The sequence below is a fragment of the Cornus florida genome, unplaced genomic scaffold, assembly GCF_030987335.1.
Source record: "Cornus florida cultivar Cherokee Brave unplaced genomic scaffold, ASM3098733v1 CherokeeBrave_3.0.0_Hap2_Chr05, whole genome shotgun sequence".
In the NCBI taxonomy this organism is placed as follows: Eukaryota; Viridiplantae; Streptophyta; class Magnoliopsida; order Cornales; family Cornaceae; genus Cornus; species Cornus florida.
Genome location: NW_026775575.1, coordinates 82,127,757 through 82,243,584, shown reverse-complemented (window position 1 = coordinate 82,243,584; position 115,828 = coordinate 82,127,757). Strand labels below are relative to the sequence as shown.

The following is a 115,828-nucleotide window of genomic DNA, read 5'->3' as shown; positions in this document are numbered from 1 at the left end:
CATTTGAATTGTAAAAGAATCAGGAAACTCCCAAGTGCCATTAAGAAGAATCTAATCCAATCCAACCTGTATGTCCTAATTTCTGAAACTAACAGCTCCAAACAAGTGTAATAAGCTTTGTTCATTGCACAAAGGGTCTGTTAACAATTTAAATTTTTTGCCATCTCCAATCTGGAACCCAACATTCTCCAATATCAGGTCACGAACCCCCAAAATATGTTTCCAAACAACTGAATCACATGATTTTTGAACTACTAACCAGAAGTCAGTTCTATTTAATGTACTGCATTTAACCATTTGATCCACAACTCGTCTTTTTTCTGTACAATATCCCAACACATGGTCATCTTAGCTGCACTGTCAATGTCCTTAATCCTTCTGATATTGAACCCACCTTCAGCTGCAGACAATGTAACTTGACTCCACTACTGGCCTAATCAAGAGTATAAGGCTGATAAAAATCGCATTGCTGATAAAGGCTTCGATTATTGTCGAGATTTCGTGAAGAAGAAATGAGTGAATGTTAAGATTGAAGCTCACCGAACTGATTGTCACCAGATTGAAGCTTTTGGGTCACTACAATTCACGACTGAAGTTCGCCCAATTGTTGAACGAAGCTCGCCGGAGCTAATGGTGTTGAAGCAGCTTTTGGGTCTAACTGAAGATCATCGAAATTGTTGAGTCTTTGAGTGCAGCTCGCTGATCTGAAGTGGAGTACGTCAGAAATGGGTCTCATATGTAACTCCGGCCAGAATGATTCTTTAATGAAGAACACTGTTGGTTCATCTTTGAGGCTCACTAGTTTGGTCACCAGTGGTAGTGCATGTAGATGGTGGAGCTTGCGTGGACGTTATCGATTTCATTCTCTCTGTTGTTAATGTACATGAAGCTAAGTTGGAGCACGCTAAACTGAATGAATGTGAAGCTTGCCGGACTGAACTGAGGTGGGTGCGAGTCGTCCGGCATCATATATATATATATATATAAATGACAAATTTATTTATATTTTAAAATATGAAAAGGCATGTTTGGTTTTAGATTTAGTTATATTCAGGTTTAGGTTATCCCTATTTTATACAATTTGAGGTTTATTTTATCCTTCTATCAAACAAACCTCATTTTATACAAATTTGGACAAAAGGGTCAATTTACATGGCCAGTATTATAATCATTAATTTATTCAACAGAAGTGGGGGGTTTTTTTACCACACAGGGACTGATATGCACTATATCGATAGTAGAGGGGGGTTTTTTGCACTTAACCCTTTTTATTAAAATAGGTGGGGATTGTTGGGAATATTTTAATAAAAATATAATTATATTATATTATGGTTTAATGGGATTTTATTCCACTAATTAAATTATACTTATGGTGTATATTATTTCTATCATTATTATACCTTAGCAATTACATATTTTACTCCCTGTATATACTCTATGTATAAAACATCTGTAGAAGGACTTTTGAGTATATGGCAAGATCATAGAGTGACACTTTTGTAAGGGTTGTGAGCCTATTTTATTTTTTTTCCTTTGAGAGTTATTTGAATATTGAATATTGAATTTATGAACAACTAAACTTATATAGAGTTGGACCTAGTCTTCCTATGGTCGTGCACATGGAGGAGACGCCGATGCGAGCTGATTGGATTGTATCTTGGAGCTGACTAGTTTCACCAATACCCGCACGAAAGGGAGGACTATCAACTTTAGGTCAATGTATTTACACATACCTCAACAATCAAGTTAGTACTTTCTTACCTATTTTATTATTATCGTTTTACTTCTTAATTTATATTTTTAAGCTAATATTAATATTATATTGCTAAATTATTTATTTTGTTAATTTCATGTGCAATGTTATATCTATATTGTTCAAATGATGTATTATTCAATTTAATGAAAAAATCATTCTTAATTATTCTGATTGGTGGTGGTGTTCATTATCTTGAATCATTGTTGTATGTATATTTTATCTATAAATATGTGAAATTTCCACAACAAATCCTACTCTTGCAAATATTATATTTTGGATTTGTTCCCTCCTGGGGGAGGGAGAGAATCAGAAAAAGGATGTTCCAACAAACGATTGTGACACACACACACACACACACACACATATATATATATAGCATTTGTCATTTTACAGGTTAATTGCACAGTGGTCGGCCAAAATTAATAAATTGTTTGAAGCTGTACCTGAGAAAAAGCCAATGATGCATAGTCAAAATCCATAATATCCAAACATACTAAAAAATTGTTATAGAATATATTCTAACAAGACCTACCACTCCTCCCACATAAATTGAATTCCGAAATTCGGTCCCTAAATAATTCGGCACCTAAATTCAGAGTCAATATTCCTTCATCTCCCTGTCCCATTCAGTCATCCACACAATTGAGTAGCTGAGTACAGGAAAGTGTCTTCCTTCTACCTGTGTAGTTTTACATCATTCTACTCATCTTTGCATCAATTGTCTTGTTAATTTTCTTCATAGTTCTATATATATATATATATATACACACACACACACACACGCACATGTATGTATATATCATGAAATATTCTTATAAATAGCCATAATGAACTGAGAATGTTTCCATTCTTTAAAAAAGTACAGTTCAGTTACCAATAAAACAAATATCCTTGGTTTATGATTTCTTAGATCAAGGCTTTCTTCAAGAAAGCTGGGAAATCTACATTCAACTACGAATTAAGAGACTAAGAGTTAAGATGACGCATTCAATAGGCTAGGTTTGGGTTCCAAATGCTGTGTGACAAACAGTCCTCTCAGAGAAAAAAAAAACAACAGATTATCCCTGGCAACGAAATAATTCATTAGATACATTTTCACCTGGCTTCTAGAAAAGATGAAGAGACATCTTCATTTTGTTCCGTCTCCATTTGGGAAGCTCGTAGAAGTCTCTTTTTGGCATTCCAAATTTCTCTTGAAACTCTTCATCGGATAAATACGCCTACAAATAACCACCAGAAAGTGCAGACATTTAACTGATTGAACTAATGATCAATACCAAAGAAGCAATATGAAAAGTATAATTTACCGGGACAAATTTCAAAAGGTTAACGTGGAAAATTCATGGAATAAATGAACTTATCATTATAAGAGGAATAAGTGCCCCAAAGGTTTTAACTTTTGTTTTCATTAATGTCCATCTCGGGACATGGTAAAAATGTATAAATTTTGTCACTGACAAAAAAGATGAAGTCAACTGTGACAAAAATGTACTACGGTAAATAGAAACATGATGTCAATGTCAAATTTTACAACTTCAGTACGTGTGCATTAATAAAATTTGTCTAAAACAGTGAATTAAACAAGTTTCTTTAGATGAATACCTCTCTTTTGGTTACATCTATGCCTGTTACAGGGTCATTTGAAATCACTTTTAGTCGCTCATATGGGTAGATTAACAAGTTTACACCATTTTCAGTTTGTTTATCCAGCAGGATACCCGCCTTCTCTGAATTGCGCATTGGCACTTTTTCTACAGAACCTGTAGATACCAACAATCCATCTGCAAAGAACAAATTTACAGACAGTTTAGTCGAGTCAAAACAACCAGCACTACTTATACAAGTAGAAGAAATAGAGAGAAAGAACTAGAGAAGAAAAAAAAAAAGGGGAAAGAGGAAACAGAATAACCAATGAGAAAAGCTTGGTCTCCTTGTAAAGATAGTAAAGGTTTATTAAATTCACCTTCGAGGTTGTTGCATTGCTTAGGACTCTCTATATGAAAATTCCCAACGGAATGATACGGCCATTCAGGGTCATAATCAGTGTCATTCAATTAAATGCAATTTATCAGATGATTTTAACAATCCAACTCGTTCAAATGTCGGGCCAGCAGGTCCCATTAGATCAACCCCCATGCATGAGATTCAAACCCTTCCTATGAATGGATGCCTTTTTCTTTTCCTGATATACATATAATTTTTTTTTATGCATCTGTGATATCGATTACTACTGATCCCATAATCATGGGACATATACATGCACACACAGGAAGTGCACAAACTTGATTCACTGCAAAGTACAACCAAATGCCATGCCAAGTGATAATTAAAGTTTCTTCATTGGCATATGGATGGATGCAGCATTACCAGCATTATCAAGATCTGGAGAATATCCTGAGAATAGTGTTCTGGTAGTTGGAGTTGGGCTGGAAAAGCGGCGTGTATCTGAAGATCTAAAACTTGCACCAGAAACACCAGATGCAGGAGATAAGCTTCTCCCTATTCCATTGGGAGTAACAGACCGGCTTCTCAAACTTTCTGGCGTAGTCTCCAAAGAGTATGCTCTCCGTGAACTTCTTAAAGGTGCCTGAATATAAAGAATGTTTGGATGAAGCATAGTAAGTAGAATAGCATTCTAAGAAGGGGAAGAAACAACCTAAAAATAAGACAAATGTCCTACATTCTTTCATTAGAATTGACACTGTGAAGTGAAAAAATACTTCATTACTTCATTAAAAGAAAAAAAAAAATTTGAAGATCAATGTCATAAAAGTATAACTTAAGGTATAAAAAATGTTGTGAGAATCACTTACTTCCATTTTTTGTGCTTTTCCCTTCAAAATAGCAAGCTTCCGCTCAAATGAGTTACCAAGCATCTGCAGGGGAAGAAATTGAGTTACACAGTTTAATTACATCTGGTAGACTCAAATTGTGTCTCAAGAAGACAAATGAGTGGTTGCTTAGTGCAATGGCAAAAGCATTTTCTTAGAAATGCTTTGCATGCATGCTGAGCCTTTACTGTGCCCAGATATCAGATCAGAGTAATACAAACTCTAGAACACAGACACAGTAATTATTAAGTTCAAATTTAGTCTTTTATACACTTTAGGAAGGTGTTGGATGGAGTCATTTCTGACTCTCAGAAAGCCTTTGTGGGAGGTCGTCAGATTCTGGATTCAGTTCTTATTGCTAGTGAGTGCGTTGATTCCAGATTGCACAGTGGGGTTCCAGGCGTTCTGTGTAAGTTGGACATCGAGAAGGCATACGACCATGTAAGTTGGAGCTTCCTTCTTTATCTGATGGAGAGGATGGGGTTTGGAGTGAGATGGAGGAAATGGATTCATTTTTGTATTTCCAGTGCTCGTTTCTCTGTGCTTGTGAATGGAGCTCTGTCGGTTTCTTCTCTAGCTCGAAGGGGTTGAGGTAAGGAGATCCGTTTTCCCTTTTTTTGTTCCACTTCGTGATGGAAGCCCTCGGCAGGTTGATGAGGAGGGCTGTGGAGCTGGGTTTTCTGAGGGGTTTCCGAGTGGGCAGGGATGTTGCTAGTCAGTTGGAGATTTCGCACTTGATGTTTGCAAATGATACTTCGGTTCTGTGTGATGCAGAGCTCAGATATCTGAAATGTGTTTTGATCTGGTTCCAAGTTGTGTCTGGCCTTAAGGTGAATGTTGGAAAGAGTGTTTTAGTTCCAGTTGTTGAGGTCCCTGACATCGGGATGCTTGCGAGCATTTTTGGATGTCGTACAGGCTCCTTTCCCATTTCTTATTTAGGGTTGCCCCTGGGTGCTCCTTCGAGGTGTGTGGGGGTTTGGGATCTAGTCGTGGATAGATTTGAGAGGCGGTTGGCGGGGTGGAAGAAGCAGTATCTTTCCAAAGGGGGGCGGGTGACTCTGATCAAGAGTACCCTTTCTTGTCTTCCCACCTATTTTATCTCTCTATTCCAGATTCCCTCCTTGGTGGCGGAGAGGATTAAGCGTTTGCAGCGCATTTTTTTGTGTGTGTGCGTGGGGGAGGGGGGGGAGGAGAGGAATTCAAGTTTCACCTGATTCGTTGGGAGCAAGTTTGTAGGCCGATTCGGAATGGAGGATTGGGGCTTAGAAGATTGGTGCCTTTCAATAAAGCTCTACTTGGGAAATGGTTATGGAGGTTTGGGGTGGAGAGGCATTAGCTTTGGAGGAGGGTCGTGGTGAGCAGATTTGGGGAGAGTAGAGGAGGGTGGTGCTCTCTTGAGGTGCGTGGTCCTAGGGGTGTGGGGGTTTGGAAGTTTATTCGACAGGGCTGGGTTGATTTTTCCAATCATGTTTGGTTTCGTCTCAGGGATGGTAGGCGGATTAGTTTTTGGGAGGGTGTCTGGTGTGAGGACATCCCTCTTGCTCGTTTTCCCTCGAATGTTCAGGATTGCTTCGGATAGGCAGGCCAGGGTGATCAACTGTTATCATCTTGATAATGGGAGATTGGTTTGGGATGTTCGATTCAGGCGCCTGTTTCAAGATTGGGAAGTTGACGATGCCATTCGTCTTCTAGAGGCGTTGTATCGGCAGGGTGTTATGGTCGGAGATTCTGATGTTTGGATTTGGATTTGGGCTCCCAATGCTTAGGGTCGCTTTGAAGTGCAGTCTTTCTTTAGGTGTCTCACTCAAGAGCCTGAAGGTCCTTCCCCGTGGAAGGCAGTTTGGCGTTCTAAGGCTCCTCTTAAGGTGGCCTTTTTTGCTTGGAACTCTGTCTTGGGAAAGATTTTGACTCAGGATAATTTGAGAAGAAGGAATCAGGTGGTGGTTAATCGGTGTTATATGTGCCGTCGGGATGAAAAGTCAGTGGACCATCTTCTTTTGCATTGTCCTTTGGCCAAGGAATGTTGGGATTTGATGCTTGGCCAGTTTGGTTTTCTGTGGGTCATGCCTAGCTCTTCTAGAGGTTTGATTGAGGCTTGGAAAGGCTGTTCTGTGGGGGCTCACATTAGAGAGGCATGGAGGGCTGCGCCTCTTTGTATTTGGTGGTGCATTTGGCTTGTGAGAAACAAGAGATACTTTAAGGGAAAAGAGTCACCTATTTCTGTTTTGAAATTCTCCATCGTTTCCACTGTTTTTTGTTGGGTTTCGGGGTAGAGATTATAGATCTATTGAGGACATTGTAGATTTTTTAGCCTTTGAAGGCTTAGTGGTTTTTGCTTTTTGTTGTTCCTTTGGGATGCGCTCCCCTTTTGAGGATTTTTTTATACAATTCTTACTTATCCAAAAAAAAAAAAAAAATACACTTGGGTACACCAAAAATTTCAATACAGTTAAACAAGTTCCACATTGGCATTAAGGTCATTTGAAATAACCATCTGATCTGGTGACAGATTAAGATACTATCCTTGCAAAGATGTGTTTCCCTCCCTCTGCACTCACATTGAGTGGATCAGGCATCTCAAACACACCTCATTTGGATGCCCATTTTGAATTGTGTCCAAAAGGAGTACTTGTTACATTTTTGAAGGGTCACCTAACAAAATCAACTTATGGGGGAAACACAAACAACAGGTAACCACAGCTTAAATTAAGAGCTCAACAAATTTCATTTTGGGATGGGACATTATTCACTTACATTTGCCTTTGAGAAATCCCATTCAAAGAAACGAGTGAAGAATGGTGGCTCATAACCTTCTGTAACAACATAAACCGGAGTCTCCAAAGAAAGGCCTTCAACAAGAATGTCCTTCTCAAGAAATTTCTGTTACTTCAAAGGCAAAACTCTAAATAAATGATATCATCAACATAAACAAAAATCATCTATCATAAAAGATTCAGCTAATCCTAGATCTTGCATCACATTATATATATATATATATATATATATATATATATATATAAATGTTGGTGCCTGCGCATCATTTTATATGTGTCCACGTACAATATTTGTGGAGGTAGAATTGTATAAATCATACAAGTAAGAAATATCATGCTAACAATCAACTTATTGATGCCTTGAGGGCCTTCAAAATTCCTTGAGATCGAGAACTTGAAGCAACTGAGGTACAAATTAGGAACCATGAAATGATTTGTTTAAAATTAACTGGATCAATGCATGGGAGGATATTGCAAATGCATCATTGGACCTCATCTAGCATGCATATGGGCATTGGCACAAATCAATAGATACAAGCAGTCACCCCAAGCAAAATAAATTTAAGAGGGTTGAAGAACACTCGAGATCACTTTGCAGTTGTTACCAGGCCAATAGTAAGGGCTTGTTGCTTTGATTTAATATGTGAATGGCGTCCTATCCAAACATAAATGTCACAGTGGCAGTCCAGAACTAGAACATCTTCAGTAGTTAAATCATCCTGGGAGAAGTTGAATATCTCTTTCACCTGCAATGTAAACGCCCTTTGAGTCTCTATTTTACTGCAGTAATTGCTATAATGCTATTGGAGCCAATCATTAACAAAGTGTTGTTCTTGTTTTTCTCTCGACTCCTTTGCAACTTTGTCAATTTTTCAAATATGCTGTAAGAATTAATCACTGAATCTGATTTTTATTTGGCTTTCTGTATTGTGAAAATTATATGCCTTGGAAGTGCAGCAAATATCAAAACCCATCAATGCCTATAGAAACGTACCTTGAAATCGCCTGAAAGAAAGTTTCATCCGGCAGCAAAAAGATCCAGAACCCACCATTAGACATGATTTTACAGTTTTATAATTGGGGCAACTCTGAATAAAGGCAGAACCACATTATCCTTTGAGAGAAGAAAAATTTAAGAGCATGGATATTTTGCTTACCTTCAGTAAAGGTACAGGAAAACAAATGTGGATCTTCTCTGTATCCTTTAATCTCCTTTTCCCTTGGATATTCTGCCTTTCCACTCAGTGCATTCCAGAAAACATCAGGTTCACTACCTTCCCTCACTAATACAGGTTGCAATCTTGGCTGCAAATGGCATCAAGAAAAGTGATGCTTGATTTAAGTGGCCAAATAAAGAACAATGAGCATGAAAATGTTATATGCTCAAAGTAGACGCATACATCTATCAGATCCAGCATTCTGTCGAGAAGATCATGGTCTCTGGTTGAGGAGAGATTCCCGATCCAAGAGAAGATAGATGTCTCAGTCTTCAGGATGTAACAATGGGATGCATTAAGAGAACTTGAAACCTGCAACAGGATTACATATAATCATCATGACTACAGTAGCACTATTTTTGGCATGTAAGCACCAGAGATAAAGAGGCAGCCCATTCTTGTAAGCACCAGAGATTGAAGAGGCAGACCATTCTTATGGATACTAACATCCAGCACAGTCTACAGAATTGATCAGGTTCTGTACATTGAATAATAAAGAGCACAATTGAAGGATCTTATCATTGAGCTTGATGCTCAATAATCAAGGCAAATGGTTGCAAGAATGCTTAAATCCCTTTAAAAATGAAAATTAGAAAAACCCTCAAATGCCTGAGTAGAAATCCTTAAAACTTCATTCAAGTGCTTAGGCTGTAACCCCTCTAATAGCAGTACAATAACCATCATAAGTACTTACCAGAACCTTCCATTTCCAAGGAAAACCAACACAAACAGAAATTATTCTTAGATGAAAAAATAAATTTATTGACAACAAAGGATAGTAGGATCACTAATTAATGTGAAGTTTGGCATAACATAATTTCCGAAGCTTCCATCCAATAGGCAGCTCATTTAATGAATAACTAGGGTAATCCAAAGGTTGATTTTGAAGGCAAAACTTCATGGAACATACTTTACATCATTTTTATGTTAACGTATGGAGGATAGGCTAACTGTCAAACTTTCAGCACTATATGTTTGTCTCTGCAGATAAAAAATCTCAAGCTACATGTCAAAGGACGGTGCCAAGTCAGTGTTAGGGAAATGGAGATTTTCAAAAATCTAAAAGAGGACTTTTCATTCCATGATCTTGATTCAAGTGTAGAGGCCATTTTCACACAAGACGAAGGTGATGATTCACATATAAGAGTTAGAATACTCACATCAAGACTTAGAAAGTCTTTAGATCTATCCACAAAGAGAATGTTCTCCCTTATGAAGACCACTTTAGCTCCTTCTTCTTCATTGGAGCACCACCATTGCATTGGTAGTCTTGCCTTTAGGAATCCCCCATATGACCTCTATTGATGAACTTGGAGGCTCTAAGCTTGTGGGAGCTTCTTCGAGATGAGAACACAAAACCTTAATGTAGAGAGAGAGTGTATATCTATATATCACACTAATAGTGCACAAAGGTTGTTCGCATTACATGGCCACATGGTTTATATAAGCACGTGTAGTATTTCTCAATCTTTACAAGAAAAGTGCTATCTCCAATCTCATGGGCCTCCACATCAATTATGGGCTATGGGAGAGAATCCCTAGGCTCACTAACCTTTTGGCTCTAATGAATTACTAATTGACCCGGTCCAACAACTATGGACCCAATTCAATTAATTTATAAATTAATTTCTACTCTACTAAGAGAAAAGAATTGTAATCCAATCTGATAATAAATAACCACTAAGTCAATATTGCAATTTGACCCCTCTATGCATAATTAGCTATCAGATAATTAAAGTCATCAATCCGACCACTTAATTAATATATTTATTTTGGTTCCTTAATTTCCGGTTTGATCACAATAAACATTTGTTTGACAAAAAAAATAATTTAGTAAATAAATACATATAGAAACTATTTTGTCCAAAATACACAAAGGCCTCCGAATTTACTTTGTGATCAACCGTAATCAATACAAAATAAATATAAGTAGCACCGATGCAAATATTGAGAATATAACTCTCTAATTATCAATTAACTAATTACCCAAAGAGCCGGTCATAGGTTCCTGAAGACTCCGCCGAACAAATCAAAGCAATTATTAATTAATAAAAGAGTCTATACTTCTCTCATGCTTAAGAGTAAAATGCCATAACAGTGATACGGAGCAATTGTATATGACGGTTGTCACAATATATATCAACCTATCGCGGATCCGGTTCATATCTTAATTAATATAAGAGTTCATCCTTAATTATCGATTATGAACTATTTATGATTGCGATTTATATACTTGTATTGAACGTTATTACATACATATAACTTTCACGTGCAATCAAGTGGACAACATCAATTCCATAATGAATTGAACCATAATACATTGCATTCACCAATTATATAAAGCATAAATATAATTTCAAATAACGCAAGGAACACGTCTCTTCTATCCAAATAGAATTCGTTATGTCAAGGCATACAAATACCATCAGTCAGAACCTGCTGGGATACACACATCAACATGGTAACAACATAAGATAAACGGTAACATGGGTGTAAGTGCATAAGAGACCACCCAAAGGAGGAGACAAAAGAGAGGCTTTTTCATGTGTTGGTTTTTGGGGGACAAGGGGATACCAGAGGAGGCTTTCTGAGTCCAAAGAAGGTGGAATACACACTTGAACTTACCAGATCAACTTGGATGGCTTGCATGTTAAGTGAACTTGTCCCTTGAACTCGAAAAAGAGCTGTCTTTGTGTCATCATAAGTTTCATCTGAAATACTTTTTTCTGCCATAGACCTCTTGTACCTTTTACTCATTCCCCCCTATATGAAATGGAGAACAAAACAATCAGAACCGCGATCAAAGTTCAATAGTAGATTAACTCAAAAGACAACATATTTGACTGGAAAAAGAAACAAATCTGTGAGGTACAGACCTTGTAAATAATCAATGTCTGGAAAATCGAGAAAAATTGAATTGGTTCCCTCCCCTCAACAATTTGAGCCTGAAATCAAAACATGTAAGTTGAAGCCGTAGAAGACATCTGTTAGGGTCAAGCAGGAAGCGCACATCAACAGTTTGTGTGTATATGATGGGACAACAACATTTCAACTAATTTACACCATTATGTCACGTGCTACCTCTAGATTACCAAACATTCTTGGGCAGGTTTCAGAATGGAAGAGAAGTCGTGGAAGGAACTCAATTGACTTGATTTGAAGTGTAGTCGTCATACACAAACTGAGAGAAATTTATTCACAGGAAAATATTATTTTTTTTCCCACTTGAAATTTAATGCAACATTTTTTTTATTTTTTATTATTAAACATAGGTAAGGCAAGGTCAGAAAATTAATTGGAAAGTGAATGAAGTACACAATGGGCATCCCTCCAATTACTTTCTCTGATTATACTTTGAGGCAACATTCAGAGAGACGAGTTTGGGTATAAAGTTTACTTTACAGTTCTAAGGACATAATGTATCATTCTGAAGACAGTAAGAATCCGATTCTTAAGCAACAAGGGTAGTGTTGCCTGGCTTTTACACTGCCCTCAACCCTACTATGACATCAGTGTATCTTGCACTCCTGATAAATCAAGTCTGCCTACAGGTTGTGCTGCAGACATGGTGCTAAAAATAGTTTTCTAGAGGACTAAAATACCCTAAGAAACATCCTTAATTTTATCTCTTTTTCATATCCAATGAATGTTCCTATATTAAATAACAACTCATTGCTCTGATTAGGTCCAGCACAAAGAAGCAAAACTATATAACAGATCTTGCTTCAAATATATTCCATTTTTCTTATTCAAACAACAAAATAAAATTAAAAAAATAAATAATAAAGGAACAGAAACTAACCCATTGCACAGACAATAAATATATAGAGGCTAGAAAAAGAGGAGATCCGATTTCTCCTTTGTTGGTAGCTTGTGATATGATAAATGAAGCTCGCAAAGAGAGTTGTTCAATGCATGATACATCTTTGGGGTTTGTCATGTCGTTTTCAGTAATTCTTTTTCTTCATTATGTTAGGATGAAGCCATTTAGTTTCTAATAAAAAAGACAATTTGTTTGATTATGCACTGAGCACTAGCTATTATAATATATAAATAGAGAAGGATGTATGAGTAACATTTGAACATCTGCTTGGCTCATATTCACATCAGTTAAGTCAAACTGAAGTAACTAAAGATCAAAGTAGAAATGAATCTCAATAAATTGCACATATGAGAAATGCAAAGAGAAAACTAACCAAAACTGGATCTCCCTTGGTTGAATTAGCAATAGTGTTCATGTTGGAGATAGCATCAGCCCTGTCTTCCTACAATGGGAGAAAACAATGAAAAACGGGAGGGAAGTTTATGAATTAAAAACTCAGTAAAGACTATTGAAGGTACCTTAGTTACACTATATTAGTACCTAGAAAGAGATCAGAAGCACGAAAATACAACATAGATGGATTCAAGTGCCAGATCCTAAATATTGCTAACAAAGAAATATAGTTCACAACATAAGTTTTGCAGTTTTTGCAGTATATTGACATAAAAGCTTTTAAAATATTTTGTTCTGTTGCTTATTATTTCATTTCAGTAAATAAAAAAGAACATAAAAGTACAAAGAAATAAAAAAATGTGTATATATATATTTCTGATAGATTAAGTTTTTTTGGTAAGTAATGATAGATTAAGTTACAAACCACTGGCACAACTTATATTAGCCAAAATTTTCAGGTCAGGCAGATGCTTGGTTATGCATGAATGAACTTTCTCTTCTAGTCTATCACTACGGATTTCACTTTCTCAAAGTCCATCTTGAACATCTTATCAGGTGAAAGTGCACGGATTATATGAAACATTACTTCTAAATTAGTCAACAACACTTTTGAATTTTGATGGGTTTGAGACTGATATCTGTGACAATATAGAATTGTTTCACGAAAACATGACAAACATGAGATTTTTGTGATGAAATCATGCAAGTCTAACTTTTAAGGCCTGTGTTTGATAGAAACTCTTAATTCATCATAAGCATCTAAAAGTATATATGTAACAGAATTAGATATTGGAATAATACACAAGTTATTCAAATCAGACTAAAAAATAGCGATAAGCATATTTAAACAAATAAATCAATTTTAGAGAGACCTGTGATACATGCACCACTCTTACCATTACACTCCTGCGGCCAAGCCATGCATAGAATAGATTCTCCTCCATTCCATTTCTGCCATATCCGGGATATGTATATTGCACAACATAACAGTCCCCACTGAAAAGCTTTTTCTGTTCTACAACCGGAACTAGGGACACTTCATCACCATTCACCAGCCAAACCTAAAATATTAAGATACCATCAATACAAAATGCTAGATAAAACAAGCTTAAAGTCATGATTATATGAAACTGGTAAGTTTTGCAAAAAGAAGTTACCTTTAGTGTGCCACTGCAATCAATAAATGGCCGGCAGTCCTCTTCAGGAAGCTCCCTCACATCATAACCTTGTTGTTTGAATATTGCTGAAATTAAAAGGAAGGTGAAAATAAGGCAATAACTACTATTACCTCAAATACTGATAGGGTTCTATTTTTTCATTCTTCCTTCCTCGTTATTTTTTTTATTTATTTTTTCTTTCTTTTTTTCTCATTTCCTTTCTAAGAAACTGTTGCAAGAGGTACAAAACCTGCTACTTTCTCTCGACCTTCTTCATACAGCTTCACCTCTGCTGTTTGAGGCCAACCACCAAAGTATGACTTAAATGAGGCGGTTTCTGATCCTTCTGTTACGAAAGTTAAATGGGTACCCACTGATCTGCCCTGAGATCTGAGGAAATCCTGTAAAAGAAAAACCAGTAATCAGGGAAGTAAAGTGGTTTCGGTTTAGTAAGAAACAATCTTTAAGCTATTGATAGAAAAGCTTGGGATGTAAAAGCATTTGAGGGCTTATTCTAGTATATTCAATTTACAAACTCGACCAAATTCATATATTGGGAAGTTGAATATATTAAAGGTAAGCATAGACCTGCCTTTCTACTTCATGCTTATTGAAGGACTAATGACTTAAGCTTTTATAATAATTTGTTGTTGACATGGAAGCAGAATGAGAGGGTCGAACCCTCAAATCTCAACGCATCCCTCATGAATCATGACTATTATACATTCAGGTGCTCAAGTGCTCAAACCACTCATAAGAGAATAGCCACGGATGAGGGGCATATGTTGATGAAATAAGTTATGATGTTCTCTTGAACATTTAGAGTAAACAATTGTTAGTGATGATGATAGCATTGAGAAATATGGTGTACAATTTGAATATCTGAGAGCCGCCAGCAAAAGCCACATTTTAATCAGACCTAGATTTCAGTCATTTCTTACTAACTGTGTCACATGACTCACATCCTTTCAAGCTCATATTCCCCCAGTCATTCTCACAGTCTTTGAACCAATTCCATTTCCACCATCAAAATTCTAATCATGTGCTTGAACCAAAGTATCTCAATCCTATTTATCACAACTGGACTTCCAATAGTTTTATGTAGAATGGATTTCAAATTGCTTGCACTGTAAATCCTACTAGCAACTAAGACACAGTATGAGTGTCCCACGATATACATATGCACAAAACAGCATATACATACAAAGAGTGTGCTTTTGGTGAGTTCTTGTGTACTACAGGTATGTGCAAGTGTGAATTATAATGAGATAAGGGAGGGAATCCAATTCTTACTTCTACAGCTGAGATCGATGTCTTCCGTTCCATAATTGATGTATTTCTTCCCATCCAAACAACAAGCTCGGTATCACAATCCAACAAATAGCACTTGTTTGTGTCAAGCATTTCCTTGTTCAAAGTATTAGTCCCACATTGACATAGTTGTCCCTGAGTAGTTATCCTGTTGATCAGAGAACCTTAAAGCAATCCGAAAGATAAAGGCATTCTGACAATCAAAAGCGAAAATAATACTGGAAGGATCATGTCAGACAAACCAAGTTGCACAGCCCTTTTGCACATTGGGATATAAGAATAAGTAATAGAAGCATTTTTCGGTTTACTGATGTACAACTACTTATTAAAATGGAAAAATATTTGATCCCTGTGAATCTGGTTAGGATGATTTAATCATTTAAATACTATTCATCAGCCTTTGGGAAAGCAAAACTTTTTGGATGCGCTGATATACAGGATTGACAACATTTAGGAAGAAAAAAATTGCAATAGCACAGATGTATTTCTAAAATTCAGCCAAAACTCACCAGAATAGTTTGGCCGTTGGAAATTCAGGCTGTTCCTGAACAGCTGAGGGTGAATCCCGAGGAATGGGAGCATAACCACCAAATAAGCTCCAGAATTCCCCAACATCAGAATCACCCACAAATTTTCCATCATCTGAAGCAAATGAACAGTTAACCTTTGAAATTTATATCCCTTACATAAAGAAAAGAAAATAATCAAATTCCAACCTATAGTTGCAATCTCACAATCCCCTTTGTGTTTATTCTCTTTGATATACTGAACAACTTCCAAAGCTTTAGCTCTTTCTTGTATGAGGGAGTTGCACCCACTGAAGAGGAAAATTTTTGACGCCGTGTCAAGTATGAAAACGTCATTGTGGTTCAAGGACGATCGAGTAAAAGGCACCTGGCGCAGGCACACCATAATGATCATACCAGATTAGTTTAGGATCAGACATATAATTAGAGCTTTTGTGAGCATTTGGAAAGATAGTTTGTAAACTTACAAGTGCAGTGGTTAATCATTAAGCAAGAAAACTTACTTCTTTAACATGAACAACACGGTCTCCCTTGCATTTTAACAAGCTGACTTGGTATGTTTCACCGTTTGCATCCCCTGGTCCTACAGAAAACACTCCTTCAACTGGGATGATACAAGGTTTGAAGTATGACAAGAACTTTTCACTTTCTTGACCTTGAACTTCCCTATACTGCACAATATGGGACCCCAAAGCTGCATCCAATTCAAGTGCTTTGTCAGATGCCATCGCTGAGTCCACCTGCCAATTCATTAGTAGACAACCTTGAAACATCCTTTAATAATTCAGTTATTGACATCATTTTTGTAGTTCAAATTTATAGACAACAACTTTGCTTTTTTATAAAGTTCCAAACAAATGTTGTACAAGAAGATGATAGTGACACCCTCTTGATTCCTATATCAACATCTCATCAAGTTACTGGGACAATAAATTTTAGGTTGCTTCCACCAGTTGCCTTTTCTCTCAAAACCAAAAAAAAAAAAAAAAAGGTTGATGAATCAAATCACACAAATGTTGATTTTCAATTTAAGAGATGGTTTGGCAGGAACTTTTGGTATTAATTGATCAGCGGGTCTTATGTATTCCCTTGCATGAGCATCAATAGTGTCATAAGGCTACCTCCGCAGCTTTCATTACCAATTTAATGTTATCGACGTAATAAAAATAACAAGGAGAGAAGGTTAAAACCTCTTTCGCATCCCTTCCGATCCAATAATGTATATCATGTTGAGGAGTCCCACTTTTAAGCAAAACCGTCTGTATCAATTGAAAGGTACAAGAGAGTCAAGTTCATTGCCAAGAAAGAGAAAAATTACACACACCCTCAAGTGAAGTCGCAACATTCGCAAAGCAGATCAGATCAGCAGCAAAAGTAACTTCAATTGTATAAGTTGTAACTGAAAGTCTGAAATTACTTCAGACAATCAACTCATCCATTTAAACTAGAAGTTGGGTTTCCGAATTTGCTAAAATCTTCAAACCAAAGTTGCCAAATTACAAAAAACTTACATTCAAAACTACATATGCACTTCCAGAAAAGAATTTCCCATGCAAAGACTTTGGAACTGGAACTAGCCAGAGGTTCTCTATGCACCAGATTTCTAAACCACTGAACATAATACAGGTTAAGGAATGGATAAAGTAAAGTACTTAAATGCATAATAATGATGTATTCATAATTTAATCAGCCAGTAAAATGCATCCTTGGGTAATATGGTACTTGTTTGTATTCAACTTACTAAAATCAAAATAAGTTAACACTGGCCAGCTTACAAAGATACAGTGTAACTTTTGGCAACTAGAAAAGATCTGCAACAATAAACAATTGCAAGTCTTATTGATTACTTCAGTAAATTGTTTTTTACATATTCAGACTTTTATAAAAAATAAAAAATAAAACAACAGCAACCACCTTTTTCCTGCAGCAGTGTTTCTTGCTTCTAACAAGCAGTTGTATCCATGTCTGGCAGGTGTTGGACACGTACATTTCTCGGACACTCCTGGACATGTATCCAACACATCCAGGGCGTGTCCATGATTTAAAACTAAATTTCTTAATTAGGAAAACATGATCAACGCTTGCTGAATATATTCTTACATGTGATCAACGAACATCAATAATTGTATTAGACTTCCTTTTTGGCATGGAAACAAAGTATAATTGAAAGAAAAGTCAAAGTGAAGGTTTATATAAAATTGGGCCATATATTAAAATTAAAATAAATAATTTTTCATTGAAGGAGTGAGCATGGGAGTAGGAAAAGAGACGTCAAATTATATGTATATACTATATATATACACAAACACACACACGCACATTAAAATTTATACATGCATAAACAAACAAACATGTGCATACAAATGTCATATCCTGTAATGCATTTCTCCATGCAACATATGTAAATTTAATTATATTATTAACAAGTTACAAATTTCTTGTTATAGTCATATATGTTAGTGTAACTCTTGCATTGTTGGCAGATTTCTGGTTATAATGCTTTTGTTATATATACAAAAATGTTGTGTACAAAAACAACAGCTTCATAGCAACTCAAAATACAATTATGGCTAAAAGAAATTCATAACTTACAACTATATAATAATAATCACCGTTGTCATGTAGAGGAAGTTCTGACAAGGACACGCAATAAATGCGTGCACCTTTTTGTTTATGTACTACAAGAATTGTAACCTCTGTCTTCTACTACTCTGGCTATTCCTTTAATATACTACTTTTTTAATGTTACTTTTTTTTTTTTTTTGATAGGTACAGACATCTACTATCATCCCAATGGGTACTAAGACCCTCAATCTCCCATGTGGGAGGAGGAGATACCACTTGGACTAGGTCATTGGTGGTAACTTTAACACAATTTATATATAGCCTTTAATTTAATTTTTTCTCAAGATTAAGATTATTGTTCTCTTTATCATGCTAAACAAATTGTATCCAATGCAGAATGATAACAGCGAGTATTCAAGAAATGTCGGCTATGTGTTCAAAATTAAGAATTTAATTAATATACTTCTATAAAATGTGTCGTAGGTGTATCCAGAGTTTCCCAGGAAGTGTCCACTTGTGTCACATATCCGACAGAGACATGGGTCCTCCCTGGAAGTGTAACTGCCTGTGCTTCTTCTGACTTTTCAAGATGTTTCAGTGTTTGGTTATCTAGTATACGTCAAAATCGAAAATCTTGGTAAGATGCACAAGATAAAGCATGACTCAATATAGAAGTGTTATCAAAGACTGTAATAAAATGTATAATAATGCAAAATGAAACTCTTAATGAGGATACGCCTTTGCTCCTGCACCATGGAATGCTGAATCAATATTTTTATCATAGAGAGACATCTTCTCCTATATATTCACCCCTTCACAAGACATTCCACAGTTCATGCATATACCCTGCAGTAGAGGCATTAAAATTTATTGTTTACGGACTAAATAGGAGGTCAAATATTGTACTGAAAAAAGAAATTGATACGTCCACATCCATACAAAAATGACCATTATGTCAGGGGAAAATGCCACATCTGAAGCTGCTGATGTTTGCCAAATTTTACCCCAATTGTGAATCTAAATCATGTATGAATGAACATCATGACATTCTAAATAAACTAAATTATTACAAAAAATTCGTTTTACTCATTTTACATCGTTTTACTCATTTTACATAAGTCCAACTTATTTCTGCGTCCATTTGAAATCACTCTATTTTATGCCACACTGGTGACATTGCACAAGCACTCCAACAAACATACATAATCAATTTCAAGGGAAAAAGAAGAAAAAGAAAAAAAAAAACATTATCCAATTCTGGTCCTACCGCAACAGGGGTCTAAGGAGGGAAGACTCAAGAATCAAGACAGACCTAACCTTTCGAAGATTGAATCAAAATAAATTATTTTATGATGTAGGTTAATAATGCCAATTATTTACTTGACTGCATTCTTCTTTGGTAGCAACTTTGGACCTTCAGAATCCAAGGAAAAACAGAAATGGATGGTTTTGTTTCTGTAGGATGTCCAATTGATCTAGTTATTGCCCATTGGATGAGAAAAGTTAAAGCTATAAGCCCGAACATATGAGTCGCAACAAAAACAAACCGGCGTGTCCGCAAATTCGCAACCACCAATTAGTGATAAAATGTGAGGAGATAAGCAAAGATAGCACTGTCATGTGCAAGAAAGACCCACTACACAGACTTTACTAATAAGAAGAAGCCATATGATTCATAGTGAAGAAGCTCTAAGAAGAACACAAAGACTAAGAAACAATGCAAGGAATAAAGGATAAACATAGTCTGAGTTGAAAATGTATACTACTATCATTTATCTATATCTTGTGCTCGAAGCCCATCTCCACAATACAAATACATTTTTGCAAAGCACACAAGTCTGTAATTTACTTCTACGCATAGTAGTGTGTGTGTATTGCCAAAACCACATCTAACTAAGAAAAAATAGTTTAATTATGAAATGTTTGATTTACAAATAAGCAACAAAACACAACCAAATTTAAAAGAACAACACAATACAGTAAGCAAATCTGTACCAAACCTCTCTGTATAAAATTTTGATGACCCAATAGCTAAAAGGGCGAAATTGAAGCTTTGAAAATAGTATGAATCTTTGGAAGATCCAAAACTTGAGTGTGAGAGGGAACAAAACTTACCATATTCTCAACCCTTTTGACCAGTGAATAATACAAACTATTAAAAGTCCATTAAAGAATAAGTAAATGGGTAACGGAGAAGTAAAGAAAGGTAGATATTGAAACAGACAATGTGGGTACCGATAGATTTGAAAGAAAAAGAGAGGACTGTTACTGAAACTACACCTACATGGTATAATGGTCGCCTTTATCTTCCAGCTAACTATGGGCCCACAAAAAGTGAAGCTTTTTGAATTTGGTGGGGAGAGAAAAAAAAAGCATGGTGGGGTCGTGTTTCTCTGCAAGTCGAGCATGCGAAGCGCCATGTGAGATTGTTTGGCACCATCTTTCAATATTTTCAGAGGATTTGGAAGAACTTGAATGATGGACGGGAGGATGAGTCCACTCGGTTCGCTGCTCATATCATATGATCATAATATCCTTCCTACAATAATTTGACTTATTTTTAGGCCCAGTTTGGCCTGTAAAGGAAGGAAATATTTTTTAATTTTTTATTTTTAACAATAGGAATTTGTAGTACATATATGTTTTGTATATAAAATGACATGGTGTGAGGAAATAAAGAATTGTTTGATGTGACTGGTGGTCTTGTCGCGGAACATTATTGTTGGGACTCCACACCCCCTTGTGAAAGAGTAAGAGGTGGTATTTGATCACTTAATTCAATATTTAATTTTGAATGGGTTATATATTTATTTAATTAAGTTAGTTTAATAACATAATTTGAATATAATTGAAAACATAAGTATGTCTTAAAATGAGATAAAATTTGAATGATATAATAGTAAGAGGTGTGAAAAAAAATTAAGAAGGAAGAAACAGCATTTGGTAAAGATGATATAAGAAAAGAAATAATAATATGAATGATGGGTCATTCTTTCACTTATATGTTAAAACACTCTTTTGTATGAAATATTGTCACGTATGATGTGTAATTTTTCTTTATCTCCAACAGTATGTTAAGATATACTGCCACGTCACTGATATGTAAAATTATTATATATTTTACACAACTTTTTTACACAATGACATAACATATTTCCTTTATCTTCCCTCTTTCTTATTTCATTAACGAATTAAGTTTGTAAATATTATGTGGTTTCAGACATAACACTCGTTAGTTGTTATCAGGACATATATTTTTACATAAAATGTATAAAATAACGGCTAGACCTAAAAACAAATAATCCAAAATTTGTGTGTAAATCTAATATGACCCATCCAATTTACAAATATATATATATATATATACAAAACAGTGGAAGATGCTCTAAAAGAAGAAAAACAAGTAGACTATTAAATGAAATATTATCCTAAATTATAATAAGTTTTAAATTATAGTATTATCCTCTATTAAAAATATTAAAAACAATAAATTACAATATTAAAAATATTATTGAATATAATAGTAAAAACAATTTAAAAATTTTATTTAATTCTCTTCTAACAAACATATGAAATAATAAGCTTGTTCTTTTCTCTTTTATCCTACCAAACAAAAATAAGGAAATAGACAATTTCTTCCCTAGGATGTCTCTTCCATTCATTTTTTTCTCTCTTCCATCCAAATTTTTCATTTCTAACCAAACATAGCATAATTAAGTAATAGGGGCATCACTAAATGAATGTTGAATACTAAAAATTTAAAAATTTATTTATTTATTTTTTATTTACCAATTAAACTCTTAGGGCCCGTTTGGTATACGTTGTGTTCCCGAGCGTTTTGTTTTAGCCTAGAACAGAACAAGTGTTTTGAGAACAAAATATGTTTGGTGATGAAAATTTGCAATGAGAATTTTGGAACAGAAACATGATAGAACATGTTTGGCAAGGTATTTCGTTTCTCTTTAACCAAAAAAAAAAAAAAAAGTATTTCGTTTCAAGAAATATGAGAACAAAACATGTTTGGCAGAGTAAAAGTGTATCCAAAATTACTGAAACAAAAACATGAAATATATTTGGTAAGGAGTGTTTTCAATTTGTTTTCATCAATACATTATTTATAACATTGTTAAATATAAAGTAAAATTTTATTATTGTATAATTTTATTATACAATTGATATATCTTTTAATATTTTTATTTTTATAGTTTATTTTAGTTTATTAAGTTTTAGTTTACAATATTTTTTTTAACTAATCTATAAAAACCAATAAAATATATTATAAATTGTAAAACCTATGAATGATGTATATTGTTTTGACAATTCTAGAAGACATTGTTTCAATATCGAACTGAAATATACTTTCAACATATTACTCATTGCATGAGTTTTAAAATATTGCAGACATGAGTTTCATAAATATTACACCACTTGTCAACAAGCACAATAAAAGTATCTAAGTAAAATTGAACTAATATATTATATCATTTGTCAATAGCCATAATAACCAACAACAACAACATGAGTAATAACACAAATAATACAGTAATAGTAAGACAACAACAACCGCCAATGATAATGTAGTTTAATTTGCTTATTTTGTTGAGCTTGCATGACAGTAACTACAACCTCCAACTCTTGATCCACATGACCATCCACTTGCAAACGTTGGTACATGTCATCCAACCATGTAAATGAACAAGCATGTGACTAAAACATCAAACACTTGTATATTATTATAATGCTCCTGTGACAATAACATGTACGTATAAAAAATTATTAATGCAAATAATTGTATACCCCTAAAGCTAGACATCTATAGAATGAACGTTCATAATTCTTTGAAGTTCCAGTCGTATAAAGATTCATTCGACTCCTTCCGCATGCATAAAGTGTCATGTTACCCTGTATCTTATACATGACTGCATGTACAAGTGGTAAAATGCGTAATGTAAAATTGGCACAAGTTATTACATTTATTCAAATCATAAAAGAGAGTTAAAATAAAGTAGTTATTACAGTTATCCAAATCCTAAAAAAGAGTTAAAATGAAGTAATTATTACAGTTATCCAAACATGATAAGAAAAATTAAAGAAAAATTTAGGGTTTTAAAAGAAAATAGGCAAACCTGGTTTTCTCAAAGATGAACCACTGTGTATGAGAGATTCAAATCTCAAGAGAACGTTGTCGAGCTTCAGATCTGTGGGTTGGGTGTCATCGAGCTTCAGTCTTCAGAAAAGCTGGAATCGCCAGACGAGAGCGAACAGTTGGAATTGCCTTCGAAATCGCCAGATAAGAGCGTACAACATAACCTTAGAATTTGTTGCAAGTTTGTTATATACATGTAGTGGGTTAGGCCAAGTTGTTCTTTTCGCTGCAGTACCTGTGCAGCCCAAAAATTAATCGGAATAACCTCAAACACCTAAATGGTGTTTCAACTTTGGGCCCGAATTCTGGACATGTCGTGGAATTGTTGAAAACAAAACAAGGCGGGCCAGGAACAAAACAACCCAAGACAAAACATATACCAAACAGGCCTTAACATTTTCAGTAATAAAAGATTTTGACACAACAGCCAATAAAATAAAGAAAAATTTAGGTGCCATTTATTTATTGTATTTTCATGATAAAAAAAAAAAAAAAATCCTAATTTTAATCCAAATGACACGTTTTTAAGTGTTTAATTTTAGGCCATGTTTAGGAAGTGTTCCAAGTGTTCTGTAATGCTCTTGTGCCGCTACAGTTTCCCATTTTAAGACCACAACGTGTTTGGCCCGCCTTGTTTTGTTCTAAACAGTAGCAGAACAACCCAACATTTGGGCCCAATGTTGAAACAACATTTTTGTGTTCCAGTTTGTTCCAAGTTTTTTTAGGCTACAAAAATCACTGTAGCGGAAGGAACAAAATGGCCCAACACAGAACGGGTATAAAACAAAGTTGCAACACAAAAGTAGGGTTTGTTTTGCGCTCTTGTGGGCGATTCCAGAGGCGATATTGTGCTTCAAATCGACGACACTTTCTTACACACCGTCGGGCTTCAAATCGGCGTTTTAGAAAGTCCGATGAGCTATCTCTTCATCGTCTCTCTCTCCATTCTCGTATTCTGTTCTCTTTATCCATATTCTCCCCAAGCTCTGTCTAAATTTTGTATGGTCTTTTTGCAAAAGGCTGTGATGAAAAATATCTGAGCAAATCAGTCATCGAGAAGATGACTCGTTTCATGGCAGGGCGACTCGGATGGTCTGTGAGATGCTTTTTTTATTCTCAAGGGCAACTGTTGTTGCAGTCATAGTTGTGTCACATTCTCATATGATCTGACCTAAAGCATATCTGAGCCTCGTTTTATTCCCCTTGCATATATTATATGTAATTATATATGTTTGCGTTTCATGTTTGTCTAAGAATGTGATCTACAATTTTCAGATTTGAAGATGGAAAAGAAAGATCCATTTTAGAGACTATCGTTTTCTGGAAATTATTCAGATTTTGTTTGTGTTAATAGTTGAATACAGATAAACTGATTCTCGTGTGATAAGGTAGTGCCCTGCTGTAATACCCTTAATTTTAAAAGGACAGTCCTGGAATTTAATTTAATTATTTATTGTATTTTTATTAAATTAATTGATTGTTTGCTTGTTCTAATTAATTAATTATTTGCTTCTAATTTTAAAAGGACAGTCCTGGAATTTAATTTAATTTAATTATTTATTGTGTTTTTATTAAATTAATTGATTGTTTGCTTGTTTTAATTAATTAATTATTTGCTTATTTGATTGATTTTATTTTTAATTCAATTAATTGTGTTTTTCATTCATTAATCATTTTAAATTGTGTTTTCTTTAATTAATTGCTTAAATTATATTTTGGTTTGTTTCTTTAATTTAAATGTATTTTCTCAAGTTTAATTAATTACGTGCTTATGTGAATTCACTGTTTTGGTATTAGGGTTTCATGTTTTACATCGTGTCTAGGATTGGAGCCGACATATAATTGGTTTAGGATTTACTTCAGGGTTTGGTTTAGGGTTTCAAATAAACCTTATAAATATATAAGTATACGTCTGCCAAGGGTTTTGTAAACCCCATTCACCATATTCACGTACCGTGAAACAGAGAGAGATTACAGGGAGTTACAAAGATAGCTAAAGAGAGGAAGGCTAGGGTTTTGGTCTTGAGCTAAGACTGAATCAAGGAGGGGAGTTTGGTGTATGATACTGGACTGAACTAGGAACAACAGAGGTCGTTTAACACAACCGACGTTGCCAGAGTTGATAAAGACAACAGTTAGAGATTTTAAATCAAAGTCTCAAAGGTAAGTCTCCGTTATATTATTTCCCTTTAATTTGTGTTCTATGCATGCCTAGTTAGACTCCAGGGATTAATTAAAGGCTAAAACGGATTAGACAAACATTAAATCAAGTCTTGTATGCATGTATGAATTATATTAATCTCGTTGACATAGGTGATTTGCAAAGTCCTTGATATTTCTGTTATTTGACTCTTCTCGGTGTTTATGTTTAAGCTTTGATTAATTTGAGATCATGAATGTGTATTGATAACTAATAATTAAGTTGGGACTAGGGTTAAACCTTAAATCAAGTTTCAAAAATAGTATTCGATTTTTACTAAATAAATCTGTTTTGAATCGCTTAAGTTTTTAACTGAGATTTCTGTAGTTGTGCCTCCAATGGTTGTGTTCCATACATGTTATGGTCAGATATCAGTGAGTTAGGATTACCCTTGAACTAAAATTGAACCCTAGAACAACTATTAAGAACATTACAGAGGCCGGGGAAAACACCAAAGTTGAGGAAGATGAAGCAGAACTGGACAATAGCAACTAAGGGGAGAAGATCAGGCTCTTCCTACTCTTAGAGCCAGCTCCCAAGGAGGTGGAGCCGGCTCTACCTTGCTAGGAGCCAGTTCCTAAGGGGTTGGAGCCGGCTCTTGTTGAACAAGTGCAGGCAGCAGGCTCTGCATTTTTCAAGAGCCTGCTCTCACCTACAGTCTTCCAGTTTTGTTTTTGGGCACTGTTTGACTGCGTGGGGTGTTTTGATCAGTTTAAATTGGTTTAAAGGATATGGATGACTACTGTAGACCTGTAAAAATAATGGTGAAACATTAGGTTGTAGTTGGATTAAGGGATGAAGCAATACAAAGTTAAAGAAAAACTAGGGTGTTGCTCACTGTTTTGTAAATTTTGTGCACTGGAACTTAGTAAGATTTTGTGACATGATTTAATTATATATATAAATCATATTTCTATAATATTACAAGCATAGGGAATTAACTAAACTTACCTATGCTTAGTTTGAGTTAAATTGATACTTAAATTTCCATTAACTGTATTAATTCGTAGACTATATTGGATGATTTGCTAGGGTTATATACTGGAGCTTGGCAAGGTTGTTGTGCATGATTTAAATATATATATAAATCATAATTTTGTAGTATTTGAAGTATAGTGAATTAACTGAATTTTCCTTATGCTTAACTTGGGTTTATTTGATACTTAAGTTGTACTAAATTGTATCAATTCGTGGATTATGTTGGAAAATGTAAATGTGTGCAAATTGTGTAGCAATTTACATTATTGAAGTTGGATTTTAGGCTCGGTATTGAATGCCTAATATTTATGTATATAGATTAACTTATCTTGTGCATACTGTGGAATTTGGTTGATGACTATTTAATATTGTTTTGTCAACTATGTTAATTGGAGGATTGTATGTACCGGTATGGAGCGGTGACATACTAGGTATGGATTAGTTCAAACACTAAATCCTACCTAATTTGGAATGAGTTGGATTAACCATAAAAATGTTAAGTCCTACTTATATGGATATATATGAACCAGTATGGGACGGTGTCATATTAGGGATGGCTTAATTCAAAACACTGAGACCTACCTGTATTGGTAATGGATTAGTTCAAAACACTAAGTCCTACCTAATTTGGATTAAGATATGAATTAACCATAAAGGTTAAGTCTATCATCTACTTGTGTCATGTCAATCAAATAAATTGAATGACCTATTATGGTTTCAGGATAGATTTGTTATACATATATCAGACCACTACACAATTGGATGGTATTTTGTATTAGGAGGAGTACGGACTTTATAAATATATTATATGGTGCCGTGGTATGAGCTTGAGTCTTATGACCATGGTTAGGGCGCGTATATCGCCTAGGATGGATAACTGGACATAGGTGTTGTTCCCTGGTAAGGCTAGGTACTCATACCCACCTTAGGGTGCGTATTTGCATATTGCCTTCTATTCAGGCTGAGATAGATCTATTGGACTAACGAGCGTCCTATAGTGTGTACTATATACATATATGGATTACTTTAGATATTGTTGAGTCTTCCTAGGATGTATCTGCGTATCGGATTACTGTTGGATTGTAGTAGATCAGGACTTGCATATGGGCCTGACACACTCTTTTATTTTTCAGGTGTTCGTCAGTTCCAGGGTTAGAGCTTGGACGTGCTGAGCAGATACAGATATTCATTCCTCCGATTATGTAGGAATCTTCTCTATGTTAGCTTTAGATTTTATTTCTATTAATTCAGTTTTGGTTTGAGAATTTTAATAAGGGGTCCAATAGATGGATTCCCGAGTTGTAAACTTATGGAGTTTTGGATTATCGGATTTGATTAATTATGATACAAGGATTTTCTTTTAGTTTCTTTCAGCTTAATATATTATTTCGTATTTCACTTTGTATTCCGTGTTCATTATAAAATATTAATTGTTTGATATTCCCTCGAGTTTAGGCTTGGGCCTGATCAACCCGTATCTCGGATCTGAGGGGTATCACACCTGCAAAATACCGAATTACTCTTTCTTCAATTGAATCAAAATATGAATTTTTAAGAATGTAAGTTCAAAATAAAAATTTAGCATAAAAAATAAAAATATGCATATACTGTATATATTTTTTTATGATACATTATCTTTCAAATTTTATAAATGTAGTAGTAATTTTAAATTTGTTTGGTAACAATTAATATGTTTAAAGCATTACACAATTGTATACTAAAATTATACAATAATTAGTTTTTAATTTATATTTAATAAAGTTATAAATAAAACACTACAAAACACAAATACTTTGCCAAACATGGTTTGTTCTCATATTTCTTGAAATGAAATACCTTGCCAAACATGTTCTATCATGTTTCTGTTTCAAAATTCTCACCGTAAATTTTCGTTGCCAAACATGTTTTGTTCTCATTTCAAAACACTATATTATAAAACACTTGTTCAGTTCTAGGTTAAAACAACACACTATAAAACACAAACGGGCCTTAAAATTGACACATGACTTTTATTAATTTCAATAAAGGAAATAGAAGAGTTTGAAGTGTTACATAATGAGAGTACATTTGCTATCTTAACGAAAAAAAAAAAATGGTAGAAAATAAAAAGAATGAATTCTGAGTAGTATGGTCCAGGTTCGATTCACCTTGCCAAATAATAATAATAATAAAAAATAGAATATGTGTTTTTATTCTGTTGCATAATCATTGCTTTGCTTTAAATGATATTTAACATAATTTTTATATTTAAATTTAGATTTGAAAGGTTATGTTGGTAAAGTTGGAAGGGAAGGAAAATTGAAGTGATGTGAGTCTTGTGACACCAAGATGACAAGAATGCGAACACCAGTAATTATATTATATAGCTAAAATTTAAATTTGTCATTTAACAGAAAATATAAATACTTTTGGTATAAACTACTAAAATATTATTAGGTTGTTTTGTTATAGATAAATATGTTTTTGTAAAAATTTGTGCGTTTTTGTTTAGTTAAAATTGTTTTTAATTTTATTTATCAAAGCATCCAAATCTTTTTTAAAAAATAAAATAAAATTGACACAATCGTTAAAGGAAATCTGGTTATTCAATCATATAAGTTTCCATCTATTTATTTAGGTTGCATTTTTCTATTTTTCGATTATTTTTTTTAAAAGATTCACAATATATTATTTCCTAAATACGTTTACAATAAAGTCAAAGACTAATATTTATTTATTTGCACTTATACCCCACCAATATTTATTTATTTGCACTTATATCCCACCAATATTTATTTATTTGCACTTATCCCACCAACAAAATTAAGTGCATCGTTTGGGCTACTACATTTCATCCAGTAAAGCCATCTCGAGCCCACTTGTTCCTGCAGAGGCCCAAATCAAACTTATAACTTTAGTCTGTTTAGATGGTCGTGAGTCTCGTGACTAACGACGCGGTGGTTAATATTTTCAGATTTTTTTTTTTTTTTTTTATATTTTTAAAAAAGAAACTGAAAATGGAAAAAACTGCCATTGTTTCATAGAAACTGCAGAAAATCTAGGGTTTCGGTCGTTCAGCTCCACCAAGAACAGTCACTACTCCACTCCTTCAAACTCGAGTCTTCGAATACGTCTTTGGTATTATGAATCGCTTTCGTTTCTTTTTTATCTAGGGTTTCTTTCTGCTACTAGGTAGTCGAACACTCCTCTCTCTGCGTTCCCTTGTCATTCATTAATTTCCTAGGGTTTTGAATTTGAAACTTTCATCGAGTCCAGGGCCGGCCCTGGCCCAAGGCGACCAAGGCGGTGGCCTTGGGCCTCAGATTTTAGAGGGCCTCAAATTTATGGCCCATAGGGGATGGAAAAAAACTAAAAATAAAAAATAAGTTAGGGCAAGTTTCAGACGACACAATCTGCTTCGACACTGCGCAGGGCGCAGCCTCCGCTATCGCCTCAGGTGACAAGGTATGTTCATCCTCTCTCTCTCTCTTCTCTCTTCTCTCTTCTCTCTTCTCTCTCCTTTTGCATGAATCGATCTTTTATATATGTTTCTTTCTTTCGTTCATCTCATCATTTGATTTGTTCTAACTCTGGTTCGTTTGATTCGGGCCTTCCAATAGTGAAAAGTAGCTAGGGTTTTGTGTGTGTCACTGTGTGTGTGATGGCTATCAAAAGCTGAATGAATATATTATGGTTCTCTTAGTATTTTAATAAATGTGTGCCTTTCTACATGTGTCTTTCATGGCGATCGTGTCCATAATCTATGGCAGGTACTTTTTTTTTCCCTCTCCCTAAGTCCACTCCAATCTCACAACAGCAGCAGCCATACCCCTTTTCCTCATAATTTTTTGCATTTTCACATTCAATCCCATGAAAATTAAGGATCCCTTCTAGTGGGTTGAGGTAATTATTAACTTTTTCGATCTCTAAATTATGCTCATAATTAAAAGTGCCAAATTAAGGGTATTTTTATTTTTATTTTTATTTTATTTTTATATGAAGATACATACCACCATTATTGATGTTATTTGAAGTTGGCTCAGCTAGAATTTCAGTTAATAATACTGTCAAAGCACTTGCCATCAGAATGTACAAACACATGGAAATCAAGAGCAGGCTTTAACAAAACAAAAGTTAATGGTTTTTTCTATTAATTTGCGCAGGTCTTATGTAGCAATGATCAATCAATCACTGCGGATTATTGGCTCCCAAAAAAACACACAACAAAGTGTAGTGTAGTTAATATATGTGGCCTCCACTATATATGATAGTGGAGGCCACATATAACCTAAAAGTCCCACTAGTTCTTCAGTACTACAAGTTCAGCCTCCTATATATATATAGTCACCTCATCTCCACATATTTTTGTCATCTGTAATCATCAAATTTTAGTAGCTATATAAACAATGAATGTAAAAGAAGCTGCAGTTTTCTGTTCTCTAGTAAACTGTTCTCTTCATTTTTTTATTTTGTGCTTGTGAAAATTTCGCACTCTTTAATTGATAAATTTATTGTTATTAGTTAGCTGTCTTATGCACATTGCACACACGCACAATTATTTTATTGGTGGTGATAAAAATTTATAGTTATTAGTTAGTTGTCTTAAACACACAACACATGCGCACAATTATTTATTGGTAGTGATTGATTAATACTTATTAGTTAGTTGTCTTATGCACACTGTACAGGCGCACAATTATTTGTTGGTGATGATAAATTTATAGTTATTAGTTAGTTGTCTTTAGAACAATGCACAAGGGCACAATTGTATTAGCTATAGAATTTGAAAACATCGTGTAAAATTCGCACTCTTATAATTCTTTTTTGCGCATGTGAAACTCAAGGCCTCATATTTGAAAGTTCGCCTAGGGCCTTTCAAAATATTTGGAATCTCAGGGCCGGCCCTGATCGAGTCTCCAAATTCTGACTCCTGGTTTGAGAAATTCGAATCTTAGCTCCAAGCAATGAATCCGTTGACACTTGTGAAACGAATTCAGCAGATCAATTCAAAAGAAGCAGCGTTAGGTATATCAGATGATGCTTCATGGCATGCCAAGTACAAAGACTCCGCTTACGTATTCGTTGGCGGCATTCCGTTTGATCTCACCGAAGGTGATCTTCTAGCAATTTTTTCTCAGTAAGTACCATCCAATTCAAATCTACATGCACACATTGATTTTAGATTCTTGCAAGGAATTTGTTTGAGGACTTGATTCAGATAATATATGAAGAATTATAGTATCATTGTTCGTCATTTTTTATCGCAATTGAATATTTGTTTGAGAGCTTGATTGAGACAGTATTTTAAAGAACCATAATGGCCTTTTTATTCGCAATTGCTTATTTTGTAGAATTGTTCCGCTTGGAATTGTAATTTCTTTAAAGAGTCACAACATTTGCATGTGAGATTGAATATCTACTTCAAGAGAAGGAAAGAAAGGTTTTTGTTTGCGCATTCCCATGCGGCAACAAATGTGGTACACTTTTAGACACGACATCCATGTCAACTGGTGTGCAAGACTTGTCGCTGGAATTTAGAGTAGAGTTTATTTACCATTTAATTGTTTGGCAGAAGAGAGCTTATAGACACCTTCTTGTTATGTATCTTATTTATTCAGTTTTCCCCTTGCTGTTTATTGTCGAAGATTGTACTGCTTACAAACACAAGCATGAGCAATGGTAAATGCCAATTTTCAGTGTAGTTGTCTTATTATAAAAAATGACACAAATATAGCTGTTTGCCATGTCTGGCTGTAGAGTGTCATGGTCCCTTATCCCTTTTGGCAGTGCAAAATGCGATACTTGTGTTTGTTTGCATAAACTATAGGTTAAATCATTGTCTGGGCACTAATCTATTTAGAGACATAATCTGCTCGATGATTACTATTTATGGACTACAATTTGTTGCAGAAGAGTTTGTGTGAGTAGGTACTGGTAATGCAGGATAGAGTTGAGGGACTCGGTTTGACTAATGCGGAAGAAGATTTGAAAGGTAAAAAATAATATATTAATGTGTGGTACTTAGTTATTCATTGTTCAGTGTGTATTAAGGTTTTTGAGAAGCTATAAACAAAGGTAAAACCTTTATTGAAGGGAATGAGCAGAAATTTGAGAGGTGGTGGCAATCTGGCACCTTTTTCCAGAAACTATGCGATGATCAGTGGTAGAATATTTTGTGTTTACGAACCAAAAGCTTGAATAACAGGATTGTCATTACTACTACTTCCAGAACCTGATTTAGTTAGTGTTTGGGGGAGCTTCATAGCATAAAAAGTCCTTTGTTCAAAAGGTTGTTTAAGAAGGAATTTTGCCAAAAATAATTCAATGGAGAAAAGATGGTTGGTGAATATATTTGTAAAAATAGTTAAGAATTTTAGAATAATTTCATTTGGCAATTCTACCCTTGAACTTTTTATGGCACACAAGAGAAGAAACCCAGTTTCAATGGAAAAGTATAAACCCTCAACTTCTTTATTTGCATATGCAGACACATTAGTGTTGGCACCACGATGGGTTTTATATGATGTCACCCCTAAAACATAACCAACACCCAAACGTATATATATATATATATATATATATCAATATATGTGTATGTATCTAGGAAGCACGGACACTCTAAAATGGGCGAAGAATCGGTGTCCGACACGTGTCGGACACGGACACGCGTCGGACACGCCCCGACACATGTCGGACACGCCAAAAAATGTGTCTGTAATTTTTTTATTTTTTTTAATTTTCGGACACGGCTCGAACACGGCACGGACACGGCTCGGACACGGCACGGACAGCTCGGACACGGCTCGGACACGGCTCGGACACGGCTCGGACACACTTTTCTGGAATTTTTTTTTTTTTTTTTTTTAAATTTTTAATGCTGATATGTTAATTTTTTTTTTTTTTTAAATTTTTTTTAATGCTGATATGTTCTATTTTTTGTTTTGTACTACCCTAAAGATGCTGATATATATATATACTAACCTAAAGATGCCACAATTCGCCGTGTCCTAAAGATGCTGATATATATATATACTAACATATTAGTGATATATATATATATATATTCCAACCTAAACATATCAGTGTTTTTTTTTTAAAATTATTAATGCTGATATATATATATATATATACACACACACACACACACACACACTATTCGCCGTATCCATGTCCTAATTTTTTTGGATTTGCCGTGTCGCCATGTCCGTGTCGTGTCGTATCCGTGTCCCGTATCCGTGTCCGTGCTTCTTAGGTATGTATGTATCCAAAAATAATAATTGAAAAAAGTAAATTGCAACTCTGTCCTCACCGGCGATGAGGCCCATGGTGTTGGAAGGGTCATGAAGGAGGAATCTGCTACCATAGGTAAGATCTGATTCGTTGGATTTGGTGTTTTGAGTGCTGAGGAGACGAGGAAGGTGAGCGGCGGCGTTAGGGTTGTCTGGGCAGGGGTGAGGTACCACCACCGATTATAGAGAGAACATCAGAGAGGGTGGAGAAATTAGATAAATAAGATTAATACGGTAAATGAAAAAAAAAAAATAGGGACAATATTATAACTTTGGTATTCATTACTTAAATGAGTCTTGCCTTGCGTGAAGTCGATCAAGAAGCAAGTTTATCAAGCTTCTATTGAATGGGCTTTTGATCAGTTGGTTTCTCCTGTACGTTTCAAGAGTTTCACAAAACACAGATTATTATTGGGGATGGACTTGTTGGGCTTAGAAGCCCGTTTGAGCTCAGGAAGCTCCCCCAAACAGGCACTTAGTCTTTTCAAAACTATTTAAAACTTCATGACTGTTAACATAGGATATTCTTGAAAAAAATTTACAGTAGACTTGCAGGAACTTCTCCATTTTTACAACTTGGAGGCAGAATTCTTGTTGAGAGGGTCATGAAGGGTAATTAATATCCAATGCGGTTGCCAATAATCGAGGGTGCTGGGAGAGGTGGACTGGATACAGGCCTAAGCTTTGATATGATTTGCACAAAGTAGCTGCTTCTCAGAATTCTTGGTGAGAATGAAGATGAATTAAAAAACTATAATTTCACTCGACTATGAAAAAGTTAAAAATCAGGGAAGTTCTTCAATACTACTATATAAAAAATCACTTGCAGATTTACATATAAATAGTTGCTAGCATTTGCCACATTGATGTGCAAAGCGTTCTTCTTTATACCAGTTGTATTCAAGTTTGAATGAATCAGGATTTCAATCATAATTTTGATACTATAATCAAGATATTTGGACTTTTTGGACAAAAAATACCATTAGTTGCCAATTGGGTTCAACAATAGTCATCATTGTGTCATAATTCCACATTCTTTAATTTTAAATCTCATTGAGCCCCAGCACTTCATGTGTTTAAACTTTAAAGGTGTTCTTAAATTCAGATTCGGACCTTTTCTATGGCTCAGCAATTGTCCTATTACTTCATAGTTTCTTAGAGTGTCATTCTTTTTAAGTTGGTTCCCTTCAATGTGGGGATTACAGGAATTCAAGTGGATTTGGATGTTGATCACTTCAATTTGCAGCTGCGTAATGTGGCAGCAAATATGTGAGAATTGAGATTATTGTAAAAAATTAGGTATTGTTAATTTCAAATGTCTGCATATTTCAGCGACTAATTTGTTGGCCTTAAGTTTCCTTGTCTTAATGTTTCAGCGACTAATTTATTGGCTGTAAGTTTCCTTATAATAGTGTTAAACAGAACCTCGCAGTGAAAGAGATGACCATGATCACACGTTCTTGTTTTCTTGAATAATGTAGGTTTCTGAATATACACATTATATGTAGAGCTGGTGCTCAGAGAGAAATGTTTGAATAAATAGATAGGGAAATTTATCAGTGAAAGAAGTGTCCATGATCATATTTCGTTAGTGGTTTTGAAAGCTTCCATTACAGAGAATACTACATTACTAATTTTATAAATAACCTAAGTTGGAATCTTTAGAAAAATATCTTGCTTGTCTATTAGAAAGAAGTTAAGCTTTTATAATAAAGATTCGGTTGCATGAACTATTAGTTTGTTTTTTATGGTGTCATCTTTTTCATATATTCTCTTTCTGCAACTGTCGTGTTATTGCTCATCATTTATCATTAATGAGAATAGGTTATTTTGTTTTACTTTTCTGATATTTGTCCCTGCTTATGATTGAATATATCCAGATATGGGGAGATTGTTGATGTTAATCTTGTGAGAGATAAAGGCACTGGTAAATCAAAAGGTTTTGCCTTTGTTGCATATGAGGATCAAAGAAGTACAAATCTTGCTGTTGGTTGGTTCTCTCTCTCTCTCTAGATGTGCCATTTTAACAATAACAAAGAATTGTTTAGATAACCTTTCTTTGAATACCGCAACTGTAGATTTAACTGTTTCGATTTACCTCACAGATAATCTGAATGGAGCTCAAGTTGTTGGTCGAACCATAAGGGTTGATCATGTTAATAAATACAAGAAGAAAGAAGAAGAAGATGAAGAGGCGGAGCGGCAGAAGAGGGAGGCACGAGGTGTATGCCGTGCTTTCCAAAGAGGTGACTGTAACCGTGGAGCAGGATGCAAGTTTTCCCATGATGAACAGGTGCAATCAATAATCCCCATAGTCATTATTATTGTGCCAATTCACCCTTCTGGAACTATATGGCACTAACATCAAATTAATTACCTCCAAAGGCATGCTAGGTTCAGGACTAGAGTTTAATTTTGACTTTAGCCTTTCTTGAATAATATGTGGAGCATTTTGCGATGCTTTCAACTTGTCAAATAATTTTGCTTCAGTTTTAGTATCCTGGTTTTCCCTAAATATAGATTTATTTTGATCGTCTTGCTTCAGTTTTCCCTTGAACAGCTGAAAGTGTGATTTTGAACTGTATTCTTTGCTCCAATTTTGCATAATTTTCCGTCAGTTATACTTGTAGGCTTCCAAACAATCTCTCTCACTAAGCTATGGTGAATATATATTTTTTCCCCTATTGTGATTGGGGCCATTGTCTGGTCCACTGTTGGGACTGACAAATTTGAGGAAGTGAGTACGAATTTGAGAACAACTACTTAGTGTAAAAAAATATCAAATTAGACATATATCTAGTCTTCCCCTCTCAGCATGCTCCCCTTTGAAATGGTCTACTTTTTTTTTTCATTGGCTGGTCTACTTATATCGATCTACATCAAGATCATATTATCAAACTATCAAAGACTACCGAGTAGGATCTGTAAGTAAGCAATAAGCCATAGGAACAATATTACAGTGTATAGAATCATTGTAATGGCCACAGAAAAAAGAAATTGGGCATGGTGTTTGTTGCCGCTATTAATCAATTCTACCTTATATGGTCAAGGATGTGATTCTGTAAGCAATTTTAGCCTCTCAACTTAGATTAAGATACAATATTCATGTTGCTGCCACTATCAATCATAAGCTTGATAGCCTCATTCCTCAATGAATGAGGTTTGAAGAATTGACTAACATCTTCAATCTACTAGCAATTAGGTGCAACCAGGCCTACAAGTATATGCCTCACAGCAAAAAGGAATAATTGTCATCCTCTCCTTCTTCTAATCTTCAGCATCGTAAATTACTAAATTCCATTGTTAGACAAATCCTCCTTTTCTTCATCATCAAGTTGATTTAGCTCTTCTTTATACTCTTTGTCCATGTAATTGAACATATCCTTAGCGGGTAGTGCTAAAACTATATCTATTAAGTTTTTGGTTTGATCTTGAAAGATTGAGGGTTGGTTAAGAATTGTTGGATGGAGTTTATTTTTTATTTTGGTAAATGGTTGGATGGAGTTTACTAAAAGAAAAAGAAGGTTTTGAGTGTTTTTCCTAAGTTATGAACATTAACCCATGAATAGTAGTTCTGATCTACGTGGCTTTGAACAGTAACTTTGATCTTCATGGCTTTTTTGGTTGTTAGGATTAATTCGATTGAATACTTGATGGATAGAATCCATGGGCGTATGTTTTTTTAGAAATGAGAAGAGTGGTTAAATAAGATATGGATACAACTATAAAACTATAGAAGTGTAGAAAATAAGGGGAAAAAAATAAATGGTTAATTGCAAAAAACTCCCATGAACTATTATCTTTTGTAAACTACCTCCCTGTGCTTAAATTTGCCCCCTTGAACTATTAAAACCTCACAACTCACCACCTTCCGTCTAGTTGCTATTAAGGAGATGATGGCCAAAGCATCACGTGACACTCAACTAGACTTTCAAATTTTCTGGAAACCCTATTTTACCCCTTTTAAGGTCAACTGACAGTGAATCAACCTGTGTTTGACCCGAAAGGTAAACCTATTTAGCATTTGGACAAAATCCTCTCTCTCTCTCTCTCTCTCGATCTCAATCTTATATACGCTCTCTGTCACAGTTGATTAAGCATTATATAGTACACGGTTCTCTAACTTCCAGTCTCACTCTCAATTGAACACGGATGGAAAGACTATCGCCCCCTTTGGAATTGTGTAAGATTCCGTCAATCAGAGGTCCACCTCGCAATGTGTGGCCCCAGCATGACCGGCGCTTGAAATCTGATGACCTCCCTTGCCGCCACCTGTGTGTACTTCATCTTTGGCAGTTGCTCTACCATAGTTGTTAAAGGCTCAAGGCGCACAAAAGCGCAAATGCCTCCTGGAGCCTGAGGCGCAAGGCGAGGCGCGTGCCCGACTGAAGCAAGGCGCACGTTGAAAAAAAAAAAAAAACAAAACCCACTCAATAAAGTATTATAGATGCAATAGTATATATAAAGATGCAAAAGTCAACTAAATAAATTACTTAAGTTAAATATTCAACATAAAGATGTCAAAACCTTGATATCCATGTTTGCTAGATGTAAGTCTACGAACCAATATTAAAATAATATGTATATATATTAGTTAATTTCATTACCCCTGTCCATATATAGTCTTGTAAGTTTGTACCTCTGCTTTTCCTGTGGTTTTGTATTTGCACAGACCAGAAAAAACCGAATTTGGTAAGTGTAGACTGATGCACCTTCAACCTTGATCTGATATTGGTGACAAGGTTAATTTAATGATGCAATGAAGACCTGCAGTTGTGTGTGTGAGAGACTGTGCAATTGGGATTACAAGGAATGGGTGATGTGATGATCCAAGCGTGTCAGCTAAAGAAATTTCATGCACAAAGCTGAAACGCATTGATTGTTCTATATAAAGTATGAAGTAAAGAGATTCGGATTTTTTTTTTTTTTGACAAATTTAGGTGAGTAAGCCAACTGCCAGCACATCATTATCTCACTAATTATCATTATTCACTAATTATCGGCATATTAGAAAGATGAGGCAAAATAAATTGCGACACAATTAAGTTGAATCAACGAACTAGATTACTAGAATCCATTAAATCAACAAATTAAAAATATCAGTTACACTCATATATCATTGGGAATATATCCTATTAAATCCACAAAATTAGAAATAGGAAAGTTAAATTAGAGAGAGCCGAGAGAAGAAGAATAGAGGAAAAATAAAAAAATAAAAAATAAAAAAACAAAAGAAGAGAAGAGACTAGAGAGAGCCAAGAGAGAAGAATAGAGAAAAATAAATAAATAAATAAATAAAAACGAAGAGCCTAGACTCGGCTCAAAGAAAAAAAAAAAAATAATAAAAAAAAAAATAAAAAATGAGCCTAGACTCGGCTCAAAGAAGAAAAAAATAAAAAAATAAAATAAAAAGAAGAGCCTAGACTCGGCTCAAAGAAGAATAGAGAAAAAAAAAATAAAAAAAGAAGAGCCTAGACTCGGCTCAAAGTAGAATAAAATAAAAAATAAAAAATAAAAGATGAGCAAGAGAGTTACTAGAGTCACTAGAGCCGAGAGAAGAAGAAGAACTGAAGAAAAGAAGAAGAAGAAGAAGAAAAAAAAAAAAAAATACCGAGAACTGAGAAGAGAAGAAGAAGCAAGAAGGAGAGAAGAAGAAGAAGAAGAGAGGGAAGGAGAACTTACCAGGCTTCGGCGCAGATGCAGATCCGGCAGATCTAGTCTTCGGCGTTTCGCAGATCACTCGTACTTCTGTCTCTTCTCTGTCTCTTCAGTCTTGACTCTCTTCTTTCCACTTTCCTTTGCTCTTTTATTCTTTTTTATTTATTTATTTATTTTTATTTATTTTATTTTTTATGCTTTGTAACTTGCAAGTTGTGTAGATTTTGTAATAAACAAATAAAAACTACAAATAAACAAATAATAAACAGATACAAGTAACACAACCAAGATAATTAAAAAAAAAAAAAAACCCATTTTTCACACAGGCGCGCTTGCATCTCGCCTGTAGCCTTGCGCCTTTGTCTAAGAGGCGCGCGCCTATCCCAAACCACTCGCCTTAAGTCAATCAAGGCGCCAAGGTGGCGCCTGGAGGCGCCTTGCGCCTCAGGTGCTCGCCTTCGGCGCCTTTAACAACTATGTGCTCTACACCACGATCATCGTCAGATTCTGTCAACCATATCCCAGCCATCTTCTCCTGTACCTTTGCAGGCACCTCCGGATGCGAGTCCAGCATTGTCACCACCCACAACAGTGACAGGATGGACACATCCTAAGAGATGAAGAGGAAATCGAAAAGGTGGCCGCCAATCTGCGTGCTCGCCGAGTACTGCGGCTCCGGATGCCAGCGGTCACCGCCTCTCTCACCGTCTCCTGCATCCAGAAGTCTCCCACAGATTCTGGCTTGCTGGCAGCCATCACCTCTCTTGCAGTCTCCACAGGGGGTAATTAGCAAGAGAATTGATTCCTGAATTGTGTAGTGGCTTTTTTTTTTTTTGATAACTGAATTGTGTAGTGGCTTTGGAGCCTAGATAGTAAGGTCAGTTTTGTAATTTCACAACCCATTTTATGACAGACTAACAACTGTTTGCTTCTTAGCCTTAGTTGCAAGGCTTTATAGTTGAGGAGGAAAATTTAAGCACAGGGTAGTAGTTTGCAAAAAGATAATAGTTCAGGGGTTCTTTTGTAATTATCCCAAAAAGAAAAAGGAAGAGAAGTGTAAGAAGAAGTTAGGTAACCACACTTTGATTTCTTCAAGTGTCATGCTTAAATTATGCATGACAAGATATTCCCATGTTTCAGAAATTACTTGAAAAAGTACATATGTTTAGGCTGCTGGATTTTTCAACATTTTTTTTTTTTTTTTTGGTCCTTTGTTTTTCCTTTATTCCTACAAGGACCTGGACTTTGAAATAAAAAAATTAGATGTAACTCATTAAACCTATTTAGTTTAATTAAAGCGCAAATTCTAAAATTTTAGAAAATCCCATAGCCTCAAAATATTAGAAGATATATTAAATAAAACTATATTAACAGCATAGCAAGTTAAAGAATCATAAAATAAAACTTGAATCACTAACGGGTCCCAAATGGCTCTTGGCTTGGTATTGAATGTGCTTTTTTACCGCATCAAGAAGTATCCTATACATTATTGGTGTAGTAGTCATTTGATTGTGTTTTCCCAGGTTCTAGCATAGTGTCTTCTAATGTGATTGGGGGAAGTTTAGGAGAGATGGGATACCCACCAGCTGTGCGTCGGGGCAGGGATAAGCTTGTTCTTCCTTCCCCGCTCTGGGCATACCTCTTCCATGCATCTTTCTCGGGGTGGGAATTTCCATTGTTACCCTATTGTGATTGGTAGACAACATTACATGGAATAAGCCTGAAAGGAGATAGATTGTGTCATTTGTCTGTGATGAGACGGGACGTGGATTAAGGTCATTAGTGGTTGCTGGTATCGAAGGGAGCTGTCATCGGCAGATCCCTCAATTCCAAATGGGTAGTAAGTCTCTGTATCTTATTGGTGAACATGAATACTTGAAATTCAACAAAAAGCTTGATGAATGGTTTTTTTTTTTTTTTAAACATAAAAGACCACTTCTTCTCTTCTCTTTCTTGGAAAATAACTGAGATGAATGGGTTTTTACCATAAAAGAACCTGCTCTTTTGCATATCCAAACGGAACGGATTCGAACTTCTCCTAGATGATTGGGTTTTTTTAACCTTAAAAGAACCCTCCTTCCTGCTGCAAAATGAAATTCATAGGATATATATGAGTAATTCAAAAGAAAAATATAGATATTTGATAGAATTCAATTCATTGGCAGCCAGTTCCAGTTGGAGAGGAGCGGCCTGAATGATGTTGACTTGGGCTAAAGCCTCCCTAATCATTCAGGCAGGAAGATATGCTAGGCGGAGTAGTCGCTCTGGAGCAAGACAGTCTGGTCTATTATCAATATCCATATAGCATGACCTTAATTCATTAGTTGCCTTCGCAATTAAATAGGTTATATTTTTTGTTTTGGAATTATTGGAAATCCATTTGTTGGTGGTGTTGTATTTTAAAAATGTTTTTGTCTTGATTGACCATTTAAAATGTTTCTAATACATGAACATGTTTCGTACATGATCTTATGATGGAATATAAATCTAGCTGACACCACTGGATTAATATGTATAAGTACTTCAAATCGTCAGTACATCTAATCTTCAAATACAGCCAGCTCCCTTGTATACATTGTGCTGATAGTACTGTCACCTGTACCAGAGGTATAATTTGTGGTCAGCTGCTTGTTTTGTGGAACCAAAAAGTTCTTTACACAGTTGAATGTCTTGGCCACAATAATGTCAAGTGAACTGTCCGTACTTTGGACATTAAGAATATTGGGTACATAAAATTATGGTGCATGTGCATCCTGATCCAGTTACTAAGTACCAACCTTCTTATTGGGTAATTCAGTTCTGTGATTGGATCTTAGAAGATTAGTTTAGGAGATGAATGCTTTCATACATCTTGAAGCTTCTATCTTTTATTAACTTCTTCTTCATTGCTTGATTCTTCTGCTACCATGTTTTTTCCCTTCTTGAATTATTACCTTTAAATCTTTTGGGGGTTAGGGAATTGGATTTTCCATGCTAAATATGTCATTCCCAGCTTATTTCTTTATATGGTTCAATGAAAGCAGCAGTGCCTTCACTGTGCTGTTATCCTATATAAGCTTACTTGTGCTTTGTAAATTCTAAATACAGAGAGCTGCAAACACCGGGTGGGGTCATGAGGATACTAAAAGTGCAAGATGGGCTAATGACAAGTTCGAGGGTTCAATGAAGAATGAAAAACAATCTGTCCCATTGAATCGTGTCCTAGAGTCTGCTGCTCAAGAAAGACTTGACAAAGGAGCAAGGAATTCCAGGGTAAAGGGCAATGAGGGGCCAATAAAGAGCGACCATAAGCGAAGTGAATTAAATTCACGAAATCAGGACAGAGAACTTGAGAAACCATCTGAGCGGAAGAAGGAAATGATTCACAAGGAAGACTGGGATAAGCAAGCAACTGACAGACGGTCAAGAAAGCATGATTCTGAATCAACTTTAAGAGAAGACGATGACAATAGGGAGGAAAAGAGGTCAAGAAGGCACGAATCAGAATCATATCGCAGAGAAGACCGCGGGAGAGGGGACAAAAGGTCATCTCATGACAGGGATTCTTCTTCCCATCAGTATAAAGGGAGAGACGACGATCACCGGCATAGATCACACAGATAAATAATCTGTTAATTTTGAGGGCAGAAACTTATATTTTGAAAGGCACAGACGTGCAATACGAATGGTGAGTGGTGTCTAGGTTACCTCTCTCCCCTGTAATTTGTCTTATTTTTTTGTTTTTTGGTCGGATGACGCTGAAGAATTTCTTTCTTCGTGATTTAGATGTTTGTCACCGAGTGCTTATGTCCTGTTTACATGGAATGTAACAAGTGTTTGAGGTTGTGAATCTCGTGATTGTTGTCTCAACCAGATAAATTCTAAGAGCACCTGACATTCATTTGGTCGTAAAGCATGAATCATTTATGTGAGGAGCAGTTAATTGGTTGCCTGAATTGTGCTGAGATGTTTTTTTTACCTGAATGTCAACTGTCAAGCAGGTCTGAGCTGTACATGTCTTTGCTCTTCAGTTTCTTCTTTAATTTTTATAAGTGAGCTAGTGTGTATGTATATATATATAAACAAAAGGCAAAATGCTACACACTATACATACACAGGTCTTCGAGTTGCTGAAAAGCGGATTCCAAACATTACTCTTGGAAAAAAAAATGGTCGAGGAAATCGCAAAAGTTAGAAGATATGGTGAGTTTATTTTGAATCGCAAGCCAGAGCACAAAGGCTTATTAATGTTACCTTCATAATTATACTTGGATGCACATACGATGAAGAGTGTGAGCGCTCAAACGATTTCAGCATTTAAATTACCAAGGAAACCACAATTTTATGGAAAATGTGGTGTGATATTTCTTTCTTTGTTTATGTGGCTCCAAGAATGAAGCCAATATTCTTTTCAGTCAAAATCAACGCTTATATGAAAGCCAGTACTCGGTGGGCTAGGAAATGTCTTTGCTAAGCAATTTCAATTAAATAACAAGTTTGAAAATGTGATTAAGCTTGAGTGATCATTAATCATGAGCTCATCCTGTACGAGCCAGTCTCAGTATCTTACGGCCAAAGGAAGAAGCTACTACTTGTTGATTTATATATTTGTTTGGTTCAAAGAAATCTTTTTTTTTTTTTTTTTTTCTCCCATAAGAAGCTCCTACAATACATCCAACTATGTATACACACACACACACACACACACATATATATATATTTGTGTATGTATATATCATTAAAGAAAGGTATGGTATTGTATCATTGACTGACTTTCTTCACATAAAATCCCACATTTTGATAACAAAAAATTGCACAAAATAAGTGTTTTGCCCAAGTCGAAGGTGTATGGAAGCTGGTTCTATCAAATGTCACTCTTTGCGGCGCATTATCGACATCTTGCTTGAACTTTCAGTTGAATTAAAAGGTAGAGAAATTACCCAAATCCTAGATATCATGCGATCCATCTCCCAAGTCAACTACAACATGAGGAGAGAATCAATAATGGGACAGTGTCTAGGCTTCTTTTATCGTCTCTTCTTGCTGTAAACTTCCCTAGTCAACAAGCAACGTACCTTGCAAAAGTGGTCCATTAGAGTCTACGAGTAGTTTAATTTGTCAATGGTTTGACTCACACTCATCACAAGTTGATCCCAACCACCTAACAGTTTCGTCTTACATGGAATGGAAGACAATTCAATCTTACTGGTTCCCATATGATGTGTGTGTGTTTGTGTGTGTGATGGAAGCTTCTTCTTCCATTACTCGAGGCCTAGTATAATAATAACATGCATGGAGATATGTCTCCTAGCTAAAAGTCCACAAGGAGAGAGTAAAAAGTTGGGCCAGTAGTGTCTGCTTTTGTTATTATCTACTACTAGCTTAGCTGACTTTTTTTTTTTGTGGGGCCAATTATTTTGGAATGTAGTCTTAGAGACTCAATATAAAAGGTTGTTAAGTTCATTGTAACCCACTATGTACCAATCTGATCACCATTGCTCAAATCAGGCTATTCTCTCCCTTCCATATGGAGATTTCTGTAATGAGTTTAAGCCTATTCTTCTTAGTAACCTTTCATGCCATCCTTGTCCAAGTGTTCCTCAACTTGTCATTTCCTGAATATGTTTCCGCGGCCATACCTGGCAACGGGACAGATAAACTGGCGTTGCTCGAGTTCAAGTCCCAAATCACTGAAGATCCTCTAGGAGTTTTAGTCTCTTGGAATGATTCTATTCATTTCTGCTGGTGGACTGGAGTCACTTGTGGCTTTAAACACCAGAGGGTCACTAGTTTGGATCTCCAACGGCAAACGTTGGCTGGAACCATATCACCCCACATTGGAAACCTCTCTTTCCTTCAACTCCTCAACCTTGCAGACAATTCCTTCCATGGTGGGATTCCCCCAAAACTTGGTCACTTGTTCAGGCTTCGAAGTTTGAACTTGAGCTATAACTATTTAGATGGTGAAATTCCTGTTAATCTCTCTCGCTGTTCCAACCTCATGAATCTCTTTCTGGACCACAATTATATCAAAGGACACATTCCTCCTGAAGTTGGGTCACTGTCAAAACTTGTGACATTGTACCTCAAGAACAACAATCTTACAGGTAGGTTTCCGGCTTCAATCGGAAATCTTTCCTCTCTCCAAGAGCTTTACTTATCATATAACAATTTGCATGGAGAAGTTCCAGGAACAATGGCCCAACTGAGAAGTTTGAAGCTACTTGGGTTGTCGATGAATAGCCTTTCTGGGGAGTTTCCTCTTTCACTTTACAATCTCTCCTCCCTCAAACTCCTAGCTTTGTCTTTTAACAATTTCACTGGAAATCTCAGAGCCGACATAGGCTTTGCTTTTCCAAATCTCCAGCGACTCTATTTGGCAGACAACTACTTCACTGGTCTAATTCCTGTTTCATTGTCCAATGCTTCAGAGCTTCTACAGCTTGATATCCCGGACAATTATTTCAATGGTAGCATACCAATGGATTTTGGCAAGCTACAGAACATCTTGTGGCTCAATTTTCGTAATAATCATCTTGGAAGTGGCACAATTGATGATTTGAAGTTCATCAATTCTTTGACCGATTGCAGCCAGCTCCAGTTCCTGGATATTTCCGACAACGAGTTTGGAGGTATGTTGCCTCACTCAATAACCAATCTGTCAACCCAATTGACGCGTCTACTTGTTGGAGGAAACAGCATTAGTGGAAGCATACCTAAAGAGATTGAGAACCTCTTCAACTTAAATGTACTGAGCATGGATCATAACTTCCTAACAGGTAACATTCCAGCTTCCGTTGCAAAGCTTTCAAGCCTGAAACGCCTTCATTTGGAGGCAAATCAATTAACTGGGGAAATTCCCTCTTCCATTGGCAACAACACTCAGTTGTTGTATCTTTATTTAGGAAACAACAGCTTGGGTGGAAGCATACCTTCAAGTTTAGGAAACTGTATATACATGCAGTCTTTAGACCTTTCTCGGAATAAGTTCAATGGCACCATCCCAGAACAACTTATAGGTCTCTCATCCCTTTCAGTAGTCCTTGACCTCTCTCACAACTCCTTGACTGGTCCCTTGCCAGAGGCAGTTGGTAATTTGACAAATCTTGCTGCTCTTGATATTTCGGATAACAAATTGTCCGGTGAGATTCCAAGCAAGCTGGGCAATTGTTTGGTTCTGGAACAGCTTTATCTGCAAGGAAATTCCTTCAGAGGAAGCATTCCTGCTTTGAGTCATTTGGAAAATATTGGATATTTAGATCTTTCTAGCAACAACCTGTCAGGCCAAATTCCACAATATATGGTCAATCTTTCCTCTTTAGTATACTTGAATCTATCGTTTAACAATCTCGAGGGTGAGCTACCTGAACAAGGGGTATTCAGAAATGCAAGTGCATTTGAAGTCCTCAGCAACATGAAGCTTTGTGGGGGTGTCCAGGAGTTACATTTGAAACCATGCCCTGTGCAAGCACCTGAGAAGCCTCATAAGCACATTTCTCACATATTAAAATTGGTGCTAATAATTTTTGCCTCTTGCCTAGCATTGATGTTGTTATCTATACTTTCACTTTACCGTGTGAAGAAGCTTAAAACTAGGCCTCATTCTTCATCTCCATTTGGGCACTCTTTCCCGAAGATTTCTTATGAAGAGCTCCTCAATGCGACTGGTAGATTCTCTTCATGCAATTTGATTGGCTCAGGTAGTTTTGGGACTGTGTATAAAGGAATTCTCAGTCCCGAACAAACAATTGTTGCAATAAAGGTACTCAAGCTTCAACAGAGAGGAGCTTCCAAAAGCTTTATGGCTGAATGCCAAGCCTTTAGAAACGTCCGGCACAGGAACCTTGTCAAAATCCTGACAGCTTGCTCAAGTATTGACTTCAACGGCAATGACTTTAAAGCTTTAGTATATCAGTATATGCCAAATGGGAGCTTGGAGAAATGGCTGCATCCAGAAGGAGGACAAATCGAACAGAAAAGTTTAAGCATTCTCCAACGATTAAACATTGCAATAGATGTGGCTTCTGCATTGAATTATCTTCATAACCAATGTCAGACACCAGTGGTTCACTGTGATTTAAAGCCGAGCAATGTTCTCCTTGACAATGATCTGACTGCTCATGTGAGTGATTTTGGCTTGGCAAGACTTCTTTCAGAATCCAGTCAAAATGCTGATTTGCATCACTCCAGCTCACTTGTGATTAAAGGAACCATTGGGTATGCAGCTCCAGGTAACTTCTTTAGGTTACCGTCTTCAGAAGCAGTTTTAAATCTTTACTTGCACCTGTAATGTTCATTTTCTAAATTTACACGAATTTCAACAATAATTCTAGGGCACAAGATCACTATGAAAATGTATAAAAATCATAATATCCCAGTACTTAATACCTTTCTGAGTTCACCAAATCTCCAACTTCATGTTCTGCATAAAAGTTTTGTCCTAGCTTAATGGTATAGTTCTGTGAATTTTGCAGAGTACGGCATGGGTGGTCAGATGTCAATTCTAGGAGATGTCTACAGTTATGGCATTCTCTTGTTAGAGATGTTTACCGGAAAAAGACCCACTGATGAATTATTCAAAGATAATTTAAGCCTTCACAGCTTTGTCAAACTGGCATTGCCAAATCAAATAATGGAGATCATTGACCAATCAGCTCTGTACAAAGAAGTGGCAGGAGAAGCTAATAAGAGAGTTTCAAGCTGGAGTGACTTGAGAAGTGAACAGATTGAGTGCTTGGTTTCTGTTTTCCAAATTGGAGTTGTTTGTTCAGCAGAGTCTCCACGAGACAGATTGAACATGAGACGAGTCGTCTTGGATTTGATGTCGATCAGAGACGCATTTCTTGGAATGGGAATGAATGAGGACTGAGGAGAAAAACCACAGCCTAGATAGGTAATATTTCTGATACACTTTTGACTATTGAATCTCATTAGTTGCAATGAAGTATGGTAAGAATCTGATATCTGTCTTGTTCACAGGACCGTCGAGTTTGTTTGAGCCATACGAAGATGGAAAATACTTGTATAAGCCCATCCTATAAATTTAAGGTTTCAAGGAATGTATGTTGTCTATGCTGCCAAGTTGAATGTAAATCTGTTTCCAATATTTTCTTTTGCTTCCTTTAAAAGCTTAATGTCACACCGGCGAATTTGAAAACTACTTTATGCTGAGAGTTGGGTTTTAAAGTCAGAAAATGATTTTTAAGCCGGTTAGTTAAAGTGATTTGCTTGATGGACAAGTTCTAATTGGTCATGTATGCAAAATATAAAAGAAATGGGACCCTAATTCCTTATATTTGGTAAGAATGGTCGATCAAAAGTTGTAGGTCGAGCAATTCACTTTTACACTTTGGCCATTATCACTACTCTTTAAAGTCTTCTAAATTTGTGTAGATATATGTGAAGTGTATAGAGAGATGGAGGATTTTAGAAGAGTTTATAGAATGTAGAAGTATCTAGTAGAGTTAAATATGTAAGATATTTTAGAAGTGTCTTCCAGATGGTAGATCTTATCCCCTTGATATAATACATTAATTGTCCATTAGGAAGAGGAGATACCTATATAAAGGTAGGAATATCATTTATGGTCATGGAGTCCTACAGTTGAGTGGGTGAAGTGAAGGCAGGATATGAGAAACTATAAAACTAGCTAGTTACACTTTGGCCAGGATCACTACTCTTTAAAGTCTTCTAAATTTGTTTAGATATATCTGAAGTGTATAGAGAGATGGAGGATTTTAGAAGAGTTTGTAGAATGGAGAAGTATCTAGTAGGGTTAGATATGTAAGATATTTCAGAAGAGTCTTCCAGGGTAGATCTTAGCACTTGGATACCTATATAAAGGTAGAAATATCATTTATACTCATCGAGTCCTACTGTTGAGTGGGTGAAGTGAAGCCAGAGTATGAGAGACTACAAAATTAGCTAGTTATTACTTAACCTTAAAATCAAATACAAAAATTTCTTGAATTTTGGGTTAGAAGTTTTATTTTAATGTAATTGTGTGCGAGTAAAATAATATTCAATACATGCTAATACAAAATATTAGTTACGATCATTTGTGTAGGCGTAGGATAACTTCCAAAAATGGGTGTTTTTTCTGTTAGGAGTAAATCGAAAAATTGGTTTTGAAGTTTTTGTATGTCTCTCTTAATATTTTTTAATATTATTGTCTAATGGTTATTTTTTTGCATGTGTTTCTCTTAATATTTTTTAATATTGATTTTTGTCAGAATGTTGATGATGTTATATTCGTTCAGTTTTGTTTTTTTTTGCTTTCCAAGTCTTTGTATATGTCTCTCTTGATATATATATATTTTTACAAGTTTCAAGCGTTGCTGGTAAATAAATATCTTCCTAGAAACTACCGGCTGACATCAAGTACGTGTTTGTTTGGGACACCATCAACTAAAGAACTATAACAATATTGAATTTATTAGTGTATGTGGTGAATGCTTGATAATCAAATATCATATTCACCAATAATCCATACATGAACAATGGCCTCCTTTAAAATGATGGAACCGGTACCTATCTCTCAAGAAGATCTCTGTATCATAAAGCTGAGATATGAGCTTCGCAACTGAGTGACAATCCCCACAAACACGAAGATTCTTCACAATCCGAATTGGTTGAGATGAGCCCAAGCTGAGAAGTCCAAAGGCAATTGCCAACTTTTCACTGTGAAGGTATAGCGCCTGCTCCTTTGCATCTTCTTCTTCAACAAGTTGAAGAAGGTGGGACTTATTTGGCACATAGCCGACTGATTTCAATCTAGCAGCAATCTCGTCCAACTTTGAGTAGATTTTTTTGGATAGAGGGTGAGAATTATCACCCACTAGAAACTCATGAACGACGCCATTGACCTCTATCGAGCTACAACCAGGTTCTTTCTTCAGTCCAGAATCTCTCATAAGCTTCCTCAACCCAGAAACCTTGTCCCATTTCCCTGATTTGGCATATAAATTCGATAAAAGAACATAAGCCCCATGATTCTGAGGCTCCAACTCGAGCAAACATCTGCATGCCTGTTCAGCAAGCTCAACATTTCCATGAAGTCTACAGGCTCCAAGCAAAGCTCCCCACACAGAAGCACTAGGGGCTATAGGCATGTTCTTTATCAACTCCATAGCTTCATCCAATCGACCTTTACGGCCAAGAATGTCAACCATGCAAGCATAGTGCTTGACCCCAGGAACAACACCATAAACCGGCCCCATTTGATTGAAAAGGGCTCTACCCTCGTCCACTAATCCTGCGTGACTACAAGCACATAATACATTGGTGAAAGTAACAGCATTTGGGGTGACCTTATCTTCTTTCATTTTCAAGAACAAATCTATTGCATCACCACCACGCCCGTGCATTGCCAATCCAGCTATCATTGCACTCCATACAAACACATCCCTCGTGTCAACAGAATGGAATACCTCAAGCGCCTTCTCCAAATCCCCACACTTAGAATACATGTCAATTAGCGAGGTTGCAAGATGACGATTTAACTTCATGCCCTGCTTCTTAATGTACACATGGATCCACCCACCTAAGTCTATTGCTCCTAGTTGAGCACATGCTGACAGAGTACTAACAAGGGTTACTTCATCAGGTTCCACATTCTTTCTGAGCTGCAATTCATTAAAAATAGCTAACGCCTCCCTAGGCTTGCCACTCTGCTCATAACTAGAGATGAGAGCATTCCATGCAGCAATATCTTGATTAGGCATTGAATCAAAAACACGTCGAGCTGCATCGTATTCCCCCAATTTAGCATACCCAACAAGCAGAGTTGTCCACGACACAATATCTTTCTCTGGCATCCTATCAAACAATCTCGTTGCATCTGCAACACTCCCACATTTTGTATACATATCAAGCATCGCATTACTCAAAGTCAAGCCCATATTGATCTGATTCCTTTCTATATATGAATGGACCCACCTCCCAAACTCCAAATCCAACTTCTTGGCACAAGCTGATAAAACACCCACCATTGTCACATCATTGGGTATCACATTCTCCGCCTCCATTTGCCGAAACAACTCCAACGCCTCATCAGGACAATCCCCTTGTGCAAAACCAGTAATCATCGAATTCCAAGAAACAACATCCTTCATAGGTATATTAACAAAAACCCGATACGCCAAATCCAAACACCCACATGCAGCATAAAAATGAATTAACGAATTGAGAATGAACACATCAGAAACAAGTGAAGCTTTAAATACCATCCCATGAAGCGCTCTTCCGAACCTCGAAGCTTCAAGTTCAGCCGCAGCTTTAATCACAAAAGGGTAAGTGAATTTGTTGGGTAACTCGGGACACTGATGAAGCATTTGGAGGAAGATTAAGAGGCTTTGGATGGGCTCGGAACTCGAAGCGTATGCGCGAATGAGGGTGTTCCAGGTGTAGAGATTTGGCTGGGGAATTTGATCGAACACTTGTTGGGCATAATCAAGGCTTGGGAATGAAGATAAAGCAAAGGCAGTGAGGAGTTTGCTAGCTGAGTATGGGTCGAAGAAGAGGCCATTGCGAAGCATTTGAGCGTGGATTTGTTTGAGCTGTTTCGTATCGATACATTGATCGATCAGTGAAAGTGTTGGATGGTTTGCGAAGTGTCGACCGTTATTGACCGTTAAGAAACTAGGTTTTGGAGTTGGGGCGTGTGGGTGACGTGGGAGGGTGATGAGATGGTTGTTTAGAGCCGCCATGAGTTCCCGTTGCACTTTACCCCCGCTTTTAGGAGTTGTACACAGTTTACGCACAATATCGAAGTGTGTCTACCTTCCTAAAAAAAAAAAAATGCAAAGTGTGTTTTCAAGTTATTCTAATTGCATATTACCCCTTACATTATTAATTTATTACAATTTTAGGTATTCTTGTATAAGGAATTAAGGATGTCCTGCCTCACCCATTTAAATGGTTTTGTGGGAGGATGGGCTTATAAGAATGTTATATTTATTTGGTTAATTTAGTTCAATGGTGCAAATTTTGGAAGAATGTTTATTTGGTTTGGATTGCTTAAATATGAATTTTAAAAATTTGTTTGGAAAAATTAGGAAAAAGAAAAGAGAGTTGGAATTTAAATGAAACAAAAAGGGGAAAATAAAAAAGGTGCTAGAACTCGGTTGTTGAAATGTTTTGAAATGAGACAAAGCGAAAAAACTTAAACGGAGCGGGAAAGGACTCCAGCTCAAACCTGCCTCGTTGCCTTTAGTTTTGAATTAATTATCCCCAAATAACCACGATAGCACCAAAAAAAAAAAACAAAAAAAAACTACTATCTAGAAATTTCATGCAATGTATTATATTTTTACGCAATGTATTATATGTTACGCAATGTATTCTATTTTTAGGTATTAATTCCATATCCTACTACCTAGAAAGAAAAAAAGAAGAAAAAAATGCTCCGAAAGAATTTGCGCATGGTTAAATTGCCATTGACAAGAAAGTAAAATGATTGTTGTTCTCAAGGACAGAACTAGTGTGCCCCACGGGATACATGCCCCCTGGTCTGGTCCCGCCTAGCGTAAAATATGGTTAATTTTTAATTTATTTTAATATTTATAAGAAAATTTCTGTACAAAGCTCTTCTAAAATTTTTAATTTCTAAAATTGTATCCTAAATTTCCCTTTCTTCTCTCTTATACTCTTAAAATTCCTTTGATTTCCTTGAAAAAAAAAAAAAAAAAAAAAAAAAAAAGAGTAAAATTTTTCTTCTTCAATCAAAGTCTAATTGTTTCCTTCCAAATATTTCCTTTTTCTTCTTCTTTTCCTTCATTTTTTTTTTCCATACTTAAAATAATTCTTTTTGCACTTACGAATGATATGCGTATGCAATTTTTTTTCTTTTCTATTCATTTTAATGTAGTATATTCAAAATAAAAAATCTACAACTATATTCAATAAAAATATTAATGATTAAATAATATTTTAGTTCTTATATTGGTCAAATACTTATATTTCTTACCCTTATATTTCTTATATTTATCATGTTCGTTGAAATATATATATTTTTTAAGACTGAATTGAAATTCTATCTCCGCCCCTAATTATTCTTATGTAAGATAGATATTTTATGTTATATTAAAAAAATAAAAGTACCTAATTGCTCAAAGACATACGCATATGAGTCATTGATACTAGGAATTGAAAAATTAGGACATAATAAAAAAAAAATAAAAAAAGGGTAAATTATACCCCCACCCCTAAGATCAGACCTAATTACACAGGGCAGTCGAAATAGAGCCTAATTTACTTGTGTGTGTGTATATATGGGAGATTTTTGAGTAAGCGATGCCATCAGTTTCCAAACAACCACCATTTCCAATTTTTTTTTTTTTTTTTTGTCTTTTTGAGTAAGTGATGCCACCAGTTTCCAAACAACGACCATTTCCATTATTTTCCTTCCCCAAGGGACGCAAAAACATCCACAAACAAAAGTGCATTTCTACTCCTGAACTACATATGACGAACAACAATCTTTACATGTGGATGAAATCCTTTTCATTTGTTGACAAATGATGACTCTGCAAGATCAATGGCTCGAGCAAGACCCGCAGCTTTGTTCTCACACTCTCTCTGCTCGTCACCAGGATCACTGTCAGCCACAATACCAGCCCCAGCTTGAAGATGCGCAACCCACTCTCTGCGACTATTCACGTCCTTGTATGAGTACATTGCTTTGTAATGCATTTCAGTTGGAAATACAATAGTTCTCAAAGCCAAGGCAATGTCCATATCTCCAGAAAAGGAAATGCCTCCAAATCCACCGCTATATGGCCCACGCCTTGTGACTTCCAGCTGATCGATCAATTCCATGGCTTTCACCTGTAAAGCCGCACAGCCATCAACAAGAAACATGTAAAATGCACCCTCTCACAGGGTAACAAAAACAAGTAGATGACTATTATATGTATATAGGCATTACTTCAACATAGTGTCAAAAGGTTCTAATTGGACCATTTATCTGAATGGATGTCAAAATACTTATCAAAAAAAAAAATCTGAATGGATGTCAAAATCTCAACACGGTCACAGTTGGGAGCAACATCTAGGAAGATTTCTTTCTAATCATCTATTCCAACTATTATTGGAAATTCAAAAATGTCACACATGTAAGAATAGGGATTGCATTGGGGCTATTTCTGGGACGGGGTAGCCTCAATTTAAACCAATTCAAACTAACATTAATTGTGCCTCGAACGCAAACCTACCCATAACCATAGACATGCCCAAAAAACAAGATCGGGAGTGGATACTTGATAGATAACGCAAATCATTCATTATTTTGGTAAATTAAAAAAAACAATAATATATCTTGAACAAAAAAGGCAAGAAAAAATGTGTAAAACCAAACTTCCACCCTTTCATATCCTGAACTGAACTCATCATGTTCAACTCAAAACCATCCTACTAGTATAGACAGGGCAGCTAATCTGATTACCGCACCCTACACCCATCATAATTCAAGGAAGAGAAGAATGCAGAAAACAAAATAGAGCCAGCTGAAAATAATTTTTCTCTCACTTGTACAGAAAACAAAGTAGAGCCAGCAAAAAATAATGTCAATAGTTGGTAAAATTGTTTTTATTTTTATTTTTCTATTTAAACTAGAATATGATTCAGAAACTTGGGAGAACTGTTCTATGGTGAAATTTCATTTAAAATATTTTCCCTCCCAAGTTGGAATAAAAACTTTAAAACTGACCACCACAACTGACAGAAAATGACCCTAAGCACCTCATTCTTCTTCCACATGCTAGGCATCCAACATAATGGATAGATCAGAAGAGAAAGGCTTATCCAACAGGAGTTCTGTTGAGGGTGGGACCGAGGAAATGGTGACAGCACCATTTATGCATTCCAACTGCATTAACCAAAGAACTACTGGATCAGCCCCCCACTTTAAAGAATAAAGACCAAGGGATAATCTACTTCGGCAATTTTCAGTTTTTACTTGCAAGATTAGACAGCTTGAATCATTAAAAATAAATATAGTAAATGGATGCATGCACTGGCACATGAGAAGAGAGCAGGTGATTGAAAACCTTTGGTGCTCCGCTAACTGTTCCAACCGGCAATGCAGCACGGAGAGCATCCCAGCTAGTCAAATGAGCAGATAACTCTCCTGTGACCTGCAAAGGCAGGTGTAAGCTGTTACCATACACATTCGTTTACAAAAAGCAAAACAGACTAATGCATAATCCATCATACATTGCTTTGTATTACAACAAACACAGCGAACCCAAGAAACACGACAGAAAATAAACACTCCACACACAAAGAAACAAAGATTTAGCGTGGTTCTGTAAAACCTACGTCCACGGTGAAGATCCGGCGAAAGAATTCACTATGCAAAAATCTGGAGATTACAAGTTTCAGCCTCCAAACCCTAGCTCTCGCTCTCACTCTCACTCTTTTTTTCTGCTATTTTTAATGTCTCTCAATAATCCCACTCCAAACCCTAAGCGCCCTTATATATCGGGCTACAAGAGAGTACAAAATAGCGTCCACGATCCGCAACACAAAGCTCAATCAACAGGTCGTAAATGGGTTGCAACGTGACTCAGCACCAAATTCAAGCCATAACATCACACTTTGAATGTTTATGAAGCCTATGATAATAAATTAGCTATAACAAAATGGGAGAAGAAAATCACCATATACCAAATATTTTCCATTTTCATAAATTATTTTACATGACTTTAAAGTTTCTTTTTTCCATGAAAAAAAGAACATTATGCTGGGAATGACAACTATCCAAATTTTCATGCAATAAGGGTAAAACGCTAAACATTTTTTTTATTGTCATTTTGGACATTATGAACACAGCCTACATTGTGAACTGCAATGAAGAACCACTTACTGTAGAGCTGATGTGCATGACATGAGAATACCGTTCAATGTTCATGAGCTTTTCAACATTCACAGAACCAGGTTTTGAGACCTGCATGCATGCATTGCCTGTGTTAGTTGCAATATAATGGCAATAAAATATAAGTTCTCTCAGAATATTAATCCATTGTGAGAAATTAAAGACAATGCACGATTACTAAAAAGTATAGATAGATAATCACCATTAACACACCTGGAGAGACTAAATAGTGGGATGTCTTGCCAGGTAATATCATGTTGTCTACCATAATGGAAATTACCAAGATACACAAAAATTAAAGTGCCTTTCTATAATATAAAAGTTTCAGTGATAAATAGTTTTGAAACTTGTACTAATTTTCACGTTGAGTTCCAAGATTTACACCCTTCCGTCATATTTCATGGTGTTTTAGAAACTCACCCTTAAGGAGCTACACAAGCCTTACAAGCTAATGATGCATAATAGCGGACTCTGCCCTCTGGTAATTATGGGAACAATGTATCATCTTCACATTAAATCCTAAAAAATGATGGGAGTATATTTTCAAGCCTTCAGTTATTCAATAACAAATTGAAGAAATTAGCAGCAATTTGCAAGGTTAGTTGGTTCTGCGAGGAAGCAATTGCAATTACTAGTTCAAAGGTTTGGAAGGGTGGCCATTCAAGAACAGAAGTGAGAGAGATCCATGCATGTGTGGACAATTCATTGATCAATAAAATTGTTGAAGAGGATATGCTAGTAAAAGAGAGTGAAACAAAATCTGCACTATCGATGGAGAATATAAAAAAGGCATCTCTCTCTCTCTGTCTCTCTCTCTCTCTCCACCTTTCTCTCCTTCTAAATAACAAACCATCTATCAGATGGAAAACTATTAAATTTCTAAAGAGGTTGGATTTGATTAATTAAACAATGAAGTACCATACCAGCAGTCAATGTATGCATTTATCATCAAAATGAGCATTATCAAATCTAAGACAACAATAGCAAGAAATACATTTCCATAGTGATTGCTTACATTTTCATCCTTGGAAGAAGTTTGCTGGAGGTCTTAAATAATACAAGCAAAGCATGCAAACTTAGAAAACAATTGACATTTACTATATAACATCATATTCAGTTAGTGGGAATTGTGGGATACCTCACTTAATCAAGAATAAGTCTCACAGATATTAATCGTAAACCTAGCAGAATTAATCTACATAATTAATGATATTAATCTAGTTCCTTTTTTCTTTAATTTATTTCTTTTATTTTTAAAGGAGCACAAACCTTTCCAACATCATTCCTTCCCAAGTCAACCAGCATGATGTGCTCTGCACATTGCTTTTCATCATTAAGAAGTTTCTTTTCGTGCATATAATCTTCTTCGGGCGACTTCCCTCTCCTAATTGTTCCAGCAAGGGGTCGGTTAGTGACCTTTCTCTGCCAACAAAAGTACATTAATATGCACATCCATGTTTTAGTGCCAATTAAAATTGAATTGCTGAAAAGGAGAAGTTATGTAAAATTGCAATCATTCTGCAGGAAATACAGTTGGAAATTGGAATTTTGATGTACAACATTACATGTCTTATCAGAACTGGAATGCAAAAAATGGTAAACAAGTAAATCGCTCAATATTTCCTTAGATTCTGGTTTGTTTTATATAGTTCTCAAATCATTGTATAGTTTACCAGTTCTTTTACCTTCTTCACACGAGTAAGAATTTCAGGACTTGAAGCAACCAGAATACACCCTCTAGCCTGACAATGAGAAGTTCAAAGAAAATCAGAATATAAGTTTAAAAATGACCTCCTCAGCAAAAAAGCTCCAGGGGAAAGCAGACACACTTGCAAATAAGCCATGTAGGGACTTGGATTAACAGTTCTTAATGCCCTGTAGACTTCAAAAGGGTCTGCAAAAGTTGTCCGTTCAAAACGTTGACTTAATACAATCTGAAAAATATCCCCAGCCAGGATATGTTCTTTAGCCTGCAGCACTGCATCCTTATATGCTTCACTTGTCATTGTTGACTTCTTCAATGTAGGACCAAAAAGGCTAGTATCTAATTTAATCAAACCTGAAGCCAGCCTTGGGCTGAAATTAACATATTCAAAATAAACGGAAAAAAAAAAATAATAATAACACAAGGAAAGGAGTGTTCATAAGCATGAAATTGATTACTCACGGAGCTATATCGTGCACTCTAGACACTAAAGTTTCTAACTGGCGCATTCCATCATTAAAGGCTTCCTCAGCAGAAGAAAATTGATCTAATTGCACCCAGTGTATCACATATGCCTTCTGAGGTTGACCAAATTATCATGTAAAAAGAAATTCAGTAATACTCAAAGAGACTTTAAATTAACAATCAATGCTACTAGTGGTCAGTTTCTCAAAAATTAAATCCATGAATTGGACAAACACTTGATTCTAAACATGGCTTCTTAATTTTTCCATGAATTGGACAAACACTTGATTCTAAACTCGACATTTTAAAAGTACTTTCAATAATCTAACTCAGGATCTTAAAACAGGTAAATGAAATGCCCTCTATGTAGGAGTGTAAAAGCTTCAGCAAAACAGTTACAATTCATATAAACAGAGTGGGAAACTTCAACTGAAATGAAATAACAAGCAACATACAGCGAAAAAAACTAAGATCTGAATTGCATAATGTTTAAGAACAACTGGATGTTCGAAAGGGAAAGTGAGACAACCTTCTCCACATGATCAAACACAATTACGTCGTCATAAAGGCCTAGATGAACATCAGGAAGGTTTCTGTCATCCTCTGGAGCATATGAGAACGGTAGCTTTTTCTTCTCTACATAGCGCACCGTATCATATGAGAAATAACCAACCCACCCACCTAGTCAAGAAAGAAATACACATGTAAATACAGTCAAGTGATTTTATAATGAGAACCTTCATTTTCGTTAGGGAGTTAAAAAGGAACAGGATATGTTGAAATATTTTATTTTCCATTTTGGTCATGCCCGTGAAGGCCTTAGTGTGGGGAGCCACCCCCACTGAATTTTTTTTTTTTATTTAGAAAATTACCTTTTGAAAATATCCCTACTTTTTTGTGAAAATCTTAAGAATGGCCCCACTCAATTTCTAATGATACCCGACTATATATTGTTGTTGTTCAAAACCCCTCATAAAATATTCTGGGTCCGTCCCTGATTTTGGTGGCATGATTAGTGAAATATTTTCATAAATACGCATAAAATCAATGAAAATCTGAAAAGATAAAAGCAAGCACAATTGAAGAGTGCACATACCCGACAAAAATGGTGACAATGAAGAGCTTGACAAACCAAAAAAATTCTCTTCTTGGTCATGTTTTTAGATTTAGACGTGTGCGCGTGTGAGTGAATCATTGACCAAAGGGAACTTTTCTAACTGTACTCATTCAAAGAAAATGGTTTGTTCAGCATCACATACACAAATATTGGGAAAACAATCAAAATGCCATTTTGAAACATACAATATGTAGATAAAAATATAGTGACGATGAAGTTCATGTTCAACCACTAGGAACAAAAAGTTCATGTCCAACCAAAAATTCTCTTCTTTTTCAGGATATCAAATGAGATCGTCCATGAATGATTGACTAAAATGTACTGCATTCATTCTTCTCAGTCAAAGATGTGGTTAGCTCAGCAACACATCCATGAACTTTTGGGTAACTATCTATCATATAAGTACAACATCACTTAAGAACTTCAGTTAAATCATCAAGCATTAATAAATCCAGAAGTCTTACCACAAAATGCTTCAGGGAGCTCATCTAAGCGTTGGGGTTTCCATTCCTCCATAATCCTCCGAGGAACTGACATTGGATCCTCCACAAGCTCCTCTGTCCGCCTCCCTTTGTCGTGATCCATAATTATCACCCTATTCTCTTTCGCCACTATTTCCATCATTGGCTGAGCCCCAATCACACTATACCGCCCCTAACATAAATAATTCAACAATGTAAAGTACATACCAAAAAAAAATTAATAATAAAAAGAACGCAAACTTCATGAGAGTGAAAAAAAAAAAAAAAAGGCTCTCTTTGTTTATAAATTAATTGAAAGTAGAAACAAAATATATAATTTTGAAATTATTTATTCTAAAAAAATCCAAACATATTTTTTCTAGTCATGGTATTTTGACCTAAGAAAATGAAAACTCCCATTCAACTAAGGCTGATTCATGTGTCAAGTTAGTTCATAAGCTGTTCTTTGATAGTGATACCAAAGCAAATTTAACTTAGCTCTATTTGCGGGATATTCAGAAAATACTTCTCTGCATCGTCACAAACTATGGTGTATTAAAATGGCCCAAATATGGCCACATTATTATTTTCATTTAAAAAAAAAAAAAAAAATTTCAAATGTATGATAATAGAACAAGAATAAACCATAATAAACATAATAAATATATATACAAAAAATGAAACACCATATTTAATGGCGATTTACCTTAATGGTTCTTCAGCAGTTAAAACAAGAAATAAGGATCAAAAGGTCAGAAATTTTCTTCCATTTTCCTGCATTATCTCAACAAGCAAACAAGAGGGGATAAAATTAGAAGTGGCTTACAACACTGGAAACCTTTAAACCATGCTCCACCGACTCGAAGAGAAAGCTGGGGGCATCCCTGTCATCTTCCCTAACCAAACAACGGTAAGCGAGCACCGGAGTCAGGTGATCTGAGAACACGGACCGGAACAGCGGAATCAAGTTCCCGTGCTCCGCAGCTTCCCTGAACTTCACCGAATGGTCGACTGCACAAATCATACACAATCAAATCAAGCATTTCACAAACAACTGATTACATAAAAAAAATTGTCAAGCATGAAATCGCTGCACGAATCGTACCGAATCAAATCGAGCATTGCACAAACAATAGATTACATGAACAATGATTAAGCATGAAATAAAAAAAGATTAGTAATATAATGTGGATTGGGAATGAAATGAGAAGATTGGTACCTGATAATGGAGAGGAGAGAGAGGAGCATTTGAGTGTGAGGAGACGCGAGTTTGAGGTATTGAATGGAGTGAGAGAGAATGAGGTTTGTCGGCGACGGGAAGGGATGGAGAGTCGGTGGTCGGAGGGAACGAGACGGTGAGAGACGGCAAGGGCTTCCATTTGCCGTCAGAGACTCAAAGCAGAGACAGCGAAATTGCAAATGCTTAATGCCACCAGAGTTTAGAAGTGGCGATAGCGATATTTGTGTGTACTGGGTGTACATAAAAGGCAAGAGAGAGAGAGTTACAGAGCAAGTGACATTGACGTCACATTCAGATCACATGATAGTGTCACAAAATGGCTTAATTAAATTATCAAAAATAAATACTCCGTACTAATAAAAAATACTCCCCCTTTTTTTTTTTAATTGTCCACTTTGAAAATTATTACGCACAAAACGTATAATAAAAAAGGAAATAGTATAAACCATATAAAGTACACTTAACTTTTTTAGAAATGATTAATGACAAAAGTTCACTTAAAAAGAAAATGATATAAATGACCATTAATTTTTGTTGACTCTATTTATTGGAATAATAAGTTTTTGTATCATTATTCTTCAGAAAAAGAAAAAAAACAAGTGAGGAATCATGGATCATTAATTCATTTATTTATGAAATTAAAGAGAATAATGTTATTTACTTTTAAAAAATAGGAAAAATTAGATTTAGTGATAAAATGTAAATAAAATTGTTCTAAAATAGTCACAAAATTGAGATAAGATGAATAGTCACAAACTCTATTAAATTTTTTTAGTAATTAAATTTTAATATTGATATTATTTATATATATATTTTTATTTTTCGTAATTAAACTTTAGAATAATTTTATTTGAGTTTTGATCACTAAAATTTAATTTTTTCTAAAAAAATTAGTAAGGTGTGATTCTAAAAAAGTAAATCAGGTACATATACAGTAATTTTTTTTTTCTTGAAATGATATGTACAGAAAGCCTTAGCCCAACAAGCCCAAAAGATAAATGGGCCACACTGTGATCATGCCCAGAACCAAAAGACTAGACAAGCCCAAAGCCAATATCTAACCACGGAAGCAAGCAAATAGAGCCATTGATAAAGGTCAATCTCTACTTGTAAATTCATGATGGTTTTGCTTGTGATAGAGTTGACAATTGGACTGGACAGAGCCCAAAAATAGTCCAAACCCAGTCCAAGCCCATGGACCCGCTTTAAATGTTAGTCTGAAGCCTCTAATCGAGCGTTACTTGGTTTTTATCAGAACAATTTCGAGCTTAATTCCTGGTTTGTTTTTTTTTGTTTTATACTAGTACTTTAAATTCGGCTTTCTCACGAAAGAATAAATATTGAGTGCGCTTAGCATGTCATATCATATCAATATATCATTGGTATATTCATTCAATGTTTCAAAACAAAGTTGGTCCGTTTATTTATAAAATTGTTGGTAAAAAGATAATATATTATATTTGATTGAATAGATATACTAATTACGTGTCACCCAACATCTACTCTTCCTGAAGTATAATTAGAATTGAGACGTATATAAAACATTGATATCATAGATACACACTTGATAAAAATGAGTGTAATACATCACATTGATTATGTATTTAAGCCGGAAAATTACATATTTAGTTTTGATGAAAACTTTTTTTTTTTTTTTTTAATGCCTAAAGAATCTTAAATTTATCCATATATATGTATATATAATCACAAAATTTGCATTTAAAAAGAGGGTTTAAAAAGAACAAAAAAAAAAAAAAAAATAGAGAGAAATTTGTAGTTTTTCTAATTAAGGAAGACCTAATGTTCTAAAGAATGAATTCAGTTCTTATAAGGAAGATAGAGTTCTTAATAATAAATTCAATTTTTAAATTTGCATTTAAAAAGAGGGTTTAATATATTTGACTTTTATTTTTAAAAATAGATAAAAATGAATTACACTTTTAATAGTGATAAATAAATAAATAGAGATATAGATAGATACTTGCCCTGTTCGCTCGGCATTCATCTCGAACACATACGTGCATGCGATCGTTGCACCCGCGCTAGGGTTGATTTTATTTTTTGACAGAGGCCGTAAAGTTCAACAACACAGGACCTAACATATATATATATATATATCCTTGTACACACTCTCACACATTTTCTAGGGTTCACTGAATTCATTTTCTCACAAACCAAACTGTAATCAACAATGGCGGTGAAACCAACAAGAACAGAAAAGAAAGCAATGTACGACCAGAAGCTGTGTAAGCTTATGGACATGTACTCTCAGATCTTGATTGTGGGTGCCGATAACGTGGGATCGAACCAGCTTCAGAACATAAGGCAGGGCTTGCGTGGTGACTCGGTGATCTTGATGGGTAAGAACACCATGATGAAACGTTCTGTCAAAATGCATGCCGAGAGGACCGGTAACACTGCCTACCTCAGTCTCATTCCTCTACTTGTGGTACGTATAACTTTCCCGGTAAATATGGGTTTTGATCTGTTTGGTTGGTGTGAAAGCATGGGAAAATTAAAATATATAAATCTTAGGTATTGGTTCTCTTTTTGTTTCTTTCTGTGCTTTTGATGTTACGGATTAAATATAGTAGGTAAAATAACATGTAATAGAAAAGATGGTAGAAAGAGAATTCATGTAGCTGATCCATATATATGGGATTAAGCTAGGCAAAGTCTTCAAAATGATCAAATCAAATCTCTAAATATTTTTTTTGAATATTCTTTAATGGCTTTTGCTTTTCTCAAATGGAGGAAACTTTATTTAATTTTTTTCCCCAAAAAATAGGAATATGGGGTTTAATTAATACTTTTTCTCGAATATAAAATTTTGGTAGGTTGTTTCATATGCTTGTTTGCTGATGCTTATTAAATAATTTCCCCCTTTTGGGTCAGGGTAATGTGGGATTGATTTTCACAAAGGGTGATTTGAAGGAAGTAAGTGATGAGGTTGCCAAGTATAAGGTACTTCTATCGGTGTTTCTATTTTGGTGACCATTTTTACTATTTTTGGATAAAGTTGCTCTTGTTACACCTCACTTACAACTATAGTTTAACTTGTTTATTCATTTATCATTTTTTTTTTGCCCCATAAAATTTGTTCTTCTACTGAATTTATAGGCATTCCAACAACGTTTGATTCTGTTTTTCTGCCTCGTGTCTGTCTTTCCTTGTTCTTAATCTATAAACGTAACCTATTGCACACCATAATTGATATAATGATATACTGCCCAATTGGTTTTTGTTGCGACTTCAATAAATAGTGTCCAACAAGGGCTTGTAGTCAGTAATGGATAAGATTGAACCTCTCTTCTCTTAAAGTGTTTCTATCAATGATTCACACCTCAGTCGGTTATAAAAATCGATTAACACTTGTGTCATTTCCCTTGCCATATGATCCACACTCAATTCCCATGCATTAGTATATATATGCGAATTCCGAACTCAATTAATTTGTCGAGTACAAGATTATATAAAATCAGAAGATGAAACAGTTTATATGAATGCCTTCTGAGAATGTATTTCAGCCCTTATGATCTGACACAAGCTTGATTCCCATTTTTCCCCAATTAGGGGAAGTCCTTATTTAACTTTCTGATGGTTGGGATTGGAGAAAAGCCCCTATAGTTTCTATGTATGTATTTGGTTTTTAAGTTCAATAATGTTGATTTAATGGCTGCATTATTATGACATTTTCATTTGCATTAGTCACAGGATTATGCAAGAACTTAAAATTTCGAATTATTTACTAGTTTAGAATTACTTTTGCTCGGAAAAGATTCTTCTTTTTGTCGATATTGAACTATTCATTTACATACAAGTTATACAACCTATCATATTGGTTGTTAGTGACTGCATTTTAATTGGATTTTCTGATAGAAAATTTCAGCATGGTTGGTTTATTGTATTTAACTTTGCTGTAATTCTTCCTTGTTCAGCTTATAAATATACAAATTGACACATACCTTTAATGCAGACATCACAAATAACACTCTGATCATATTGATTTGCATTTCTTATGTCAATAATCAATATGATTGTGCTCAATCATTTCATTGATTTTCGATGAGCAATAATTTTCATTAGATCGTATAGTTCTAATATTTTCTCTAACAGGTTGGAGCTCCTGCACGAGTTGGCCTTATTGCTCCGGTTGATGTTATTGTCCCACCTGGAAACACTGGACTTGATCCTTCTCAGACTTCCTTTTTCCAGGTTAAACATTAAGAGTTTGTTTGCTTTGTCACTTAAAAAACACTGATAACTATTAAAAAACAGTTCTTTGAAAGCAAGCCTTTTTAAACGGAGTTTTCATAAAACAATTCTCAGAAACTTTTTGCTTTTATCTAATCCTTCCACTTTCTAGGTTCTGAACATCCCAACCAAGATTAACAAAGGTACAGTGGAAATCATCACTCCAGTGGAGCTTATTAAGAAGGGTGACAAGGTAGGCTCTTCCGAGTCTGCCCTCCTTTCGAAGCTAGGGGTAAGGCCATTCTCCTATGGCCTCGTAGTCCAATCCGTCTACGAGAATGGATCCGTGTTCAGTCCAGACGTGCTTAGCCTAACGGAGGATGACCTTATCGTGAGATTTGCTGCTGGAGTATCTAATGTTAGCTCTCTGTCAATCACTCTCGGATACCCAACCCTTGCTGCTGTGCCTCACATGTTCATCAATGCCTACAAGAATGCTCTGTCCATTGCAGTGGCAACAGAGTATTCCTACAAACAGGCTGAGAAAGTGAAAGAATACATAAAGGTTCGCGCTTGATGTGGCTCCAAAAATTCTACTTGGTTTTCCTTTTCTTGCACAGCATTTTTAACATTTGGTTTATTTCAGGACCCGAGCAGGTTTGCAGTTGCTGCGGCTCCAGTTGCAGCTGCTGCTTCTGCGCCTGCTCTGGCTGCCGCCAAGAAGGAAGAGAAGAAGGAAGAAGAAGACGAGGACGAGGGTGACATGATTATGGGGCTGTTTGATTAGTTGTTTTCAGCTGTAGTCATGAACTTCTAGCACCTAGAAAACTTTTATTTTGGAGTATTATTTAGGACCCTTTTGTTGGATTACAATATGACTTCTGGGAAGCATTTGATTTGTTTGAAATAAGGTCTCCTAGCTACACTCTTCATATTATTCTAATCATATGCTCTCCTTTTCTTTTCATTTTATGTGTGATTGAACCAAAATCTACATATGAATACTTTGGCAGTGTTTGTTATGATGATATCCTGGATTTAATTTATATATGCCAATATCTCAATTAAGAATAGGCCTGTACAACATTTCAAATGCCAATGAGCTTTTTCTGGTTCACCGAGAGAAAAAGAATTCCTTTTAATTTTGATTTGATAGAGGAGGTGCAAAAATTTGCAAATTAAGAATAGTCAACAAAATCTCTGTAATTACTAAACCCAAAATAGTAACGGAGAAAAAACACAGAACTAGAGAAATTGTGTAGAGAGGAGTGGGGTATTTTGATAATATGACCGAACCTAGGATTACTTCGATTGACTACGTATCCCGCCTCATGGAGCGTGTGGGAATCAGGTCGGAACATAGTTCTGACAATGAGAATAGTATCTCTTTTCTTTTGGGGGGTTTTGCCCTTTTTTTTTTTTTTTTTTTTTTTTTTTTTTTTTTCTGTATCTCTTTAATTAAGCCATTTATCTATAGGAAAAACCCTAATTGAGTCTTTCTTGGACTTTTCTTCTTGTTTAGTCTTTTCTTACTTCTCTATCTCTTTCCTTATCTTACTAAATCCTTGGTTTGGTAGGAAAAATTTTCTTATGGGACCCAATGCGTTGTTCTGCTCACCCATTCGGGTTAAACGTACTCACGTTGCGGGGCGAAATGACGCATTCCTTAACACGGTCAAACTTATAATTCATACTTGGACTTTGAACTTAGACAAGTGTTGGTTTATTATTGGGAAAATTTAAAAATACTCTACTTAATTTTGTATAATTTAAAAAGGGGCAAATTTCTCAAAACCCCTAATACTATCAAAAAATGATCATAAAACCCCAACCAGTTTTAAAAACTCCCAACAATATAACAATATTATCATTTTACCCCAACTCTGTCAATTGGGGCCGTTAACTCAACGCGTGGTTAACAATTGCTTTGCCAAAGTGAATTTTATGACCAAAATACCCCTAGAGTAAATGTGCCAAACAAGTGAAATATATTTATACGTGTTATTCCGAAAATATCCCCAAACTTGTTACAGTTAAAACCCATAGTTTAGTCATCGTCTCTCTCTTGCTTTTTATTCTCTCTCTACTCGCGGCTATCTCCGCTCACCCTTCCGGACAAGCTTAACTACATAAACCCACTTTGAACAACAATCATGAAGTTTAGATATACAAACCAATATATAGATATACATATATATAAAGCATAACATACACACACACACATATATATAAAAACCATTGAAAGAGAAGGAAAATCAGGAATTAATTTGTCAACTTGGATCTCTTGCTTTTTAACCTAATTGGGTTGGGTCAGTGGATGGCCTGAATTACCGAGTTGGAAGCGAGTCAACTCACTTGGATTTGAACATTGGCCAAATCTTGAAAACAGAGTCGCCGACGTCAGCTGCTCTGTGTTAACGGCCGATCCCTATCTAACTAACTTACAAGTCCACTAACTAACAGATAACCGACTTGGCTCAAGAAGTAGAGAGAGAAATTAATTATTTATAGAGAGAGATTGAAGTCCGTCCTTTATATATAGTAGACCTAGATCACCATACGCATATACAGTTTTTTATTCAGTTGATCATTTTCTCTGTAACACAAAAAGCTCTGAACGAAGAACAAGAACGAAAAGGAAAGATCGACAATGGTGGATTACGATCCACGTCGTCCATTGCTTCTGCCAAATGAAGTTGCATTATTTAACAGACTCTTCGAAGTCGAATTGGAATTCAAGATCAAGCAAGGTTACTTCGAGACCGAGAAACATTTAACCGCGCGTAAACACACGATTGCTTGCATTCAGAAAGAACGTAAGAGCGCATATGATGATCGGCCATGGCTTCCACAAATGAACATGACAACTAGACCTGTAATTTCTTAGATCGACCATGGCTTCCATAGATGAACATGACAACTTCGTTTTCATGGAACCCTAGCCTCTGCGGGGAGATCATCGACAAAGCATGCGGTTCTAGCACTTCCCCGTTCTTCAACTCATCCTCCGGCGCCGCCACCTCGCAGCCTACGACTCTTCTCTAGAACGCACAGGGAGTGGTTATCTCACCGCCGTCGCCGAAGAAGCACAAGAGAATCGGAGTGATTATACTCTTGGTCATCGCAATTCTAATCCTCATCGCAGCTGTTTTATGTTGCTTCGTGTTGATAAAAAAACGACGACACCAAATGTCATCGTCAAAATCAACAATGTCTAGTCCTGAGAATGCAAATACTGATGCTACAAGCAACAACACATTGATTGTTGTAGAGAATGAATCATAAGTTAAAGAGAAGACAACCCAGATTCAGATTCAGGGTGTTCAACAACACCGTGAAAAGAGTGGATATTTGGGGTTCTGTAGCGGCGAAGTAGAGATGTATACTCTGGAGCAGTTGATGAGGGCTAGCGGAGCTGGTCGGGAGGGGTATGATGGGGGACGACGTACAAGGCAGTGATGGATAGTCGGCTGAACGTATCGGTGAAAAGGGTCCATGCCAGCTAAACTGCGTAATACCGGTGTAACAAAATATATATATATATATACACACACACACTTGTTCAATGAATTAAACGATAGCGTTTTAAGTCTAATACAACTGCTGCCTTGAATGAAACGACGGAGTTTTGATGTCCAACTATGTTGGCACTAAACTCTGTCGTTTTGTGCTAAAGGACAATATTGTAATTTTTAAAATATAATTTTTTGATTTTTTAAATAAAAGGAAATATAATAAGGGTAATTTAGTCATTTTACATACTTTTAACGGCCAATTGCCAGAGTTGGGGTAAAATGATAACGTTGCTATATTGTTGGGGGTTTTTAAAACTGGTTGGGGTTTTATGATAACTTTTTAATAGTTTTAGGGGTTTTGAGAAATTTGCCATTTAAAAAATGCTAACTTTTTCAAAGTAACAAGTTTGACTACTAATTTCTTGAAACTAATTACAAAACTATACTAAAACACTATTTATATTTTTATGGTCCAAAATACCCTTCATTTTGTTTTTCTCACTCTAGCCTTCACACCGATGCTGTTATTTTAGGGCATAATTTTCTCTCTCCTCTCTTGATACTCTCTCTGCCGTTTCAAGGGCGATCAATTTCACCATATCTTTTTTTGTAAGAGCCTTGTACCGTTAGGCCACCATATCTTTTTTGGTGATTTCACCATATCAAAGATCGAATGTGCTATTGATTTCTTGAAATATTGTGCTATTGAGTTTTCTTCTGGCGATTTGGATGCGATTTTAGGGCATACACGACTGATCCAAGGTATTTTCCTCTTATCTTCGGAAAGAGGCCATGTTTGAGCCCTTTGGTTTCAGTTTCTTCGATTAAGTTGAACATTGTGGTTTTTTTGAGTTGTTTGTTTCGATTTTGTGGTTGAATATTATTCGATTTTAGAGTTTTGTGAAACTGAAACGATTTATGTTAAAAACTTCATTTCTTTGTTTTAAAGTGAATCTAGAGAAATAACGTTATTTTGAAAGATTAGTTGAGAAAAAAATAAAGATGCAAGAGAAATAATTCATTAAGTTCCAGTTCAATAGGTGGAAACCTTGTAACTTGATGGTTGCTGGAGCAGGTCACAGATTTGCTCAAAACTTTAAGCTTTATATTACATAACCCATGTTTGTTATCATTATACTTAGAATATTAGGGGAAACTAGCAGTTGATATCGGCTTTAGCTCAACTTATTTGCTTGTTAGTATAAGTTATTTTTTATCCCTTCCAATGGCCATAAGTTCTTTCATGTGATGTCATAACTTGAAATATTCTTCTCCCATTGTAGCGTGGAAAATTTCACTTTTATACTTGCTTTTTTTCTTCATTATCAGCAGTTATGATTTTTATTAACGCTTCGAGATGTCTATTTTGTAAGTCTAGCATTATCATTTTAATTATTTGCACATGCTCATCATAATTATTGCTTTCTCCCCAATACATGATTTAAGGTATCAATTGTGCAACCTGCTTATGAGATAAGGTGGTTTATCCCTAGCATACAAAACAACATTAGAACTTGGCCTGATAACTGGAATGAGATGTTGTGCCATTTAAATTATTTTTTATTTTTATTTTTTTTGTCTTCTTCAGCTTATTTTTCTTTTGAGGGTTTGATTTTTTGTAAATATTGTTAATTTATAGACATCATCTCTCCAGAATCTACACATTGCCAGCCTAGAGACGAAACAATGTTGGATCAACAGATGAAGGAATTAGTTTGCATATGTCACTATGGTGGTGAATTGATAGTAAGTGATAAAAATATTTCCTATCGCGGTGGGATAGCGGCGGCCTTGATAGTGAATGCAAATACTAAATACAATGAATTCTTACAGAATATATCTAGAGAACTTTCAATTGACTTGAATAACAAAGTTATACAATATAAGTATAGGCAAGCTGAACTAATGCAGTTATGCGGGGAAAGTGGTTTAAGGGCAATGTTTAGTCTGAACGACTATACAACCGATCTTTATGTAGTAAATGCATTAATTCGCGACGAGACAGTCTTACCATCTCAGTCATTCAGTTCTAGATACATTAATTGTACATAATTTATATTGTTAATTATGAGAAATCTTATATTTGTGTTGTACGACACTTTTTATAACATGACTATAAAATTGTTTTACAGGGAGTTTATCCATCAAGGTGCGCCTTTGAATAATGAGTCACGCAATAGTGCACAGTCAATTAACCCACCATCATACTTGAATCCTATCTTTAATGGCTTGGTCAAAATACTTCAAGGCCAGGGGCAATTATTTGATAGTATAGATGATTTTAAGCTATCAGTGGTTCATTTTGCTCTGACAAACCACTTTAAAGTAAAGTATCTACAAAGCAGTCGGAGTTACAATAGAATAGTATGTACCATTGAAGGATGTCCTTGGAAATTAACAACTGGGTGTGATGGAAATTGTGATATAGTAAGGGTGAAGCACTTTACGAATGTGCATACACACACTGCACAAGACATATCCAGTATGAGGCCAAACATACGCCCAAAACAGTTGGGTAAATTGATGGCGGGAAAAATTTCAGAATCACCGAATTATACTCCAAGATGCATCGGGAATGATATTAAAAGCATATTCAACACAAAACTAAATCACATGCAAATGTGGCGGACAGAGGAGTGTGCAAAACAGATAATTGATGGGAGGCCTAAGGATGGTTACAAGATGATCTCTTTTTATTGTCAACGCATTAAAGATTCGATGTCGTGATCAGTAGTGGAGTTGATCACGACAGATGACATGAAATTTAAAGCACTATTTATAGCATATGCATGTTCGATACGTGGGTTCCAACATTGTAGGCCATTCCTTTCAATAGATGCTTGTCACCTTAGTGGCAATTTTAAGGGCACCTTGTTGGGTGCCACTAGGTATGATGCGGACGATGGATTATATCCTCTTGCTTATGGGATAGTATCCGGGGAGTACAACGAAGATTGGACGTGGTTCCTTCGAAAAGTGAAGGAAATACTTCAGGAGCGAGTCGTAACAATCATGACCGATAGACACCAAAGTTTAATAAATGGCGTTAAAGAAGTTATTGGATCCCATTGTCATAGCTGGTGTTTGCAACATTTACAAGATAATTTCATGAAATTCATTAATGGAAAGGGCAGTCTCAACATTAGAGGTGGTGTGAAGGATACATCTAAGTTTCTATTAGATAAAATTGCCTATGCAAGGACACAATAGGAGTATAAGAAGGCGTTGGGAAAATTGAATGCATTTCGACCCGAGCTTCATAATTGGGTATTAAATCATTCTCTAGAACATTGGTCTAGTGCACTCTTCCAATTAAAACGTTGGGACAAATATTACTCCAACCAAGCCGAGACATTCAATGCATGGGTGAAGAATGAGAGACCTTTGTCTATTAACAGGTTTGTTGAAGAACACTTTAAACAACTCACTGAATTCTTATATCGAAATAAAATGGAGATTCAGAAGTAGAATGTTTTGGTTGGTCCGAATACAGAGTGTACAATAAAACAGAAGATGGTGAAAGGGATTGGATTTGGTTGTTTAAGATCTAGTTCTACTCGATGCATAATTTATGATGGGAAGAATCGAATGTTCGAGGTTATTCTTGATGAGGGAGGTTATTATTGCAGCTGCAAAGAGTGGTCAATGACGGGGTATTCCATGTGCACATGCATTTGTGCCATACAAGAGTGCTCATTAAATGTGTACGAGTTTGTGGAACCATTCTTCAGGATTGAGACACAACATGTAATAATGGAGAATTTGATGTCTCCAATCGCAACACACGACCTTCCACATCCTTGTGAAATAGGGAAGGATTTGCAAAGTTCAAGTGAAGGTGCTGAAGAACTTTATTCTTTGTCTATTCAACCTCCTCTTCAATGACGTCCTGTTGGAAGGCCGCGCATGAAGCGCATTGAGTCACAATTTCAGAAAAAAAATGTTACTCGTTGTTCACGTTGTATGCAAACCGGACACAATCGTCGAAAGTGTAAAAATCCACTTCCTGGATACTAACTTGGAACTGTCATTTGCTTGATTTTATTCGGACAAGTCTATCTTAAATTTCAGTTTTTATAATGTGATGAATTGGTTTGATTATCAAACCGTTCTTTTGTAAGTCACTTGTTTTTTATATTATGATGAAATTGTTTTTCATATATGTTGCTTTGATTCTCTAAGGAATGTATAAGTGAATGCATGATTTTAAGAAGAAAAAAAAACAACTGTCTTTCTTTCGTGCCCAGTATCCTTGGTAATGACCAGAAATAACTCTGGTGATGATCTAAATGCAAAAACTTTTTCTTTGTATGAGTACTTTCCAGATCCACATATCCAATAGCAAAAATAGTTCAGTTTAATGCTTTCTCCATTAATACATTTTATTCATTCTCAAAACTTATGTAACTGAAATTATGAATTTTTTTTTTTGGTAAATAAAAAAATTGTCGCACCTATTTCGAAATTATGAAATTCTTCACCAAATGAAATCTAACATTGTTATTTCTACATGATGTTGGCTTACCTAGTGCTCTTGTGAATGATTGTGGTTTGGCAAATAATTAACATTTTTACTCTATATGTAAAATTGATGGCGAGCAAGAGATAAATTTGGAATGCTAAAATCCAGAAAAAAAACTCCTTAAAGTGGAGCCACATTGGCATGTATGCTAGGGGGTATTTTGGACTATAAAAAAAAATGTAAATAGTGTTTTAGTATAGTTTTGTAATTAGTTTCAAGAAGTTAGTAGTCAAACCTATTAGTTTGAAAAAGTTAGCATTTTTTAAATTATACAAAATTAAGTAGAGTTTTTTTAAATTTTCCCTTTATTATTGATACCGTATTATACATGTGTCATTTTTTGATTGGTGAGTATTTTTTGCCCTCACAGATAGTGATGATGTTAAAATCTTGCTGTTGCGAATTCTGGTAACTTGTGTGATAAATGTTAATGAAGAGTGAAATGTAAGTTAGTTCCTGAGGTTAGGTCATGATAGGTGTTATGCATAAAATTTCTACTTCCCATTTTCTTCATTAAATTTTGTATGTCTTGAAAATGTCTTTTTGTGTGGAAGTTTTGCCCTGAAAATGTTGAATGTATTTGAATAGGTAAAACAACACTCAACAACATTCAAATATATGAAAATACAATATGGTTGCACATACTTTTCAATTTAATCATTTTTACTCCGTGTCAACTTCGAAATGGATTAAGTTATAAACAAGTTTCATTCATAATATATAACAACATTTAAAAAATAAAAAACAAAAAAAAATACAATGATTGCCGGTTGTTTTAAAATGGTAAGCAAGTGATTTTTTATTGGATTCGAATAATATCAATTTCTAACTATTGATCAAGCTTACTTTGCACTATTCTGTCAACACATTCTGTGACATATATGCTTAGGGCCCGTTTGGTTGCTGTTTTACTTTAGGTCTTTTTGTTGCAGGACTTCATTTCAGGCCCAAAACATGTTTGGTAGCTATTGTTTTGTTTTAAACAGTACTAAAACATTTTTTTAAACAGTACTAAATATGTGCCTAAAAGTGAAACACCAAAATGGTGTTTTTTTGTTGTTTCAATTCTGTAGCCCAATAAAAAACACTGTAGCGAGGAAGTAAGTTGTGTCTAACACTATAGCGGAGGAAGTAACTTTAAAAGGCATTTGCAACATTCGGCCCGATTTTTTCTCTCCCCTCTGAAACCCTAGAGGTCTGGCGATTTGGGCGATTTGGGAGGTGACGAAAAGGTATTGCGATATTGACTGTAAGAGTACTCTCTCTTTTATGACTGAAGATACCCAAGAGGTTCTGGATAAACCCAGATACAGTCTCAGCTTCAGAGATTGGGAAAGTGTGTGGTGGGTTGAAACCTTGGATCTCTGTTGCTCTATTTCTCATCAGAGAGAAGTCGATAAACAACTCGCAGTGACAAAATTACATCGACATTCTTCCAGAGTACACGGATTCAACCATATATTGGTGGGTTTGACTTGATTTGGTTGTTGGGTTCATGTTTTATTCATTCAAATGTTTTTATGAAGTTAATTCTCATATTATGCTATAATTTTTTTTTTTTTTTCTTTTTTCAGAGTTCTTATAGTCTTTAATGGGTTTATCAATCTATTGTTGGCAAATTCTTTTATATATTGGTGGGTATGACTTTATTTTGGGGGGTTTTATGTTATATACTGATGTGCATTGCTTAGTTTGGTTTTTTTCTCTTGTGATTCATTTTTTAATATCTGAATTTATGTTTTCAAATTTGCTTGTTTATTCTTTATTCGTTTGTTGGTATTTTCTGTTTTCTATAGCCATTAAATTTTGGTGTTGATAAGTGTTATTTGATGCTCTTCCAGTGCAGGTCAGAAAAGGAACTTTCCGAGATTCAAGGTTAGAGTTCTTCCTCGCTTAAGCGTTGTCCTTTTGAAAATTGTGTACAATTTTTGTTTCATACCATATATTCTTTTTCATTTGTTGTTGATGTGGCATTATATGAACTTTGGTGTAAAAAAGTTTTGAAATTGAAATTCAATAAATGGAATTAGTCTTGGTCTTTTTCTGTATGAGCTACTTTGATTGGCTCATTGGACGGGCATTGATTTGTATAAATCTGGTGCTAATGTTTAGTGGTGTGATGTAAATGCATTCAATTGTTCATGAAAATTAATTTACATAAGGTCTTTAGCATTACCGTTAGCTATATACTACATTATCTAGTTGGGGTGGAGACTTTTTTGCATTAGGTACTCATATTTTCATAATCTCAAACTTTGTTATTTGAAAAGTGCTCGAGAGAATCATGATTGTTGCTAGAAGCTCTCTTATAATTTATATTAGGGTTAAATTTTTTCATCTTACCAGGTGTTCTTTTAAAAGTGACATTATAACCCGTCAGTGATCCGCAACTTCCAAAGTAAATAAGTTGTGCAATATCAATATAAAGCAAAAGTATTCTACAAGAATATGCTGTAACAAGAAATGCTTTATGTGAACTTTCTTTTGGGTTGATTAGAAAAAAAGGCATCTTGCTGAATTTCTGGTGTACCCTTGGGGAATTCAAAATACAATGAAGAGGCCACAAGAGAAGCATAGTTTTTGGCGGTTTATATACTTAGACTTTTTGTTGCCTATTTTCTCACCGCCCTAGATGAAATTTTCATTGAATTGAGCTTATGCAGGAACCGAACTATTGAGCACAACATTGGGTGTGATAAAATATATACTGAGTGAATTTCAGAAAGTGAAAAAGGAAGTCATACTCCCAAAATAAACAGCTTTTCCTTTTTCCTATAACATTGGAGGACTTCCTCTGGGCATTTGGGATACTGAGGTCAAGGGCATTTTCTCGCCTTCGTGGTCAAAATCTTGTTTTGATACCTCTTGCAGACTTGGTAAGATCATTTTCTTTCTTCATGATAGTTTTCAGCAGCAGTAACTCTGACTTGTTTTTAAAGAAATGAAAAATGTATAACAAAGGGTTCGAGTTCTCTAGTTATAGTGTCAGTATATTTTTGATATCACAGTGACTGAGTTGAGAATATCTTGGCAAACATATCATAAATTACGATTTAGTATCAAATTAAATATCAGTTTTGATGCTATGCCTTTTTAATTTCTATTTCTTAATTTTCTACAAAGTAACAAATAGATCTTCTGGATTTGCCTGGCATCAGTTCTCCAACACCCGGATTTTTAATTAGGCAATAAGGTTACTGGTCTATGATCTTGAAACCTGTTGTAACTATTCAGAATTAGCCCTCTATATACTGGATATGTTTACTATCAGATAAAGAAAGAGTATTGCAGTGTTGTTTCATTTTCATGTGATTCTGAGTTTTATTGCCTTCAACTTGAAATTTTATTTTTCTACAAGCCTGACGTATGGATCAGATAAACCATAGCTAGAGCATAACAACTGAAGATTATGCTTGGGAGATTAAAGGAGCAGGTCTTTTCTCTAGGGATTTATTATTTTCTTTACAGAGCCCAGTTTCAGTCAAGGCTGGTGAGCAGGTAACATATCCTTTCTGATATTACTTATTTTATGAATCTAGTAATAGAACCAAAAAAGTAAATGCATACCTGCACTACAAATAAAGCTATTTATGGTGCAGAAATTTCGTGAATCATTGATATCCATAAATTTTGATATATGTGCTTTTTGCCTATTTGACATGGATGCTAACCTTTCCTGATGAAATTATTGAAGAGCTTAATGAAAAATGCCTGATTAACACCCAGCATTCCATGATTTTGTCTTTGGAACGTTGGTGAAAAATGATTGTTTAAACACCTTGTATGTGATGAGCAAATGAATTTTCTTACAGGTTTTGATCCAATATGATTTGAATAAGAGCAATGCCGAGTTAGCTCTGGACTATGGATTCATAGAATCAAGGTTAGATCGCAACGCATATACCCTCACACTAAATATATCCGAGTCAGACCCATTTTTCGGTGACAAACTGGACATAGCTGAGTCAAATGGTCTGGGTGAAACTGCATACTTCGACATAATTTTGGGCCAGCCACTTCCTCGAGCAATGCTTCCGTATCTGCGGCTGGTAGCACTTGGGGGAACCGATGCTTTCCTCTTAGAAGCTCTTTTTAGAAACGTTGTTTGGGGCCACCTTGAAGTACCTGTTAGTCGTGCCAATGAGGAGCTCATATGCAAAGTGGTACGAAGTGCCTGCAAATATGCTCTTTCTGCTTATCATACAACCATAGAAGAGGTACATTTCTATCTGTTAAATATGCAATTTGAGTAGGTTAAAGTGATGAAGCACTAAATACAGGTAAACTGATAGATATGATCATCCAATTGACTCAACTTAGGCTGGATATGAGATCGGTTGAGTACTTGAGTGGAATCCCGTATAATATACCATTTATATATGTCATTTGCGTGATTTATTTTATTTTTATTTTTTTATACTGTATTTTACAGTTTAGAATAGGATTGTATAATGTTTTTTTTTTCCCACTTTGACATCCAATAGCTCTAAGTTGTTAGTAACTAATTGAAAATGTGGATTTCAGGATGAGAAGTTGATGGAAGGAGGGAATCTTGATCCTAGACTTGAAATTGCTGTTGGGATAAGACTTGGGGAGAAGAAGGTGTTGCAACAAATTGATGAGATTTTCAATGAGAAGAGTTGGAATTGGATGAGTTGGAGTATTATCAAGAAAGGCGGCTAAAGGACCTTGGTCTGTTTAGGGAACAAGGTGATATAATCTTCTGGGAGCCCAAGTAGAAATTTAGTGATGTCTTACACGCGAAATTGCGAGTATGTACCCAAGTTTAAGGGGCAACTTCCTTTTTTTTAAGTCAAAAATATGTCTTTGTAATTTGGTGGGGGTTTACATTTCCTTATTGAAGAGAAGGCGCGAGTCTGTATTTTGGAGTTGAATTCCCACCAGTGCAGACTTACAAGAGCTGAAAATTCTTATCAGAGCTGTGTAGTATTTTTTCTTCTTCTTTCGCTAATGCGCAAAATGAGTGAAATACAAACTTTTGGACAATCATCACCAAATGAACAAACTACTAAAATTTCAAATAACTTGAAGTGTAGTTTCAGATCAAGATAATATGCAAAATGGTTGAAATTATTAGTTCAGTTATTAGAACTAACATTCTACAATTTCGCTGAAGTAGTTGCTTCTGTAATTACACTTGGTTATATATATATATATATATATGTGTGTGTGTGTTTGTGTGTTCAAATTTCAATATATTTATTAAAAATATATAGACTATTTATATAAAAATAAATTTAAAATTTACAAAAATAAATTAAAAACAATGATAACCAAACATGTTTTTTGTTTCTGTTTTATTTTTTTTTTACAACAGTTGGAGTTACCAAACAAGTTTTGTTTTCAAAATTTTTGAAACGCATGACTTACCAAACATATTTTTCATGTTTTAGTTTTTGACATTTCTACAACAAAACATCGTTCCCAAACGTGCTTTCGATTTTTGTCAATACACTATTTTTGTTTTAGCAAATAATAAAACGCCTAAAGCAAAACGCATGTCAAACGAGCCCTTAGCTTATCAAATATTATATATACAATTTTCTATTCAAAAAATCTGACGACGGCTGAAAGAAATAAAGATTGTATGGACCTTTGGTTCATAGTTGAGTAACGAACTTGAGTTGGGACAAATATCAAAGTTATTTTGGTTAAAACTTGGTAAGAATAAGAGAAGTGTTATGTATATATATATATATATATATATATATATATATAATGGAAGTGGGGCCCACAATATATGTATGTCATCTATGACATAACCATATTTAGCTTACATGGGAAGATTTCATTTGTGGCTTCTTTGGAAAGCCAAGTGCAATACCTATATATATGGCAAACATATGTACTGCGTGGGTGTGTTTTGTGAAAAAAAAAAAAAAGGCATTCTGCAATCTCTCTCTATCTCTCTTCGTCATTCTCTCTCTCTCTCTCTCTATATATATATATATATATATACACTCTCACACATATTTATTATACGTTATCAGTACGAGCTCTATCCATCTGAGATTTGAAGAAGAAGCTTTCTCTCCCTCTTTCTATCCCAACTATATATCTATTTTGTAATATTAGTTTTGATAGATTGTTGGGTTGGTTTGCTTTATCGGATAAAATAATATTTCTGACTCCAAAGGGTAAGGAAATGTTAATTATGGATTATTATTCATAAAATCAATTTGTTCACTTAAATGATATATGTGCTTACACTATGGTCGGTTCTACCACCTTTATTATTTAATGATTTATGGGCCAGTTTTACCGCTTTTATTGTTTACTAATTTATTTATTATGGCTGGATTTACCACCTTTATTATTTAAATAATTTATATTATGTTATTATCTCATTTAATGTCATTTTATTTTATATACTATGCTAAATTATATTTTTATATTGTTGTCACATCTAGTTATTTTGAAAATGTCAAATTTGACAAAGCTGGAATTCGTGGCCCTGGATATTTCTGGCAAAAATTACTTATCATGGATTCTGGATGCTCAGATCCATTTGGATGCCATGGGCCTTGGAGACACAATTAAAGAAAAGAATGATGCATCATTGTAAGATAAAGCAAATGCCATAATTTTTCTCCGGCGCCATATTAGTAAGGAACTGAAAAATGAATACCTCACTGAAAGAGATCCACTTTGTTTGTGGAACAATTTGAAAGACAGATATGATCATCAAAAAATAGTTATCCTCCCAAAGGCCAGGGTTGATTGGCTGCAATTGAGGTTGCAAGATTTCAAAACTGTGGCTGAATATAACTCTGCCCTATTCAAAATCAGCTCTACATTGAAATTATGTGGTGATACTGTTACCGATGAACTTCTGCTAGAAAAAACATTCACCACATTTCACGCCTCGAATGTACTCTTGCAACAACAATATTGAGAGCGTAGATTTAAAAAATATTCAGAGCTGATATCATGTTTGCTTGTGGCAGAACAAAATAATGAACTTGTATTGAGAAACCACCAGTCCCGTCCAACTGGATCGACACCGATCCCAGAAACATATGTTGCCTCATCCCGTGGTCGTGGACGCGGACGTGGACGTGGTCGTGATGGTAGAAATGAATATGGTCGTGGCAAAAATAACTACCACAATAATGAATATGGTCGTGGTAGAAATCATTCTTATTATCGTGAAGGATATCAATCCTCACATTTTCGCAATCAGAGATCCACACCATATCCTCAAAGGAAAGATCATAATGAAATGAGACAAGTAAAAGGGAAAGATGTGGCTCAACCTTCCAAGGCTCATGATAATACTTGCTATCGGTGTGGCATGACAGGGCATTGGCAAAGTATTTGTCGTACACCGAAGCATCTGGCTGATCTGTATCAAGCCTCAATAAAAGAAAAGGGAAAACAAAAGGAAATGAATTTCCTTGATCATGATGAGCCAATTGACACCACAAATCTGGAAATGAATTTCATTAATCATGATGAGCCAGTTAACATCACCAATCTGGATGTATCAGATTTTTTTGATGATCGTGATGAAAGGACAGACTTCCTGATTGGTGATGGAAATGTCCACACCAGTTAATCTTATGTTTCTTTTTATGTACTGTCTACTATGCTTTTTGTTGTCCTTGTATTAACATTTTTATTTTCTAGTTTGTATTAAAGGTTTTTGTTATAAAAGTTTTTTTCTGATAAAGAAATTTGCATGAATAGGAATGGATCTGACTAGTTCCAAAATAAATGGTGAAGATATATGTTTTGCAGATAGTGGAACAACACATACAATCTTTCGAGATCAAAAATATTTTTCCCACTTAACTCTGACAGACGCTAGTGTCAGTACCATATCAGGTCCCACCGACTTGATTGAAGGCTCCGGACGAGCCAACATCATTTTACCACATGGAACTAGATTACAAATCAATGATGCCTTATATTCTACAAGATCTCGGAGAAATCTGCTGAGTTTTAAAGACTTGCGTCGTAATGGGTATCATATTGAGACTGCAAATGAAAGAAATGTCGAATATCTCTACATTACTTCCATTACCTCAGGTAAGAAACTGATATTAGAAAAACTCCCTATTTTCTCTTCTGGGTTATATTATACAACCATTAGAACAATTGAGTCAAATGCTGTGATCCATAAAAAATCTTGTGACCCAAAATTTTTTATACTTTGGCATGATCGACTTGGTCACCCAGGGAGTACAATGATGCGTCGAATTATTGAAAATTCACATGGTCACCCACTAAAGGAACAAAAAATCATCTTACCAAATAATCATCTATGCACCACCTGCTCACAAGGTAAGTTGATTATTAGACCATCCCCTTCAAAAGTCATTGTTGAGTCTCCTCCATTTTTACAACGAATTCATAGGGATATATGTGGGCCAATCCATCCACCATTTGGACCATTTCGTTATTTTATGGTCTTAATTGATGCATCAACACGATGGTCACATGTTTGTCTCTTTTCTACTCGGAATATTGCATTTGCTAAACTTCTTGCTCAAATCATCAAATTACGGGCACACTTTCCTGATTACCCAATTAAGACAATCCGTCTTGATAATGCCGCTGAATTTTCTTCTCAAGCTTTGGATGATTATTGCATGTCAGTTGGAATTTATGATGAACATCCTGTTGCACACACTCATACTCAAAATGGTATGGCTGAATCTTTTATTAAAAGAATTCAGCTAATTGGTCGTCCTTTACTTATGCGAACAAAATTACCTGTTTCTGCCTGGGGTCATGCCATATTGCATGCTGCATCATTAGTTCGTATACGACCAACTGCTTATCATAAGTACTCACCATTACAACTTATTTTTGGTCAACAACCAAATATCTCCCACATACGAGTTTTTGGTTGTGCTGTATATGTTCCAATTGCACCACCCCAACGCACTAAAATGGGTCCTCAACATAGACTTGGAATTTATGTTGGTTTTGATTCTCCATCTATTATTAGATATCTTGAACCCCTGATAGGTGATGTCTTCAAAGCACGATTTGCTGACTGTCATTTTGATGAGACTGTTTTCCTACCATTAGGGGGAGAAAAGGTATAACAGCCACGTGATCTTACTTGGAATACCCTGAAATTGTCTCATGTTGATCCTCGTACAAACCAATGTGAACGAGAAGTTCAGAGGATCATTCATTTGCAAAATGTTGCAAATCAATTACCTGATGCATTTACTGATACAAAGAAAGTGATAAAATCACATATACTAGCTGCAAATGTGCCAACATGAATTGCTATCCCTGAGGGACCTTCTGTCAGTAATGCAGCAAATGCATCTAAAACACGCCTGAAGCGTGGTAGACCAGTTGGTGCAAAAGATATTGTTTCTCGTAAGAGGAAATCACAAAGAAAAGTTGGCACTCCTGAAGAGGCCACAAAAAGAGCAACAGATATTATTGATCAATCTGAGATAATAGCCTTTGATAAGGCAGATGCTCTTGATGAGTCTCAGGTACCTAAAAATGATGAAATAATAAATATTGATGAGGCAAAAGCAACAGATGATGATGTGGCCCTTGATGAGGCACATGATCTTGATGAGGCAAAGGTACCTGAAAATGATGAGATCTCATTAAATTATGAAACGAGATGGAATAGAAATGAAATTGTTGTCGACAACATATTCTCATATCTTGTTGCTCTTGATATTGAAAATAAGGATCCGGAACCTCAAAACGTCGAAGAATGTCGACGAAGAAATGATTGGCCAAAATGGAAAGAATCGATACAAGCAGAGCTAAATTCATTAGCTAAACGTGAAGTATTTGGACCAGTAGTCCAGACACCTGAGGGTGTTAATCCTGTTGGGTACAAATGGGTGTTTGTACGAAAGCGTAATGAGAAAAATGAAATCGTGAGGTATAAAGCCCGACTTGTAGCTCAAGGTTTCTCACAAAGACCTGGTATTGATTATGAGGAAACATATTCCCCTGTGATTGATGCAACTACTTTTAGATTCATAATACATTTAGCAGTCACAGAAAGATTGCATATGCATTTAATGGACGTGGTTACAGCATATTTATATGGATCACTAGATAGTGATATTTATATGAAAATCCCAGAAAGATTTACAATGCCTGAAACAAAACCACGTAATATGCACTCAATAAAATTACAACGATCCTTATATGGATTGAAGCAATCTGGACGAATGTGGTATAATCGCCTCAGCGATTACTTACTCAAAGAAGGGTGTGTGAACAGTCATATTTGTCCATGCATATTTATTAACAAATCAGAATCTGGTTTTGTTATTGTTGCAGTATATGTTGATGATCTGAACCTTGTGGGAACATTGGATGAGATCGAAAAGACAGCCACATATTTAAAGAAAGAATTTGAAATGAAAGATCTCGGAAAGACAAAATTCTGCCTTAGGCTGCAGGTTGAACATCTTTCGAACGGTATTCTCATCCATCAATCAACATATACAGAAAAGATTCTGAAACGTTTTTATATGGATAAAGCATATCCATTGAGCTCCCCAATGGTTGTCCGATCATTGGACATCAAGAAAGATCATTTTCGTCCTCATGAAGATGATGAAGAACTCCTTGGCCCTGAAGTGCCCTATCTCAGTGCGATTGGTGCTCTTTTGTATCTTGCAAATTGCACAAGACCTGATATAATTTTTCCAGTCAATTTATTAGCACGGTACAGTTCTGCACCAACTCGCAGACACTGGAATGAAATCAAACACATATTGCGATATCTTTGTGGCACAACTGATATGGGCTTGTTTTATTCGAAGGCACCAAAGTCTCCATTAGTTGGATATGCAGATGCCGGCTATCTTTCTGACCCACATAAAGCTTATTCACAAACAGGGTATGTGTTTACCTGTGGCGGCACTGTTATATCATGGCGATCGATGAAACAGACAATAATTGCCACTTCTTCAAATCATTCTGAGATACTCGCAATTCATGAGGCAAGCAGAGAATGCATTTGGTTGAGATCAATGATCCAGCATATTCGAACAACATGTGGTCTCTCATCAATAAAAGAAAGTCCAACAATATTATATGAAGATAATGCGGCATGCATTGCACAGATGAAAGAAGGGTATATTAAAAGTGACAGGACCAAGCACATCTCACCAAAATTCTTTTATGCACATGAACTGCAGAAAAAGGGTGATATTGATATTCAGAAGATACGTTCATGTGAAAATCTAGCAGATTTATTCACTAAAACGCTTCCAACTACAACATTCAAGAAGCTGGTGCACAACATTGGACTGCGTCAACTAAAGGATCTTCAGGGTTGATCTAATGAGGGGGAGCAATTCATCAAAGAGGTATTGGCGTGCTGACTCTTTTTCCTTCGTCCAGATTTTGTCTCACTGGGTTTTCCTGGCAAGATTTTAATGAGACAGTTTTAAATCTATGCAATACCATATTCAAACACATAAGAATATTGTATTCTTTTTCCTTCGCTAGGGTTTTGTCCTACTGGATTTTCCTTAACAAGGTTTTAACGAGGCATATTCTTAGTGTAGTATTGTGGACCCCAAGGGGGAATATTATGTATATATATATATATATATATATATATATATATATAATGGAAGTGGGGCCCACAATATGTGTATGTCATCCATGACATAACCATATTTAGCTTACATGGAAAGATTTCATTTGTGGCTTCTTTGGGAAGCCAAGTGCAACACCTATATATATGGCAAACATATGTACTGCGTGGGTGTGTTTTGTGAAAAAAAAAAAAAAAAGGCATTATGCAATCTCTCTCACTCTCTCTCTCTCTCTCTCTCTCTCTATATATATATATATATATATATATATATATATATATATATACACACTCACACATATTTATTATAAGAAGTACATACAATCTCTTAGACAAAAGTCTGAGCAGTGAAAGAGATAGCTATACGATGGTTTGGTCCTCCACCTCATATAGACCATAAGAATGGTAGGAAGAGAACTGACGTGTAAGAATATATTTCCGAACATATATTATTGACACAAAATAATATCAAGAAATATATACTGATCTAAAAGGTGGAAGCGTTCAAGGTTCTCTAAAATATAGGTCCTATTAAGTCGCATCTGACGGCGGTGAACACTCAACCTTCTAAATCCGCTAATATGGTAAGGCTGTATACAATTTCAGATATTCTCTCCTAAATATGCCGGAGTATCACTTGATAAAATAGTACGTAATATTTTTTTAAGGGTTTGATATCGTTATATACCTATATAAACAAGTCGATTTAATTAATTTACATTGTTATTCGTCCGTGTGTCTGTTACACCTCAATAGCAAATAATAACAAAAACCCTGCTTGGTAATTACATTTTTAATTTCAGGGCAAATAAGGGAATCATCTTACAATTTTAATTCAATGAAGGTGGATAGTTGAGATGAAGAGAATGGATGGATTAAGCTCCTGGATTCACACAAATTCCTTTGTTAGGATTGGGTTTGTGGTGTGAATATAATATACATTTTGTATGGACTGTAATGAATCGACTAGGCTGTACGAAACTCTCCAAGATCCATCGTCGGCTCGCTCTGACGACTGGGTCGCTGAAAGTGATCACTTCCACCTGAAAATGACTAGTCCCGCTGATGTAGCTAGATATTTTGATTCCTTCCCAAATTACTATAACATCCTCAATCGTCCCACATTTGATGAAACTGTGCTAAAACACAGCATTCCAAACTTTTATTTTCAATGGATCATACAAATTACAAAGTCATCAAACTTTACATTTTTTTTACTTTTGAACTTAGGTTTTTCAAATTTAACTATATTATTTTAATTAATATGTCATATTTTCTTTTCTTTTTTTTAAAATAAATTATTTTAATTAGCATATTTGAAGTACTCAAAATAATACCGTCACGTTGCTCGTATTGAAATGGAGTTCGTTATAAGGAAAAAATCAACTCAAAGTGATGACTTATTTGGTTTATGCTTAACTATATGAACTTCTATTATGATACAAAAGAGTAAACATGCTTCGGATTACATCATGATGTCGGCTCTCACTTACGTCAGTAAATTTCAATTGTTGAATTTTTGGACTCCAAATCATTATCAGAATAAATGTTATATACAATTACGTATACATGTACATACAAGAAATTTTCTTTTGTCTTTAATGAATCTCTCTAATATGACCACTCCATCTCCAAACATGAAATGGTAATTTGTAGTGCATTTGGATATTGGAGTAGGGAAAAGTTGAAGACACAGATTGTTTTGTCAAATGACTAGTTTGGATGGGAGGTGGAATAGAATATAGATGATAAAGATAAGGAGATTGGCGTGGCATCGGCGTCCACAAGTCCCCGTCTGATCTTGGGGGCCACGTGAGGGCCACGTGACTCTCACAACGTTTTCCTTCTGTTGGATATTTCCCTAATGCCAACAATACAATATAGACAGAACCATTTAATCAAAATCTTATTTCCTTGGATAAATGGCCAAACAATAAATAGAATGTGTGTGTGTGTGTGTGTGTGTATATATATATATATATATATAGAGAGAGAGAGAGAGAGAGATTTCTATGTTGGATGAAATCTCTTATTTATATATGTATGCATAGGTATGAGAAGAAAGCTCTAAAGCAAAAAGCTACAAAAACCCAGTGAAATAATAGGAAGAGATTTAATCATTTAATCATTACAATAATCTATTGTAAATACGATTCTTTTTTAATTTTGTTTGGCATGTGTTATTTGGATCAATAATGACCTTAATGATCAAGTAGGGACTATTTTTAGTAGTTTTGGAAAAACTTTAATTGATGCTTTTTAAATGGAGTTATAACTGACAAGAGTCTATATAGTTGTCCTATCGTATCTAATTACATCTCTTTAATAACGTGTGAAATCATATATATGAATCATTAAGTCTTATAAACACGTGGGCCACCAACTTATTTTGAATTTTTAGGCAAATAGTGAAGATGATCATGGACATTTTGTATTATTATTACAATTTTCTTTTTCTCGATGGGTAAATTGATACACTTAGGCAGACGCATTGACATTTAGATACTCTAACATGTGGTATGCAAAAGAATTGCCATTATTTTCCACAAGTAGATTGCTCTGAGGGTCGGACTCAAATCGTAACTAGTCATCTCAATAGGTGCAGGTATCTTCACTGTATTTTTTTATTTACAAAATTACCTATAAATTCTGTGAAAATCATCAAAATGTCCCTACATTTTTTTAAAAAAAAAAAAAAAAATCTTAAAAATGCCCTCACTCAATATATAATGATATCCCATTATATTTATTGTTGTTCAAAGTCACCCCTCTCGTAATATCTGCATTTGTCCCTACAATTAAATATGCGAGTACAAATTTTGGACTAATATAATTTACTCTTCATGCCAACCAATTGGTATGGACCGCCTATGGTGATTTTAAAAGAAAGGCGATGAGCCATGCTAGCTAGCATGTATAGAGATTCTGCAAAAAATCATCTTGCATGCATGGCATTGTTGGTTTCAATATTTTATATATATATATAAACAAATCCTAGACATTAAATGCAATTTTTTATATAATGGTCTTTCAACGTGCATGGGTAACAAATGAGCAATGCCACATTCATTCATGCAATTGTGCACCTCAATGGTTATTTTAAAACAAACAGATTCCAAATCTAATTGTCCTCACACCTATGTTATATTTCAAAATAGAGTGTTTTTTCAATAATGGCAATTAAGTATCCCCACAAAGATCATTCTCATCACTTCTGGCTCAACGGTGCAGTAAGTGGCATGTGCAGCAGGCTAGGATTGAATCGTGAGTGAAGGTGGATCCAACGGCTAGAATTACTTGATCACGAATTCACGATAGATACACGTGTCACACACAGCATGTGGGCTCTGTTCCTTCAATCTAATTCCACACAAAGTCACCAAAAATGATGTCTGCGTACAAGTCCAGCTATGATCTCAAAGTAACATATGATGGCGTTTTCACTTACTATAACCAACATGAATACACCTAGTAGATTTTTGCTCTAATAAGAATGCAGCTAGTGTGTGTATTTGTGCGTGTGTTCTTTTCTTTTTTTGATTCTAACAAAAAACACAACCCTTCATTTTTTCCATCTAGAGACTTGAGCTCTTATTTTTCTACATTTGAGAAATTGAAAGCATATCACAGAATTACAGTTCTTGTGATTTTGTAATTTGTACCCACCAAATTGAGGCCAATCTTGGCCTTCAATTGTAGATATTAGGTTTTAGGCACATTGCATATGTATATATGTGGTCATTATGGAAAGGCGCGAGGGATAATCGGGGGATAATCTTGTTCTATTTGTGTCCGTACAATCATTATAATAAGTTTGCAATGGGAAGTTGACTAAAATTGTGAGGGAAGGATATTTTGGTGGCAGTGAAGGTTGTTTCGGACCTTTGCAAGTTTCCTAATTGTTCAAAATTTCAGATCTTGACGAAGAACGAGAGCCTCACCTATCTCTCTACTCTGTACAAATGTGAAAGTTATGTTTGGGAGCACTGAATAAACCTTTTAAAAAATATTGTGTTGAGTGTTTGGACACGGAACATCATTTTCAACGTGAATTTCATTGATGAGCTGTAATAAATATTTTAGAAGAAATAATTAGAGATGGCCAATATGCATGTGCAAAAAGTAAACACATTAGCCTAATTGTAAGAAATTTGTTCACACCCTTTTTACAGTGGACTAACAGGTTTTAATTGCTATGCAATAATAGTCGCACCCACTCAAGAGTCGACATGACCCTATATGCTGAAAGTGTAAATTGATACACTTACGCAGACACATTGACATTTAAATCCTCAACATGTGGGATGCAAAAGAGTTGCTATTATTTTGCTCAAATAGACTGTTATAAGGCTCCTGCTCAAACCGTAACTAGTCATTTCAGTGGGTGGCAGCTGTCTTCACTGAATTTTTTTTTTACAAAATTACTTATAAATTATGTAAAAATCATCAAAATGCCCCTACTTTCATTTTTAATAAAAATCTTAAAAATGTCCTCACTCAATTTATAATGATATCCCACTATATTTATTGTTGTTTAAAGCTATCCCATCTCATAATATGTGCATTTGTCCCTACAATTCAATATACGATTACAAATTTTGGACTAATATAATTTACTCTTCATGCCAACCAACTGGTATGGACCGCCTATGGTGGTTTTAAAAGAAAGGCGATGAGCCATGCTAGCTAGCATGTATAGAGATTCTGCAAAAAATCATCTTGCATGCATGGCATTGTTGGTTTCAATATTATATACATATATATATATATGTATATATATAGATAGATAGATATAAAGAAATCCTAGACATTGAATGCAATTTTAATTTTATATAAAGAACAACGTGCATGGGTAACAAATGAGCAATGCCACATTCATTCATGCAATTGTTCACCTCAATGGTTATTTTAAAACAAACAAATTCCAAAACCTAATTGTCCTCACACCTATGTTGCATTTCAAAATAGAATGTTCTTTCAACAATGGCAATTAAGTATCCCCACAAAGATCATTCTCATCACTTCTGGCTCAACAGTGCAGTAAGTGGCATGTGCAGCAGGCTAGGATTCAGTCGTGAGTGAGGGCGGATCGAACTGCTAGAATTACTTGATCACGAATTCACGATAGATACAAGTGTCACACACAGCATGTGGGCTCTGTTCGTTCTATCCAATTCCACACAAAGTCGATCACCAAATGATGTCTGCGTACATGTCCAGCTATGATCTCAAAGTACCATGCGATGGCGTTTTCACGTACTAAAACCAACATGAATACACCTAGTAGCTTTTTGCCCTAATTAGAATGCAGCTAGTGTGTGTGTGTGTGTGTGTTTTTTTTTTTTTTTTTGTATCCTAACAAAAAACACAACCCTTCATTTTGTCCATCTAGAGACTTGAGCTCTTATTTTTGTACCTTTGAGAAATTGAAAGCATATCACAGAATTACAGTTCTTGTGATGTTGTAATTTGTACCCACCAAATTGAGGCCAATCTTGGCCTTCAATTGTAGATATTAGGTTTTAGGCACATTGCATACGTATATGCGGTCACCATGGAAAGGCGGGAGCGATATTCGGGGGATAATATTGTTCTACTTGTGTCCGTACAATCAGGATAATAAGTTTCAACTGGAAGTTGACTAAAATTGTGAGGGAAGGATATTTTGGACCTTTGCAAGTCACCCAATTGTTTAAAAATTCAGATCTTGACGATGAAGAGAGACTCACCTACCTCTGCACTCCAAGGGAGAAAAAGTTATGTTTAAGAATACCGAATGAGTTTTCTAAAAAATATTGTGCCGAGTGTTTGGACACGTAACATAATTTTCAACGTGAATCTCATTGATGAACTTTAATAAATATTCTAGAATAAATAATTAGAAATGGCCAATTTGCATGTGCAAAAAGTTTTCTTCCGAAACACATTAACCAAAACTTTTTTTACAGTGGACCAACAGGTCTGGTACGCAATAACAGTCGCACCCCCTCAGGAGTCATTTCATGACCCTATATGTTGAAAGTTGCTTCCGGGACCGTAATAATTATACATATCATTCTTCTTAAGACAGATATATCTGCTTGTTCCATTCTCTTGATCATATATATTTGGTCTTTAATCATTAATTATTTTAATGTAAGTCTTTGACAAGTAAGTCAAGTAACAATCTAAATTGGCATTTCTTGTTTGTAAGCCTCTGCCTGTGCCCTTGTGGTCTCCATGTTTAGGTATGCTCTACTTTTAACCGGTGCCTAGTCATTTCACTTCACAGAAGATGATTGTATGGTACCAAACAGACCCTGAGGCTCAACATGCGAAGCGACCCTTATTAGTAAAGTGTTGTTGGTGAAGTGTACCATAGAAAAGTTCGAGCACATCGAGTTCTATTTGCATTGCTGGAAAGTGGAAAGTAGAGGAGGTTATCACAAAGTCGGAAATTGAGGTAATACAATCTAAAATTGGAAAAATTATGGGGTATGTATCTTTCAATAATGAGTAATTCTACAATTGTCATGAGAGAGAGAGAGAGAGGAATTCACTGCCTTCTCCTATCTCTTTGTGTCTCCTATCTCTTTGTCAATGTCACAATGTCATTAATTATTGAATTTTCCTTCAATAAAAGCACTCATCATTTATTGGGACTCAGAAAAGTGTGATAGAGGGCCACCTTGAACAAAAAATATTGTGAGCGAATTATAGTGGAGTTCTTCTCGATCTAATTTGAGTTTGGGACAAACTCAAAATTTTGTGAGCATGTATAATTAATTCAAAAAAAAAAAAAAAAAAAGCAAGACTAGTGGGTATTATTGGAATTTTAAAAAAAAAAAAAAAAAAATCACAATTGTCCCCACTGAGCTCACCACAGGTATGTGTCTATTTGTCGGGAGTACTACATTGTTGATGTTGGGCCGTTACCAAATAATTGCCCTCACTGAACCCAACAATTCTGTGCCTATTTGTTGGAAGTACTACATTGTTGATGTTGGTTCGTTACCAAATAATTTCTTCTAAAGCCACTTTTGAAATTCTAATTGATAATTAATAAATCCAATAAATCCGTGAAATGGGGAATGGGGAGTGACAAGTGCCTGATGATAGATTATAGATTGTTTTAAGAAATTGGGCACTACCACCTTAAATATACAAAGACGTACTAATATTTTTTTGATATATATATAGTCCGAAACTCTTGAAAAGTACGGACATTTTAAATAGTTACTTAAGATGATTCATCTTTATAATTGATCATAAATAATTTGAAATAGGAATTGAGAAGTTTGAAAATTTGTGTTTTAGAATATCGAATCACTACATTCCAAAATTTATAAGTACTAAATTTCTTCTTACTTCAATTTCAAGTCCTCCATTCGCCGTCGGCAGATGCAACGTAATAATATTTATTCCAACTCACTTGATAAATACAAGCAAGTTCATCTTTTCAACTTGCATCCAATTAGAAAACAAATGTAGACGCACAAACATCAACTTGTTTCACTCTCTCTGCTGGTTCACTAGTTCAACCAATCAAAATTTGTAATCAACTAATTATATTCATCTGTCACAATATTTGACAAGAATGAGCTCGATCATTGTGTAACTTTCAGAAAGTGGCATTGTATTAGGGTGATGTTGACATTGTACTAGCGGGACATTGGCATAATATAGCAACTTGCTTCTAGTCATGATTCGCAATTACAATAACAATCACTATATTAATAACAGTATGATAAATTAAGAACGAATATCAGTATAAAGTAACTCACAAATTCATCAAATTATATAATATTATCAAATTTTTAATAAATGATTATAAAATGACCAATACATCATGCAATGACAATCCCAATATCAATAATTGTGTGATGAATTCAGAATGGATATCGGTGTAAAAAGTAACCCTAATTCATCAAAGTAGATAACAATATCATTTCCTTAATACACGGCGTTGAATTATTGTGATCCCACTCAGGCACAGTGATAACTGAACCCTATACACTTAACAAATAAGTGAGTCTCTCCCATTTCCAGCCGTACATTTTATAACTTTTAATAAACAGAGTACTGTCACAGGACGACAAGGTTGACCAAATTGACGGCCAATATCAAACCTTCTATTCTAAACCAGAAAGTTTTGTGTGTGAACATTCGCATCACAGCTGCAACCACTAATTGCCAACTTGATAAAATTAAATAGGTTGATCAAATTTTCAAGTTCTACTACTTCAGTGACTATGAATTAGGGGTGTTTACATTTTATTACAGATCACTTTTTACCAATTTCAATCACCAAAGCTTTGTTTAGGAGCATCTGAATTTTTTTTTTTAAATTTTAATTCTAAGTTATTGATTTGGTGCTTTAATAAAATTAATGACCGACACTTTAAGTTAGGATTGTAAATAAGTTAAGACTTATGCCAGATTAATAATTGGGGGTATATTTTCTGCTTAGAGTTTGTTTTTTTCGTCTTGGTAAATAAAAAAATAAGAATAAAAACTACATCTTTCCAATTGGAAAGATTTTCTAATGGGAGGATGTGATGTGAATAGGGTGTAACTGTGTAGGTCTCACCATTGAAGTTATGTGGCAGGGCTCACAATTTTTTCAAAATTTCTTACTTCGTCATCTCCGAATTTGAAAGATGTATAATTGCTTATTAAAATATATAAATAAAAATGTAGGATTAAGGATTATTTGGAATATGTAATGGCTTGATGAACTTTTTTATTTTTAATTAGAATATAATAATAAATAGTCCAAAAGTTGAATGCATTCAATTATTTTATGTGAGTGGAGATGATATCATGATATCATCCCTTATTCACATAATTTTAATCGGATACGTCAAAATTCTCGGACTCTGTATCATTAAGTATTCTATATGTTTTTCCTTTATTATTTGCCCTTCATTTTAAACTTTTAAATGAAAACTAGTTCATGAACATTATCTCGTATCATATTATTCGGACTAGAGGCCTTTTCTATACATGGTTTTTTGGCAACACCTTAATCACCGCAAGGAGTTGTGGAGCCCGGCTTGGACCATTCAATTTTTTAGCATACAAAAGTGAGTTTGAGAGTCCGGCACAACCGAGTGTAAAATGTGTTTCAAGTATATTACGTAGCGTAGCGACGTACTTATTACTTTATTAATTTTAATTTATTTAAATCTATCACATACGTGAAAAGCAAACTCACAATTCGTCACGTATGTTACTAAATCAATTAAGTTCAAATTATCATTTTTTAAGATGAATGAGGAATGAGTCTTGTCCTGAAACAGATATAAATGGAAATTTTTTTGAATCCGCCTAGCAGATAGTTTAAACATTTGAGTTGGATGTTCTAAAAAAGAATAGTAAAATAATAGCGTTTGATCGATCACATTCTGAAGTTTCCTGCCACTTGGTCCTCTCAACTTGAATAGCCCACTTGTTGATGGCTAAAGTGATAATCTAATTAATGCATTACAGAATAGAGTTTTCCATATGCGATGAATTGATAGACAGATTCTGTATCAAAAACAAGTACAAAAGTTTTTATTTTTTATAAAAAACAATTAAAGCTTTTTAAAAGATTTAATAGGATGATTATGACCGTTGATCTTCGGAGTGGTTGTATTTTATAAACGTGGGGTTGGTGTCACCTTAACCAGCCGCATATTTCACTTGATAGAAACACATGCAAGTGGGCATACAGCTTACCCGTATCTCTGAACTTTCATTCTGGACCGTCCATTCCTCACCTTCAACTACAACATATTTGTAGTTTTTTGTAAAGCATTTTTTGTCTGTATTATGCAATTGGAATTATATAATAAATTATATATATACATATATTGAAAAAATAACTATTAATTCCTGGGAAGAAAGTGAATTATAGAAAAGATATGATAGAAAAGAAGTGAGCATGTGGGGCAAAATTATTTGATTAAGGAAGATATTTTAAAATATTATTAAGTTGCAGAAATGGAGGCACACAGGCCACACTAAGTGCCCCTACCAAAGAAATCAACTAACCATTGAGAGCCTCTCTGAACAAAATTAATACAGCACGAGTCATTTTAAGTGGTAAATGTCAGAAATGACCCTGCATTATATTTCCTTTTATTACATGGCTTAATAGTTAATATACCCATAGAGTTAATAAAAATATTCTTTTATGACAAATAATTGAATTTCTAGTAAAATACATGCTTTTTTTTTAATTTTTTTTTTTTTTTTTTAACTTCGTCACGCAACGACTTGTACTATACTAAGCATTTATGTGCATTGAATTGTGTATCTCATCATTTTTTTATTTTAAAAGTCGAATGTTCGATTATTTAAGTTTCACTGTGATAAAATAAATATATGTTATTTTTCAAAATTATAAGTTCTAATATTGCTATTGTGATCCTCCTATCAAAGTTAATTTCTAATAAAATAAATACTATTTTTTTATTTTTTTATTTCTAATAATTGAATTTCTAATAAAATATAAGTTATTTTTTATATTGTGTTTTTTTGTTTGAAGAAGAGACTATTATATCCCCTTTGATTCTTTATGTTTTGTTTTCAGCAAAAACAAATGAAATACCTTGTTGAATTCGTGGTCATTCTCTCTGTTGATGTACTCTAAATTTTTATATTAAAACCCTAAGGTTTGGATTTTTTAGGTTTTATGTGCTCAGCCTACACTGATCCACTCCCATGCAATCTAAAGAAATTTTCATAAAGCTTGATCCAAGAAAAAAAAAACTAGAAATTCAGCTTATTTGATGTATTTTCAATTCTCTAAAGGCCAAGGGCATCATCGACATTTCATGAATTTTTTGTATCTTTCAAGAGTGACCTCGTTTTTGCAATTTGCAGCCAATCAGCAGTAGCACAAGATTTCCATAAACACAATCAAAGTTGCTTTCACAAGAGGAGTACATGTCAGAAAAAGGAAAACAAAGAAAGTAGCAGTGTAAAATAATTTTACACTTATAACCTTGCTAGCTAGGATGGCAATGGGGGCTAAGTGGAACCTCATTCTCCATTTTTATAGGGGCGAATTTTTTCATGTCTGTTTAAAATTTAATTCCACCCCTGCCCGATAACTAATTAACACACACAATAGTTTTTTTTAGCATATAATTTTTTTTATTGTCAAATTTCAAGATTCAGCATAGTCAAGTTATAAATTTTCTTAAGTATAATACTTAATATAATTTAATAATATATCATAATATATTAACGTATTTTAATTAATGCACACCTTAAATGAGTAGGCCGAATCCCATAGGTCGAGTTTTAAAAAAGTACCCTAATTTCTATTTATTAGATAAAAGGATTTTCAAACGCGTCCAAAGGGGAGAAGACCAGCCGAGTTTAAGAATTTTGCCACCCCATTGCTAGCAAACACAGTGGCAGGGTAAACTTACACTTATGTAGTCTACCAAAACACAACTCCATAGAGCAATTATACTATCATACTTTATATTTTTCACAAATACCTCACAATTATACTACCATAATCTTTTAAAAAAAAAAAAAAACACAACTCCATATGGTAGTGGATTCTAAAGAGGCCTATAAGGAAAAGTATACGTGTCAACGCGGTAATAGCTGTGGCGGTGAACTCACGGTTTAACAGAAACCATTAATGAAAGTGGTGGTCGGTGTAAACACGTGGCACGCGAGGACCAGTCTCGGATCCAGATGCCCGTGAACTCAGCCGCGTCGGACTCAGAAATCTGGCGAGTCATCGATGCAGTTTCTTAGAAAAACCCTCACATATTGCCTGCTGACTCGGGACTACAAAATTTAAAAAATTTAAAAAAATAATAATAATACACTTTTCTCATAATACTACGAGTACTATATTGTAAATAAATATAATACATATACACAGAGATACATTTTGTTATATATATATATACGATGTGATTTTTTTGTACTTTCCACCGCCTCCGTAGAGATATTTATGAGGGGAAGGGCTTCATTTGTGTGTGTATATATATATATATATGATGCCTCGAGTGACCTCTCTTCTTGACAAGTGAAGATACGTTCGTCGTACTTCACATCTCAGACGGCTTCACAGGAAACCTAATCGGAGCTTCATCGGAAAATCCATCGACGTCTGGTTCATATATATAAGTAAGTAAATTACTACTAGTGGTCATAGTTACTAGTTTCGAAGGTCGAATGTCTAATTATCATGAATTATCGTGTCTTTTGATTTGTCTTGGATTGCGTTTTCTGATCCGATTTGTATGGGAAAACTGATCATGAAAATACCAAAAGCTTCCGATTTTCTCAAATTTGAAGTTGAGATTTTCTTTTTTCAATGTATTTTTCCGGAAAATTGCAATTGCAGTTGCACGAGTGTTGACTAATTCGTTTGTTTTATTTAATTGCAGGGTGTTGTGAGGGGAAAGGAAGAAAGGGGAAAACTTTTTCTGGATCTGATTCAAAAGTTAGCGAGATTTCCGTTTGGAGAAAGAGACTTTTATTTTTTTCTTTCTTTGAACTCAAGCTTTTTCCGAGATTCGAATTACTTTTCTCTCATCAGTCTCTGTTTGGTTCAACTTTCTCTTATTTTCCTTCTTTTTATACTCTCTCTGCTTTCGATTTCGATTCAGTGGTGAGAAATGGGAGTGAAGGTTTCTCCGACCTGTTTTCATTTGTCTCAGTCCTCTTTTCCTCACTCACCATCTTCCTCTCAAACCCTAGCTTCCACTATCCTCTCTCCTTATCTCAAACGGCGTCGTTTCAGCGAAGGAGCTTCCGTTTGCCGCTACGTCCACGTCCAGCGACTTGACCGGTCGGCTCTTTTCGGGTCAAAGCTCTACAGGTCGAGATCTTGTGAGCTCCCAAAATCGAAGACCCAAATGATCAAACGAGCTTGCAGTGCCAGCTTAGATGCATTCTCAGACGAAGAATTCTCTAAGAAGATTCAAGAATTGGCATTGAGGTTCCAATTATCCGACGACGACGAAAACACGGGAAACACAGAAAACACCATGACTGAAGCAGAATCAGAGATGTTCACTGGTTCTATAGAAATTCAGAGTGAGAGTATTAGTCCAGATTCTTCTTTGAACAGAAGTATCAGCTTTATAGAGAATCAGAGACAATTTCCTACATCAAAGATTGATGTAGAGCCGCCGGATTGGCCGGTACGAGACGATATTATTCCGGCCACCATCGAGTGGAAGGCGAACAGCGTAGACCTGCCGCTTTCGCTACGGATTATAAAGAGGAAGAAGCAATGGCAAGAGGGTTTTCAGGAGGGTTTCAGAGACGCAGGAGAATCTGCTTACTGTTCTGTGAAAAAGGCCTTCTCTTCAATGGTTTTCATAATTCGAGAGCTTCACAGCTATACTTTGCAAATGAGAGAAATGCTATACTACGAAGATTTACAGGGGATTTTAGTTCGAGTCCAGAAGGAGATGCACGCGTCCTTTGTGTGGTTGTTTCAACAAGTGTTTTCACACACACCAACTTTAATGATGTATGTGATGATATTGTTGGCAAATTACAGTGTTTATTCAATGGCGAATCACGCTGCGATCGCCGCAACCCCGCCGTCGCAGCCTTATGCGACCACCATGGAGTCTGTTTCAGTCTCTGAAGAGCAGAGCCACAGGCCACAGAAGTTTGATTCTTCTGTGATCAAGACGTTTTCGGTGTCCTCCTCGACCGGGAAGACCACTTCTATTGGCGATAACAATGGCGGAGGAGGGAAATTCCGGCCAGTCGCTAGCGGAACAGACGGTGAAGGACAATTTGACAGGTCTCACCGGACGATTATTCCCGATGGTGTATCTTCTATTACGAGAACAAGTGAAGAAGAGTCTGTTTCAGGGCAGGTGACGAGAGAAGAGGAGGTGAGTATCTGGAATTCGATAGTGGAGGAAGCTGCGAAAATGGAGGCTGCTTTGAGAGATGAGGCTTTGGATCATGAAACGATGCAGAGGTTCGTTTCTCCGGTGACCACGAAGATCGAAGCAGAAGACTATGCAGATTACTTCAGAACAGAGCTTCTATACAGAACAGGGTTGTCCCAAGAACCCAACAACCCTCTCCTCCTTGCCAATTATGCTCAGTTCCTCTACCTCGTAGCTCATGACTATGACAGGTACAATCTCGTGTCCTCCATTAATTTTCTCTCTTTTTATTTAAATTTTGTCAAGTGGTATTGTTGTTCATCCATGTTAATGGTTTCCATTCAATTGGGAGTTGAACATTCAATAGTCATAAAAAATCAACAACAATGGATCCTTTTTTTTCAAACTAATTGGGGTCTGATACATGAATCTTGTGATTTCATTTTACTCAATTTAAATTCTCAGTCGCAGTCAATAATTTGAATAATAATAATATAATTAGCTTATTGAGTATTCCGTATATTACTTGTTGTGGAAAGCAATTTAAAGATTTTTATAGCCAAATTGTCGTTTAGTAAGATTATAGGGTTGGGTTGGGTTGGGTTTGGATTTAACTGAGAATGTGTGGCGTTAGTATTTTCTTTCTTTTGGCATATTACAAGACAAAAAGGTTTCCTATCACTTTGGGTTTGGTATTTTCAATTATTTTCCATGGAAGCTGGAGTCATTTGTGAATAAGTAGTCAATGCAATGGATGGCGTACTATAATCAATTAGTCAAATATTGATAATTTTCTAAATGAGAAGGGACCCAATCACATGACATGTAATTCAAACACGTTTATGTCACACATATCTTCGAACTTCTTGTTAAATGCCAAATCATCATAGTATTGACCAATTTGAAGATATCAAACAATATTGATGGTTGGGTCAGTTTTGAGTGGGTTTAATAATAAAGTGTTGTATTAGAATTTAGAAGAATGACTAATGATTTGTGTTGTTGATTTGGTTTTTATGGGATTTTTTTTACAGAGCGGAGGAGTACTTCAAGAAGGCGGTGAAAGTAGAGCCGGCGGATGCGGAAGCGTTTAGCAAGTACGCTAGCTTCCTGTGGCAAGTGAAGAAGGACCTATGGGCCGCTGAAGAGACGTACTTGGAGGCCATCTCTGCCGACCCGACCAACTCCTACTACGCCGCCAACTATGCACACTTTCTGTGGAGCACCGGTGGCGAAGACACATGCTTCCCTATCAACTCTCCGGACACCAACATTGACGATGTTTAACCAAAACAAAAATCCCAAAAAAAAAAAAGGAAAGAAAAATACAGTAGCTCCATATCCGGTTCAAACCACCCAGGTTGATCATAAATTATTAAGTTCAATAAAAATATGTTAAAAAGGAAGAAAAAAGAAAGAAGAAATTCTTTTTTTATTTTTCGATTTTCCATTTTCATTTTTGGGTGATGAGAATTGTGTGAATGGGGGATGTGGGTAAAGGTGGTGTTTGGAGGCAGGGGCACAACTGTTATGGTGCTTAATTTTCACTCTTTTGGGCAACATCTGCTCTGATCTAGAGAGAGACTTCTTTCTAGTGATCTGGAGGGGCGAGACTTTTTCTTTCGGCTGGAAAAGTGGAGGCTTTTGCTTGAGTTCTACTTTGCACAGTAGTAGTTCTATCTAATTATATATGTTCTTTCTTTTCTGAGACTTGCACATGCCGAAAAAGTGTAATTAATTTTTTTGTTCAAATATATAAAAATTTGCAAAATTTTAATTTCCTGAGTAATAGCTTCACATGATTCTCGTGCAGTTTTAGTATGTGGATGCACACGCACGCATAAAGATTGAGATGTTATTATCAGATTAGAAGTGGACCATAATGGTTGCTTCTCCACAATATGATGATTTTTCCTTTTGGCTATGCAATATAAAATCATTTTATGAAAGTAAAATTGTAAAGTAAAGAAATATCTACTTTCCTTTCCGTCTCACAATGAATTGAGCAAAATGATAAATTGCACTTCTTCTCCATGGTGGAAATATTTTTTTTACACTATTCCTTTCCTTATTTGTCTCGATTTTTCACCTCCCTCCTACCAACAGAACATTAATTTGTCGGAGCTCATTCACAAGCCCAATAGAGTCGGAAGACGAGGTATACAATACATTAAAGAGCCCTCCATTTTGCTACCTTATGGATCATGTCATGGTGCCCCATCACCACTTTACAGCTGTTGCTGTCAACGATCTGACATCACGTACTCAATTCCTACGCATAAGTCCAAATATTATTGTTCATGCTCCTGAGAAAATCATAAAGTAAATATTATGAAGAGCAAAATGACTTACATTAAGTTACATATCATCAAATTTGCTATAGCGATCTTTGCAAGTTATTTCTTGTTTTGAACTCGATCTTGACCTTCAAATCACATGGGATATTCGTCCACCCTTATCGATGCTTGCGTAGTCTTGTCATTACGCCAACACCCGTCCTCATGCTATAATACTCCAAAAATTTTTGAAAAGAATTCAGAAGTTCATCTGTATGTATGCACAGAAAGGAGAGAATGACACAAAGGGGCTAAAAATTAATAATAGAAAAAGTATGTTAAATCTTATCTACTTTAAAAGAAGAGAAGGTTGAAGCGTCCTAGTCATAATGGAAATGCATGAAAAAATTTAGATTAGAGAGAGAGAGGCCCCCCACTATACTTGTTGTTATGCTTTCGAACATGCATTTGATTTAACATATATATATATATATATATACATACAGCATTTAAGAGCAAACAAAGAGAAAAAATTAACGTAGACTAGCATAACACATGGGAATCAATGGTGTTATATGGGTTGGTCGTGGTAAGGTTTGGAGTTAGGCCAAGCAGAAAATGACGCCCAAAACACGTGAACACATCGCAACATTAAGCTACCCCCATGTCTCCATCAATCCTCCCATGCCTTGCCACCTGATCTCTCACACTCTCTATCTATCTATATATATCATTTTGTGAAGAAAAACCATCAATAAGATAGACTTGTATATTCAATACCATTAGTTTTAATGTGCATGTACAGATATGTAGGCAGTTCGTCTTTTATTATAGAAACAAAACAAAAGAAAAGTCTCTATTTATTTATTTTTCTTTGACTTAGACACACATTTTGCTTCAACAATATGATTATACGTTGAATACCCAACCTTTTTTTTTTTTTTTTTTTTTTGTAAAAATTAGTACTATAAATTTGCACAAAAAGAGCAGAATTACCAATTATTTCATATATACTTAGATGGTAAAATTATAGAGTACCTAATAAATTAATAATGGGTAAAGAGTACTCAAGATCATTACTAAGTAGCTTTCATGTAAAACATTTGGAATATAATATACAAATTAATTAAGCTACTAAAGCTTGGCTGATATATATATATATATATATATATATTTCATGCAAATGTACAATATACAGTGGGCTCCTTAGAGGAGAACGGGCATAAGTTGTGGGGGGCAAAAGGGCCTTAAGCCCAACAAACCAAACAAGGTAACTATTAGGTTTGGGTTTCATATTAAGCATTGTGTTTTGTTTTGATTGTATCCCTATGCAGCATAAGCATATTTGGTTAATCATAAAAAAGTAGAAAAAATTGCTACCTAAGTCGTACTTCCATCCTTGCTAAATAGAAGTAAGATTTTGTTATTTATAAGTTTATTCAAAAATTGATATATATTCAAAATTTCCTTTGATATATCTTCTTAAGTTTTGGTCACTTAATAATATTGCATTATGAGTTTAAACTATAATGGATCTAATTAATTTAAATTCAATTAAAAAAATCTTATGTAGAAAACATGACAACTTTAGAGCCTTACAAAAAATTGGTGAATTAACCTTATCGCCCTTAGAAATAAAATTAACATTTTAATCGGCTTAAATACTCTTTGATTAAACCCAAGCCCAAACCCATCTCAAACCCACCCAAACCCGAACCCACCTGTGTGTTCTGTTCTGGCGTACCAAAATCCATTCCAAGGTCTGACTCATCTAACAGCGAGACCCATTTTCTTCTACTTCAAAGTTTCAGCAGCGAGACCCATTTCCATTCCTATCCCTTGATGCACCAAGATTGGATTGTTGCCTTGGTCAAATTCATTTGAGAAATCAATTGCTCTTTACCACTTCAGCTGCAGGTAGAATTTCCTTGATGAGGCATACACCTTGACCTGTATACATCGCCATACTCTCAATGTCACCTGTTGTTGTCACATTTGGTACAGTACCAGCAAAACGACGGATATCTTTTTCCTGTTGAGAAGAAAATGACCAAGTAGGAGAGTGTTTACTTGGGTCCATATATTATGAAATCACTTCGTATTAATTCTAGCATTATTTTCTTCTACTTCAAAGTTTCAGCAGTGAGACCCATTTCCATTCCTATTCCCTGTTGCACCAAGCTTGGATTGTTGCTTCGGTCAAATTCATTTGACAAATCAATTGCTTCGGTGAAAATGCTTCTCTATCACTAATGCCATTAAAGAAAGTCGATTGACTGCCTTTACTTATGGAATTTCTATTTAGAGACAACCTAGATTGCACATTCTGATATATATACAGTTCATCACTGTGTATATATATTTATGTATATATGGCGGTGATGTGGGTGGAGAGGAGAGAGAACAGAGAGAGGAAGATCGAGCACGCCGGGACCGCTATCATCGAAGCCACTGGTACCGGGCAAGTTCTTCTCCACGTGGTCGAGCTCTTCAGGACCGTAGTCGTCGATCTACCGTTTGTTCGCCATTACCGGAGTGGGGTTGTCTTCGCCGGACTCAACCTGGGTTTGTTTTCGCCGGACTCACCTTTGTACCAAATGACTGCAGTCAAACATTAGGGCTTCGCGGAGGTCGCGGGTGGACATTAGGGCTTCGCGGCTGGAGATGGAAAGGTTGAGGAGGGTGGCTGTGGAGATGGAGAGGTTGAGGAGATTTGAGAGAGAGAGTAGAGAGAGAATCTGGTTGTCGGATTGATTAGGTGACGAGGGTAATTTGGTAATTTAAGTGTTTTGATATTTTATAATTAAAATTAATAAAATAGTGAAGGGTAAAATAAACTTTTTACATGTTTCAAGGCTCTGTTTAGATGACAAAAATCATAAGGGGTGTGGTTGTCCAAAAATATGCAAACTTTCATCTGACGGTCCTCCTGACAAACCTTTACCCTTGTCTTTTAATAAGAAAAGTAGGATTTGGTAAACAGATATATATCTATATCTATACTGTTATTAAATATGCAAAGAGTTTCAGTATTTTAGTATTTAAATTAAAAAATAAATATAAAAAGAATAGTTATTTTTTTATGGATAATTATCACAATATAACCGGCTCGGCCCAGTTATGATTATGTCATTATCAGGAGAAAACACATGTCATCATTCTATTAATCCAAGAAGCCTATAAATAGAGGTGAGGTGTACAGACATCCAAAATTCTAAAAATCCAGAATTCTAAAATAAAGAGTTTCAGTATTTATTTATTTATATAAAAAAATCATATGTATTTCTTGATACTCCTGTATGATATACATTCCCGCCTAACCCTCGTTACAAAATTAGGTTAAAATTAATTTGTACGATAATAAAATTAATTTGTGATGGAGTTTTATTATCATATGCTTTCAAAAATTAGCTTTTATTACAAGTTTCTTAATAAAATGAAATCTAACTAGACAAGAATATATTTAAAGAAAATAAAATAATTTCTATAAAACTCTATCACAAATTATTTATTTTTTCTAAAACTCCATCACAAATTAATTTTATTATGGATTTTTCATAAATGGAAATCTAATTAGACAAGTATTATTTATATAAAAAAATATTTATTAATTAATATAAAAAGTTTTGTCAAATACAGAAGTTTTGTCAAAGAGTTTGAATATTTATTTATTTATATAAAAAATATTTATTAATTGATATAAAAAGAATTTTTATCTATACTATTATTAAATGTACAAAGAATTTCAGTATTTATTTATTTATATAAAAAAATATTTATTTATTCATATGAAAAGAGTTTTTATAAATAAATAAAAAATCTATAAAACTCTAAAATCTACCTAATAAAATTCAAATTAACCTATTTATCTATTTATTATTATGAATTTTTTAATAAAAAATATAATTGGACAATAATTATTAATATAAAAAATATTTATTAATTGATATATAAAATAAAATATTTTTCTAAAACTCTAACACAAATTAGCTTTTATCATGAGTTTCTTAATAAAATTAAATCTAATCAAACAAGGATATACTTAAAAAAAATAAAATAATTTCTAAAAAACTTTATCACTAATTACTTATTTTATTTTCAATAAAACTTTATTACATTAAACAAATATATATTTAAAGAGTTTCTATAAAATTTTAACACAAATTATCTATTTATCTATTTATTATGAGTTTTTTAATAAAAGAAAATATAACTAGACAAAAATTATTAATATAAAAAATATTTAATAATTGTTATAAAAATAAAATAATTTTTCTAAAGCTCTACCACAAATTACCTTTTATTATGAGTTTTTTTAATAAAAGAAAATCTAATTAGACAAGGATATATATATTTAAAGAAAATAAATAATTTATATAAAATTCTACCATAAATTACCTATTTTATTTTCAATGAAACTTTATCACATTAGATAAGGATATATTTAAAGAGTTTCTATAAAACGCTAACACAAATTACTTAGACTCTCTTACAAATTAACTATTTTATTTTCTTTAAAAAACTCTATCACATGTAACGTGTATTTATCTATTTATTATGAGTTTATTATTAAAAGGAAATCTAATTAGAAAAGAATATATTTAAAGAAAATAAAATAATTTCTATAAAACTCTATCACAAATTACCTATTTTATTTTTAATAAAACTCTATCACACAATAAATATTTCAGTATTAATATAAAAACTTAAAAAAAAATTATTACCTTACAAAACTCAAATGTACCACCAATTTCAAAATATTTGACTATTTATTTATTAATATAAAAAATATTTATTAATTAATATAAAAAGAGTTACAAAAATTGTAAGGTTTATTGTTACAAGCTTCAAATCAACAATTAGAAAAAATATATATATATGAAAGCAAAAATTCTCTAAGTTACAAAACATTCGATGCACGTGTCTTTTCCAAGTGTGTGTGTGTGTATATATATATATAACCAACATGCCTGCCGCCTGGCGATACAAAGCTCTTACTTCCCAAAGGGAAGTCAGGGGTTCGAATCTCAGTAGAGGCAGTGTGTGTGAGTCCCAATGATAAGTACACAAAGTGTGATACCCCTCGGATCCGAGACACGGGTTGATCAGGCCCAGGCCCAAACCCGAGGGAATATCAAACAATTAAAGTATTTTAAAACGAACACAGATGATAAAAAGAACAATAAAGATAGAATAAAACTACAAGAAATAATAATAATAAAATCCTCTATGTGTAACTGAAAATTTAAACTCCAATCCTTCAAAACTTCAAAGTTACAACTTGGGAATCCACTGATGGACCCCTAACTAAAATTCAACTGAGACTGAAACTGAAAATAGATAATACTAGAAACATCGGGGGAAGTCCTACGTAACCCGGTGAAAGTGAGACTGTCCTCGACAAGCACGATCAAGCTCTAAGGTTGGAACCGTCCTGTACCTGAAAAGAATGATAAAGGAATGGGTCAGACCCACGAGCAAGTTCTAATCTAACTGCAATCCATACAGTGACCCGATACGCAGATACACCGTAGACATCTCACAATATCTATCTAGTCCATACGTATAAATATATCCACACTAAGGGACATTCACTAGTCTATAATAGGGGTCTCAACCTGAATAGAAGGCAACATGCGAATACGCACCCAAAGGTGGGCATGAGTACCTAGACCTAACAGGGTACACCTCAACCTATTATAACCAGCTACGCATCCACTGTATATACGCACCCTAACCAACGAGTCTGAGACTCAAGCTCAACTCGTGGTACCATAAACATATATATGAAGTCCGTCCAAATCCAGGGTAAGCAGTTTAACTATTTATTAAACTGACCTACAATAAACCAACTAGTTAGTCACTCAACTTATTCAGTGGATATGACTTAACTACCATCCGTTAATCCAGGAAGTCATCCAACTTGGTTACAGCTGATCTGACTTAGTCACAATTAGGATTCGATATCTTACAATCCATTCCATTAATCCATTATGTTAGGTCTTAGCGTTTTGAAGCTAAACCATCCCTAGTATGCCACCGTCCTATACTGGTGCATATAATCCTCCATATCAATGCCAATTATAATATAGAAATCATAATTTAGTGAATTACATTCCAAAACATTATCCAAATAATTGCAGGAAGATATTTGATGTTCTAGCAATTAAAAATCCAAACGATAATTCATATCATTGCAGAAAGTATGTACAATTTCAACAATTAGCCTCCAAAGCATGCATAGGTCAACTTCAATACATCAATGACCCTATAATGTATTTAGAACAATTTATAAACATATTAGATCCCACTGGAATGCTCAAAAATAAGCTTGAGCAATTAAGTCTTCTTCCAGCCCTTAATCGTGTACAATGTGTATAGATTTTATACAGTTTGTTCCGTTAATTTAGAGTAAACTTTAAATCAATTAAAAGACATTATCCAAAGTTAACTTCTTAATCACCATGGCAAGTCCCAATATATATTTTTTTTAAACAGTTCCAACACACAACAGCTTCAAACAGTGCATTAAACACCTTCCGGAAGCAAACTGAGCGAGAACAGGTTATGAACAAAGGTGGAGCCGGCTCCAATTTTTATTGGAGCCTGCTCTACTTGGGTAGAGCCGGCTCTACACCTCCTAGAGCCGGCTCTACACTAGGGGGGAGCCGGCTCCCTCCTCCATGGAGCCGGCTCTCTCCCTCTCTGAAAGCCGTCTGTCCGTCTGTGACTTCTGCGACCTTCTTCTTCAACGCCGGCCGCTTCCCATCCGTTTTATTTAGTTTTAGACTGTTCCCAAGGGTCCTAACTATGTCCAGTATAATCCCCATGGAGTGTTTACAACAGTTGAAATCAAAAACAAAAACTACAAGTTCCACAGACAAATCATGCTTAGGAAAACAACTACTGTAATGAACTTTAAAAAAACCATCACCGAATTTATTCAAGGCAAAGATAAGGTTAAATTGACATATAAAAACATGCTTAATTCAATTACTGATCCATTAGAACCCTAGAGTATATCTAGGTGCACAGAACACAGGCCAACGGGAAGGAGGAAGAAAAAAACTTGCTTGAAGTTTTGGACTCAAAACTTGTCGCCGTCTTCCCAACGTCCGGTAACCACTGCAACACAGTCTAGCTTCCTAATACCTCTGCCCTTCCCTTCTCCTAGGTCCAACCCTGAAATCCCCGTCGAATCCCACACCAAACAAAATCTGTTCTCTCAAAACCTCACTCTGTATCTCTCTGTTTTTATGTTACGCGAGTAGAGTCTTTTTTTTTTTTTTTTCCAATCCTTAATACCAAAAAGCATGTATATATATAGGCGTACAAATCCCAAACCCTAATCCTTGTTTAATAGAGACAGAGCCCTCCTTGGCCCATAAACCGACCTATGATATATACATTGCCGGCTATAAACTGAAACCCTAATATAACTATATGTGTCCCATACAGTCCCGTGAAAACCAAATTAAACAAAACAAATAAATTTACCACTTAAATAATTAACTATAATTAAATAAATTAAATCAAAACAATTAACTCAAATAAATTAAAAAAATTAAATCAATTTACTAATTAAAACACTTAAACACTTAAACAATCAAATTAATTCAACTAATCACTCATAATCAAATAAAATGCAGTTAAATTAAATTAAAACAATTAAATCCATTTACTAATTAAAACACTTAAACAATTAAATAATCAATTTACGAATTAAAACACTTAAACAATTAAATAATCAAATTACGAATTAAAACACTTAAACAATTAAATCAAATTAATTCAACTAATCACACATAATCAAATAAAATGCAATTAACTACTAAATTAAAATTCCCGGGATATCCTTTTTAAAATTAGGGGTATTACACAAAGCTTATTATTTCAAGTACCAAAATAAGTTTTTAATCAAACTTTTCTAATATTTAAACATTCTTATATGCTCGTTTTATGTTTTATAGGTGTTAATGTATGAAAAAAAGAAAAAAAAAAAAAAGAAAAAAAAGCAAGAGAAATGAAATGATGTGCACGTGAAGAAGAGAAATGAGAAGAGAGAAAGAAGAAAATAAAATAAAATAAAGAAAAGAAAAGTCAACAAAAGAAGGAAGAAAATGTAAAGTAGATATAGAACTAATGAAGTGGTTGATACAGAATGGGTTGATACAGAAGTAGTCAGAGTAAGGTGTAGCGAGGTGGTGTAAAGGAAGAAAGAAGTCAGAGAAGTTAATATTGATCAAAAGGCAACAATTGTGGATACACAATTTTTGCTATAAATAGCCAACTCTGTAGCATTCAAAAGGGTGTAGAGATAGAGATAGATAGAATAGACTGGTAGAGAGTTTTTCTTACTTGTTCTAATTGTAATTTTCTTCTCAATTAATGCGTTGTTGTCATATTACTCATCATTTTCTTGCTCTCAATTTATAAACTTAAATTTTCTTATTCTAATATTGTTTTAAATATTTGTTTTCCAATATTCATTTCTAGTTAGTAACAAACTTTAAAATCAATGTTTTAAAATCTCTTGTTCGGAAACAAAAACTCACTTGAATGTGTGGTTCGACCCTACTGAGCATTAGACATTTTTAGTCAAGTGGTTGTAAGCATTTTATCTTGATATGGAGTGTATTTGATAACAACAAGTCCATAAATACACATCTATCAAATGGCGTCGTTGCCGCTTCAAAGTTGAGTTTTAATTTTATGACCATTTATTTTCTATCTTCCTCTCTTTTCTATTTTTCTTAGTTTTGTAATTTTAGTTTTACTAATATTTGTTTTCAGTTTTTTTGTTTTGTATCCATCATTATCTCTTTAAAAAAAAAAAAAAAAAAAACCAACCTCTGGTTTCGTTTTTGTCCAATTTTTAAGCACGGTTGCTTTTGTTTCACTATATGATCTATACTACCAGTGTACAATGCTTTGTTTGTTGTTTTTGAAAAAAAAAAAAAAAAAAAAATTCCATCTTCTTCAACCCCGTTCCAGTTTTCTTTTTTGTTGAAAAAAATAAAAGAAAAAAAAAATACCAAAAAGTTCCTCTTCCCCCCTGTTCATGGCTGCCATTGGCCACAAGGCGGATCTAGCATTTTTGAATGGAATGGGCTACTTTAGGAATAGACTAACTTTGAACTTAGCTACCATTACTATTTTTTTTTTTGTTTGGGCTGAGCTTAAAGTAGTATGGTAAATTTTTTTTTTTTTTTGGTGGGTTGAAGCCTAGTTTCGCCCACCTTTGATTGGCCACCTTTAAACTCCATTTGCAAACCCAGTTTCTGCCACCCATTTTCTTTTCTCTTTTCATTCATCTGTAGAGTGTTTAGTGCAAACCACATCACCACCGTCCATCACCACCAGCCACCCCATAGCCGTCGCCGCCGCAGTTCCTCTTCACTGCCATCAAGCCTTCGCCATCTCTCCACCATCCGAGCCATCCACAGCCGCCGTTATCCGTCTCGCCGGTGCATTGTCGATCGTTCCCCCCGTGGCTGCAACACTTGCCTCTTCTGGGTTTGCCAGACTTCTGAGACATATATGGTATATATGTATAATATATCTTATATATCAAGGCCCAAATCCATCTGTTTGGCTACAAGTGTAGCACTGTCCTAGTTCAGGCCTGGACAAGAATCTAAACCAGTTCCACAAACTGGTTATGTGTTAAACCAGTTCTAAAAATAATAATAATAACAAAAATATAAAATATAAAATAAAAAAATTGCTAATTCAAATTGGGGACTCATTTTGAAACATTCAAAGCTTGGATATTCTTATTGGAGCGCGCATACGTGAAAAAAGGACAAATGATAGCTTTGTTTTCTAAATAAGTATCTCAAATTTTTATATTGCGAATCTCCGGTTAGCGGTTTTATATATAAGTTTTTTTTAGACTAGGAAAACTTAGTTTTTTTTTTTTTTTTAGGCGATTAACTTTTGCATGTGAATTTTAGGATAGAATAACTTAGACGTAACCTTAGGTTCACACTTTCTTCTATTTTATTTTATTTTTGTATTTCTTTATCTTGAAAAAAATAAAATAAAATAAAATAAAATCACATACTCACTCCCTTTTTATTTTTATTTTTTTGATTGTCTTATTTGTGCATCTTTTAATTAGCATTTGCATAAGGTACTTAAGGGCAAAACCCAAACAAGATACGGTCGGGATTTCATCACCCGTTTTCCGTGGCCCATAAATCACTAAATTCTTGTATTTATCAAACCCGAGCCAAATTTAATTTCGTTTAAAATCAAGTAGACGTTGGCCATAGGGTTTTTTCTCATAGCTCATATGACCCTCTTGGACATAATTAATTTTTGATCACTCCAGTGAGTACCTTCCAACTTGACAATGTCTAAGGAAAGTTTTGTCTAAGGGTGTGGGCATACCGTCATTAAGCAGGCCTCGTCCTCCCCACACTTCCTGGAAACTTTCCTGGTTGTCTTGTTAACAGGCCTTAATTGCGCCTCTAATTATTCTAGAAAAAAGTAAGAGTTTTTTCATAGGAGCTTTAATTACTTTAGAAAAAAAAATCATCATCCTTGAATTTAAGCTCAAGATTAAAAAGCCAAAAATATTTGTGTGTGCACTCCAGTGTCTAGCCCATTTTTAGGATCTAATTCTCAAAGGCTTTCCCTTAAATAATAATAATAATAATAATAAAAAAACGTGTGCTCTTTGGCGTCCATTTTGTATGCCCAACTGGTTAAGAGTTAACAAACGATTAATCCGTTATTCTAGTGATCCTTCAATCTTTGCTTTGGAGAAAGTAATCCAATTATTCTCCAATGGATCCACCACTTGTACCACCAGTTCCATCACTTGCACCACCAGTTCCACCACTTGTTCCACCAACACAACCGGTTGTCCCACCTGCTCTGAGAACTTTGAATGACTATTTTGCCCCTATCATAGTCAATCTACCCAATTGTATTGTTCTTCCTCCTGTCGGGCCTCAATTTGAGATTTGAGCCCATATCATCAATATGTTGCCCAAATTCCATGGATTTGAGAGTGAACAACCTTATGTCCATTTAGGAAAGTTTCTAACCATTTGCAGTACTTTCAAAAACCAGCATTTAGATGATGAAGGTGTCAAATTGCGTCTGTTTCCCCTATCCTTAGATGATAAAGCTTTCTCATGGTTCAACTCTCTTCCTCCAAACTCCATTAGAACATGGGATGAACTTGTTAAAAAATTCATGAACAAGTTTTATCCAATGCAAAAAACTGAGTTAATGAGAGATGTCATAAGCACTTTCAAAGGGAAAAATGAAGAACAATTCCATCAAACTTGGGAGCGTTTTCATGATTTGCTTCTCAAATGCGCACATCATGGCTATGAGAAAGCACAATTGGTTCATTTTTTCTATAAAGGGCTTTCTCCTACTAACCGAACCATGATTGAGTCAATGCACCAAGGAAAGTTCAAATCCCAAACTCCCGAAGAAGCTTATGCTTTCTTAGAAGAACTTGCTGAAAATGCCCAAAATTGGAATTGGAACCCTTGTGATGACGAATTCTCTAGGAATGATCCCTCCAAAAGAACTTCCAATCCTTTTAAAATCAAATCCGAACCTGAATTCAAATCAGTAATGCAAAGTTTAGCGGAAGGAGTCAAAGATTTGAATAAAAAATTTGATGCATTTGCTCTCATGTCAACACCTGTAAAATGCAACGTCTGTTCAAGTTCATCTTATGCCACTGAGGCTTGTCCAATCTACTGTACATTTGAACCTTTAGATGCACAAGTTTGTGCCTATAATACCTATAGGAAACCGACGACTAATTCCTTTAGTCAGACATATCATCCTTACACTAGAAACCATTTGAATTTTTTTTGGCGCCAAAATTTGCCTCCACAAAACTTAGGTGGTCCTCCCAGTTTCCAAGGTAATCCCAATAGGCCAACATAACCTCAAGGTCCTTTTGTCCCTCCAGGATATTTTCCTAGGAACAATCAATTCGATCAAAATAAAGAACTTACAATTGATCCAATGAACAATTATGTTGCTTCTGTCCCACAGCACCACCGTGCTACCAATTATGAGGACACTCTGAAAATGCTTGCCCTTAACTTGATCAATCTAACAATCAGATCAAAGAATTCAAAATTTAGAGAGTCACTTTGACTGCTTAACTCAGAGTCAACTCCAATTTCAACAATCTATCCAAAGTTAGTTGACTTAACTCACTTCTGCACTGTCTGAAAGACAAAAGGGTACCTTGCCTAGCCAACCTGAAATTAATCCAAGAGGTAAAGAAGTAAATCACATTAGAACTTCTCCACCCATTGACCAATCAAATAATCAAGTGAACTCCATCGTAACCCTTCGGTTAGGGAAGAAAGTCAATAATCAAGTTGAACTACCCACCCAAGCTACAAGTGCACCATCCAAGTCTAATGCATCAGACCCACCCAATACCAAAAGGGACCACGGTTTCCGATCTGATCCAATCCATCTTCAATCTTATGTTCCCCCCGCACCATTTCCTTCTCGACTAGTCAACAATAAGAAGGAGTCACAATACAGTGAGATCTTAGATATTTTTCAAAATCTTCAAATCAATATTCCATTTCTCACTGCTATTAAATAGGTTCCTTCTTATGCAAAATTCATCAAAATTTAGTCAAAAGGAAAACCAACATCCCAAAAGAGCTTTCATAGCCCAAATTTGTTCTTCCTTCCTACAAAATCAAGCCGTGGTTAAATATAAAGACCCGGGGAGTCCAACTGTCATTTGTAGGATTGGAGAAATGTTTGCTGACCATGCTTTGTTGGATCTTAGTGCTTGTGTGAATTTGTTACCATATTTAATTTATTTGGAGCTAGGCTTGAATAATTTGAAGAAAACTGATGTTAGGATCCGATTAGCTGATCGTTCTGTCAAAATTCCAAGGGGTATAATTGAAGATGTGATAGTGAAAATAGCAGATTTCTATTACCCGGTTGATTTCATTGTTCTAGATACCCAACCTACCTAAGGTACACAAATTCTTAACATCTTAGGTCGACCATTCTTAGCTACTGTTAATGCTGTGATCAATTGTCGAAATGGTAGTATGACTATAACCTTTGGGAACATGAAATTGGAAGTCAATGTGTTTAATTTGATGAAGCAACCCCCTGACTTAGATTCCATTGAAGAAATTTGCCTCATTGACTCATTAGCCGCTCACACCTTTGAGAACTTCTACCCCGATGATCCACTCCAACAGTATCTAGCACATTTTTGTGATGATTTTGATGCGAATAGTTATATCGGTGAGGTCAATACTTTACTCGATTCCACTCCAATCTTTGAACCACAGAAGAATAGGTTTGAACCATTAATTGTTCCAGTTACCACTACTCTTAAAACTAAGAAGAAGCCACCCAAGGTTGAACTAAAGCCTCTACCTGAGACTTTAAAGTATTCTTACCTAGGTGAGTTTGACACTTTTCCCGTGGTAATTGCCTGAGACTTGACTACCCATTAGGAAACCCAACTTCTTAAGGTTCTTAAGGAGAATTGTGCAGCCATAGAGTGGTCCATTGTTGATATTCGCGGCATTAGTCCTTTAGTGGTTCAACATCGGATTCATTTAGATAATGATGCAAAAACCTATAGGCAACCCCAAATGAGACTTAACCCTAATTTAAAGGAAGTTGTTCGTGCTGAAATTATCAAACTTCTTGATGCCGATATCATCTATCCCATTTCTAATAGTCAGTGGGTAAGCCCCATTTATGTTGTCCCAAAAAAATCAGGCATCACCGTCGTATTCAATAACCATGATGAATTAGTTTCTACTCGTGTCCAAACTGGATGGCGAGTTTGCATTGATTATCGAAAACTCAATGCTGTCACTTAAAAGGATCATTTCCCTGTGCCTTTTATTGATCAAATGTTAGAAAGATTAGCTGGTCAATCCTTCTATTGCTTCTCAGATGGTTACTGTGGGTATAATCAAATCCCTATTCACGTTGATGACCAAGATAATACCACTTTCACCTGTCCATGTGGCACATTTGCTTATCGTTACATGCCTTTTGGTTTATGCAATGCACCTGCTACATTTTAGCGGTGTATGATGAGTATTTTCAGTGACATGATTGAAAAGTTTCTTGAAATCTTCATGGATGACTTATCTGTCTTTGGTTCATCATTTGAGCAATGCCTTCACCATCTTACTCTTGTTCTTCAGCGTTGTCGTGACACTGACTTGGTTCTTAACTGGGAAAAGTGTCATTTCATGGTTAAAAAAGGAATTGTCCTCGGTTATAATATCTCCGCTACAGGAATTGAGGTAGATCGATCCAAAGTTGATTTTATCTCGAGTTTACCCATTCCCAAAACCGTTCGGGATATTAGAGCTTTCTTAGGTCATGCTGGTTTTTACCGTCATTTCATTAAAGATTTCAGCAAGATAGCAAGACCTCTCACACATCTATTAGGGAATGA

General features: G+C 35.1%; 8 protein-coding genes and 1 pseudogene across 11 annotated transcripts; 6 read left to right on the top strand and 3 right to left on the bottom strand.

Annotated features, from left to right (window-relative positions):
- Nucleotides 1–2,575: 2,575 nt before the first annotated feature.
- On the bottom strand, nt 2,576–20,894 carry LOC132307186 (villin-1). Of its 4 annotated transcripts, XM_059804875.1 has the most exons (24): nt 19,091–19,105; nt 17,704–17,836; nt 17,531–17,600; nt 17,301–17,400; nt 16,980–17,048; nt 16,293–16,529; nt 15,979–16,156; nt 15,772–15,904; nt 15,245–15,410; nt 14,202–14,352; nt 13,952–14,037; nt 13,691–13,855; nt 12,775–12,843; nt 11,455–11,523; nt 11,204–11,341; nt 8,762–8,890; nt 8,519–8,666; nt 8,356–8,366; nt 7,967–8,107; nt 7,342–7,467; nt 4,570–4,632; nt 4,124–4,343; nt 3,359–3,537; nt 2,576–2,976 (listed from the first exon to the last, which is right to left on the bottom strand). In XM_059804875.1, the coding sequence occupies exons 6-24, from the start codon at nt 16,515–16,517 to the stop codon at nt 2,863–2,865; spliced, it is 2,511 nt and encodes an 836-aa protein (XP_059660858.1). In that variant the 5' UTR covers nt 16,518–16,529; nt 16,980–17,048; nt 17,301–17,400; nt 17,531–17,600; nt 17,704–17,836; nt 19,091–19,105; the 3' UTR covers nt 2,576–2,862. The 4 variants fall into 4 exon arrangements, with proteins under 4 accessions (XP_059660858.1, XP_059660856.1, XP_059660855.1 ...); XM_059804873.1 differs by lacking the exons at nt 17,531–17,600; nt 17,704–17,836 and adding an exon at nt 20,639–20,894 and having other exon boundaries at nt 19,091–19,200; XM_059804872.1 differs by lacking the exons at nt 17,531–17,600; nt 17,704–17,836 and adding an exon at nt 20,355–20,609 and having other exon boundaries at nt 19,091–19,200.
- Nucleotides 20,895–29,683: 8,789 nt separating this feature from the next.
- On the top strand, nt 29,684–43,548 carry LOC132307184 (zinc finger CCCH domain-containing protein 25). The gene is made up of 5 exons (XM_059804871.1): nt 29,684–30,122; nt 31,502–31,794; nt 35,827–35,936; nt 36,052–36,239; nt 42,692–43,548. Exons 2-5 carry the CDS (start codon nt 31,622–31,624, stop codon nt 43,205–43,207), a joined length of 987 nt encoding a protein of 328 aa, XP_059660854.1. The 5' UTR covers nt 29,684–30,122; nt 31,502–31,621; the 3' UTR covers nt 43,208–43,548.
- Nucleotides 43,549–45,071: 1,523 nt separating this feature from the next.
- On the top strand, nt 45,072–48,749 carry LOC132307183 (putative receptor-like protein kinase At3g47110). The gene is made up of 3 exons (XM_059804870.1): nt 45,072–47,814; nt 48,058–48,476; nt 48,563–48,749. The coding sequence occupies exons 1-2, from the start codon at nt 45,111–45,113 to the stop codon at nt 48,450–48,452; spliced, it is 3,099 nt and encodes a 1,032-aa protein (XP_059660853.1). The 5' UTR covers nt 45,072–45,110; the 3' UTR covers nt 48,453–48,476; nt 48,563–48,749.
- Nucleotides 48,750–49,991: 1,242 nt separating this feature from the next.
- LOC132307182 (pentatricopeptide repeat-containing protein At2g29760, chloroplastic) lies at nt 49,992–52,857 on the bottom strand. The gene has a single exon (XM_059804869.1). The coding sequence runs from the start codon at nt 52,288–52,290 to the stop codon at nt 50,059–50,061; it is 2,232 nt and encodes a 743-aa protein (XP_059660852.1). The 5' UTR covers nt 52,291–52,857; the 3' UTR covers nt 49,992–50,058.
- Nucleotides 52,858–53,954: 1,097 nt separating this feature from the next.
- On the bottom strand, nt 53,955–61,657 carry LOC132307181 (anthranilate synthase alpha subunit 2, chloroplastic-like). Its single transcript, XM_059804868.1, has 11 exons — nt 61,424–61,657; nt 61,031–61,215; nt 60,208–60,397; nt 59,156–59,307; nt 58,624–58,739; nt 58,286–58,532; nt 58,142–58,198; nt 57,726–57,878; nt 56,448–56,528; nt 55,630–55,716; nt 53,955–54,409 (listed from the first exon to the last, which is right to left on the bottom strand). The coding sequence occupies exons 1-11, from the start codon at nt 61,581–61,583 to the stop codon at nt 54,086–54,088; spliced, it is 1,752 nt and encodes a 583-aa protein (XP_059660851.1). The 5' UTR covers nt 61,584–61,657; the 3' UTR covers nt 53,955–54,085.
- A 1,978-nt stretch (nt 61,658–63,635) lies between these two features.
- On the top strand, nt 63,636–66,534 carry LOC132310264 (large ribosomal subunit protein uL10-like). Its single transcript, XM_059808456.1, has 5 exons — nt 63,636–63,893; nt 64,340–64,408; nt 65,561–65,659; nt 65,811–66,203; nt 66,285–66,534. Exons 1-5 carry the CDS (start codon nt 63,636–63,638, stop codon nt 66,423–66,425), a joined length of 960 nt encoding a protein of 319 aa, XP_059664439.1. The 3' UTR covers nt 66,426–66,534.
- Nucleotides 66,535–72,666: 6,132 nt separating this feature from the next.
- Nucleotides 72,667–78,414, top strand: LOC132309567 (fructose-bisphosphate aldolase-lysine N-methyltransferase, chloroplastic-like; annotated as a pseudogene).
- Nucleotides 78,415–80,117: 1,703 nt separating this feature from the next.
- LOC132309566 (uncharacterized) lies at nt 80,118–81,254 on the top strand. Its single transcript, XM_059807861.1, has 3 exons — nt 80,118–80,257; nt 80,372–80,505; nt 80,644–81,254. Exons 1-3 carry the CDS (start codon nt 80,118–80,120, stop codon nt 81,252–81,254), a joined length of 885 nt encoding a protein of 294 aa, XP_059663844.1.
- A 15,942-nt stretch (nt 81,255–97,196) lies between these two features.
- LOC132307180 (uncharacterized) lies at nt 97,197–100,881 on the top strand. Its single transcript, XM_059804867.1, has 3 exons — nt 97,197–97,367; nt 97,631–99,351; nt 100,135–100,881. The coding sequence occupies exons 2-3, from the start codon at nt 97,862–97,864 to the stop codon at nt 100,385–100,387; spliced, it is 1,743 nt and encodes a 580-aa protein (XP_059660850.1). The 5' UTR covers nt 97,197–97,367; nt 97,631–97,861; the 3' UTR covers nt 100,388–100,881.
- Nucleotides 100,882–115,828: the final 14,947 nt, after the last annotated feature.

Excerpts from the sequence above, each read along its gene's own strand:
- LOC132307186 (XM_059804873.1), bottom strand. The coding sequence starts at position 19,146 with ATGTCTCTCTATGATAAAAATATTGATTCAGCATTCCATGGTGCAGGA. Across the intron at positions 12,844-13,690 it reads TTGGCCGCAGGAGTGTAATG|GAAGACAGGGCTGATGCTAT; the intron begins GTAAGAGTGGTG and ends CTCCCATTGTAG. Across the intron at positions 7,468-7,966 it reads AAGCCCTTACTATTGGCCTG|AAATTTCTTGAGAAGGACAT; the intron begins GTAACAACTGCA and ends TTGAAGTAACAG.
- LOC132307184 (XM_059804871.1), top strand. The coding sequence starts at position 31,622 with ATGAATCCGTTGACACTTGTGAAACGAATTCAGCAGATCAATTCAAAA. Across the intron at positions 35,937-36,051 it reads AAGTACAAATCTTGCTGTTG|ATAATCTGAATGGAGCTCAA; the intron begins GTTGGTTCTCTC and ends TTTACCTCACAG. Across the intron at positions 36,240-42,691 it reads AGTTTTCCCATGATGAACAG|AGAGCTGCAAACACCGGGTG; the intron begins GTGCAATCAATA and ends TTCTAAATACAG.
- LOC132307183 (XM_059804870.1), top strand. The coding sequence starts at position 45,111 with ATGGAGATTTCTGTAATGAGTTTAAGCCTATTCTTCTTAGTAACCTTT. Across the intron at positions 47,815-48,057 it reads CATTGGGTATGCAGCTCCAG|AGTACGGCATGGGTGGTCAG; the intron begins GTAACTTCTTTA and ends TGAATTTTGCAG.
- LOC132307182 (XM_059804869.1), bottom strand. The coding sequence starts at position 52,290 with ATGGCGGCTCTAAACAACCATCTCATCACCCTCCCACGTCACCCACAC.
- LOC132307181 (XM_059804868.1), bottom strand. The coding sequence starts at position 61,583 with ATGGAAGCCCTTGCCGTCTCTCACCGTCTCGTTCCCTCCGACCACCGA. Across the intron at positions 58,740-59,155 it reads TGTTTGATCATGTGGAGAAG|AAGGCATATGTGATACACTG; the intron begins GTTGTCTCACTT and ends GGTCAACCTCAG. Across the intron at positions 58,533-58,623 it reads AGAGTGCACGATATAGCTCC|CCCAAGGCTGGCTTCAGGTT; the intron begins GTGAGTAATCAA and ends TGTTAATTTCAG.
- LOC132310264 (XM_059808456.1), top strand. The coding sequence starts at position 63,636 with ATGGCGGTGAAACCAACAAGAACAGAAAAGAAAGCAATGTACGACCAG. Across the intron at positions 63,894-64,339 it reads GTCTCATTCCTCTACTTGTG|GGTAATGTGGGATTGATTTT; the intron begins GTACGTATAACT and ends CTTTTGGGTCAG. Across the intron at positions 64,409-65,560 it reads ATGAGGTTGCCAAGTATAAG|GTTGGAGCTCCTGCACGAGT; the intron begins GTACTTCTATCG and ends TTTCTCTAACAG.
- LOC132309566 (XM_059807861.1), top strand. The coding sequence starts at position 80,118 with ATGTCAAATTTGACAAAGCTGGAATTCGTGGCCCTGGATATTTCTGGC. Across the intron at positions 80,258-80,371 it reads GAAAAGAATGATGCATCATT|ATATGATCATCAAAAAATAG; the intron begins GTAAGATAAAGC and ends TTTGAAAGACAG. Across the intron at positions 80,506-80,643 it reads CTCTACATTGAAATTATGTG|AACAAAATAATGAACTTGTA; the intron begins GTGATACTGTTA and ends TGCTTGTGGCAG.
- LOC132307180 (XM_059804867.1), top strand. The coding sequence starts at position 97,862 with ATGGGAGTGAAGGTTTCTCCGACCTGTTTTCATTTGTCTCAGTCCTCT. Across the intron at positions 99,352-100,134 it reads GTAGCTCATGACTATGACAG|AGCGGAGGAGTACTTCAAGA; the intron begins GTACAATCTCGT and ends TTTTTTTTACAG.